General features: G+C 45.1%; 11 protein-coding genes and 1 long non-coding RNA gene across 16 annotated transcripts in view; 9 read left to right on the top strand and 3 right to left on the bottom strand.

Annotated features, from left to right (window-relative positions):
* Window positions 1-5414, bottom strand: part of rassf8b (Ras association domain family member 8b) — a 34867-nt gene extending 29453 nt beyond the window's left edge. For both annotated transcript variants that reach the window (XM_061229790.1, XM_061229789.1), the window contains exon 1: window positions 5073-5414. The gene's annotated coding sequence lies outside the window, so the exon portion shown is untranslated. The remainder of the gene's footprint in view (window positions 1-5072) is intronic.
* Window positions 3418-27833, top strand: LOC133119263 (uncharacterized). Of its 2 annotated transcripts, none has more exons than XR_009706504.1 (3): window positions 3418-3652; window positions 21081-21188; window positions 27327-27833. It is a non-coding gene; the product is annotated as an uncharacterized LOC133119263 (long non-coding RNA). The 2 variants fall into 2 exon arrangements; XR_009706505.1 differs by lacking the exon at window positions 27327-27833 and adding an exon at window positions 25618-25657.
* Window positions 27834-32928: 5095 nt separating this feature from the next.
* LOC133118903 (keratin, type I cytoskeletal 13-like) lies at window positions 32929-36315 on the top strand. The gene is made up of 7 exons (XM_061229184.1): window positions 32929-33452; window positions 34238-34320; window positions 34520-34676; window positions 34937-35098; window positions 35201-35326; window positions 35448-35662; window positions 36112-36315. Exons 1-7 carry the CDS (start codon window positions 32997-32999, stop codon window positions 36236-36238), a joined length of 1326 nt encoding a protein of 441 aa, XP_061085168.1. The 5' UTR covers window positions 32929-32996; the 3' UTR covers window positions 36239-36315.
* Window positions 36316-43328: 7013 nt separating this feature from the next.
* LOC133118910 (keratin, type I cytoskeletal 13-like) lies at window positions 43329-47094 on the top strand. The gene is made up of 7 exons (XM_061229200.1): window positions 43329-43765; window positions 44302-44384; window positions 44886-45042; window positions 45278-45439; window positions 45543-45668; window positions 45784-45998; window positions 46883-47094. Exons 1-7 carry the CDS (start codon window positions 43373-43375, stop codon window positions 47016-47018), a joined length of 1272 nt encoding a protein of 423 aa, XP_061085184.1. The 5' UTR covers window positions 43329-43372; the 3' UTR covers window positions 47019-47094.
* A 4124-nt stretch (window positions 47095-51218) lies between these two features.
* Window positions 51219-54708, top strand: LOC133118892 (keratin, type I cytoskeletal 13-like). Its single transcript, XM_061229165.1, has 7 exons — window positions 51219-51695; window positions 52241-52323; window positions 52522-52678; window positions 52928-53089; window positions 53192-53317; window positions 53437-53651; window positions 54491-54708. Exons 1-7 carry the CDS (start codon window positions 51288-51290, stop codon window positions 54630-54632), a joined length of 1293 nt encoding a protein of 430 aa, XP_061085149.1. The 5' UTR covers window positions 51219-51287; the 3' UTR covers window positions 54633-54708.
* Window positions 54709-56879: 2171 nt separating this feature from the next.
* On the top strand, window positions 56880-60299 carry LOC133118945 (keratin, type I cytoskeletal 13-like). Its single transcript, XM_061229256.1, has 7 exons — window positions 56880-57340; window positions 57872-57954; window positions 58152-58308; window positions 58509-58670; window positions 58776-58901; window positions 59023-59237; window positions 60082-60299. Exons 1-7 carry the CDS (start codon window positions 56933-56935, stop codon window positions 60221-60223), a joined length of 1293 nt encoding a protein of 430 aa, XP_061085240.1. The 5' UTR covers window positions 56880-56932; the 3' UTR covers window positions 60224-60299.
* Window positions 60300-62473: 2174 nt separating this feature from the next.
* Window positions 62474-66020, top strand: LOC133119002 (keratin, type I cytoskeletal 13-like). The gene is made up of 7 exons (XM_061229351.1): window positions 62474-62938; window positions 63479-63561; window positions 63759-63915; window positions 64116-64277; window positions 64381-64506; window positions 64628-64842; window positions 65809-66020. Exons 1-7 carry the CDS (start codon window positions 62522-62524, stop codon window positions 65942-65944), a joined length of 1296 nt encoding a protein of 431 aa, XP_061085335.1. The 5' UTR covers window positions 62474-62521; the 3' UTR covers window positions 65945-66020.
* Window positions 66021-69829: 3809 nt separating this feature from the next.
* LOC133119402 (keratin, type I cytoskeletal 13-like) lies at window positions 69830-73370 on the top strand. The gene is made up of 7 exons (XM_061229990.1): window positions 69830-70399; window positions 71096-71178; window positions 71392-71548; window positions 71799-71960; window positions 72064-72189; window positions 72311-72525; window positions 73147-73370. The coding sequence occupies exons 1-7, from the start codon at window positions 69902-69904 to the stop codon at window positions 73292-73294; spliced, it is 1389 nt and encodes a 462-aa protein (XP_061085974.1). The 5' UTR covers window positions 69830-69901; the 3' UTR covers window positions 73295-73370.
* Window positions 73371-73644: 274 nt separating this feature from the next.
* Window positions 73645-86482, top strand: parvb (parvin, beta). Of its 3 annotated transcripts, none has more exons than XM_061229993.1 (13): window positions 73645-74594; window positions 80593-80682; window positions 81361-81431; window positions 81907-82009; window positions 82403-82543; window positions 83362-83477; window positions 83592-83650; window positions 83880-83899; window positions 84306-84367; window positions 84532-84600; window positions 85127-85228; window positions 85730-85802; window positions 86039-86482. In XM_061229993.1, exons 2-13 carry the CDS (start codon window positions 80652-80654, stop codon window positions 86113-86115), a joined length of 924 nt encoding a protein of 307 aa, XP_061085977.1. In that variant the 5' UTR covers window positions 73645-74594; window positions 80593-80651; the 3' UTR covers window positions 86116-86482. The 3 variants fall into 3 exon arrangements, with proteins under 3 accessions (XP_061085977.1, XP_061085976.1, XP_061085975.1); XM_061229992.1 differs by lacking the exon at window positions 73645-74594 and adding an exon at window positions 75879-75919; XM_061229991.1 differs by lacking the exon at window positions 73645-74594 and adding an exon at window positions 78545-78755.
* Window positions 86483-87668: 1186 nt separating this feature from the next.
* parvg (parvin, gamma) lies at window positions 87669-94340 on the top strand. The gene is made up of 13 exons (XM_061229503.1): window positions 87669-87846; window positions 88102-88233; window positions 88954-89018; window positions 89236-89338; window positions 89734-89877; window positions 90080-90195; window positions 90711-90766; window positions 90873-90907; window positions 91154-91215; window positions 91640-91708; window positions 91874-91975; window positions 92482-92554; window positions 94020-94340. The coding sequence occupies exons 2-13, from the start codon at window positions 88167-88169 to the stop codon at window positions 94091-94093; spliced, it is 966 nt and encodes a 321-aa protein (XP_061085487.1). The 5' UTR covers window positions 87669-87846; window positions 88102-88166; the 3' UTR covers window positions 94094-94340.
* Window positions 94341-104457: 10117 nt separating this feature from the next.
* Window positions 104458-115155, bottom strand: LOC133119423 (protein shisa-like-1a). Its single transcript, XM_061230018.1, has 4 exons — window positions 115046-115155; window positions 107701-107883; window positions 106186-106399; window positions 104458-104755 (listed from the first exon to the last, which is right to left on the bottom strand). Exons 2-4 carry the CDS (start codon window positions 107765-107767, stop codon window positions 104458-104460), a joined length of 579 nt encoding a protein of 192 aa, XP_061086002.1. The 5' UTR covers window positions 107768-107883; window positions 115046-115155.
* Window positions 115156-133353: 18198 nt separating this feature from the next.
* cmasa (cytidine monophosphate N-acetylneuraminic acid synthetase a) lies at window positions 133354-140051 on the bottom strand. Its single transcript, XM_061229346.1, has 8 exons — window positions 139600-140051; window positions 138343-138485; window positions 138002-138157; window positions 137402-137535; window positions 136171-136265; window positions 135504-135675; window positions 135062-135221; window positions 133354-134523 (listed from the first exon to the last, which is right to left on the bottom strand). Exons 1-8 carry the CDS (start codon window positions 139833-139835, stop codon window positions 134309-134311), a joined length of 1311 nt encoding a protein of 436 aa, XP_061085330.1. The 5' UTR covers window positions 139836-140051; the 3' UTR covers window positions 133354-134308.
* Window positions 140052-140358: the final 307 nt, after the last annotated feature.

The following is a 140358-nucleotide window of genomic DNA, read 5'->3' as shown; positions in this document are numbered from 1 at the left end:
CTTGTTCAGGAGCCCAACTGCTGTGTGGTTCTTATCGTGGCTACGCCAGGGCTTGAACCAGCAACCTTCCGGGTCCCAATTATGTCCCTTAGCCATAAGGCTAAGGTCTGCCCCATAAACTGACCCAGCCTGCAAGAGAACATTCTAGAACAAAAAGCTACAGAGAGGAAACCAATGGTCAATGACAGTTTCTGGCACAGCCTTTAATAATTTCTCTCTTTTTATAGATGTATTTTTTTAAATTAATAATTTCATTTGTCAGCCAAAGAGCCTTAATGGATGCAGAAGCCTGACATGACATCACGGATGTAACACAGGGGACGAGGGTTGCCTGGTTCAGAGTGTGGAATTCCTCTGGGGACAATCTGGCGAAATAGAAGCTCGTATGTCACCCAGGAGAAGTGCTGCCACGCTCCCCCAAAACGCTCCTCTCGCACGCTAAAAACCTCTGGGGACGCTGGTATTTGGCTGTTTTGCTGAACATTCTCTCCTGACAGCGAGCAAGAGAGAGAGAGAGAGCTTAAAGAGAGATGAAGGTCTGTGTATGTGTGTGTGTGTGTGTGTGTGTGTGTGTGTGTGTGTGTCTGTCTGTGTCTGTGTGTGTCTGCGTGCGCTTATGACACATCGTCCAGGGCCTGTGGGCCAGACGTCTAGGCTGAGAAATCGAACTGAATCGCAGGAAAAACAACATCCCTGAACGTCTCGGGCTTGTGGCTCAGAGAGACCCCCTCGCTGCGAAGACCCGGAATGTTCTGCGGACCTGTGGGCCCGACCGGCCGCAACGCGACCCCTCATCTGGGGGGGTCAGGGGGGGCTCTGCAGAGGTCAGCACGCGGCAGGGCCTCTGGGGAGGTTGGGTGGGGGGGGGGTGGTAATCACTCAAAGCAGCGACACGACCGCCCACCGGTGCGGTGAGCACTCCTCTGCTCAGCATCTTCAGCCCGTTTCCATGGCGCACACAGAAATGTGCATTCCGACGGGGGGCGTGGGGGGGTGTGTGGAGGGGGGTGCTGCACTTACACCCACCCCCCTACCCCCCCACACACACACCCAGGGGTTCCAAAACTCAGTCCTGATGCCCAACCATAATGGCCACCTCAACTGCCCTAAACTGTTCTCAGTCAACACTATGAGGGCTGGTTTCATTTGCATTTTATATGCATTTGAGGCAGTATTTTGCATTCATCACGCCGTTCCCTTTATATTGTTTCTTCTATATTATATTATTAATGTGCATTCGATTGCCAAAACCCCCCCTCAGAGCAAAAACCATTGCAGGTTTTATGGAGCGGCTTTTAGAGGAAGAGTGCTCCAGTTAGCAGAGGAACAGAGAAGGTGCCACTGCTAATAGGGGCTTTGGCACCTCAGGAGTGCTGACCGGAAACAGGCTGACAATGGAAACCATGGACCCTTATTGGTTATAATTGCGATTTATTCGTTATTTGTGATAAATAGTGATCTGTTTTCCCAAACTTTTCACATCTGCGGTCACCCTCTCCCGCCGCAGTTGTTCTGAATCATCATTACAGATTGCCAAACCTCCCATAAACAGCGAGCTCACGAGGCGTATACTGTTGATGTTAAAAGTCACACTAGCCCACCAAGCTGTTGTAAGCCAAATAGTGTTTGTTTTGGATTCAAATACCATTCCGTGCTCTGTTGATCCTGCCTGGTGCATTTGAGCCTGCAAAGAGGAGCACTTTTTGACTCATTTCATTTGTTCCAATACACCAGGCAAGCTTAGTCAACTGCTGGAAAGTATTTGAATACAAAGCAAATACTATTTCAACCCAGGTCTGCAGTCCTCATTTAGTGAGCTTAGCCCACTAATTAGCATTTAGCCCAAACAGCTCAGAGACAAGGTAGCCGGTGCATCAGGGATGAGTGGCTTTAGAGAGCGTTCCTTCACCTGCAGCCACGCCTGTCGAACAGCACTGCCAAAAATACCCTTACGTGGAAAAACGTTGAAATACATCTGTCCACAATCGGACTTACAAACATTACTCGATATTATTGTGCAGTGTACCGATGGGAATTGTAGTCCAGTGGGAATTGTAGTCCAGTGTCCTGGCTCGTCTTATTGCGTTGCCACCGCTGAACTCCTGAGCATGCTAAACAAACAGTCGTGCTGCAGGAGCGACACACAAAACCCCGTCTCACAAAACCCAGACTTGCGTAACCTTACGTTCCCGCATCGAGCCCCCCCGGCTGGCGTAAGACACAGCTCACCCGTGAGGGGTCTCTACCACCCCTAATCCGCCGGTAGTTATTAACGTGTCATCGTTCGCAGGCCCTGGCTGGGACGCTAACCAGGCCCACAGTCCCTCTGCCGGGGCGGGGGGGCAGGGTATGGGGGGAGGGGCTGGTTTGGGGATATCTACACTACCCCCCACACCCACCCACCCCCCTGCAGTGGGTCTATCATTACGCTGCTCTGTTTCCAATCAGCTCAGAAGCCCCCGGCCCAAGGAACATGTGTCTCCCAGCAACAATAGCTAGCATTGCACCAATGTATTCCAGCAACAAAATCACACTGCCACAGTGCAGCCCAGCAACAAAATCACAGTGACAGTGGAGCGCAGCAACAAAATCACACTGCAACAATGTAGTCCAGCAACAAAATCACACTGTGACAATGTAGTCCAGCATCAAAATCACACTGCCATCATCACACTTTCTGCACAATTCTGCAAAAAAAAAAATTTGTTTCCTAACTTTTCCTCCTAGTTTTTGGCTGCTGGTTTTCTCTTTTTTTTTATTTTGTTTTTATTTATTGTTAGTATCCTTGTTTACTTTTATAACCATTCTCAAAGATCCATTGCATCTCTCTCTCTCTTGAAATTACACATGTAATAATAATAGTAATAATAATAATAATAATAATAATAATAATATTCTAATATAATATAAAAATCTAATAGAAATAAAGCTGACCTCCCAAGGGGGGGGGGGGGAGGAGGGGAGTGATGGCGGCAGGAAGAAAAGAAATTAAAAAAGAATAATGCAGGAACAATATGTGTGTTCATGTGTATGTCTTATTTATAAAAGAACAAGGATGCTAGAAGGATCAAGAGAGGCACTCTCAATCATTTAAACTGCAGACGCAGGTGTGCTTCTAAATTAGCAATTAACTTCTGCGCGTCTGGGAAAAAATCACCCAGCGAAGAGTCATTTTTCTACTGTTTAAATTTAGTAGTTGCTAACCCAATTAAATTTAATTAATTGATACATGATTTCCATTGATACGTTTCTCTTAAAAATGAACAAATGAAACACCCTTTTTTTTTTAAATCTGTAAGACATCTAAAAAAAGAAAAAGATCTCGAAGAAGAATCGCATGAAGTATTTTATTATTTGCGACAGCAGTTCAAATCACAGACAATTAGAGCTGTCTGAATTTCAGGTGTGTACCAAAATGCCGCCTCCTTCACCAGCAAAGTTTGTCAGTCACCACCTCTTTGTCGGGCTGTGAATATTTCAGTTATTATAAGTCTCTACATTGCAGCAAAATGTTTAGCTTAACACAAGTTATGTCTTGAATTTACACCTATTTTTTTAACAGTGCCAAATTGCATAGTTTCAGTCAATTCTACCAGAAAGACTGCCGAAGATACAGCTGACATTTGGAGGAACACTTCGTATTATATATCAGGTCGGTGCTTGTTTGTTGCTTGCTTGTTGTTTCAAAGATCGAAATGTTGATTATCATCTTACCAAAATGAACCACCAAAAAAACACGACCTTAAATATCGACCGTAAACTGACAGGCCTAGTTTTTCAGGTTTTTTCAGACTCTCAAAGAGAGCTGTACTTCGGGAAAGTAACTTAACATCATGTCCATTTTGTCACTCATAAAATATTTCGCGAAAAATATTGAATTACTGTCTCTTGTCCATTGACAATCTCACGCCAAGCCAGCGTTGGTTGAAGTTTTCAGTGAATCCAACCAAAAGTTTCCCTAAGAAAAAATGTCATATCTTATCACACTGTATAGACTGGAGGAGGCATGCTGCGAGATATACTTATTAAATTGGTATTTCTGGTTCGAAGATAACGCACTTCTAAAACTTTCAAATATCTCCAATTTATTACAACCAATTTAAGTTGATCCCAGTCACTGAAGACAAAACTCGTGATGTCCGTAACAAAAAATTAAACTAAGGCAATATATACTTTAAATATACAATATATACTTTAGGCTACTATGAATTTGGGCCTATATTTCGCAAGGCCCTACGTCTTGTGCTCCAGTGTTAATTCGCCTTTAGACCATAGTGCACTAAATCTGGGGCGATCAGTACAGCGCGTCAGCTATACGCGGACGATGCTTATGATGAAATATGGATTACACAGGCGGCATGCAGCACACGGGGTAGCGCGGTAGATTTATCTGAGCGGATTACTCATCGTCAAAACATATTGTTTCTCTAAGGCTCTCTAAAGAAAAAGACTGCTCAGCGGCTTCTACCGAATTATAAGGCTAATAACGCGTTAATATAGCTTATACTACACAGCTGAATTTTGTGCCGTTGCTTTTTCCCCAGTTGTGCTGTTGCGCAGTAACGCTTTTCAAACAACTAATTGAAGATGTGTATTTTAATGCAATCTGCAATTAATAAAATGCTATTAATACAGTAAGTTATGATATACAGGCGTATTGTAATTTTTCATTTAGCCCATTTTGTCATAAAGATAGGTTAAAGTCGAAAACTTCAACCACACACCGAAGTCGGTTTAAAGGGAAAAAACTCGTGAAAACAAGAACTGTAGGAGAACTTTCAGAGTTCCTCAAATGAAAAAAAATAAAATGTTTGTTTACGTATGCGCACTATGCTATATATGTGTAGACTACATGTAGGCTATGAGTGCGTCGGATACTACTACTACCACTACTACACACACGCGCGTAGCTAATGCCGCATTACAAGTATTACTCGCTAACAAAATACTGAACTTCTTTCTTTCATCAATCTGTAATTACCCATAGGCAGGCTACTTGAAGCACAATGCATCTACTATGGCCTATCCATGCTTACTATAGCCTATATGATCACATAGCCAAATGTTCATACCTTTATCCGACGGCAGCCAAGGAGAAAAAGTACTGCTCAATGTTGCTCTCCGCCTGCTTTCCTGGCTCCCCTTGAGTTCTTATGCTAGAGATTCGCCGTGGCATGAAATCTGCAAGTCTTACATATTTCTCCACCGCGCAGCCCGGTCGCTCATGCAATGACAACACCGTTGCCGGGCAGCCCAAAGTAATTATAGTCCAAATCAGATATTGAAACCATCCGACAAAGTGGGGTATTTCATATATTGCCTTGATAAAGTTACTTTGATTGTGCGCATACTTGGCCGCTCGCTATCGCTATCTGCACCAGCGACATTCCCCTCTCCCCCTCTGGGCGCGAGCCTGTAAATACAATGTAACGGAACTGGGACACCGCAAGGCATTGTGGACCGTTTTAAAGATGCAATGCGCTTTAGAACCCCGGTTGCGAAACCGGGCAGGGATAATGGGAATCGGCGTAAAAGTTATGCATGAGAACACATAATGGAGAAAGAAAAGTTTGACAGTTGACGACGATACGACAAGAGATATTTCGTCTGAAATATTTTGCTTGTGATGGACGTCCAGAGAACAATTTGTGTCAAATTGATCATTTTGAATTTGCATAGTCTATTCAGATTAAAAAATGTCGCGATTTCGCACCATGTGATCACGACTGGCTCTCCAGTTGATGCAGATACCAACACACGTTTATTGTCGGTTGTTGTTGGTTAGAACTAAAAATAGGCTTATAAGGTGTTCACATTTCGAAATGTTGCCTTTAATGTCTGAAATGTTACACACAGTCATTTGCGTGGTCAGTCAACTGAATCTAATGGGGTTTACTAATCTCGTAATCTTTACTATTTACTTAAAACAACCCTCACACCATCTGGTTACAGGATGTACAAATATACAAAAACAATAGCACGTCGATGAGTTCAGTAGGCTACACACCCTATTGTAAGTTTCATAAAGCTAGCCCTCCCCCCTAAATGCAATGAGGTTTTTAAATGTCATATTGACAGGTGGCCAGAACATTATTCATTGCACTACATGACGGGCCGTTTTAACGTGTTAGTAGTTTTCAACCTGCTTGGACTGTGGACGTCCACAAATCACTCGGCGTCATTCCTGACATGAGGTGGATTCAATTCTTGCAGCGAATGACAGATTTAGCCCTTGCCAGCCATTTTCTATCTGAAGCATGGTCGTGAAGGAGGCGACGGAGCCTTCCGTCCATGGCAACCACAAACAAAACACAGACCCAGAGTGGAAATCGTTGCGGGATTGAGCCAAGCGCGTTCTGTACCCCCCACACAGCGTCAAACTCCCCTCTATCAAAGTTTATTGGAGTCCAACAGGGACTATTACTCTGTCCGTGTACTTTTAACGTTTGACAGAGTTGCATTTCCTGTGTGGCCAGATTGCATGCTTGTCTCAGTATATTTATCAACAATCCATTGACAAATTAGAAGAGTGCGGTTCACAGTTCTTAAATGCAACATTTATTTTTCATTACAAATTCTCGCACTATCCAGTCAAGTGCATTTAGATTTGTTGGCTGGTTGCACTTTAGTATTGTTTTCTGCATAATGAAGGATACTGTTAGTAATCATGCAATTTCATGTACAATTAAGAACATAATATTAGCAATTTTATGATGAATACAGTACATGTTCATATTCCTTTTTATTTTTAACTCAACCATTGTGCTGTAATGGCATTTCATCTGAAAGCATAACACTTGTGATTCTGCTGAATATAATGTCCAGAACACAGTGAAGGATGACTCGTCAGACCGTATCAAATTCTGCACCAGTTTCTCGTTTCTGTGAATAGCCGTTATTTACATCTGCTCAGCTGTCCACTAAATGATGTTGTAAGCAAGGTATCATTTTAGCATTTAAGTTAAAAACTCCATGACAAAATGAGTTGGCCAATTTAACATTACATCAGTTATTTAGCTGAAAATGTAATCCTTCTGCGTCACAATCAAGCAACTAGGCCAACACACACTAGAAAATGTGTGTTAAGAAGGGATCGAAAGAATTTAGTGGTTCAGCAAGTCTGACCTCCTCGGCAAGTTATTCCAAAGTTGTGGGGCTACCGCAAAAAAAAAACCTAGTCACCCTTTGTCTTGATTTGAGATTTGGGAATAGCTCGAAGGTCCTTACCTGAGGATCTCAGGCTTTGTGCACTGGCTCTCAGGGGGGGGAGAAGTTTTGTAAACATAACTGGGGGCTAGACCATGCAGTGCTTTTAAAGCGATGAGTAAAATCTTAAAATCAATTCTGTACCTTACTTGGCAACCAGTGTAAGGAGGTTAACACGGGGGTGATGTGAACGTCCCGTCGGGTCAGTTAGGAGCAGCAGTGTTCTCTCCCAACTGGAGTTGTAATGAATATACTCTAGCAGAGTTGATTTGACACTGAACACTGCGGTGTAAAAACCCCTATGTTCAGCCCTTCAGAGATTGGCTGTCCCCAGTCCCATGACAATAAAACCCTACATTTGGCCGTTCGCCATTTTAAAGTCTGGTCACCCACCATTTGCAGAGCTTGTGAAACGATGTGAAATAAAACGAAATGGCTGCTCCCTCCAGCTTTGGGGCAGAATTTAGTGCTTTCTCTTTTTGTGTACCCGTGATTTGAAAATTATTTCTTCCAATGCTGGAATGCCCAGCTGCGCGTGCACTCTTTCACCTCGGCGCACGGATGAGCCGGAGTTTTCCGGAACGCGCAAGCGCTCGTTTCCCTCTGCCGCTGTTCGCATGACACGGCAGAACCTGTAAAAATAAATAAAAAAAGATTGATTTTTTTGGTCGTTCATAAAGAGTGGAATTAGTGTGGGCTTGGAGCGGCTAGTAAAAAAAAAAAAAAAAAAAAAAAAGTAGCGTTTGTGTGGCCTGTTAGTCGGGGAGGACGTAAATCAGAGCGGGGAGGCGCAGCGCGGCGAGAGGAGGGGAGGCGCTGATTCATAGCGAAATCAATAGCATCTGCGCGAGCCCTCCCAAACCTCGGAAGACACCCCTTTCGGGAACGCTTAAATCATGGTCGGGGGAGGAGGGGAATGATGACCTCAACAAGAAAATATTCTGTTGGGAAAAGCACATGGGGGGGGGGGGGGGGGAACAGTGAACGGGATGGATGGCGGTTTAAATTTGTGGCCCCATGTCTACAGGGAGCCCCCCCCCCCCCCATCCAGCTGCCAACCCTGCACCACCCTTACCTGTGCATGTTGTCTGGCCCGTTACAGCCCCGATACCCCCTACCCCCCCCTCCCATTTAAAACACAATCTCCATGTGAGACCAGCTCGGCAGTGATGCAAACTGGCCCTGATTCTTCCGTAGAGTATTAGGCCGTCTATATTGCCCAAATATAACACAATAACTTAAAGGAAATCGACACACAGGGAGACATTAGATGAAGAATAACGCCGCGTTTACTTGTGGGACTTGTGTATTTCTACACAATTTCTCAGAAATCCATTCACTGCGTGTGTGAATCATGCTCATGCTCAGTGGAGCCTTGTTCATGGGTCAGAGATGCTACTCTTGTCTTTATTTATGATAATTTTATGAATTTATTTTTTAAGGAGAAGCTCTTTCTGGCCTCTTTCTTGCTGTCTCCAGTGTGTATTTCTCCTGAGTGAGCAGGGGTGTGTTATCGGCGGGGAAGCTGCTGTCCGTGTCCTGACTGAACCTCCCATTCTTTCAGCGGGGGTGCAGAGTGAATCCCTGTGCAGTGCCGCCAATGGAAAAACTTTGTGAAATCCTTATTTAGCCGAACCATGAATACCCCAAGGGCGGCACAGATGGTGCAGTGGGTAGCACTGCCACCTCACAGCAAGGAGGTCCTGGGTTCGAATCCCCGTCGGCCGGGGCCTCTCTGTGCGGAGTTTGCACGTTCTCCCCGTGTTTGCGTGGGTTTCCTCCGGGTACTCCGGTTTCCTCACACAGTCCAAAGACATGCAGGTTAGGCTCATTGGAGAGTCTAAATTGCCCGTAGGTATGAGTGTGTGAGTGAATGGTGTGTGTGCCCTGCGATGGACTGGCGGCCTGTCCGGGGTGTGTTCCTGCCTTTCGCCCAATGTATGCTGGGATAGGCTCCAGCCCCCCTGCGACCCTGATCAGGGTAAGAGGGTTCAGATAATGGATGGATGGATCGATGGATGGATGAATACCCCATTGATATTTTCTGTGACTGTCTCCAAGACTTTTTGTTCAGTCGGCTAATCCATTTATGTTTTCCCCTTTAAATTCACCAGAAATGAATTATTTAATGAAATTATTTGATAATTTTTGAAATTATCTGGAATTCTGTTTGATTTGTATCTGCTTTTCATTGGTGTACTGATGTTCAAATCACGGCGTCCATTTGTCGTAATGCCGACAGGAATTATTGACAGTCATCATGTGGTTGGTTCAATTGCACCAGGCGAGATCAGTCGAGCACAGAGACGTCTTTGAATCCAAAAGGATGACATATCTGACCCAGGTCTGCTGGGGATGATGTGGCCTGTCTGAGCTGAAACGGCACTGAAAGCCTTGGCGTCTGCCAGCTCTGAGTGTGGAGCGAGATGGCTTCCAGATGCTGAATCCAGGTCAGTGCTGCTATTGATGCCAAACTCACAAAAACCAAGAGGGGGGAAAAGCTGTGTGTAATGGATGCCATGTGTCGGTTTTTCATTTTTCTTTCAAGCTGGCTGTGAATATTCATTTAATTTTGCAATTTGTCCCTCATGTCTGAATCGCATCACAACGTCCTTCTGTGTCAATTGAATTTGGCGTCATACTTGGGAGTGGGTGATTTTTTTTTAAGGAGGGTTTCTCAGAATAGCCATCTGTAGAAATGTCTTGCGTTTTGAAGGTTCCAAAAAAAGAAAGGTCGGACTAACATCTGGGCACTTTGCTTCTAGGGGAAAAATAATGTGGTTACAACTATTAGAGACTGCTTGTCAACGCCCGATGCCGTGTCCGACTTTTTGCTTTGTCTGCATTTTCAGAAGGGAGTGATACTTTCATAGTTTTCTGTCTCACTGTCATTCCCACGAGAAACAATCAAAGCAATGTGGGCAAGATTCAAAGTGCAAATAACAGGACCATGTTTGACAAACAGGAAATGACAGGTGAGTTTTAACCTTTTTGAAAAGAATGTCATCAACGTGTGCCGTTTTAATAAAATGTCAAAATACTTTAAGAGCATACTTTTTACTTCTAAATTGCACTGGGGCTAAACTGCTCGGCATATCGGGAGGCTACGCGTACGATAAAACAAAGTGGCTGAATAAAGCACAGTTGATTTATTCAGTTTATTTTGGAACACACCGCCATATCAGAAATCCGAACGTCCAACATTCAAAATGAGAAATTCCAGCCCTGAATAAATGATTTTAGCGTAGCTGCCTAGCTGCCTCTGCTGTACGTCATAACCAGTCTTGCGATGTCTGGCAACAGAAGCTAGGCGTATGGAAATCAGGAGATTAATCTCCCTCTGGACATTACCAGCTACATAGGCTTGACCCCCTCATGTCCAATCAAACGCAACTGAACCTCGTACGTCAATAAAAATTCTGTTCCGTGTAGACTACAGCTAGATGAGACCGACCGGCCATTCGAGGTCTGGCACCTTGGCCTGATAAAATGGTGTTTAACATTGAGATCAACAGCATCCTCCGCCCCGTTTTTTGGGCAGTTCTGTTCTGTTCTGTTCAGCCCACATATTAACCTAGACTACATATTAGCCGGACTCCTGGAATCTCCATCAGTCTTCATGTATGGTACACTGCATTGTCCAGTAGCTCTGGTCCGACAGTACAAGCTGCCATTGCACATGACTTCACGTGATTCTCTGACTCGTACCTGGGCCGGGCCCGGGACCGCACCGGGACACAATGTTTAACTTCACAAGGCCGCGGGAGACAAAGAGTCCCTTCACACATTGCGTTCTCATGGAAACCGTGTGGTCTCACCTCAGATTCCTCAGATAAACACGCTGTTTGTTTTTCTTGGAGGTTAATTGTAAACCTGGACCCTGGGAGCGGGTTGCCAAGGCTGGAAACGCAGGGAAGAGAGGAGGTTTGTGAACAACCCTTCTGGTACACAGTGACCGCTGTTCTTTCTGTTAATTTGATCGACCGATTGGGTGGTCGGTTGATTGACTGATTGGCAGAACGCATAGGCAGCATTCAGACAAAATGGGTTGTAAATTTTATTGAAGGTGTTTTGTTTTGAGGATCCTGGAGTTTTATCACGGTCCGTCAAACAATTCTGAACCCTCATCGAGTATCCCTGAGCCAATCGGAGAGCAGCAGACACAAGGGGTCTCAGTGATTTGTATACTGATGGGCACCTTCCATTTTAATTTTGGTTGCTATGGCTTTTTGTTTTTTGAGGATATTTATGACTATTTATTTATGGATGTTTTGTTGTATATTCATGGTTTGTATTATGGTGTGGTTTAGCATTACATTTACAGTTAACTTGCATTTAGTGCTTTTATTAATGTAGCACTGTGACCTTCTGGAGTGAAAGTGTTGATGGCAAACTTTGCCACCAGTACCCACAAACCACAGGTTGGTTCCCCCGATGCTCTCTTATGCTATAAGTCGCTCTGGATGAGCATGGGGATCTGTTAAATGAGCACTGAACTCATTTAACATCATGTGTAATGACTGGTGTTTATGGTGGCCTGTTCATTTTTTGAATTGCTGTATTACAGCAATGCTGGTTAACTCTTTGTGCGACTAGTTCTGGGGTAACCTGCTTTTGTTCACAGTTGTGTAATGGGTCCTTGGTTGAGTCCCACAAACTGAAGACTATGGTAAAATTCGGGCACTCTGCTTACTGTTCAGAAACAACGTGACAAAATGGCCCCCAACCATTTATAAATGTTGCATTGTCAGTTCCATTTGTTGATTTTGTTCATGCACTCCCGCAGACTTGTGAAACCTACGTATTTGGGGGTGTTTCGTTTGGACGTTTCTCCCAAGTGATGTTAAAATGGTGATTTGTGCTGCAGAAACAAGTCAACACTGGCTTCCTGTTTGGCTGTTTGAGTATCATTCAGGCCACAAACAAAGGGTTTATTTCCCTGTTAATTCCGCTCAAGGTGACCTTTTGGGACGTTTTTCCTCTGCCCAGATCCTGAGTCCTTTACAGAGTGGAAACAAAATGTGGCTTTTGTTTGTTTCTTTGACACACGGAAGTCAAAGAACGACTCGAATGGCCGCACAATTAGAAAGGCCCGATGACTAAAATAGGATTAAAGGCGAGGGATTATGGGAAGAGAGATCAAGCAGGATGGGATTAGCAGCAGTGTGTTAGTATACAGTATGTGTGTATGAGTGTGTGCAAGCGTGTGTCATCTCTCCAGTTTTCTTTTACCCAGAACTCACACTTTCGTGGGTAATTCTTAGCAAACTGTAACCTGGCCATCCTGATTTCGGGCGAAAAGGTGGTTTTCATCTTGCAGTTTAGTCACTGGACCACTGAAGTTTTCTGTGGACAGTCATCACTGACACATCCACGCCTGCATCCTGAAGAGTATTTCTGATTTCTCAGTTGGATGGTTGGGGGTTTTTCTTCATTGGATACATCGGTCATAAATTGTAGAGGTCTCTCTTGGCTGACCAGGCCCTTTCTTATTCCTGACCTCTGCAGTGCTCTCTTTCTGAAGTTTGAAACCATTTTTCGGTAAGCCTAAGGGTTGGCCTATTATTTATTTATTTAATTAACCCCCCCCCCCATTTCTCAGCTTCATTATAGCTTTATTGACTCTCACTTGGCAGAACTCTGGTCCTCATGTTGACACATGCCAGTAACAGACCCCAAAGGCAATCAAAAGCCTCAAATCAAGACTCGATACTGGAAGCTGCCTCATACCTGCACGACGGAAGCAATTTATTACACCAGACAAGCCAAAAACACCTGTAAAGCCATTGGCCCCGAACATACGCAACACAATGTATAAAAACTGCTGTGAATTCAACAGGGTGAAATCAAAATGTGTAAAAATACCCTTTAATGAAAGCTCAACAGGCTATTCTGCCTCGTAATGCTAATCTTTTCCTCCCACTAAAGTGTATCTACTGCTTAGTTTGCCGAAAAACTCCAAAAAAACTCTGTTTGTTCCAGACATTCTTGAGCTCACTGTATGTGAGGGACTTTATAACTTTTATAATGGTCATATGGTCACAAAGCAGTAGATGACAACACGTGGTAATGTTTTTGTATGCATACAGTATGCAAAATTATGACTGTAAGGAGTATGCACTGCATAAACCATGCTTTGGTGTTCTAAAACTGCTCTTTTTGTAAGAATGATAATTCAATAGGAGTGATGGCGAGATTGAGAGGCATAGAGTGGGAGTGATACAGGGATAGAGATGGAGAGTAAGCGAGAGAGAGGATCAAAAGAAAAGATCAAATACAAACTTTTGAATTGAGTCCGAATGGGGGACGATAGACTGAGAGGGTCAGCCTCAGATGGCAGTTGGGTTTGAATTGGTAAGATTCCATAACTGTGGCCTCATGCAACAAGACAACAGCCTAATTAACTAACAGAGTTCAGTCACTGTTCCTGCGACTTGTACTTCCAGTAGTAATCATGTTCACTCTCTCCATAACACAAAATGCATACACAAGCCCTCCTGGCCTTTTCTTGGGTTTATGTTTAGTCTTGCCCTTTGTTAATTACGTGATATTGATTGTCTCACAGGTGTGGTCAGTTTGTCCTGGAGTAGGCCTGTGTGCATGCCAGTTGATTGCTGACTTAAAGCCTTGACGAAGGCAGCGATGCTGCCGAAACGTTGGCCGTTACAAAAACTACGTGACCTTTCTCAGGAATGTGGTATCAAATTAAGAAAGAAATGGAGCAACCTCATACTTTAAATCAGATTTCTAACGAGCGCAACCTGCGAAGGACTTTAAACAAACACTCCCCTCTAGTGGCTGAAAACGGCTATTGCGTAAAGTTCATGTAATGCAGTGTTTTGTGACCGTGGCCCAGTCGTTTCACCAGACCTGCCCTTAATGTTCAATTATTGAATAATATAATAATACTTGCCATATCAATTTGTAGAGCTGTGCCAAACGTGAAACGAGTGCAGCATTTGATTGGGTTGCACTCCGAATGGGAGACCAGCTGGGAAGAGTCAGGTTGCTGTCAGAGGGCGCTCTTCCCGACAGACGAATTCTATACAGAATTTCCAAGGGGCCAGCTTTCAACCTCGGCACCATGTCGCCCCCTGCTGATGCATGTGATTCTTACAACCTGAAGTTTCCAGCCAGTTTCAATTGTGACAACAAAACCCGCTTTGAAATGGCATCGGTTACCATTTTCTGCTCATCATATACAGTGGCGTCAAGAGGTATTCAGACCCCTTCACCTTTTGCACACTTTGATGGCCAAAAATGGCAATCTACCTCAATCTACACTCAATAACTCAAACTGAAATCTCTAATTTACATAAGTATTCAGCACTCCAAATTGTGGTCAGGTGCATCCTGTTTTCTTTAATTATCCTTGATATGTGTTTAGCCCTTGATTGGAGTCGACCTGTGGCAAATTGAATTTTTTGGACATTTAGAATGGCACACACTTGTTTATATATGGTCCGCCAATTCACACTGCATGTCAGGACAAAAACCAAGCCATGAAGGCCAAGGAACTCTCTGTACACCTCATAGATCAGGTCAAGGGTGTTTCACTGTCTCTCAGGTTATGGCAGGCAGGTACATATTGTGACCCTGTCAATCAAGTAATGGCAGGCAGGTACATACCATGCTCTGTCTCTGAGGTTGTAGCAGACAGGTACATATTGTTCTTTGCCTGAAGTTATAGCAGACTTTGACACATCCTGCTGCTAATTTTGTGTGGCTTATTTTCTGTCCCAGGAGGACTTTGCAATACTTCCTGATCAGAATGTTCTGGGAATTCGAGACAATGTTACATTTACATTTACATTTTTGTCATTTGGCAGACGCTTTTAATCCAAAGCGAATTACAAGTGCATGTGAAATAAGAAATGCATTTGGGGCGGCCTGTAGCGTAGTGGTTAAGGTACATGACCGGGACCCGCAAGGTCAGTGGTCCTAATCCCGGTGTAGCCACAATAATATCCGCACAGCCGTTGGGCCCTTGAGCAAGGCCCTTAACCCTTGCCCTAATGTTATGTTTTCTTTACATTTTGGTGTTTCTCACAGGTTAGGAGGAAGTGGGGCTCTCTGTCTCCCCCTATTGGCCGTGTGAGTGCAGTGTCCTCTATGGCCAGGTCCTGCTCACTGTGTTTGCATTGTCCTTACATATTGTGTTTTGTAAATTGTACTTATCACTGAAATCAAAGTACTTGCCTAATAATTATACAAGTAGCTGTGTACTTACCCAGTAAGTACTACATAATTTATGAAGCATTACCGAGTATTTGTGTTTCATTTCTTTCATGCGGTGTGGTATTCTGGCACAGTGCATTCTCTTCTTACAACCCGATGGTGGTCGAATTTACTTAATGCTTTTTTTTGTTCTGTTTCGCAACAAGTGCATTTTCTTATTGTTTCATGATAGTTTGGTAGATTGTAATTCATTTTGTTTTTGTTTGATATTTCTCTGTCCTGCAGTGAGATGGTGTGCACAGGTGTTGCTGTGGTTCAGTCAGCCTCAGGATCAGCTGGTTGTGGGGACATCGTACTCTGCTCTTGGTATTTCAGGGATTTGTAATGACAGGAGTGGGGTCACTGTTTTTTGATTAATCTAGTTTCACTGCCCTTCATTTATGGAAGGCACTGGTCTAACTCTGTTCTGCAGGTATTGTTCGTAGTTTTTTTTCTGTACCTGTTACTTACTGTTGCAGTGCAATTAGGTGGATAACTAATTTGCGAATTTTCCCCCATATTTTAATTGCTATTTGAATTTGAACGTTTCTTTTATTGTATAAAATGCACTGTGTATTACTTCCAGGTCCTCCAGTACAAAGTTGAAGTTTCCTGTGGAGCTTATTTTTAGGGCTAAATAAGTGCACGTGCCGCAGGATAGTGTTCTGTATGTCGATGTGCAATTCATGCTGACACGCAGAGCTTTTTTTAGAAATATCAGGATCTTTGTGTGTTCTCCATTGTAAACCGCCAGGGCCCGGGTCTGACAGAATCCCTGCAGCTGGTCCTGGCTCTGCTGCGGCTCGTGTGCTATGGGAGGCAGCAGGGCCCAGGTCTCCAGTGCGCAAAAGGAGTTTTTATCTCCTTTTGTCTTGTGTACTTAAAATCAATGAATCATTGGGTTTGCTTAGAGAAATTAAACAGGGGTTTGCACGCAGTGTAATTAAGCGTGAGTGGCGGCAGCTGGGTGGCACGCGGGCCCCTGGGCAATCGTGCGGGCCCCCGGGGGGGGGAGAGGCACGGTGGGTTGGACTCCTCTGGGAGGGGAATTCACAAGCTCATTGTGAAAAACATCACTGCATGACATTTTAAACATCTATGAGGAACGCCAGTCGTACGAGCGGGCCGAAATACAATGGACGAATTCACGAGACGCTGTCAGAGAGCTGGGAGCTGCTTATCTAGGGAGGGGGGGAGGGGGGCGGTGCAGCACCTCCGTGTAGGTGTGGAGGGGGTGGGGTTCTTTCGGTCACCGTACCGTTTCTGTGAGAAACGCGAGGGCGTAAACTCGGCGAGGGGAACATTAACTTTAAAAGGGCAACTCCATCTTCACCTTCGTGCAAACAAGCTGATATGGAGAATAATATTTAAACAGAATCTTTAGGGAGCATTTGGCTGGAAATGTAAGTCTGTAACTGGATTTGCTTTACAGTCTCAATGACGTCTTGTGTGTGCTGGGTACCCAAATTCTGCAGAAATTCTGTGACCACCGCAGAAAAGTAAACCAATAATGATCATGCCTACAGTACAACTATTATACGGGTAACGGGTGAGGAACAGGATTGAAGATTTGAGACAGAAGTGTTCATCCACCAGTAATATTAGGGTCAAAATCGACCAGTCTTGAATATCATTGATACTCCTACAAACTGTTGAGCATTAAACTTGTTGACCACAGAGTGAAAATGCACGTGTCTGGAAGATAATGAGGACAGAACACTATTTAGGTGTAAAACTGTTCTGCGTCAAATTTCAGTCGGTGGTACAGAATTACAAAGACGGCAGATCAACTTAATGCAAGCATACACACACACACCCACACAACTTCACGACGTGAGAAAGACAGACTAGTCAATTCCTCGACCTTCCTCCTGGATATTCAGACGTAACGCCTGAGGCACCGAAACTCACACTCGTGTTTATGCACTTCTGCAATGGCAACAAGCTCTTTGACCCTTCTCAGGGCTCCAGACTAATGTTTTCAGCTGGCAGCACGATCACAAAATGGAGTGCTGCAACATTTAGGTGTGGCAAGGCACATTTCAGTTATTATTCTGTTTCATTCTGCAGTGGTCCACATCCATCAGTGGTTCTCAACATATTTGTCCCCTCAATCATAAACTAGAAAATAATATAGCATCATAAGAATGAATGAAATTAAAGAATCTTTTCAACTTGATGGAACCAGTCTGAAAATGAACGTGTGAAATTCATGAGCAATCTGATACTTTTATGAAGTCAGAAATGATTTGGATACAAACCTCGTGCTCTGGGTCATTGTGAGACGGTGGGACAGACTGTTCATTATACATGCAGGAGAGCGCAACCACAGTGCACAGCTCAACTTTATGACCATCTGTAAGGTTTTGCAAGGATTCACACACACACACACACACACACACACACACACACACACACACACACACACACACACACACTTACACACTCACACACTCACACACACACACACACACACTCACACACACACTCTCTCACACACACACTCACACACACTCTCACACACACTCTCACACACTCTCACACACACTCTCACACACACACTCTCTCACACACACTCTCTCACACACACTCTCACACACACTCACACACACTCTCACACACACTCACACACACACACACACACACACACACACAGTCCATGTGAGAACTACAGCTTCACAACGTGAGAAAGACAGACTGGCTGCCCTGAGGGTGGGGCTCTCTCTGTGTCTGTACAAGCCTCGGCCTGAAGTCAGAGCGGATGAGCGGCTGATGTGCCTCCAGGCCCCGCTCGCCCTGACCCAACCACACGGCTGTAAGAGGACCGCAGTCCACTGGCCGCTGGTCATTTTCCACACAACCATGAGTACGTTCTGCACACGGCGTGTGTGTGTGAGATCTGGACTGACACAAAGCCGGGATGGGATGGGGCGGTGGGGAAAATCTACGGGACATTCCTTGAGCGTTTGGGAAAAACTCTTGTGAACGCCCACACACAGTCGACACCTCACCGAAACCCCCACACCCTCTGCATTCATCGCCGTGGTGGGGTGAGGTGAGGAATCTGGCTCTGCTCCAACCGAAATCCTGTCTGCATCGCACAAGGCTACAAATGCATAAAGTACAGGACCGTGCAGAAGTCCACATAGGTAAAAAAAACAAAAAACAAAAAAACTTTAAAAAATAATTAAATGAACCGTGAAGTGTCACGCAATTTACTATAAAGAGCAGTGAACAGATAAACTAAATCCAAACAATATGCGTTGTGTCCACCCTTTCGCCCTTGAAATTCACACCAATTCCTATCAATTCTCTTCAGTGCAGTTTAATATAAAATAAAATAAAATAAAATCACCTGGTAAATTTTCCCAAACATATTGGAGAATTTGCTCCAGTTATTTTGATCGTTTCACTTGCTACAGCTAGCCAGGTAATCCCAGACAGCCAGATCAAGTTTATCTGAAAAGTGGTCTATTACTTAACGTTTTAAGTATGGTCATTATTTTATGGTGATTACCTTATTTTCAAAAATTCACTAGAATTTACATGGTTAGAAGATTAATGTTTGAAAATCTCAATCTGCTCTTTTTGCTGAGACAATAATGCAGAAAACAAAACAAAAATGAATCAAAAAATATCTTGGACCAAATTTATACGTACAGTATATAAAAATGTAGGGTGCCTTGGACTTTTGCACCGTACTGTACATCTGCAAATCACACACCCAGTTACTCATCCTGTTACTCATGGGCAGTATGATGAGATCATGAATAACAAGCCCATCAACCCCTCCCCCCAGCCAAACAGTAGTGCAGTCTGATGAGAAATCTCTCATGTATCTGTATGAAATTGTTCATGGTATTGTTTGATATTTCATCTTGTTTTAAACGTTTTCCTTCAGGAAAAACTGCAATTGACTCTTCAAGTACAGTACTCTGCAAAAGTATGAGGCTCTTATATAACATTCTGTACAGATAAGATTCTTTCAAAAATAATTCAATTAAAGGTCCTAAATAAACGTACTATACATTTTACATTACATTTATTAATTCGGCAGAATAGTTAAAAACTGAATCAAATCAATATTTTTTATGATCACCCTTTGGCGTTAAAACTGCATCACTTCTCTGAGATAGCCAACGCTGTCCTGCAGTTCTATATGACAATCAGCAGGGAGGTTGTTCCAAGCATGTTGGAGAACTTGCCACAGTTCTTCTGCAGACTTTGGTTGGCTCCTTGCTTCTGATCTCAGACAGCCTTGATCAAGTTTTTGTAATGTAAAAAGTAGTCAATTGCTTACAGTCACATGTTACTTTTTTAAATTAAATACAAAAATGTCTCTGAACAAATTAAATCTTTTGGAAAATGAATATTTGGAAATCTCTAACACACTAACACACACACACACAAAAAAAAAAGTATATATAATGAAGGTGGGGTGCCTCAGACTTCTGCACAGCATTGTAAATTTTTTGGAGGGAGAGCATGTACAGCTCTGTAAACAAGATAAATAAAAAAAATGTCTGGGTAGTGCTAAAGACTTAATCAAAGAATGGAAAATATAGCCATACAAAGCTGGAAAATGTGCGTTTTGTTATAAATTGGAGTGGCGTTTCAAACGATGAACGAGGTCTGTATGGACCGAGGCACAGAGAACTTGTCATTCCTGTGTCTCAGTGGTCCGCTGAACTGCTGCTGGAGAACAAACGCACCTATCGGGAGGACTCTGAGGCCACATTAATATGGCTTCTCCGTCTCTTGCCAAGATTTAACAATTGCATTGGTAAACTTTTACTTCAGATCTCTTTTCAGGCCAACAAAAGTACGTAAGAGTAGCTTTTAAAAAGAAATCCTTTAACACGTTTGATAGGGCGGCCTGTAGCGTAGTGGTTAAGGTATGCGACTGGGACCCGCAAGGTCGGTGGTTCTAATTCCGGTGTAGCCACAATAAGATCCGCACAGCCGTTGGGCCCTTGAGCAAGGCATTGCTCCAGGGGAGGATTGTCTCCTGCTTAGTCTAATCAACTGTACGTCGCTCTGGATAAGAGCGTCTGCCAAATGCCATTAATGTAATGTAATGTCATGTAATGTAATGTAATGATAGCTTTTTAACATTGGGGTGCACTCCTGCATGTATGGATGGGTGGAAGAAACGATGGGTTTGCAGCCCAAGTGATCGACCGATACTGAACATTAATGCTGGCATGTGAGTGTCTTGCAGTGTGTGTGTGACTTGTAGTGTGTGTGTGTGTGTCTTGCAGTGTGTGTGTGTGTCTTGCAGTGTGTGTGTGTGTGTGAGTTGCAGTGTGTGTGTGTGTCTTGCAGTGTGTGTGTGACTTGCAGTGTGTGTGTGTGTGTGTGTGTGTGTGTGACTTGCAGTGTGTGTGTGTGTGTGACTTGCAGTGTGTGTGTGTCTTGCAGTGTGTGTGTGTGTGTGTGTGTGTGTGACTTGCAGTGTGTGTGTGTGTGTGTGTGTCTTGCAGTGTGTGTGTGTGTGACTTGCAGTGTGTGTGTGTGTGTGTGTGTCTTGCAGTGTGTGTGTGTGTGTGTGTGTGTGTGTGACTTGCAGTGTGTGTGTGTGTGTGTGTGTGTGTGACTTGCAGTGTGTGTGTGACTTGCAGATGTACTTCATGTCTTGTCTTTTTGGTTTTTTTCAGGAGGGCAGGAGTGGCTCCTCTGCTTGTTTCCTCTTGCAGTGCCCCCGGGGCCGGGCTCTTCACCTGGAACCGCGTCGCCATGGCTGCGGAGGGCGGGGTTCCTGGCAGGTACGCTGGTCTTTGTGCCCGGTATGTGGGCGTTCACTCGAGGCTTGTCCCAACAGCTCGAGCAGGGTCCTCCTCCTGAGCGCTTTCCCACTGTCCCATCCTGGACTCTGTCTCCGGATCTCACACACACACAGTGTGCAGAACGTACTCATGGTTGTGTGGAAAATGACCAGCGGCCAGTGGACTGCGGTCCTCTTACAGCCGTGTGGTTGGGTCAGGGCGAGCGGGGCCTGGAGGCACATCAGCCGCTCATCCGCTCTGACTTCAGGCCGAGGCTTGTACAGACACAGAGAGAGCCCCACCCTCATGGCAGCCAGTCTGTCTTTCTCACGTTGTGAAGCTGTAGTTCTCACATGGACTGTGTGTGTGTGTGTGTGTGTGTGTGTGTGTGTGTGTGTGTGTGTGTGTGTGAGAGTGTGTGAGAGTGTGTGAGAGTGTGTGAGAGTGTGTGAGAGTGTGTGAGAGTGTGTGAGAGTGTGTGTGTGTGTGTGTGTGTGTGTGTGTGTGAGAGAGTGTGTGAGAGAGTGTGTGAGAGAGTGTGTGAGAGAGTGTGTGAGAGAGTGTGTGAGAGAGTGTGTGAGAGAGAGTGAGAGAGTGAGAGAGTGAGAGAGTGAGAGAGTGAGAGAGTGTGAGAGAGAGTGAGAGAGAGAGTGTGAGAGAGTGTGAGAGAGTGTGAGAGAGTGTGAGAGAGTGTGAGAGAGTGTGAGAGAGTGTGTGAGAGTGTGTGAGAGTGTGTGAGAGTGTGTGAGAGTGTGTGAGAGTGTGTGAGTGTGTGTGAGAGTGTGAATCCTTACAGATTGTCATAAGGTTGAGCTGTGCACTGTCGTTGCACTCTCCGGCATTTGTAATTAACAGTCAAATTTAACCACCACCTCAAAATTTGACCCAGAGCATGATGTTTGTATCCAACTAATTTCCGACATAAAAGCATCAGATTGCTCATGAATTTCACATGTTCATTTTCAAGTTGAAAAGATTCTTATGATGCTATATTATTTTCTAGTTTATGATTGAGGGGACAAAAAGGCTGAGGACCGTTGATGTAGACCACTGCAGAATGAAGCAGAATAATAAGTGAAATGTGCCAAGCCACACCTTTATGCTGCAGCACTCCATTTTGCGATTGCGCTGCAAGTTGAAGAAGTTAATCTGGAGCCCTGAGAAGGGTCAAGGGTCGTTGCCATTACAGAAGTGCATAAACACGAAAAGTGTGAATTTCAATGCCTCACGCGTTACGTCCGAATAACCAGGAGGGAGGTCGAGGAATTGACCAATAACCCCCAACTAAGGTGGTGATTTACACACGCAGTAAGTTGTGAAAGTGAGAGTGGATCTCAGTGAGGAGCATGGAGGCAGTCACCCAGCAGAGCAGGGAGTGGCCCTGCGGTGATATACTGCCACAGTGCTCAGCAGAGAAAGCAGCCGACAGATCACACCGCCCACCTCCTGTCAGGCCAGGTGGTGTATGTGCAGAATCAGACAAAAGCTCCTTTTGAAACCCGTTGGTCGGGGGCCATTTTAGAAATTCTGTCGAATTGTCAGAAGACAATAAAAGTTGGTAAGCGCCACTTTTGCGTCTGCAGCGTAACCTATTATGAGACCAGACTCGGGTTGACAGTGGAAAAGCTGCCATTTATTTGCATCCTGTTTTTTGGGATTATACCTGTTGATGACGGGTTAAACTTGGTGAGAAGAATATGAAACTAGGTGTGATATATTTTCAGGACCGACCTGCAAAAGAACAACACCAGCCCCAACGTCAATGGCATCAGCTGCAAGTTGAAAAGGCTTGCTGAATTCAGGAGCTTTTAGTGTTCTTCAACAAGGCCTTCACCTGTTCGAAAGCACTGCGGCAAACGGACTGTTCATAAGAAAGCTTCCGGTTCAACAAACCAGTTAGGGGCAAGACGACAGCTGAAAATGTCTTACAGACCCTTCTGTAGTAACCTGTCATCCCCAGGAGACCCCACACCTGCTTCTATATTGCCTCCATTTTAGCATGAACTGGGCAAACCTGGCCCTGGCCCTGTCAAACTCGCATTGACCAAGATTTAGGGTGAGGCAATCGCCACTGGGGCAATTTACCATAACTCTGAGTCATTTAATAAGCAAGTGTCTGAACACGGAGATAAATCATCTAGATAGGCAACAAGCCAACCCAAATAGTACAATATAAACAATCCTTTGTAATGTAGATGATCTCATATGCATACCAAATGCCAGACTGGTAGACTACAGGAATTAATTGTTTGTGCCAATGCAGAGATTTATTTCATCACAGCGTGTCAGGGGAACCTTGCCAGTATCCCTTTAACTCTCACGTTAGCCGACTAATATGATGTGCTCAGACAAACCTGTATTTTCATATTGATTGTGTTGAACGCCTTCTTGACAACCTCATGACAGCGATGCCAACCTCTTGTGGGTTAGTCAGATACAGGGAATTCACAGACCTGAGTTCTGCAGAAATATCACCAAAATAGAATCATTGGCATCAGAAGTATGCGAAGGAGTGATTTTTATTTGAAGATTTTTCTGATTGTTGGGTTTGCACTTGAAAGAATGATGCTAACTTTCCCCCTTTAATATCATGTGTGACCTAACTTACAACTTACACTGGGGCTGGAAGTAGATTTAAGGGGGAAAAAAAAGTGTTTAGACGTACTGTAAAATGTGATTCTTCAGGAAATATCATCGCTGCTTTCACCCCGGCAGAATGTAACCAATTCTACTCGACCGAACATTAGTGCAGATGATCGCTCGACACACCAGTATACCCACAATGGACTGTGTTTTCTATGTGGAGCAAAAAAAAAAAAAGCAAATGCATGTTTGCCCGCAGGCTAGGGAGGGGTATGTCATGTTGCATATTCACTTCCTGCCATGATACATTGTGCCACTCCTGTTACCCAGAGCAAGGTGGACATAAGCGATGACAGGTGGGGACAGGTTTGCCTCTGTTATGTTTCCAGGACAACTGAAGGCAGTGGTGAGTCTAAGCCCTCAGGCCTATGAGTAATATAACTTGTGTTTCAAGGTGCCTCTGGCTCTAGGTGCCAAACTCCCCCCCCCCCCCCCCGGGGAGGAACTCTCTCTCTGGTGCCATGTTCCCCTCGTACTTCCATAGCATATGTCGGATAAAGACTGAGGCTGTGCTCCATCCTGTATACTAGTTTCAGGCGCATAGCGAGTATAGTCAACATTTATTTCGGTGTAAGTGCATTCTGAACCACAACTATGCACATATCAAGTGCATGCACAGATCCAGGGAATCCACTTCCAGACCCAGAATTTGAGACCAGACCCTGGCAGAGAGGGCTGGTGTCGGTCCTGCAGTCGTCAGCAAACAGGGTGACTGGCTGTTTTTTTTTTGTTTTTTTTTTACATTAACGCTTTATCAAATTGAATAAATGTAACAGAGTAAATTGGCGGCACGGATGGTGCAGTGGGTAGCACTGCCGCCTCACAGCAAGGAGGTCCTGGGTTCGAATCCCCGTCGGCCGGGGCCTCTCTGTGCGGAGTTTGCATGTTCTCCCCGTGTCTGTGTGGGTTTCCTCCGGGTACTCCGGTTTCCTCCCACAGTCGAAAGACATGCAGGTTAGGCCGATTGGAGAGTCTAAATTGCCCGTAGGCATGAGTGTGTGAGTGAATGGTGCGTGTGCCCTGCGATGGACTGGCGACCTGTCCAGGGTGTATTCCTGCCTTTCGCCCAATGTATGCTGGGATAGGCTCCAGCCCCCCTGCGACCCTGATCGGGATAAGCGGGTTCAGATAATGGATGGATGGGATAACAGAGTAAATTGAGTTTCAATATCTCAATATCTTGATTCTAGGCTTTTGAGTGCCTTTTGAGTCTGCTGCTGTTTTTTGCCAACATGAGTCACGCCTGCAAAAGTCAAGGTAGTCATTATGAGGCTGAGAAATAAGAAAAACAGTCAGACATAGGCCTAACAATAGGCTTAACGGGAGGGAAAACATCACAAAGCAAAAGAGCAGTGGTGTATGTTTGGGGTCATTAACTTGTGGGATGAAGCACCATTAATTTGAGCCAACTTGTGCAGACAAGATGCTTCTGCACACTTCAGAATTAATTCAGCTGTTGCTAGGAGCAGTTACATTTTCAATGAGGTTAGCTATTCTTCATCTGTGGCAGCCATGCATGCCCCAACTATAACATCCCCAAGTTTCTGTTTGTTTTTTTCTTTTTCTTTTCTTATTTCCCAGCCTCATAATATCTTTATAATATCATCCTTGACAGTCAACTGGTACAATTCTGGTCCACATGTTGACAAATGCCATTCACAGATAAGGGAATCAAAAGCAGAGAATCAAGATTAGGTACCGAAAGCTTTCTTCTGCCTGCACTAAGGGTGTGATTGAACAAACCTGACGAATCATAAACAACTGTCCAATTACTTTTGTCACGCAGATAACCCAGGACGGATGGAAACACTCTCAATTCAAAGGTGACGATTTAATCTCATATGCATAGTTCCATTTCAAATTCACTGTGCAGGAGTACAGCGCCAAAATAACATAAATTGTACCACACTGTACAAATATGTACCGCACTGTACAGAATGCAAATACTCAATGTGAAAGTGTGTTGTCTTATTTATAGACCACAACGCTGACGTACACCTATCTATCAGAAAGCAACTCTTGCGATGGCAGTTGTTGCCCCGTGACATTCTTTCAATGTCATGGGCCATCATTCATTCTTTCAAAAACATACCGTGAAAGTCTCACCGAGCTATTGCTTTCATTATGTGGGTATGAAAAAGTGCCAAGAGAAAGAAGAGCAGGCAGTGACAGACTGTGTGAAAGTGACTCAGAATGCCTCTCCGGTATTGTCCAGTGCAGCCGGTTCCCACACGCCTTTTTCCCCAGCCAAACTGAAATGAATTCCACTGCATGTGGTAACCCCTGGACCTTCTGATATTAATACTCTAATCGATCTAGGGTGGCCTGTAGCATAGGAGGTAAGGTACTTAACTGGGAAACGCAAGGTGTGTGTGCGTGCGCGCGAGTGTGCGCGTGTGTGAATGGGTGGATTTGGCATCGCACATTACCTCCATTCTTCTAACTGTCCACTATGTATCCAAATAGATTATATTCTCATATTGAAGTATCCATTATCAACACTAGAATATGATTATTCTTTATTGATGGTTCACTTTAGTGAAGGAGTATTATTCGGATGAAAAGCACATTTTTCTGGAAAAAAAAAGAAGATATTTCCAAAAAGGTCTGCTGAAGGAAATGTTTGATAAAAAATAACTTGGCGCATGAACATAACCCCATGCACCACCCCCACCCCCCGTTTGACGGTCTGTAAAATATAACAAGGTTGTCATTGTCCTGTACAAGCATGCTCTATGGGTGTGTTGCTACGTTGTGCAGAGCGAAACATTGCTGGAATCTTTTTCTTTCGCACTGAACCCTCACATCCATGAATGACTTTTAAGAAATTGAGCCATCTCTAACAGGAGATTATATAAAATACCATCGGTTTATCTGCAACATTCACTGTTGCATAGACACTGAAATACACAGTTTTAAATATGTGATAATCCTCCTTTCTTTCCTATTGTTTTTTCCCAGCGACCCATGGTTCAGGTGAGGTTACTGCAAACATTTAGAGTGTAGGGCGTAGTCTGTAATATGAAACTACATCGGCATCAAGCCCTTGATTTTATTGCTGTTCTGAACAGAGAGCAAAACTCTTGTGATCATTTAGAAATTGGGCTGTGGTACGGTCATTAAAGACACCTGTTAGAAATGGCCGTATGAAAGACAAAGGAATTGTTTGCAGATGAAAGCACAACTGTGAAATCAAAATGAACGTGATTACATTCAGGGTTAGGGCTAATGCACTTTTCTCGTTAAGACTTTGTAGCGTTTCAAAATCGTAGCGTTTCAGGACCGGCGACATCAGAAGTGCACCCCACGCGGGACTTCTGGTTTTACTGGTTCACGTTCAAACTGACATTTGCATAGATAAATCTGAGCACAGTATGTGGAAGATTATATGCAAATCTATGCGTGAAAGTGTGTTGTTAAATCAGACATAGCACATAGCAAGCACAATATACAATAAGACGCTTTCTTTTTTTTCTTTTTTTTTTTTTCCTCAAGGCTTATCTTCTGAGCCAATCTTCCGCTGGCAGGTGTTGGCCCATAACTTTCGCTGCCGGGAGACCAGCCCTCCGAACACATTCCACGCAAGTCTCACCAAGCCATTCCTTTCATTGTGCGGATATCACTGCCACGAAAAAACAGGCAGAGACAGATTTAGAGCTTTTATGTAAAACAAATGAACGACTCATTTTGGGAATTATCCAGTTCGGCTAGTTCCCTTGCACGCCAACCAGGTGAAGAAAGGTTCTCTTTGTTCAGGCTAGTGGGAGCATAAAATGGCATATCTCAAACGTTATTATTTATATAAGTTTACCAAAGATACTGTCCTGTTCATAGGTCTTTCTTCAATCTTTGTTTTGCATTAAAGTATAAAGCATTATTCACTTTTTCAAACTAATTTGACACAATCCACATACAGTTACTGCAGGTACTTGGAGCCCCTTCAGCCCATCTGGCTCCGTCTTCCACAATTTTAGATTTGTAAGCATGACATTACATTACATTATTGGCATTTGGCAGACGCTCTTATCCAGAGCGACTTACAGTTGATTAGACTAAGCAGGAGACAATCCTCCCCTGGAGCAATGCAGGGTTAAGGGCCTCGCTCAAGGGCCCAGTGGCTGTTCAGATCTTATTGTGGCTACACAGGGGACCGAACCGCCGACCTTGCGGGTCCCAGTCATTTACCTTAACCACTATGTTACAGGCCGCCCTAGTATTCACATGTTTAAAGTGCACATCGTCCACCCATTTCAGGGCACCATAATATGCGGGACAAATGGCACCAGTGTTATTGGTGAGTCAGGTGTGTTCAGTAACTCTCTTGCTGGCCCCAGCGTCAAGTGTTGATTCCAAGCTTTTGATCCCCTTTGGAGCCAATGAAAGTGAAGGAAGGAATGCTGAATTGTTTAAGCTCTATTGCCACTAAATTCACACTATACTATACTTTTATATAATAATAATAATAATAATAATAATAATTTAGTGAACGCTTTTATCCAAAGCGACTTAGTTGATTAGATTAAGCAGAAGACAACCCCCCCCCGAAGCAATTAAGGGCAAGTTAAGGGCTTTGCTCAAGGGCCCAACAGCTGTGCAGGTGTTATTGTGGCTTGAACCACCAACCTTCCTAGTACACTTGATAAAACCTGGGTCCTAGTCATGTGCCTTAGCCACTCAGCAACTTTTGTTTATGTACTGGGTCCTTGCATTGTTATTTGTGGTCATAAACATTTTAAATCAAAAAATGTATTCTGCAAAAATAAATGCCATTACTATACTTTCTTATTGTTCTGTAAGTAGAGCTCTGAACTGAAGATAGTTCACTCTGTACAGCTAAAAGCAATCTTCTCTTTGGATGGACGGCACATTTTCCATATTGTTTTTCCAAAAAGGTCTGCACTGTGGGAAATGTTTTGCAAAAAGAATAGCTAACCTCATGTATATAAACGCATGAATGCAGACACAAACACACGCCCACACACACACACACAACACACACACAACACACACACTGAGCACAAGTCCTTGTCCTACCCTGCTTTCCAGTTACATAACGTTAATGATTGACAGTCCATAAAATATAACAAGGTTGTCATTGTCCTGACAAGTATGTCCTTTGGGTGTGTTGCGACATTGAACAGAGACAATTTATTTTAACAAAGTGACAAATCTCTAAAAAGATAGAAGATTTTATTTAAAATACTGAACATTTTCCTAATCTGCATCAGTCATTGTTGGGAAGCCAGTGAAACGATTACATTTACACACCCAATTCTCCTATCCTGTTTTATTTTGGTCGAGGTGAGGTTATTGCAAACATTTGGGTGTGGGGTGTAGTCTGCAATATGAACCCGCAAGAACAATAAGGTCAAGCGCATGCTTTAATTTACGTCCTGAACAGTGAGAACTCTTGTGATGATGTTTAATCATCTATCAGTGGCAGTTGCAAGTTTGACACCTGCAAGGAAATCCACCTGAAAGACCAGGAATGACCGAAAGAATAAAGCATGACACCCACATCACCCCTGAACAAGCAATTGCCCCCTTAAACTTAATCAGTTGCACCATCTTTAGCAGCAATAATTTCAAACCAAATGTTTCCTATAATTTGATCTCAGTCTTTCACATTGCTGAAGAGGAATTTTAGGCCACTCCTATACAGTACAGTTTCTAAATATTGAAAACTTTACTATGAAGACCAGATAAAAACTAAAATAAATCAATATTTGGTCTGACGACCCTTTACCTTTGAAACCACATCAATTCTCTTTGGTACACTGCCCTGCAGTCTTATGAGAAAATCAGCGGGTAGGTTGTCCCTTGAATATTGGAGAACTTGCCACAGTTCTCCTGCAGTTCTCCTGCGGTTCTCCTGCAGTTCTTCTCACTTGCTTCTGGCTCGTCGGGTCATCCCCAACAGCCTTAATCATGATTTTATCTGAAAAGTGGTTGAGTCATTCGCTACTTTATTTAAGAAAATCCAAAAAATAACATTCACAATTTTCATAACAATTGATGTTTTTGGAAAATGAATGTTTGGAAATCTCAAATTTGCTCTCTTCTACTGACACACTCATGCAGAAAACAAATAAATGAACGTCTGAGACCAGATATATATACATTAAATCTACGGTGCAAAAGTATTTTGCAGATGACATTCTTTTTTCCCCTGAGGCAGTGAAAGGAAGACCGCATACACATACCATGCAGGTCTCACCAAGCAATTCCTTTCATTTAATGCCATGGGAAAAACATGCAGGGATAAATTTTAAAGCTTTCATCAAAGACAAATGAAAAGTGGCTAAGAATGCATTTCAGGCATTATCCAGTTCAGCCAGTTCCCTCTGCATGCCACCCAGGTGAAGAAAGGTTCTCTTTGTTCTGTTCTGTGAATGTGCTTGCAGGCTAGCAGCAGCAAAAATGGGGCATACATACATTAATTTATTGATTCATCTTCATTGTTAATCTTTGAACAAAGTTCAAGTTTGCCTTTGAACAAAATTAAGGAACTCTCATGGGTATATAAGTCCCCGTCTTGGTTTTCTTTATATTTTTTCCTTTAAAACAATTATGTACAATTAAGCTGAACACCAAGAAGATTGTTAGATGCATTAAAGTATGACATTCTTTTTCAAAATAACATGGCATGTGCAGTTTCATATATCAGTCAATATCATCAATATAGTCAATATATTGAGTAAACCTCAATATACAATGTGAGCACTTTATTAGGTATTTTTTTAGATTGATTTTTTTAGACTTATTGGTCTTCTGCTGTTGCTGCCTGTCCACTTAGAGGTTTGATGCGTTATGTGTTCAGAGATCCTGTTCTGCATACTGCTGTTGTCATGTGTGGTTATTTGCGTTACTCTCACCTTCCTGTCAGCTCTGGCCCTTCTCTGTTCACCTCTCTCATCAACAATGGGTTTCCGTCTGCAGAACTGCCGCTCACCATTTTGAGTACACTGCAGAGACTGTGCGTGAAAATCCCAGCAGTTACAGAAATACTCATATCAGCCTGTCTGGCACCAACAATCATGCCACAGTCAGAATCACTGAACATATATATATATATTTTTCCCCATTCTGATGGTTGATGTGAACATTAACTGAATGCATGATTTTATGCATTGCACTGCTGCCACACGAATGGCTGATTAGATAATTGCATTAATAAGTGTAGGTAAGTGTACAGCATTTACACATGGAAAACAAAACTTGGTGTCAGAGAACAATTGTCTTCTCGCTGTCTGAAGGTGACAACTATACTATATCTGATGCACAATGGTCTTGCGCAATCCTTTGGTTGCTGACAACCCATGAATTGCAGGAGACTTGAGAGCGGTCTGTCAGCAAAGGGCTGATTTTATCTCCTTTCAGCCGCCTGCCCTCAGTATACCTGTAACAGCAGGCCCTGTAGTTCCTTCCACTGACTGCTTATATTTAGCGTTCGCCGCTCTATTTAATACTGGGAAGTATCGTTCCCGACACATCCGCTTTAACTACCTATATCGCTGCCATATGCACAAAGTGAGAAACAAAATGCGAATTGTTTTGTACCTCTCCACATTAAATGAACAGACTTCATAATATATTGCTTATATCCTTGTTCGGCTTTAGAAGCGAATATCAACAGCTAACGTTGGCTAGTCAACTTGTATATTTGACACAAAAAAGTTAAACATACAAAAAGCTGACCGCTAAGTTAATGTTTTACTGATTAGCTACCATAAGCTAACATCAACGTTTCTATAACACTGGGCTAGTTTAAATTGCAGTCTGGGGCAGCTCCACCCTGCACCACACGTTAAATATAATGTAACTATAACTAAAAATGTGTGGCTGTCGATAAGAGAAGATCGGCTTACGTTTATAGCCAGTAGCTACCAGCTCTCTTGTACCAGCACGTAACGTAAAGTTCTAAATACAGAGTTGTTCGCTCATACAGGAAGCATTTTTAAACGAGAAACGGTGTGGCTTGCTGGTACTAGCTGCAGAGAGATGCCAAAATATGTCTTTGCAGATACGCTTGAATATATTTCATATTGCTTTGCAGTAAGCGCTGGGTAGATTTTTGTAGTAGAAAGGAATTGGGAATAAAGCAGCTTGAATGCATTAACTACGTAGCTTGATAAAAGCGAATAAAATGGCTGTTTTGTGCACTAAGGCCAAAATTGTAGTCTACTTAAGGACTGAAGTAAAATTGTCCATTTAAGTGTTAGATGGATTTCGCCTCGGTGATAGAAATCACTTTAGAGAAGGAGCATTTTCCTGTCGATTGCACAAGTTTTGCATTTGAAATTCTGTGAAACCGGAAACACTGCATCTGTTTACTTCCGTTCTACGAACTTTCGGCGTGAAATAGGCCCATACTCCGAAGGTTTCTAAGGGCCTGCGAGAAAGATTCTGAATACTATGAAGCGGGCGTCATGATCTCACGCTATCAGTGTCTCTTACCTGCTGTCAAACATCGACAAACTGCCTGTTCCCTTGACCCATAGACTGCATAAAAATTGACCCCCATTCTGTTTTACTCTAAAAATGTTTCACACTAATTTTGTTTTTGTCCTGGGTGCTTACAGTGGTATCTTTCATTTTGCAGAAATAGATTCCATTTTACTTTGAGTTAACAACAGAGACCTTGAAATGCAAGCACAAAAGCCACAACTTTTGTGAACACGCTGGTCAAATATCTTGCACTCGAATGGGTGTCTTATTAATGTCAATCGCATGGGCTGAGCCCTACTTGCAAGAAGGCAGCCAAAGAAAACAACCTGATCACTTTGCTTCACACAGTGAAACATGAGACGACACGCCAGTACTGTTTCAAAGTTATTTAATCCTTTTTATCTTAGTAAAGCTGGAAATGTCTGAAATTCACAATGCATTTGGCAGTATGTGAAGACAGCCAATGAACTGACACTGTTTTGTTGTACTTACTTGGCATACGTAATTGCTGAGGAATTCAATATTTTAAGTACAGTTTTTATGAGACCCTTTTGAGGGAGGTGTGTTTGTGAATCCCTCCCCTATCCTGCATTCCTCCCTCTTCTCCCCTCCCTCTTAAGCAGTATAAAAAGACTCAAACTGGGTCTTTCGCCCCAGTCACTTCTCTCCAGGTTGAGCAGCCAGACGTTATCCAGGCAACCATTTAACTGAAGCATAATGAATTCTGCTTGGGGCAGTGTAGGCGGCAGAAGAGCCATGAGCGTGTCTGGTGCAATGGGGTATGGATCGGGGAGGTCTGGAGGTGGAGGTGGAGTACGAATGTCCAGCTCCCAGATGTCCTTCTCTTCAGGTGGTGGTGGTGGTGGTGGCGGCGGCGGCGGCGGCTTTGGCTTTGCTAGTGGTGGTGGTGGTGGCGGCTTTGGCTTTGGTAGTGGTGGGGGTGGAGGCTTCAACCTGGGCGATGCTGGAGATCTGCCCATCTCTGCCAACGAGAAGGCCACCATGCAGAACCTGAATGACCGTCTGGCTTCCTACCTGGCGAAAGTGCGCGCCCTTGAGAAGGCCAATGCTGATCTGGAGCTGAAGATCCGCCAGTTCTTAGAGAGCAAGACCTCCCCGTCTGCACGTGACTACAGTGCGTACGAGGCCACCATCAGGGAGCTGCAGGGAAAGGTAAATCTTAATTTTCCTTATGCTATGTGAATGAAAGAACTGTAGATGCTAAAATATAGAGGTTAGCCTTTATTATGTAACATGTTTATTTGTTACAGTTTTCGTCAATCAATGTTCTTGAGCCCAATTTACTGTTTGTTCACACAAGGTGTGGCTGTTCAGATGTACACACAAAAACAATTGAAGTAGTCTGATGCACATTTTGTTTTATTCCGCGATATGGCCACTCGTATCATTGCAGCTCATCCTTTCCTCTTTCTGTAACACCAGGATGCCTTGGAGGGCTATTTAGGGGAACCACTGTAAAAACAAAGTATCTGAATTGAGAGCTTTGATGCAGATGACATGCAGCACACAGCAGTTAAACAGAATGTGTTCCTTGCAGTACTCATTCTCTCATACAACCTATGCCTGATTGAATATTAGCAGAGTATTGATACTCTGAACAATTCTATAAAGGCTTTCTCAGGCATACCGTAAATGCGCCTGAGGAACAATAATAATTCTGTTCTCTGCTCCTCTGTATCTGACACAAGAGACCCACCGCGTCTGTGTGTACACCTCATGTCAGTCCCTGAAAGATGACAGCTCTAACATTTTTGCAACAAACGACACAAAACTCCTGGGATATCTGCATATAAAGTGTAGCCCATGTGGAAACCCCACTGCAATCCATTTTGCTCCAAGCCTACATGAATATTTACATAATACTAAAAAATTTGAATAATTTGTAATGAATGTCGAAATGAAGTGGTTTCGTGCCTGAGCATTTTGATCTTTTTCAGATCCAGGATGCCACCCGTGTCAATGGAGGTATCTATCTCAGCGTTGACAATGCAAAGCTGGCTGCCGATGACTTCAGAGTCAAGTGAGTCTAAAAATGAAAGTTACCTGGAGTGAAATGTATTTATTATTATCTTATGTGGCCAGTTATTGAGTTCACAAATGATTAACAAGCAAAATATATTTACAACACAGAAAAGTAAGCCTTAGCCATGGGGTGGGAAATGTTCTGTGTATTTAAAAAAGAAAAGACAAATTCATTCAACAACCCTTGTTTGATGTAGGTTTGAGAATGAGCTGGCCATGCGGATGTCAGTGGAAGCTGATATTGCGGGACTGAGGAGGGTTTTGGACGAGTTGACTATGGCAAGATCTGACCTGGAGATGCAGATTGAAGGTCTGAAGGAGGAGCTAATCTTCCTCAAGAAGAACCATGAGGAGGTGCGTCCATTAAACACTGCCCCTTTTGCTGCAGCAGGGATCATGATTTTACATCATGCATGTCAAATGAGTAATTTTTAAAATGCAGTGAAATGCAACGAAAATAAGATAATTTTTCATTCTTGATGAAATCAGTAAATGGTCTTGTACCCTAGGGCGTAATGTAATGTCCTTAGTAATCTTGCCATGACATTGTTTATGAGAAATACTTCTCATAATACCATGTGTGCTGACAAATTAATTTGTGTTTGTTTGCTCAGGAACTTCTGGCCATGAGGGCCCAGATGAGCGGCCAGGTCCATGTAGAAGTGGACGCAGCACCGCAAGAGGATCTCACCAAAGTCCTGGACGACATGCGTGAACAATATGAAATGGCTGCAGCAAAGAGCCAAAAGGATATGGCGAGTTGGTTTGAACAAAAGGTAATTTTGGAGGGGTTAAAACATCTTGTTGTCATCTGTATTCCAATCTTCCATATGTCTTTGTGTTCCCTCTGTTCCAATTTGACCTTTTCTTTTCAACAGGCCGCACCACTAAAACAGGAAGTTGCATCCAGCATAGAGACTGTGCAGACCTCCAAAACTGAAATGTCAGACCTCAGGCGCACGATGCAAGGACTTGAAATTGAGCTGCAGTCTCAGCTAAGCATGGTAAGACATTACGATGCCCTGAAAAGCAGCTTTGACATTGACCAGTGGAGTCTCTTGGCTCTCTTCTTATATTAACCCAATGTCTTCCCCACTCGCCTGTGTTCCTCTCTGCATCCATCAGAAAGCATCCCTGGAGCAGACATTAGGGGACACAGAGAATCGTTACTCCATGCAGCTGTGTAGCCTCCAGACACAGGTCACCTGCCAGGAGGAACAGCTGATGCAGCTACGCGCTGACATGGAGCGTCAGGGTCAAGAATACAAGATGTTGCTGGACATAAAGACCCGTCTAGAGATGGAGATAGCAGAGTACAGAAGACTCCTGGATGGAGAGGGGTGAGCCTGTCCATTTTAATCAAACACACTGTTTTGAACACTGCTACTGTTGGGGTTTGTTGAGGGGTTTAAATTGGGGTGGAAATTGGCATGAGCTGGGCACCATAATCCTTTTCATATAAATCTGCGACAGTACATGGTATAGTAGCTTCTGTGACAATGGGATTTGGTCTGAATCTGGTACAACATTAGGTATTTGAACTAGAATAGGTTGGGCAGGTCAAATAGAAATCCTTGAAAATCACTGCAGAAATCACTTAAAATAGTGCTTTCAGCGTTGGGTTTGGTCATAGATATGAAATGATTATCTGTAATTACATTCATATAAATTGAAGCTCCACATTGTGTGAAATGGCAGGTGAATTACCTTCTTGTTTGTTTATTTTAACTTATCAACAGTGTTCGTTCATGATTAGGACTTCACTAAGAAAATAAATTATTTTCCACAGTGGCTCTGGCTCTGGCTCCTCCTCCTCGTCGTCCACCACCACGCGCAAGGTCATCATTGTGGAAGAAACACTCGATGGCGGGGTGGTTAGCTCCTCGAGCAGAACCTCCAGCACCATAACAACCTGAGCAACCACTTTGCCTAATGGAAATTATCGATTGTCAGCTGGCGGTTGCTGCAATAAAGAACTCAGAGATGTTTAAAACTTGAGTGAGTGTCATTCTGGTGGCGTCTTCATGCAAGTTACCACCCACTTAGTCTTGTTCTCTTGTTCTTATTAAGCAAAACACAATCAGTAGTTCTCAAGGAAACAAGTGGTGAAAGCTAATTGGGTCTCAACCGCTCTCTCCGGTTCACGGTTCTTCTCTCTCAGAAGACTCAAAGCTCCCTGAGTCTTCGGTTATCTCTCCTGATGTCAAACGTAAAGTTTTCTCATCTTTGGAGCGTAAGCGCCTTTCTTCCTGAAGGTTACTGAAACTCTGCTGCTCCGGAGTAACTACGATGGGACAAATTACCCCGTGGGTAATAAAATATACCTTAAATCTTAAATCATAGTTACAAGCGGCCAAATATATGTACTGGCTAAATCAAGAAGAATTATGAACTTATATCTGTACATGAATGTAATGGGTTTGCTTAAAATATATGAAATATATTTGGTCGTGTTATGTGGCTTAAGTGGTAATATACCGCCATGTGACAAAGAATACAGGCTATGGTACTTGCTGGATCAAAACGTCCCCCCTATTCAACAAAATGAACCTAGACAAAGGCTTTCAAGTAGAAAGACATTAGCACTTGTTACTGTTAAAAAGTGAAAACTGGTGGTAAGAAATACAAGTGACGGGGGCTCAACTTTTATACACACGAATCACAGTGGGTTCTCTGAGCAAAATGGTGTCTGGTGCACCAGGCTATCCTGACACTCAGTGGTGTTTAAGGGGTCTACCTCAGGAGGGAGAACTCAATTGGAGATGGACCTGACTGACCAAAGACCGGGGTCTGGTTCCATTAGGAGAGGAGTGTCAAACTCCAGTCCTGGAGGGCCACAGTGTCTGCTTGTATTTCTGGTTTCCTTTCAATCAGAAGCCAATTAAGGCCTTGAGAACAAGGTGTGTGGACTCTTTAGCCAAATGAAAGACTTTGAAATGTATCTTTCGAGCTGAAACACACCAAAAACCAGCAGACACTGCAGCCCTCCAGAACTGTAGTTTGACACCCCTGCTTTAGGACATTATTCCACACCATGATTACACACAGGCCAATGAACTTTGGTTGATTACCAAACTGATATACACTCAGTGAGCACTTTATAAGATACACTTGTACCCCAGCTTGTAAGTGTTTAATCAGCCAATCATGTGGCAGCAACTAAATGCATACAAGCATGCGGGCATGGTCAAGAATGGGGAAGAAATTAGATCTAATTGACGTTGACCATGGAATGATTATTGATGGCAGACAGGTTTGGTTTGGTTTGAGTATCTCAGAAACTGCTGGGATCTCCTGGGATTTTCACACGCAACAGTCTCTAGAGATTGCAGAGAATGGTGCAAAAAACCCCAAAAAACTTAATTCCACTGAGCAGCAGTTCTGCAGGCAAAACGTGTTGTTAATAGGAGAGATTAGAGGAGAAGGGCCAGACTGGTCAAAGCTGACAGGAAGGTTACAGTAATGCAAATAACCACACATTGGTGTGCAGTGGTATGCAGAAGAGCATCTCTGAACACACAATGCATCAAACCTCTAAGTAGATACAGGCTACAACAGCAGAAGACCAATAAGTCTAAAAAGTCGAATTAACCTAATAAAGTGCTCACTGGATGTACACTGCATAGCATAGTATGTCTTTCAGACACTGGGATGCTCTTAATTGGCAAATGTTTATTTGTAGGCCTTAACCCCTTCTCAAGCACACCCTTTTTTGATCACAAGCCCAAAAACCGAAGTCATCGCTTGCAGAAACCAATATGAAGTCGTCATATTGTGCACGTCGTCTCTATTATGGAGAAACTCATGCCATTTTCTACCGAACGAATGCGTTTGCAGACATATTCTCAACTCAGTTATACCAAAAATACATACACTATATTGCCAAAAGTATTCGCGCGTCTGCCTTCACACGCATATGAACGTGAGTGACATCCCATTCTTAAACCATAGGATTTAATATGATGTCGGCCCACTCTTTGCAGCTATAGCAGCTTCAACTCTTCTAGGAAGGCTTTCCACAAGGTTTAGGAGTGTGTTTATGGCAATTTTTGACCATTCTTCCAGAAGAGCATTTGTGAGGTCAGACACTGATGTTGGACGAGAAGGCCTGGCTCGCAGTCTCCGCTCTAATTCATCCCTAATTCATCCCTAATTCATCCCTAATTCATCCCTAATTCCATCGGGTTGAGGTCAGTCAAGTTCTTCCACAGCATACCCGCTCATCCATGTCTTCATGGCCCTTGCTTTGTGCACTGGTGCGCAGTCATGTTGGAACAGGAAGGGGCCATCTCCAAACTGTTCCCACAAAGTTGGGAGCATGAAATTGTCCAAAATGCCTTGGTATGCTGAAGCATTAAGAGTTCCTTTCACTGAAACTAAGGGGCCGAGCCCAACTCCCGAAAAACAACCCCGCACCATAATCCCCCCTCCACCAAACTTTACACTTGGCACAATGCAGTCAGACAAGTACCGTTCTCCTGGCAACTGCCAAACCCAGACTCGTCCATCAGATTGCCAGACGGAGAAGCGTGATTCGTCACTCCAGAGAACACGTCTCCACTGCTCTAGAGGTGCCCAATCTTATCCTAAAAGGGCCGGCGTGGGTGCAGGTTTTCGTTTTTTAATCAAGACCTTGATGAGTAGAATCGGCTGTCTTAGTCCTGTGCTAAAAGAACGACCTGCACACACACACCGGCCCTTTCTGGATAAGACTGGACACCCCTGCCGTAGATGCAACAGTGCACTAAATAGTAAATACTAAATTACGGGTCGTCCCGCCACCCTGAGCTGCCCTACCAAACTTGTGCAAGATTAAAACCGGACAGATTATCACTTATTACAAGTACAGTGCGAAAGACATTCCTTGGGTCAGTACACTACTATTTAACATTGACCTAATTGGCTACTGTTAGCTAGCAACAATGCAACGAGTCCACTGTTGTTTGAGCTAGCTAGCCATAATACGGGGTGTCCAATCTTATCCAGAAAGGGCCGGTGTGTGTGCAGGTTGTTGTTTTAGTACAGGACTAAGACGGCTGATTCTACTCATCAAGGTCTTGATTAAAGACCACGATTAGTTCATTAGTATGATCAGGTGTGTTACTGCTGGGTTAAAACAAAAACCTGCCCCCACGCCGGCCCTTTTAGGATAAGATTGGACACCTCTGCCGTAATATATCTGAGCGAGATTGCGAGGTCGAACAGTGGCCAGCTAGGACGCAAACTAACAAGTGGGCCATTCCATGCCAGCTCCGGGAGGTTGCGCCACAGCAACTTTGTATTTCTCTGTGTTTTGGTAGATAACGATGAGATAAAGGGCTTCATGATCTGTTTTTGTTTTGTCAGTCGAGCCATTTGAATTTCGCCTGGGTTCACGATGAAAAAAAACATTACAGCAGTGTGACGTGTGAACCACCTCAGTGCCTGCATGGATATGCATGAGGTAAAACTACTTTATTTTAACAGTTCGTTTTTTTGCCAAACATGTTCGACCAGTTTCTGTTTGTTTCTTATTTCTCAGCCACGTTCCTGATTTCCTGTTATGTCATTTTTGTCTCACTGAATGTGATATTAGACAAAGGAAACCTGAGTAAACACATGCAAATTTTTCAAATTATTTCATTAATTTAATTCAAAAACTTATCAAACACCCTTATCACCCCTGAAAAAGTAATTGCCCCCTTAAACTTAATAATCAGTTGCAGCGATAATTGCAAACCAAATGCTTCCCATAATTTGATATCAGTCTTTCACATCGCTGAAGAGGAATTTTGGTCCACTCCTATACATTACATTACATTATTGGCTTTTGGCAGACGCTCTTATCCAGAGCGACATACAGTTGATTAGACTCAGCAGGAGACAATCCCCCCCTGGAGCAATGCAGGGTTAAGGACCTTGCTCAAGGGCCCAACGGCTGTGAGCAAGGCCCTTTGATCTTATTGTGGATTAGAACCACCGACCTTGCATGTCCCAGCCATTTACCTTAAAAACTACGCTACAGGCCCCCTATAACAGTACCTATACAGTACTGTACAGACGTCTCAAGCACATATCTTAGGTAAACTGCCCCACAGTCTTATTAGAAAATCAGCTGGGAGGCTGTTCCTAGCATACTGGAGAACTTGCCACAGTTCAGAAGACTTAGCCTGTCTCTCTTGCTTCTGGCTCTCCAGGTAATCTCAGACAGCCTTGATCATGTTTTTATCTAAAAAGTGGCTGAGTGCTTAATTTGTGTTACCAAAATACAACAATAACATTCATTGTAACATTAGATCTTTTGAAAAATTTGAAAATCTTGAATTTGAGCTTTTGTACTGACACTAATGCAGAAAACAGAAAAATATAAATCTAAATGTGAAAGCATGTTCACAAATCATAGAGTACGCATAGCAGCCACAATACTGTTCTATACCTAAAGGACTATCTGAGAGCCACTCTTGTGGCAGGTGTTGGCCCATAATATTCTGAGCTCACTTTCGAGAGACCAACCCTTCCAAACACATACCATGCAAGTCTCACCAAGTAATTACTGTTTAATGCCAAGAAAAGTGACAGTGACAGATTTAAACCTTTCATCAAAGACAAATGAAAAGTGGCTCAGAATGCATTTCAGGTATTATCCAGTTCAGCCAGTTCCCTCGCACGCCAACCAGGTGAAGAAAGGCTTGGTTGACGGGCTTTGCTCTGTTCTGAAAATGGACTTGCAGGCTGGGAGTAGCAAAACAGGGGCATATATTGGGTTTATTCATAAATTAATCGATTAATCTTCATTGTTAATCTGTCCAAGTTTGCATTTGAATAAAAGGAATATAGGTATATAAGTATAGGTGTATAACTCCCTGTCTTGGGTTTTATATATTTTGTCCTTTAAAACAATGATGTACCAAGTTGAACACCAAGAAGATTGTTAGACACATTAAAGTATGACACATTCTAAGCTTTTTCTAAATAACATGTCATGTGCAGTTTCATATGCCAGTCAATATATAAAATCGGGAAACCTCAATATTCACTGTGATTTATTAGGTTTTTTCATGCTGTTGTAAGTAAGTTCGTAAATTTTATTTATATAGCACCTTTCACAGACAACCAACAGACAACCAACAAATCACAAATAAACGAACATGAAATAAATGGAAATACAGTCACAAAAACGGCTAGATGAACGCCTGTCTGAAAAGATGTGACTTTAGCTGCTTTTTAAAAATTTCCACAGACGCCACAACTCTTAAGTCCGGTGGAAGAGAATTCCACAATTTAGGTGCCACCGATTCAAAGGCTCGGTCACCCTTAGTTTTGAGCCTAGTGCGAGGGACAACCAGTAAGCCCTGGTCAGAAGACCTCAGAGACCTGCTGGCAATATATGGGTGGAGGAGATCACGAAGGTAAGTAGGTGCCTGACCATGGAGGGCTCTATATGTGATGACAAGAACCTTGAACTGGATCCTGAAATTGACAGGTAGCCTGTGTAAGGAGACCACTAGAGATGCTCTTCTGCATACTGCTGTTGTAATGTGTGGTTATTTCCATTACTGTCACTTTCCTATCAGCACAATCTCAAACTTTGGTGATCCATGCTGACAACCCATGAGTTGCTCCCTGCCCTCAGGAAACATGCAGTTCCTTCAACTGACTGTTCTTTCTTCCATCTGCTGGGGCGGTGGAACTGCCTTTTTAATTTCTCAGTCTTGCAATTTCCCCTTCTCATCTCGCCATTTCCTCATTTGAATTTCACATTGTGTACAACATGAACAATATTAAGCCACCATGATTCTTCTATATTGGTGTCTCTATGCCAGCTGACGAACATCAGTAAACTGCTTGTTCCCTGGACTCCCATTCCCTCACCTCTTCTCCAGACCACCTCAAACACCATACCCATACCCCCCCTTATTCTCTTACATGATCCATTCATCCTCAGTCAGTCAGAACGCTTTGAGCCCTTCTGCTGTCCTTAATTATGGGCTAGTCTCCCAACTCCCCTTTCACTCTGAAACTCACCTCGGCACACACCTAGACACTCCCATTTGTACAGTTGATTGGGTCATGTACACGTTTTATTCGATTTTATCAGTAATTTTCAGAAGTGCATTTTCTATTTTTGGCCTCAAGTTTCGCACAAACTTTGTTTGTGCCCTTTGTCCTTACAATACTATGTTATCCATATTTACCAAAAAATTTGAGTTAATGACAGAGGCCATATGAAATATCTTGCACACATGGTACGTGCGTTGTGTGAATGTCAGTCACATGGGCTGTGCCCTAAGGCAGAAAACTTGCAGGAAGGCAGCCAAAAACAACAACCTGATCTCTTGGCTTGACACAGTGGAACATGAGATGACACGTCAGTAATGTTTCAAAGGGATATAATCATTTTTCTTTAATAACAGTTAAGCCTGAAATGTCTGAAATTCACAATGCAATTAGCAGTGAAATTTATGTGAAGCCAATAAACTGATACTGATGCATATTGGTTACAGACCTGCGTTATTATTCAGAGGTTATTGATCTGATTTGCAAAATGGTGAAAACAACAACAAACAGGGCTGTTTTCAGTACGTACGTGACATAACTGCCGGGGAATTCAATATTTTAAGCACAGATTGTTTTAAGAGTGTTTGGCTGTAAATTTCTCTGACCAAAAGCAAACCCTTTTGAGGTGGGCCTGTAGCGTAGTGGTTAAAGTAAATGACTGGGACACACAAGGTCAGTGGTTCTAATCCCGGTGTAGCCACAATAAGATCCGCACAGCCGTTGGGCCCTTGAGCAAGGCCCTTAACCCTGCATTGCTCCAGGGGAGGATTGTCTCCTGCTTAGTCTAATCAACTGTACGTCGCTCTGGATAAGAGCGTCTGCCAAATGCCAATAATGTAAATGTAATAATGTAGGTGTGTGTTTGTGAATCCCTCCCCTATCCTACATTCCTCCCTCTCCTCCCTTCCCTCTAACCAGCTGTATAAAAAGACTCAAACTGGGTCTTTCACTTTAGTCACTTCTCCAGGTACAGCAGTCAGACGTGATCCAAGCAGCCATTTAACCGAAGCATTATGGCATTTCAAAGCGGCAGAAAAGCCATGAGCTTGTATAGTGGAATAGGGGGTTCATCCAGATCCCAGATGTCCTACGCTTCAGGTGGTGGTGGTAGCAGCTTTGGCTTTGCTAGTGGTGGAGGTGGTGGTGGTGGTGGCGGCTTTGGCTATGGTGGTGGTGGTGGTGGCTTCAACATGGGCGATGCAGATCTGCCCATCTCTGCCAACGAGAAGGCCACCATGCAGAACCTGAATGACCGTCTGGCTTCCTACCTGGAGAAAGTGCGCGCCCTTGAGAAGGCCAATGCTGATCTGGAGCTGAAGATCCGCCAGTTCTTAGAGAGCAAGACCTCCCCGTCTGCACGTGACTACAGTGGGTACGAGGCCACCATCAGGGAGCTGCAGGGAAAGGTAAATCTTAATTATCCTTATGCTATGTGAATTAAAGATTCTAAAATATAGAGGTTAGCCTTTTTATGTAACAAGTTTATTTGTTAGTTTCCATAAATTACTGTTTGTTCCCTGATGTTTGCATCAGACTACTTAAAAAATATTTTTGTGTGTACATTTTGTTTTATACCATGAAAATAATGGTCACTCGTCATTGAAGCCCATCCTTTCATCTGTCCGTACCACCAGGATGCCTTGGAGGGCTATTTAGGGGAACCACTGTAAAAACAAAGTGGCAGGGCACAGCAGTTAAACAGTGTTCCTTGCAGTATTCATTCTCTCATATAACCTACGCCTGATTGAATATTAGCAGAATGTCGACACTCTGAACAATTCTATAAAGGCTTTCTCAGGCACACCGTAAATGTGCCTGAGGAACAATAATAATAATTCTGTTCTCTGCTCCTCTGTATCTGACACTGTATTTCACACAAGAGAACCGCAGGGGTGTTACAAAGCCAAGTGGTTTTGTGCCTGAGCGTTTCAACCTTTTTCAGATCCAGGATGCCACCCGTGTCAATGGAGGTATCTATCTCAGCATTGACAATGCAAAGCTGGCTGCCGATGACTTCAGAGTCAAGTGAGTCTCACAATGAAAGTTACCTGTAGTGAAATGTATTTATTATTATCGTATGTGGCCAGTTATTGAGTTAAGTTATGATTAGCAAGCAGAATATATTTACAACACAGAAAAGTAAGCCTTGGCCATGGGGTGGGAAAGTTGCAGTTCGCTGCAGTTGCACACCGGGGACCGGGGTTCGATTCTCGGTTCTGCCAAAAAGCCAAGTTTGGCCGGCTCACGTGGAGCAGCATAATTGGCTCGCTGCTCCAGGGGGAGTGACTTGGCAGGGTTAGTAGATCGCCGCACAAAAAGCACCTCAGGCGCCTCGGAATCACGGTTACCAGCATGTGGCGAGACGGCGTGTCGCTCTCGTAGGGCCGCCGAGGGACGGGGTGTGGGCGGTGTATCTAATACCAGCTCCAATTGATTTAGACAGGGTACAATTGGCTACCAAATTGGGAGAAAAAAGGGAAAGAAAAAGAAAAGACAAATTCATTCAACAACCCTTGTTTGATGTAGGTTTGAGAATGAGCTGGCCATGCGGATGTCAGTGGAAGCTGATATTGCGGGACTGAGGAGGGTCCTGGACGAGTTGACTATGGCAAGATCTGACCTGGAGATGCAGATTGAAGGTCTGAAGGAGGAGCTAATCTTCCTCAAGAAGAACCATGAGGAGGTGCGTCCATTAAACACTGCCCCCTTTGCTGCAGCAGGGATCATGATTTTATATCATGCATGTCAAATAAGTCATTTTAAAAATGCAGTGAAATGCAACGAAAATAGGATCATTTTTAATTCTTGATGAAATCAGTAAATCATAATGTAATGTCCTTAGTAATCTTGCCAAGACATTGTTATACTTCTCATAATACCGTGTGTGCTGACTAATGAATTTGTGTTTGTTTGCTCAGGAACTTCTGGCCATGAGGGCCCAGATGAGCGGCCAGGTCCATGTTGAAGTGGACGCAGCACCGCAAGAGGATCTCAGCGCAATCCTGGACAACATGCGCGAACAATATGAAATGGCTGCAGCAAAGAACAAAAAGGACTTGGAGAGTTGGTTTGAACAAAAGGTAATTTTGGAGGGGTTAAAACATCTGGTTGTCATCTGTATTCCAATCTTCCATATATCTTTGTGTTCCCTCTGTTCCAATTTGAATTCTTTTTTTTGAACAGGCCGCACCACTAAAACAGGAAGTTGCATCCAGCATAGAGACTGTGCAGACCTCCAAAACTGAAATGTCAGACCTCAAACGCATGCTGCAATCACTTGAAATTGAGCTGCAGTCTCAGCTAAGCATGGTAAGACATTACGATGCCCTGAAAAGCAGCTTTGACATTGACCAGTGGAGTCTCTTGGCTCTCTTCTTATATTAACCCAATGTCTTCCCCACATGTTCCTCTCTGCATCCATCAGAAAGCATCCCTGGAGCAGACATTAATGGAGACAGAGAGTCGCTACTCCGGGATGCTGTGTAGCCACCAGATGCAGGTCACCAGCCTGGAGGAACAGTTGACGCAGCTACGCTGTGACATGGAGCGTCAGAGTTGCGAGTACCAGACGTTGCTGGACATAAAGACCCGTCTAGAGATGGAGATAGCAGAGTATAGAAGACTCCTGGATGGAGAGGGGTAAGCCTGTCCATTTTAATCAAACACATTGTTTTGCGCCACTGTGTGGCTCCTTCAGTTCAGGGCTCCACTGAGAAGGAAAGCAGTCATCCTCAGGTCTTGAGGGTTTATGAAAGACACGGACGCTTTTTGGCAAACAAAGCCTTCCTCAACTTGTGCCTTTTAGATTCTTTCAGTTTAGGCACCACACTGTAGTGCAAAACCAAAACCAGCCCATGCCAGGGATGACTGGCCAGTAGATCCCTTGGGAAATGTGCAGCGGCAATTGCCTTGCCAAGGGTAGGCGAGGGCTCAGTCTTTTAGGGGTCCATGTCTCATTGCCATCACCCCGCCAATCAGTCAGATGCCTGCAGACTACATGTTAACGGTGCAGGATGACTCTTACTTGAACTCCACTCGATGTGAACTTAGCTGTCGTCAGCGGTGTGAAAAGATGCGGCTGGTGACACCATGTGTTTCGGAGGAGAACGGTTTACTCTCCCAAATTGGCAGTGGGGTTTGTGCACATGAACACAGTCCTTTAAAAAAAAAAAAAAAATACTGTTTTACCATGAAGAGGTCCTGTGAGGTCATGTGAATCACTGACAGCACATGGTGTAGATTCTTCAGTGATAATGGGATTTGGTCTCCTCAACATACCCTCACAACTGAATCTGGTACAATATTAGGTTTTTGAACTAGAAACAGGGTGAACAGGGTGGGTAGGTCAAATGCAAAACCGTGTCCTACTTTTAGTGTTGGGGTGGTCGTAGCAATGAAATGATTATTTGAAAGTATACATTCATATAAACTGAAGCTCCGCATTGTGTGAAAAGGCAGGCAAAATTTGTTTGTTTTTACTAATTGACAATGTTTGTTCATGAAAATAACAATATTTTCTTCAGGGGCATTAACCAGGTGTCTAGGAGGACCTCAACCTCATCCACCAAAACAAAGGTGATTACCATTGTGGAAGAGGTGGTGGATGGCAAGGTGGTCAGCTCCTCCTCCACCAGTGCTGAGACGAGCAGTTCAAGCTGAGCAACCACGAGAGCTCATGAAAATGACAAGAATGGCAGTTGCTGAAATAAAAAGCTGAGAGCTGTTTAAAACTAAACCTTTGAGTGAACGTTTTTCTGGCGGAATCTTTATGCAAATGACCACACACTTATTCTTGTTCTATACCTTTTTTGTTGTACTTTATTCATTTATTAATCATCATCGATTTTTTCGCATGACAGATTTTTTTCCCACAGTGACACAATTAGTACTTTCTCAAGAAACCGAGTGATAAAAGATCTCATTGAGTCTTCACAGTTCTCCCCGGCAGATGTTAAAAGTGACTTTGATGGGTATGTTTTCTTATGTGGATATATTGGGCTGAAAACATCCACTGCTCTTCCACTGTATGGAGCACACATGCCTATCTTCCTGAAGTTTGCTGAAAATGCATCCACTAGTACATACTTGCATGTTGGCAAATAAATGTCCTGGAGTATGTACACATTTACGGTGAGCTCCATAAGTTTTGGGACAAATATATATATATTTTTTTTCTTTTTGTACAACACAATTTTAGATTTGCGATCAAAATTGCACAAGCACTTAAAAGGGCAAATTCTCAGATTTTATGAAAGCATATTTTGGTCTTATTATTTCAGGGGCCAATGTTTGGACAGTTGGCTTTGCTGGTATTTATGATTAATCATTTGTGTTCAGTGGCTTCTGTAGGGCATTCACGAGAGAGCTTTCAATGTCTAGTCTTGATTCTAGGCTTTGGATTGCCTTTGGAGTCTGTTCTTGGCCTTTGTCAACAGGAGGATCACAGTTGGAACAAAGAGTCAAGGTAGCCATTATAAGGCTTAGAAATGGGAAACAACAGTCACACCAATGAAGAGGTGTTCTAAACAATAAGACAATAGTCATCGTCAGTGCAATTTTAATAATTCTTTTATTTTTATTCATAATTATTTTATGAATTTTGAATAAAATGGGTTCGGGTTAGACCGGAGGGATATAAAAAGGGGCTGGGGGTGCAATAGGCAGCTAGTGGACCGGTATTCTGGACCAGCTGGAGGGGCTTGATGGTACAAGCTGAGAGACCAGCCAGGAGGGAGTTACAGTAATCCAGATGGGAGATGACGAGCGCCTGGACTAGGAGCTGGGTGGCTTTCTCCGTCAGGATATGATGGATAAGGCGGATATTATAGAGGAAGAACCCGCAGGCTCTGGCAGTGGAGGATATATGGATCGAGAGTGGAGGTGGTTATGAAGAGTCACCTCAAGATTCTTGGCCGTATGGGAGGAGGACACTACAAAGTCCTCGATGATCAGTGAGAGGTCGATTGTCGGAGAGAGGATTTAGCAGGGATGTGGAGAAGCTCAATAGTAACAAGGTTAAGCTTCAGATGGTGGGAAGTCATCCACACAGAGATATCAGCCTGGCAGGCAGAGATCTTTACGGTGACCTGCGTATTAGGAAAGAAAGAGGTGAGTGTCATTGGCATAAGAGTGGTAAGAGAAGCCTGGGAAGAGATAACAGAACCAAGAGACATGGAGTGGCCACTCTTAAAGCCAGACTGGTTGGGATCATGAAGCTTGTTCTAGAGGAGATAAGTTGACAGTTGGGAGCAGACCGCACGTTCCAGAGTTTTAGATAGGAAGGGAAGAAGAGAGACAGTTCGGGAGTTGTTCGTAGCACAGGGGTCAATAGTAGGTTTTTTGAGAAGAGGAGAGACTCTGGCCCTCTTGAGGGAAGAGGGCATAGTGGCAGAAGAAAGGGAAGTGTTGATTAGGGAGGAGAGAAGAGAGAGGCACAGAAGTTTCAAAGTGAACAAAGTGAAAATCCACTGAGTAGCGGTTCTGCGAGAACAAAAATGAGAGAGGTCACTGGAGAAGGGCCGGACTGGTCAAAGCTCACAGGAAGGTGACAGTAACACAAATAATGACACATTACAACAATGGTATGCAGAAGAGCATCTCTGAACACACAATGCGTAAAACCTCTAAGTAGATAGGCTTCAACAGCACAAGACAAATGTCTAAAAAATAAGTCAAATAAATACTTAATAAAGTGCTCACAGAGTGTATGAAATGCCTGTAATGTCGACTGGACCTTTATTTTGACATCTTAGAGTTTGGAGGGTTTATAAGAATGTGCGCAACCACGCATGGGTATTTTATCAGCTGTAATACGATCTATGTGTGTTGGAATACAGAAATCAGAAAAATTGATTGATTGATTCATTCATGATCCTAACCCGCTTATCCTGAACAGAGTCGCAGGGGGGCTGGAGCCTGTCCCAGTATACATTGGGCAAAAGGCAGGAATAAACCCTGGACAGGTCGCCAGTTCATCACTGGGCACACACACCATTCACTCACACACTCATACCTATGGGCAATTCAGACTTTCCAATCAGCCTAACCTGCATGTCGTTGGACTGTGGAAGGAAACTGGAGTACCCGGAGGAAACCCACACAAACACGGGGAGAACATGCAAACTCCACACAGCGAGGCCCCGGCCAACGGGGATTCAAACCCAGGACCTCCTTGCTGTGAGGTGGTAGTGCTACTCACTGCACCATCCGTGCCGCCCGAAATCAGAAAAACATCCAAATTTACATTTCAAAATACAACTTTTGCACAGTACTGTATATACACAAACATAATGTGAAAGCGTGTTCACAAATCCTAGAGTACGGGTAGGAGCCACGATATTGTTCTACAGGACTATCTGAGAGCCACTCTTGTGGCAGGTGCTGGCCCAAAATATTCTTTTTTTTCCCTGAGGCTAGAGGTCGTTGTCTATAGACCAGCCCTCCAAACACATACCATGCAAGTCTCACCATGTAATTACCGTCAAAATGTATGGATATTAATGCCAAGAAAAAAACAGGGAGTGACAGATTTAGAGAAAGGTCTTGCACAATCTCAAACCTATCCTTTGGTGATCCCTGCTGACAACACGTCTGTCACCCAAAGGTTGATTTATCTATTTGCATAATCTTCTCCAGCTCCCTGCCCTCGGTGAACCTGTATCGCCCCAGAGAACACAGCACTCCCTTCCACTGACTCTTCTTTCTTCCACATATCTGTTGGGGCAGTGGAACTCATTTATAAGCCTTGCAATTTCTCTGAATACAAACTGCCTGTTCCCTGGACTCCCATTCCCTCACCTCTTCTCCAGACCACCTCAAACACCATACCCACACCCCCCCCCCTTACTCTCTTACATGATCCATTCATCCTCAGTCAGTCAGAACGCTTTGAGCCCTTCTGCTGTCCTTAATTATGGGCTAGTCTCCCAACTCCCCTTTCACTCTGAAACTCGCCTTGGCACACACCTAGATTCTAAGAGGAGACACTCCCATTTGTACAGTTGATTGGGCAATGGACACTTTTTAGTAGATTTTATCAATAATTTTCAGTAGTGCATTTAATATTTTTTACTAACTTAAAAAAAAAGTTTGGCACAAATTTTGTTGGTGTCCTTGGTCCTTACACTGATATCTGTTATCCCGATTTGACACCCTTTCACTTGTAAAAGTAAATGCCATTTTACTTTGAGTTAACAACAGAGGCCTTGACATACTGTATAAGAAGCAAACAAAAAGCCACAACTTGTCTGAATGCACTGATCAAATATCTTGCACTCTTAGTACGTGCGTCTTACTAATGGCAGTCACATGAAAACTTGCAGGAAGGCAGCCAAAAAAAACAACCTGATCGCTAGGCTTGACACAGTGGAACATGAGATGACACGTCAGTAATGTTTAAAAGGGATATAATCATTTTTCTTTTGTGACAGTTAAGCCTGAATTGTCTGAAATTCACAATGCATTTTGCAGTAAAATGTATGTGACTTGTGTGAAGACAGCCAATGAACTTACACTGTTGCGTGAAGGTGAAGGACCCGGGCTCGTTATTCAGAAGTTATTGATCTGATTAGCAAAATGGTGGGAGGGATTTTTTCTTTACTTTCTTTATATAATTTCTGGGGAATTTAATATTTTAAGCACAGATTGTTTGAGACTGACAGTCTCCTTCGTGAAGGGAGTTTCTGCTACATATTTTTGTCTTAAAGCTCTGCATTTAATGGGTGTGGCAGTAAATTTCCCTTTCCAAAAGCAGACCCTCTTGAGGGAGGTGTGTTTTTGTGAATCCCTCCCCTATCCTACATTCCTCCCTCTCCTCCCCTCCCTCTAACCAGCTGTATAAAAAGACTCAAACTGGGTCTTTCGCCCCAGTCACTTCTCTCCAGGTAGAGCTGTCAGTCATTATCCAGGCACCCACTTAACTGAAGCATCATGTATTCTGGAGGCGGCAGTGTAGGCGGCAGAAGAGCCATGAGCTTGTCTGGTGGAACAGGGTATGGATCGGGGAGGTCCGGAGGTTCAGTACGAATGTCCAGCTCCCAGATGTCCTTCTCTTCAGGTGGTGGTGGTGGTGGTGGTGGTGGCGGCTTTGGCTTTGGTAGTGGTGGGGGTGGAGGCTTCAACATGGGCGATGCAGATCTGCCCATCTCTGCCAACGAGAAGGCCACCATGCAGAACCTGAATGATCGTCTGGCTTCCTACCTGGAGAAAGTGCGCGCCCTTGAGAAGGCCAATGCTGATCTGGAGCTGAAGATCCGCCAGTTCTTAGAGAGCAAGACCTCCCCGTCTGCACGTGACTACAGTGGGTACGAGGCCACCATCAGGGAGCTGCAGGGAAAGGTAAGTCTTAATTTTCCTTATGCTATATGAATTAAAGAACTGTAGATGCTAAAATATCAAGGTTAGCCTTTATTATGTAACAAGTTTATTTGTTACAGTTTCCATAAATTATGTTTGTTCCCACAAGGTGTGGCTGTTTAGATGTTTGCATCAGACTACTTAAAAAATATTTTTGTGTGTACATTTTGTATCATGAAAATAATGGTCACTCATCATTGAAGCTCATCCTTTCATCTGTCCGTACCACCAGGATGCATTGGAGGGCTATTTCGAGGAACCACTGTAAAAACAAAGTGGCAGGGCACAGCAGTTAAACAGAGTGTTCCTTTCAGTATTTACCTATGCCTGATTAAATATTAACAGAGTATCGACACTGAACAATTCTATAAAGGCTTTCTCAGGCACACCATAAATGCACCTGAAGAACAATAATAATAATTCTGTTCTCTGCTCCTCTGTATCTGACACTGTATTTCACACAAGAGACCCGCAGGGGTGTTACAAAGCCAAGTGGTTTTGTGCCTGAGCGTTTCAACCTTTTTCAGATCCAGGATGCCACCCGTGTCAATGGAGGTATCTATCTCAGCATTGACAATGCAAAGCTGGCTGCCGATGACTTCAGAGTCAAGTGAGTCTCACAATGAAAGTTACCTGTAGTGAAATGTATTTATTATTATCTCATGTGGCCAGTTATTGGGTTCACAAATGATTAACAAGCAGAATATATTTACAACATAGAAAAGTAAGCCTTGGCCATGGGGTGGGAAATGTTCTGTGTATTTAAAAAAGGAAAAGACAAATTCATAACAACCCTTCTTTGATGTAGGTATGAGAACGAGTTGGCCATGCGGATGTCAGTGGAAGCTGATATTGCGGGACTGAGGAGGGTTTTGGACGAGTTGACTATGGCAAGATCTGACCTGGAGATGCAGATTGAAGGTCTGAAGGAGGAGCTAATCTTCCTCAAGAAGAACCATGAGGAGGTGCGTCCATTAAACACTGCCCCTTTTGCTGCAGCAGGGATCATGATTTTATATCATGCATGTCAAATAAGTCATTTGAAAATGCAGTGAAATGCAACGCAAATAAGATCATTCTTAATTCTTGATGAAATCAGTAAATGGTCTTGTACCCTAGGACATAATGTAATCCTTAGTAATCTTGCCATGACATTGTTATACTTCTCATAATACCATGTGTGCTGACTAATGAATTTGTGTTTGTTTGCTCAGGAACTTCTGGCCATGAGGGCCCAGATGAGCGGCCAGGTCCATGTGGAAGTGGACGCACCAGCGCAAGAGGATCTCACCAAAGTCCTGGAAGACATGCGCGAACAATATGAAATGGCTGCGGCAAAGAACAAAAAGGAATTGGAGAGTTGGTTTGAACAAAAGGTAATTTCGGAGGGGTTAAAACATCTGGTTGTCATCTGTATTCCAATCTTCCATATGTCTTTGTGTTCCCTCTGTTCTAATTTGAATTTTTTTTTCCAACAGGCCGCACCACTAAAACAGGAAGTTGCATCCAGCATAGAGACTGTGCAGACCTCCAAAACTGAAATGACAGACCTCAGGCGCACACTGCAAGGACTTGAAATTGAGCTGCAGTCTCAGCTAAGCATGGTAAGACATTACGATGCCCTGAAAAGCAGCTTTGACATTGACCAGTAGTCTCTTGACTCTCTTCTTATATTAACCCAATATCTTCCCCACTCGCCTATGTTCCTCTCTGCATCTATCAGAAAACATCCCTGGAGCAGACATTAATGGACACAGAGAATCGTTACTCCATGCAGCTGAGTAGCCTCCAGATGCAGGTCACCAGCCAGGAGAAACAGTTGACGCAGCTACGCTGTGACATGGAGCGTCAGAGTCAAGAGTACCAGATGTTGCTGGACATAAAGACCCGTCTAGAGATGGAGATAGCAGAGTATAGAAGACTCCTGGATGGAGAGGGGTAAGCCTCCATTTTAATCAAACACACTGTTTTGTGCCGCTGTGTGGCTCCTTCAGTTCAGGCTCCACTGAGAAGGAAAGCAGTCATCGTCAGGTCTTGAGGGTTTGTTAAAGGGTTTATTTAAGGTTTATTTATTTTGCCAGGTTTATTCGGCAAACAAAGCCTTCCGCAACTTGCGCCTTTTAGATTAATTCAGTTAAAGCACCACAGTGTAGTGTAAAACCAAAACCAGACCATTCCAGGGATGACTGGCCATTAGATCCATTGGGCAATGTGAAACGGTGGGTTGAAACTGAAAGGTTTTTGTCATGTGCTTACAATGTTTTTTTTGTTTTAGTTTTTTTTTTTTTTTACACTTGATCAAGTCAATAATTTGAAATTGTTTTATTCATACGATATGGTCCAGCTAGCTACTATAACGTTAGCTGTCAGTACCCCCTTACGGTTGCTTGTTAACATCATTAACATGTATAACCAGCGCAAACTAGCTAGCTGGCTAGCGTCTTACTCAAAGTCAAACTCCACTCGATGTGAGTTTAGCTGTAGTCTGCGGTGTGAAAATATGCAGCAAAAACAGAGGAGAAATATCTTACTCTCCCAAATTGCCAGTGGGGTTTGTACATCTGAACACGGTGAAAGTTGTAGACATTTGAAGTTGAATGTTACTTTTAGTGTTGGGGTGGTCGTAGAAATGAAATGATTATTTGAAAGTATACATTCAAATAAACTGAAGCTCCGCATTGTGTGAAAAGGCAGGCAAAACTTTTTTGTTTTTACTAATTGACAATGTTTGTTCATGAATATAATTTCACTAAGAAAAATGAATTTATTTTCTTCAGGTGCTCTATGCAGGTGTCTGGCTCCTCCTCAACCTCAAGCTCATCCACCAAAACAAAGGTGATTACCATTGTGGAAGAGGTGGTGGATGGCAAGGTGGTCAGCTCCTCCTCCTCCAGTGCTGTGACGAGCAGTTCAAGCTGAGCAACCACGAGAGCTCATGAAAATGACAAGAATGGCAGTTGCTGAAATAAAAAGCTGAGAGCTGTTTAAAACTAAACCTTTGAGTGAGCGTTTTTCTGGCGGAATCTTTATGCAAATGACGACATTTATTCTTGTTCTATACCTTTGTACCACGCATGGGTATTTTATCAGCTGTGATACGATCTATGTGTGTTGGAAAACAGAAATCAGAAAAATTTATTCATTCATTCATTCATGATCCTAACCCGCTTATCCAGAACAGGGTCACAGGGGGGCTGGAGCCTATCCCAGTATACATTGGGCAAAAGGCAGGAATACACCCTGGACAGGTCGCCAGTCCATCGCAGGGCACACACACCATTCACTCACACACTCATACCTATGGGCAATTTAGACTTTCCAATCAGCCTAATCTATGTCTTTGGACTGTGGGAGGAAACCCACGCAAACACGGGGAGAACATGCAAACTCCACACAGCGAGGCCCCCGGCCAACGGGGATTCAAACCCAGGACCTCCTTGCTGTGAGGCGGTAGTGCTACCCACTGCACCATCCGTGCCACCCAAAATCAGAAAAACATCCAAATTCACATTTCAAAATACAACTTTTGCACGGTACTGTATATACACAAACATAATGTGAAAGCGTGTTCACAAATCATAGAGTACGGGTAGGAGGCACGATACTGTTCTACAGGACTATCTGAGAGCCACTCTTGTGGCAGGTGCTGGCCCATAATATTATTTTTTTTCCCTGAGGCTAGAGGTCGTTGTCGATAGACCAGCCCTCCAAACACATACCATGCAAGTCTCACCAAGTAATTACCGTCAAAATGTATGGATATTAATGCCAAGAAAAAAACAGGGAGTGACAGATTTAGAGAAAGGTCTTGCACAATCTCAAACCTATCCTTTGGTGATCCCTGCTGACAACACGTCTGTCACCCAAAGGTTGATTTATCTCTTTGCATAATCTCCTCCAGCTCCCTGCCCTCGGTGAACCTGTATCGCCCCAGAGAACACAGCACTCCCTTCCACTGGCTCTTCTTTCTTCCACAGATCTGTTGGGGCAGTGGAACTCATTTCTAAGCCTTGCAATTTCTCTGAATTCCCCTTCTCATCTCAACAAACTGCCAGTTCCCTGGACTCCCATTCCCTCACGTCTTCTCCAGACCACCTCAAACACCATACCCACACCCTCCCCCCCCCCCCTTACTCTCTTACATGATCCATTCATCCTCAGTCAGTCAGAATGCTTTGAGCCCTTCTGCTGTCCTTAATTATGGGTTAGTCTCCCAACTCCCCTTTCACTCTGAAACTCGCTTTGGCACACACCTAGATTCTAAGAGGAGACACTCCCATTTGTACAGTTGATTGGGTAATGGACACTTTTTAGTAGATTTTATCAATAATTTTCAGTAGTGCATTTAATATTTTTTACTAACTTAAAAAAAAAGTTTGGCACAAATTTTGTTGGTGTCCTTGGTTCTTACAGTGATATCTGTTATCCCTATTTGACACCCTTTCATTTGTAAAAGTAAATGCCATTTTACTTTGAGTTAACAACAGAGGCCTTGACATACTGTATAAGAAGCAAACAAAAAGCCACAACTTGTCTGAATGCACTGATCAAATATCTTGCACTCTTAGTACGTGCGTCTTACTAATGGCAGTCACATGAAAACTTGCAGGAAGGCAGCCAAAAAAAACAACCTGATCGCTAGGCTTGACACAGTGGAACATGAGATGACACGTCAGTAATGTTTAAAAGGGATATAATCATTTTTCTTTTGTGACAGTTAAGCCTGAATTGTCTGAAATTCACAATGCATTTTGCAGTAAAATGTATGTGACTTGTGTGAAGACAGCCAATGAACTTACACTGTTGCGTAAAGGTGAAGGACCCGGGCTCGTTATTCAGAGGTTATTGATCTGATTAGCAAAATGGTGAAGAAATTCTCAAGAGGGATTTTTTCTTTACTTTATATAATTTCTGGGGAATTTAATATTTTAAGCACCGATTGTTTGAGACTGACAGTCTCCTTCGTGAAGGGAGTTTCTGCTATATATTTTTGTCTTAAAGCTCTGCATTTAATGGGTGTGGCAGTAAATTTCCCTTGCCAAAAGCAGACCCTCTTGAGGGAGGTGTTTTTTTGTGAATCCCTCCCCTATCCTGCATTCCTCCCTCTTCTCCCCTCCCTCTTAACCAGTATAAAAAGACTCAAACTGGGTCTTTCGCCCCAGTCACTTCTCTCCAGGTAGAGCTGTCAGTCGTTATCCAGGCAACCATTTAACTGAAGCATGTTTTCTACAGGCGGCAGAGTAGGCGGCAGAAGAGCCGTGAGCGTGTCTAGTGGAATGGGGTATGGATCGGGGAGGTCTGGAGGTGGAGGTGGAGTACGAATGTCCAGCTCCCAGATGTCCTTCTCTTCAGGTGGTGGTGGTGGTGGTGGTGGCGGCTTTGGCTTTGGTAGTGGTGGTGGAGGCTTCAACATGGGCGATGCAGATCTGCCCATCTCTGCCAACGAGAAGGCCACCATGCAGAACCTGAATGACCGTCTGGCTTCCTACCTGGAGAAAGTGCGCGCCCTTGAGAAGGCCAATGCTGATCTGGAGCTGAAGATCCGCCAGTTCTTAGAGAGCAAGACCTCCCCGTCTGCACGTGACTACAGTGGGTACGAGGCCACCATCAGGGAGCTGCAGGGAAAGGTAAATCTTAATTTTCCTTATGCTATATGAATTAAAGAACTGTAGATTCTAAAATATCAAGGTTAGCCTTTATTATGTAACAAGTTTAAAAGTTTAAAATTATGTTTGTTCCAACAAGGTGTGGCTGTTTAGATGTTTGCATCAGACTACTTAAAAAATATTTTTGTGTGTACATTTTGTTTCCTACCATGAAAATAATGGTCACTCGTCATTGAAGCTCAGCCTTTCATCTGTCCGTACCACCAGGATGCCTTGGAGGGCTATTTCGGGGAACCACTGTAAAAACAAAGTGGCAGGGCACAGCGGTTAAACGGAGTGTTCCTTTCAGTATTTACCTATGCCTGATTGAATATTAGCAGAGTATCGATACTCTGAACGATTCTATAAAGGCTTTCTCAGGCACACCTGAGGAACAATAATAATAATTCTGTTCTCTGCTCCTCTGTATCTGACACTGTATTTCACACAAGAGACCCGCAGGGGTGTTACAAAGCCAAGTGGTTTTGTTCTGAGCGTTTCAACCTTTTTCAGATCCAGGATGCCACCAGTGTCAATGGAAGTATCTATCTCAGCATTGACAATGCAAAGCTGGCTGCCGATGACTTCAGAGTCAAGTGAGTCTCACAATGAAAGTTACCTGTAGTGAAATGTATTTATTATTATCGTATGTGGCCAGTTATTGAGTTCACAAATGATTAACAAGCAGAATATATTTACAACACAGAAAAGTAAGCCTTAGCCATGGGGTGGGAAATGTTCTGTGTATTTAAAAAAGAAAAGACAAATTCATAACAACCCTTCTTTGATGTAGGTATGAGAATGAGCTGGCCATGCGGATGTCAGTGGAAGCTGATATTGCGGGACTGAGGAGGGTTTTGGACGAGTTGACTATGGCAAGATCTGACCTGGAGATGCAGATTGAAGGTCTGAAGGAGGAGCTAATCTTCCTCAAGAAGAACCATGAGGAGGTGCGTTTGTTAAACACTGCCCCTTTTGCTGCAGCAGGGATCATGATTTGAAAATAAGATCATTCTTAATTCTTGATGAAATCAGTAAATGATCTTGTACCCTAGGACACAATGTAGTCCTTAGTAATCTTGCCATGACATTGTTATACTTCTCATAATACCGTGTTTGTTGACTAATTAATTTGTGTTTGTTTGCTCAGGAACTTCTGGCCATGAGGGCCCAGATGAGCGGCCAGGTCCATGTAGAAGTGGACGCAGCACCGCAAGAGGATCTCAACAAAGTCCTGGACGACATGCGCGAACAATATGAATTGGCTGCAGCTAAGAGCAAAAAGGAATTGGAGAGTTGGTTTGAACAAAAGGTAATTTCGGAGGGGTTAAAACATCTGGTTGTCATCTGTATTCCAATCTTCTATATGTCTTTGTGTTCCCTCTGTTCCAATTTGAATTCTTTTTTTTTTCAACAGGCCGCACCACTAAAACAGGAAGTTGCATCCAGCATAGAGACTGTGCAGACCTCCAAAACTGAAATCTCAGACCTCAGGCGCACACTGCAAGGACTTGAAATTGAGCTGCAGTCTCAGCTAAGCATGGTAAGACATTACGATGCCCTGAAAAGCAGCTTTGACATTGACCAGTAGAGTCTCTTGACTCTCTTCTTATATTAACCCAATATCTTCCCCACTCGCCTATGTTCCTCTCTGCATCTATCAGAAAACATCCCTGGAGCAGACATTAATGGACACAGAGAATCGTTACTCCATGATGCTGAATAGCCTCCAGATGCAGGTCACCAGCCTGGAGGAACAGTTGACGCAGCTACGCTGTGACATGGAGCGTCAGAGTCAAGAGTACCAGATGTTGCTGGACATAAAGACCCGTCTAGAGATGGAGATAGCAGAGTATAGAAGACTCCTGGATGGAGAGGGGTAAGCCTGTCCATTTTAATCAAACACACTGTTTTGTGCCGCTGTGTGGCTCCTTCAGTTGAGTTTTCCTTCCACTGAGAAGGAAAGCGGTCATCGTCAGGTCTTGAGGGTTTGTTAAAGGGTTTATTTAAGGTTTATTTATTTTGCCAGGTTTATTCGGCAAACAAAGCCTTCCGCAACTTGCGCCTTTTAGATTAATTCAGTTAAAGCACCACAGTGTAGTGTAAAACCAAAACCAGACCATTCCAGGGATGACTGGCCATTAGATCCATTCGGCAATGTGAAACGGTGGGTTGAAACTGAAAGGTTTTTGTCATGTGCTAACAAAGTTTTTTTTGTTTTTTTTTTTGTTTTTTTACACTTGATCAAGTCAATAATTTGAAATTGTTTTATTCATACGATATGGTCCAGCTAGCTACTATAACGTTAGCTGTCAGTACCCCCTTACGGTTGCTAGTTAACATCATTAACATGTATAATCAGCGCAAACTAGCTAGCTGGCTAGCGTCTTACTCAAAGTCAAACTCCACTCGATGTGAGTTTAGCTGTAGTCTGCGGTGTGAAAATATGCAGCAAAAACAGAGGAGAAATATCTTACTCTCCCAAATTGCCAGTGGGGTTTGTACATCTGAACACGGTGAAAGTTGTAGACATTTGAAGGTGAATGTTACTTTTAGTGTTGGGGTGGTTGTAGAAATGAAATGATTATTTGAAAGTATACATTCAAATAAACTGAAGCTCCGCATTGTGTGAAAAGGCAGGCAAAACTTTTTTGTTTTTACTAATTGACAATGTTTGTTCATGAATATAATTTCACTAAGAAAAATGAATTTATTTTCTTCAGGTGCTCTATGCAGGTGTCTGGCTCCTCCTCAACCTCAAGCTCATCCACCAAAACAAAGGTGATTACCATTGTGGAAGAGGTGGTGGATGGCAAGGTGGTCAGCTCCTCCTCCTCCAGTGCTGTGACGAGCAGTTCAAGCTGAGCAACCACGAGAGCTCATGAAAATGACAAGAATGGCAGTTGCTGAAATAAAAAGCTGAGAGCTGTTTAAAACTAAACCTTTGAGTGAGCGTTTTTCTGGCGGAATCTTTATGCAAATGACGACATTTATTCTTGTTCTATACCTTTGTACCACGCATGGGTATTTTATCAGCTGTGATACGATCTATGTGTGTTGGAAAACAGAAATCAGAAAAATTCATTCATTCATTCATTCATGATCCTAACCCGCTTATCCAGAACAGGGTCACAGGGGGGCTGGAGCCTATCCCAGTATACATTGGGCAAAAGGCAGGAATACACCCTGGACAGGTCGCCAGTCCATCGCAGGGCACACACACCATTCACTCACACACTCATACCTATGGGCAATTTAGACTTTCCAATCAGCCTAATCTATGTCTTTGGACTGTGGGAGGAAACCCACGCAAACACGGGGAGAACATGCAAACTCCACACAGCGAGGCCCCGGCCAACGGGGATTCAAACCCAGGACCTCCTTGCTGTGAGGCGGTAGTGCTACCCACTGCACCATCCGTGCCACCCGAAATCAGAAAAACATCCAAATTCACATTTCAAAATACAACTTTTGCACGGTACTGTATATACACAAACATAATGTGAAAGCGTGTTCACAAATCATAGAGTACGGGTAGGAGGCACGATACTGTTCTACAGGACTATCTGAGAGCCACTCTTGTGGCAGGTGCTGGCCCATAATATTATTTTTTTTCCCTGAGGCTAGAGGTCGTTGTCGATAGACCAGCCCTCCAAACACATACCATGCAAGTCTCACCAAGTAATTACCGTCAAAATGTATGGATATTAATGCCAAGAAAAAAACAGGGAGTGACAGATTTAGAGAAAGGTCTTGCACAATCTCAAACCTATCCTTTGGTGATCCCTGCTGACAACACGTCTGTCACCCAAAGGTTGATTTATCTCTTTGCATAATCTCCTCCAGCTCCCTGCCCTCGGTGAACCTGTATCGCCCCAGAGAACACAGCACTCCCTTCCACTGGCTCTTCTTTCTTCCACAGATCTGTTGGGGCAGTGGAACTCATTTCTAAGCCTTGCAATTTCTCTGAATTCCCCTTCTCATCTCAACAAACTGCCAGTTCCCTGGACTCCCATTCCCTCACGTCTTCTCCAGACCACCTCAAACACCATACCCACACCCTCCCCCCCCCCCTTACTCTCTTACATGATCCATTCATCCTCAGTCAGTCAGAATGCTTTGAGCCCTTCTGCTGTCCTTAATTATGGGCTAGTCTCCCAACTCCCCTTTCACTCTGAAACTCGCTTTGGCACACACCTAGATTCTAAGAGGAGACACTCCCATTTGTACAGTTGATTGGGTAATGGACACTTTTTAGTAGATTTTATCAATAATTTTCAGTAGTGCATTTAATATTTTTTACTAACTTAAAAAAAAAGTTTGGCACAAATTTTGTTGGTGTCCTTGGTTCTTACAGTGATATCTGTTATCCCTATTTGACACCCTTTCATTTGTAAAAGTAAATGCCATTTTACTTTGAGTTAACAACAGAGGCCTTGACATACTGTATAAGAAGCAAACAAAAAGCCACAACTTGTCTGAATGCACTGATCAAATATCTTGCACTCTTAGTACGTGCGTCTTACTAATGGCAGTCACATGAAAACTTGCAGGAAGGCAGCCAAAAAAAACAACCTGATCGCTAGGCTTGACACAGTGGAACATGAGATGACACGTCAGTAATGTTTAAAAGGGATATAATCATTTTTCTTTTGTGACAGTTAAGCCTGAATTGTCTGAAATTCACAATGCATTTTGCAGTAAAATGTATGTGACTTGTGTGAAGACAGCCAATGAACTTACACTGTTGTGTAACGGTTAAGGACCCGGGCTCGTTATTCAGAGGTTATTGATCTGATTAGCAAAATGGTGAAGAAATTCTCAAGAGGGATTTTTTCTTTACTTTATATAATTTCTGGGGAATTTAATATTTTAAGCACCGATTGTTTGAGACTGACAGTCTCCTTCGTGAAGGGAGTTTCTGCTATATATTTTTGTCTTAAAGCTCTGCATTTAATGGGTGTGGCAGTAAATTTCCCTTGCCAAAAGCAGACCCTCTTGAGGGAGGTGTTTTTTTGTGAATCCCTCCCCTATCCTGCATTCCTCCCTCTTCTCCCCTCCCTCTTAACCAGTATAAAAAGACTCAAACTGGGTCTTTCGCCCCAGTCACTTCTCTCCAGGTAGAGCTGTCAGTCGTTATCCAGGCAACCATTTAACTGAAGCATGTTTTCTACAGGCGGCAGTGTAGGCGGCAGAAGAGCCGTGAGCGTGTCTAGTGGAATGGGGTATGGATCGGGGAGGTCTGGAGGTGGAGGTGGAGTACGAATGTCCAGCTCCCAGATGTCCTTCTCTTCAGGTGGTGGTAGTGGTGGCGGCTTTGCCTTTGGTAGTGGTGGTGGTGCTGGAGGCGGGGGCTTCAACCTGGGCGATGCTGTAGATCTGCCAATCTCTGCCAACGAGAAGGCCACCATGCAGAACCTGAATGACCGTCTGGCTTCCTACCTGGAGAAAGTGCGCGCCCTTGAGAAGGCCAATGCTGATCTGGAGCTGAAGATCCGCCAGTTCTTAGAGAGCAAGACCTCCCCGTCTGCACGTGACTACAGTGGGTACGAGGCCACCATCAGGGAGCTGCAGGGAAAGGTAAGTCTTAATTTTCCTTATGCTATATGAATTAAAGAACTGTAGATGCTAAAATATCAAGGTTAGCCTTTATTATGTAACAAGTTTATTTGTTACAGTTTCCATAAATTATGTTTGTTCCAACAAGGTGTGGCTGTTTAGATGTTTGCATCAGACTACTTAAAAAATATTTTTGTGTGTACATTTTGTTTCCTACCATGAACATAATGGTCACTCGTCATTGAAGCTCATCCTTTCATCTGTCCGTACCACCAGGATGCCTTGGAGGGCTATTTCGGGGAACCACTGTAAAAACAAAGTGGCAGGGCACAGCAGTTAAACGGAGTGTTCCTTTCAGTATTTACCTATGCCTGATTGAATATTAGCAGAGTATCGATACTCTGAACGATTCTATAAAGGCTTTCTCAGGCACACCTGAGGAACAATAATAATAATTCTGTTCTCTGCTCCTCTGTATCTGACACTGTATTTCACACAAGAGACCCGCAGGGGTGTTACAAAGCCAAGTGGTTTTGTTCTGAGCGTTTCAACCTTTTTCAGATCCAGGATGCCACCAGTGTCAATGGAAGTATCTATCTCAGCATTGACAATGCAAAGCTGGCTGCCGATGACTTCAGAGTCAAGTGAGTCTCACAATGAAAGTTACCTGTAGTGAAATGTATTTATTATTATCGTATGTGGCCAGTTATTGAGTTCACAAATGATTAACAAGCAGAATATATTTACAACACAGAAAAGTAAGCCTTGGCCATGGGGTGGGAAATGTTCTGTGTATTTAAAAAAGAAAAGACAAATTCATAACAACCCTTCTTTGATGTAGGTATGAGAATGAGCTGGCCATGCGGATGTCAGTGGAAGCTGATATTGCGGGACTGAGGAGGGTTTTGGACGAGTTGACTATGGCAAGATCTGACCTGGAGATGCAGATTGAAGGTCTGAAGGAGGAGCTAATCTTCCTCAAGAAGAACCATGAGGAGGTGCGTCCATTAAACACTGCCCCTTTTGCTGCAGCAGGGATCATGATTTGAAAATAGGATCATTCTTAATTCTTGATGAAATCAGTAAATGATCTTGTACCCTAGGACACAATGTAGTCCTTAGTAATCTTGCCATGACATTGTTATACTTCTCATAATACCGTGTTTGTTGACTAATTAATTTGTGTTTGTTTGCTCAGGAACTTCTGGCCATGAGGGCCCAGATGAGCGGCCAGGTCCATGTAGAAGTGGACGCAGCACCGCAAGAGGATCTCAACAAAGTCCTGGAAGACATGCGCGAACAATATGAATTGGCTGCAGCTAAGAGCAAAAAGGAATTGGAGAGTTGGTTTGAACAAAAGGTAATTTCGGAGGGGTTAAAACATCTGGTTGTCATCTGTATTCCAATCTTCTATATGTCTTTGTGTTCCCTCTGTTCCAATTTGAATTCTTTTTTTTCAACAGGCCGCACCACTAAAACAGGAAGTTGCATCCAGCATAGAGACTGTGCAGACCTCCAAAACTGAAATCTCAGACCTCAGGCGCACGCTGCAAGGACTTGAAATTGAGCTGCAGTCTCAGCTAAGCATGGTAAGACATTACGATGCCCTGAAAAGCAGCTTTGACATTGACCAGTAGAGTCTCTTGACTCTCTTCTTATATTAACCCAATATCTTCCCCACTCGCCTATGTTCCTCTCTGCATCTATCAGAAAACATCCCTGGAGCAGACATTAATGGACACAGAGAATCGTTACTCCATGATGCTGAATAGCCTCCAGATGCAGGTCACCAGCCTGGAGGAACAGTTGACGCAGCTACGCTGTGACATGGAGCGTCAGAGTCAAGAGTACCAGATGTTGCTGGACATAAAGACCCGTCTAGAGATGGAGATAGCAGAGTATAGAAGACTCCTGGATGGAGAGGGGTAAGCCTGTCCATTTTAATCAAACACACTGTTTTGCGCCGCTGTGTGGCTCCTTCAGTTGAGTTTTCCTTCCACTGAGAAGGATCATCGTTAGGTCTTGAGGGTTTATTAAAGGGTTTATTTAAGGTTTATTTATTTTGCCAGGTTTATTCGGCAAACAAAGCCTTCCGCAACTTGCGCCTTTTAGATTAATTCAGTTAAAGCACCACAGTGTAGTGTAAAACCAAAACCAGACCATTCCAGGGATGACTGGCCATGACTAGATCCATTGGGCAATGTGAATCGGTGGGTTGAAACAAAAAAGTTTTTTGTCATGCGCTTACAATTTTTTATTTTTTATTTTTTGAAGTCAACATTTTTTTCTTGCGTGGAGGGCTTGTTTGACGGACAGCATTAGTGTCTGTGTGACGTCACCACAGCAGACAACTTACTTCCAAGTGGATAGCGGCTTCATATTATTTACTGCCGTTGAGGAATATGAAGAGGAGGCAGTGTTTTCCGTGTCATTTAACAAAGTCAATAATTTGAAATTGTTTTATTCATACGATATGGTCCAGCTAGCTAATGTAACGTTAGCTGTCAGTACCCCCTAATGGTTGCTTGCTAACATCATTAACATGTATAACCAGCGCAAACTTACACAAAGTCAAACTCCACTCGATGTGAGTTTAGCTGTAGTCTGTGGTGTGAAAATATGCAGCAAAAACAGAGGAGAAATATCTTACTCTCCCTAATTGCCAGTGGGGTTTGGGCATCCTAACACAGTGAAAGTTGTTGACATTTGAAGTGTTACTTTTAGTGTTGGGGTGGTCGTAGAAATAAAATGATTATTTGAAAGTATACATTCATATAAACTGAAGCTTCGCATTGTGTGAAAAGGCAGGCAAAACCTTTTTGTTTTTACTTATTGACAATGTTTGTTCATGAATATAATTTCACTAAGAAAAATGAATTTATTTTCTTCAGGGGCTCTATGCAGGTGTCTGGCTCCTCCTCAACCTCAACCTCAACCTCATCCACCAAAACAAAGGTGATTACCATTGTGGAAGAGGTGGTGGATGGCAAGGTGGTCAGCTCCTCCTCCAGTGCTGTGACCAGCTGAGCAACCACGAGAGCACATGAAAATGACAATAATGGCAGTGGCTGAAATAAAAAGCTGAGAGCTGTTTAAAACTAAACCTTTGAGTGAGCGTTTTTCTGGCGGAATCTTTATGTAAATGACGACATTTATTCTTGTTCTATACCTTTGTACCTGGCTTATTATTCTTAGTACCTTGTTGTACTTTATTTATTTATTAATAATAATACATTTTAGTCATGAAACGTTTTTTCCCACATTGACACAATGACACAATCAGTCCTTTCTCAAGAAACCGAGTGATAAAAGATCTCATTGAGTCTTCACAGTTCTCCCCGGCAGTAGTTGCAGATGTTAAAAGTGACTTTGACGGGTAAGTTTTCTTATGTGGATATATTGGGCTGAAAACATCCACTGCTCTTCCACTGTATGGAGCACACATGCCTATCTTCCTGAAGTTTGCTGAAAATGCATCCACTAGTACATACTTGCATGTTGGCAAATAAATATCCTGGAGTACGTACACATTTACGGTGAGCTCCATAAGTTTTGGGACAAATATATATATATTTTTCTCTTTGTACAACACAATTTTAGATTTGCGATCAAAATTGCACAAGCACTTAAAATGGCAAATTCTCAGATTTTATGAAAGCATATTTTGTATATTTTGGTCTCAACATGTTGAAATGAATGTACTTTTTAGACATGGTCTTATTATTTCAGGGGCCAATGTTTGGACAGTTGGCTTTGCTGGTATTTATGATTAATCATTTGTGTTCAGTGGCTTCTGTAGGGCATTCACGAGAGAGCTTTCAATGTCTAGTCTTGATTCTAGGCTTTGGATTGCCTTTGGAGTCTGTTCTTGGCCTTTGTCAACAGGAGGATCACAGTAGGAACAAAGAAAGTCAAGGTAGCCATTATAAGGCTTAGAAATGGGAAACAACAGTCACACCAAAACACGCATGAAGAGGTGTTCTAAACAATAAGACAATAGTCATCGTCAGTGCAATTTTATTAATTTTTTTATTATTTTTTATTCATAATTATTTTATGAATTTTGAATAAAATTGGTTCAGGTGCAACCGAAGGGATATAAAAAGGGGCTGGGGGTGCAATAGGCAGCTAGTGGACCGGTATTCTGGACCAGCTGGAGGGGCTTGATGGTACAAGCTGAGAGACCAGCCAGGAGGGAGTTACAGTAATCCAGATGGGAGATGACGAGCACCTGGACCAGGAGCTGGGTGGCTTTCTCCGTCAGGATATGATGGATAAGGCGGATATTATAGAGGAAGAACCTGCAGGTTCTGGCAGTGGAGGATATATGGATCGAGAGTGGAGGTGGTTATGAAGAGTCACCCCAAGATTCTTGGCCATATGGGAGGGGGACACTACAAAGTCCTTGATGATCAGTGAGAGGTCGATTGTCGGAGAGAGGACTTAGCAGGGATGTGGAGAAGCTCAATAATAACAAGGTTAAGCTTCAGATGGTGGGAAGTCATCCACACAGAGATATCAGCCTGGCAGGCAGAGATCTTTACGGTGACCTGCGTATTAGAAAAGAAGAGGTGAGTGTCATCAGCATAAGAGTGGTAAGAGAAGCCTGGGAAGAGATAACAGAACCAAGAGACATGGCGTGGCCACTCTTAAAGCCAGACTGGTTGGGATCATGAAGCTTGTTCTGGAGGAGATAAGTTGACAGTTGGGAGCAGACCGCACGTTCCAGAGTTTTAGATAGGAAGGGAAGAAGAGAGACAGGTCGGTAGTTGTTCGTAGCACAGGGGTCAATAGTAGGTTTTTTGAGAAGAGGAGGGACTCTGGCCCTCTTGAGGGAAGAGGACATAGTGGCAGAAGAAAGGGAAGTGTTGATTAGGGAGGAGAGAAGAGAGAGAATGTCATTTTAAATGGATTGTAGAAGGGGAGAAGGGATGGGGTCAAGAGAGAAGGTTATTAGGCGTTGGGATGTGAGAAGTTTCCAAGTACACAAAGTGAAAACATCCACTGAGTAGCGGTTCTGCGGGAAAAAAAAGTGTTATTAATGAGAGAGGTCGGACTGGTCAAAGCTCACAGGAAGGTGACAGTAACACAAATAATGACACATTACAACAGTGGTATGCAGAAGAGCATCTCTGAACACACAATGCATCAAACCTCTATGTAGATACAGGCTACAACACCACAAGACAAATGTCAAAACAAGTCAAATAAATACCAAATAAAGTGCTCACTGAGTGTATGAAATGCCTGTAATGTCGACGGGACCTTTATTTTGACATCTTAGAGTTTGGAGGGTTTATAAGAATGTGTTCTGACCCACGCATGGGTATTCTATTGGCCACGATATGGTCTATGTGTGTTGGAAAACAGAAACCAGAAAAGTAAACATCCAAATGTATATTTCAAAATTCAACTTTTGCACAGTACTGTATATGCACAAGTATAATGTGAAAGCGTGTTCACAAATTATAGAGCACAGATAGCAGCCACAATACTGTTCTACAGGACTATCTGAGAGCCATTCTTGTGGCAAGTGCTGGCCCATAATATTCTTTTTTTCCCCCCTGAGGCTAGAGGTTGCTGTCGATAGACCAGCCCTCAAAACACATACCATACAAGTCTCACCAAGTAATTACTGTCAAAATGAAACTGCCAACATCTGCTGGAGCAGTGGAACTCATTTCTCAGTCTTGCTTTCTCTGTTTTCCTCGCCATTTCCTCATTTGAATTTCATATTGTATACAACATGAACAATATTAAGCCACCATGATTCTTCTATATTGGTGTCTCTATGCCAGCTGACGAACATCAACAAACTGCCTGTTCCCTGGACTCGCATTCCCTCACCTCTTCTCCAGACCACCTCAAACAACACCATACCCACACCCGCCCTTACTCTCTTACACGATCCATTCATCCTCAGTCAGTCAGAACACTTTGAGCCCTTCTGCTGTCCTTAATTATGGGCTAGTCTCCCAACTCCCCTTTCACTCTGAAACTCACCTCGGCACACACCTAGATTCTAAGAGGAGACACTCCCACTTGTACAGCTGATTGGGTAATGAACACTTTTTAGTAGATTTTATCAGTAATTTTTTGTTGTGCATTTTATATTTTAGGACTGACTTTTTTTTTAGAAAAGGAGGTTTTGCACAAATTCTGTTTGTCATTAGTCTGTACAGTGATATCTGTTATCCCCATTAGCCACCCTTTCATTTGTAAAAGTAAATTACATTTTACTTTGAGTTAACAGAGGTCTTGACATACTGTATAAGAAGCGAACAAAAAGCCACAACTTGTCTGAACATACTGATATCTTGCACTCTTAGTACGTGCGTCTTACTAATGGCAGTCACATGAAAACTTGCAGGAAGGCAGCCAAAAAAAACAACCTGATCGCCAAGCTTGACACAGTGGAACATGAGATGACACGCCAGTATTGTTTAAAAGGGATATAATCATTTTTCTTTTATGACAGTTAAGCCTGAAATGTCTGAAATTCACAATGCAATTCGCAGTAAAATGTTTGTGACTTTTGTGAAGACAGCCAATGAACTTACACCGTTGTGTAACGGTTAAGGACCCGGGCTCATTATTTAGAGGTTATTGATCTGATTAGCAAAATGGTGAAAAAATTCTCAAGAGGGATTTTTTTCTTTACTTACTTTATATAATTTCTGGGGAATTTAATATTTTAAGCACCGATTATTTGAGACTGAGTCTGAGTCTCCTTTGTGAAGGGAGTTTCTGCTACATATTTTTGCACTGCATTTAATGGGCGTGGCTGTACATTTCTCTTACCAAAAGCATACCCTTTTAGGGAGGTGTGTGATTATGAATCCATCCCCTCTCTTACATTCCTCTCTCCCCTCCCTCCCTCTAACCAGCTGTATAAAGAGACTCAAACTGGGTCTTTCGCCCCAGTCACTTCTCTCCAGGTAGAGCAGTCAGTCGTTATCCAGGCACCCACTTAACTGAAGCATCATGTATTCTGGAGGCGGCAATGTAGGCGGCAGAAGAGCCATGAGCTTGTCTGGTGGAACGGGGTATGGATCGGGGAGGTCCGGAGGTTCAGTACGAATGTCCAGCTCCCAGATGTCCTTCTCTTCAGGTGGTGGTGGTGGTGGTGGTGGTGGCGGCTTTGGCTTTGGTAGTAGTGGTGGTGGCGGCTTTGGCTTTGGTAGTGGTGGTGGTGGTGGTGGCGGCTTTGGCTTTGGTAGTGCTGGTGGTGGCGGCTTTAGCTTTGGTGGTGGAGGCTTCAACCTGGGCGATGCTGGAGATCAGCCAATCTCTGCCAACGAGAAGGCCACCATGCAGAACCTGAATGACCGTCTGGCTTCCTACCTGGAGAAAGTGCGCGCCCTTGAGAAGGCCAACGCTGATCTGGAGCTGAAGATCCGCCAGTTCTTAGAGAGCAAGACCTCCCCGTCTGCACGTGACTACAGTGCGTACGAGGCCACCATCAGGGAGCTGCAGGGAAAGGTAAATCTTAATTTTCCTTATGCTATATGAATTAAAGAACTGAAGATTCTAAAATATAGAGATTATTATGTAACAAGTTTATTTGTTACAGTTTCCATAAATTATGTTTGTTCCCACAAGGTGTGGCTGTTTAGATGTTTGCATCAGACTACTTAAAAATTGCTTTTTGGTCAGATCCTACTGGGCCACCAAGGGACGGGGTCGTAAGGTGGTGCACCCCTAACTATCACTTATTGGATTAGATAGGGTATAATTGGCTCCCAAATTGGGAGAAAAAGAAAAAGAAAAAAAAAGAAAAAAAATTTGTGTGTACATTTTGTTTCATACCATGAAAATAATGGTCACTCGTCATTGAAGCTCATCCTTTCATCTGTCCGTACCACCAGGATGCCTTGGAGGGCTATTTAGGGGAGCCACTGTAAGAACAAAGTGGCAGGGCACAACAGTTAAACAGAGTGTTCCTTGCAGTATTCACTCTCTCATATAACCTACACCTGATTGAATATTAGCAGAGTATCGATACTCTGAACAATTCTATAAAGGCTTTCTCAGGCACACCGTAAATGCACCTGAGGAACAATAATAATAATTCTGTTCTCTGCTCCTCTGTATCTGACACTGTATTTCACACAAGAGACCTGCAGGGGTGTTACAAAGCCAAGTGGTTTTGTGCCTGAGCGTTTCAACCTTTTTCAGATCCAGGATGCCACCAGTGTCAATGGAAGTATCTATCTCAGCATTGACAATGCAAAGCTGGCTGCCGATGACTTCAGAGTCAAGTGAGTCTCACAATGAAAGTTACCTGTAGTGAAATGTATTTATTATTATCGTATGTGGCCAGTTATTGAGTTCACAAATGATTAACAAGCAAAATATATTTACAACATAGAAAAGTAAGCCTTGGCCATGCGGTGGGAAATGGTCTGTGTATTTAAAAAAGTATATTGTGTATTTATTTGAAACAAATTCATAACAACCTTTCTTTGACGTAGGTTTGAGAATGAGCTGGCCATGCGGATGTCAGTGGAAGCTGATATTGCGGGACTGAGGAGGGTCCTGGACGAGTTGACTCTGGCAAGATCTGACCTGGAGATGCAGATTGAAGGTCTGAAGGAGGAGCTAATCTTCCTCAAGAAGAACCATGAGGAGGTGCGTTTGTTAAACACTGCCCCTTTTGCTGCAGCAGGGATCATGATTTTATATCATGCATGTCAAATAAGTCATTTTAAAAATGCAGTGAAATGCAACAAAAATAAGATAATTTTTAATTCTTGATGAAATCAGTAAATGGTCTTGTACCCTAGGACATAATGTAATCCTTAGTAATCTTGCCATGACATTGTTATACTTCTCATAATACCGTGTGTGCTGACTAATGAATTTGTGTTTGTTTGCTCAGGAACTTCTGGCCATGAGGGCCCAGATGAGCGGCCAGGTCCATGTTGAAGTGAACGCACCAGCGCAAGAGGATCTCACCAAAGTCCTGGAAGACATGCGCGAACAATATGAAATGGCTGCAGCAAAGAGCAAAAAGGAATTGGAGTGTTGGTTTGAACAAAAGGTAATTTTGGAGGGGTTAAAACATCTGGTTGTCATCTGTATTCCAATCTTCCTTATGTCTCTGTGTTCCCTCTGTTCCAATTTGAATTCTTTTTTTTCAACAGGCCGCACCACTAAAACAGGAAGTTGCATTCAGCATAGAGACTGTGCAGACCTCCAAAACTGAAATGTCAGACCTCAGGCGCACGCTGCAAGGACTTGAAATTGAGCTGCAGTCTCAGCTAAGCATGGTAAGACATTACGATGCCCTGAAAAGCAGCTTTGACATTGACCAGTGGAGTCTCTTGGCTCTCTTCTTATATTAACCCAATGTCTTCCCCACTCGCCTATGTTCCTCTCTGCATCCATCAGAAAGCATCCCTGGAGCAGACATTAGGGGACACACAGTGTCGCTACTCCATGCAGCTGTGTGGCCTCCAGCAACAGGTCACCAGCCAGGAGGAACAGTTGATGCAGCTACGCTGTGACATGGAGCGTCAGAGTCAAGAGTACCAGATGTTGCTGGACATAAAGACCCGTCTAGAGATGGAGATAGCAGAGTATAGAAGACTCCTAGATGGAGATGGGTAAGCCTCCATTTTAATCAAACACACTGTTTTGCGCCGCTGTGTGGCTCCTTCAGGTCAGGCTCCACTGAGAAGGAAAGCAGTCATCGTCAGGTGTTGAGGGTTTATTAAAGGGTTTATTAAAGGTTTATTTAGTTTGCCAGGTTTATTCGGCAAACAAAGCCTTCCTCAACTTGCACCTTTTAGATTCATTCAGTTAAGGCACAACATGATGTAGTCGAGCAAGCTAATGTCACGTTAGCTGTCAGTACCCCCCTAACGGTTGCTAGCTAACATAATGAATATGTATAACCAGCACAAACTAGCTAGCTGGCTAGCGTCTTATTCAAACTCCACTCGATGCGAGCTTAGCTGTAGTCTGCGGTGTGAAAATATGCTGTGAAAACACAGGAGAACTGTCTTACTCTCCCAAATTGCCAGTGGGGTTTGTGCACCTGAACACTGTGACAGTTGCGAACAGTTGAGCGTATGGTCGGAGAAATGAAATTATTATTTGAAAGTATACATTCAAATAAACTGAAGCTCCGCATTGTGTGGCAGGCAAAACGTGTTTGTTTTCAATTCTTGACAATGTTTGTTCATGAATATAACCACTAAGAAAAATGAATTTATTTTCTTCAGGTGCTCTATGCAGGTGTCTGGCTCCTCCTCAACCTCAACCTCAACCTCAACCTCATCCACCAAAGTGAAGGTGATTACCGTTGTGGAAGAGGTGGTGGATGGTGTTGTGGTCAGCTCCTCCTCCAGTGCTGTGACCAGTTCAAGCTGAGCAACCACGAGAGCTCATGAAAATGACAAGAATGGCGGTTGCTGAAATAAAAAGCTGAGAGATGTTTAAAACTAAACGTTTGAGTGAGCGTTTTTCTGGTGGAATCTTTATGCAAATGACCACACTTATTCTTCTTCTACACCTTTTTTGTTGTACTTAATTCATTTATGAATGAAAATAGATTTTACTCATGACATTGTTTTCCCACGTTGACACAGTGACACAATCAGTACTTTCTCAAGAAACCGAGTGATAAAAGATCTCATTGAGTCTTCACAGTTCTCCCCGGCAGTAGTTGCAGATGTTAAAAGTGATTTTGACGGGTATGTTTTCTCAACTTTATTTGGGTAAATTGGTCTGAAAACATGTCTGCTCTTCCACTATATGGAGCACACATGCCTATCCTCCCGAAGTTTGCTGAAAATACATACCATTTTTTATTCTTTTTTCTTGATTTGTACTACACAATTTTAGATTTGCGATCAAAATTGCACGAGCACTTAAGATGGCAGATTCTCAGCTTTTATGAAACATATTTTGTACATTTTGGTATCAACATTTTGAAATAAATACACTTTTTAGACACGGTCTTCCTATTTCAGGGGCCAATGTTTGGACAGTTGGCTTTGCAGGTATTTTTGATTAATCAGGTGTATTCAGTGGCTTCTGTAGAGCATTCATGAGAGAGCTTTCAATGTCTAGTCTTGATTCTCAACTTTTGTTTGCCTTTGGAGTCTGTTATTCGCCTTTGTCAACATGAGGATCACAGTTGGAACAAAGAAAGCCAATGTAGCCATTATAAGGCTTAGAAATGGGTGCAGTCGGATGCATTAGCCAAACCCGAGACTTCATAAAATCAATTGTTTGGAATTTGGTTAATATGGAGTGAATTGAGTACAAGCAAACAAACAGAACAGGTTTTACAACACGCGCACATTCAAAACATGATTATCAAACAATGGCTGCTGGCCACTCTTCACGCCATATTTAATGTAGCTAGGTAGCCCTGTGACAGTGAATGAACGCCGTGTTAGCCAGCAAATAAAAATGCATTTGTGTACAGCGTACAACGAATTGATCTCAGAGATAGAACACCTGACTTTCCATAAGAATGATCTGTGAAAAAAAGTAGCAGACTTGTCGGTTTTGCTCACCGAGTGTATTTTCTTATATTTATCTACGCAGTGAGCACTTTATTAGGCTGACCTGTCCACAAGCTTGTTAATGAGGTGGGGATTCTGACACTTGTGCGCATGAGCATTTTAATCGTCCCATGTCTTTGCACTTTGCTGGAACGAAGGTAATGCGTTTTTTAATTGTTTTATTGTTCATTGAAATGTTTACTTTTTTAACGGATATTCTCACACGTCTCTTGTAGAATGTTTGTTATGCTTGTCCCGTCGTCACATCCATGTTCTCCGATTTGCTTTTAGTTTGCACAAATTCGGTGCATTGCGTACAACTATTTCAGGTTAATTCGTGTCAAGCAATCCATGGGCTGAATGTTTGTGTAGTTCTGCAGCAACCATGCATTAAACCTTCCTACTACAATTAAGCACTTTATTTAATGTTTCTGGTGATTTACTGTATTTATATTTTATTAGTTTTTAGTTGAACTGCTATATTTGTGTTCTTTTGTGTATGCATCGTGATGATTAATTTGTTGCAGTAATCCTTTAGTATTGGTTTAACCGCGTGAGTGTGTGCAGGCCGATCAGTGGCCAAATTACAGAAATAAATGAATAGATGTATTGAAATAAATCAAGACATAGTTACATTGATAAATAAATGCATCATTAAGTACATAAATAGAACTATTTTATTTCCACATTTCAAAAAGCACGGCTACTCCATTGCCCGTCCAATGTTTGCGCGTACCTGCTCTGCCTTACAACAACAAGATTTATCAAATAATTTTTTAATTAGCTTCCCGCCGTTGGTTAATGTGACAAGTCATTGTCACACGAGCAGAAACAAACGTTGGGACTGGAATTTCCACTCGACTATTAGCCTGTTTCTCCACGAGATGGCATCGTTTAAATGGTTACAGTCATCCAGGCCCAGGCACTAATGGATGGACGGTAAAAGATGGATAAATAGATGGACAGAGATTGTGATTTAACCAGAGAATATATGACCTTAATAATCAGTAAATTCACGAATATCTGTCATTGGTATCTGTTTAATGTATGCATAAAAACCAACAATTATTATTAAGAGCTCTTTCTGAATATTTTAGCGTAGATTACACCGCTATCATGCCTGGATGTGTTTACAATGCAAACATGAATAAATGCAACTGGCAAAACAACCGTAGCCGATTGTCAAATGCAATAAAAACGCGAGTACTCCGATGATCCAGATCTTCAGTTTTGCAGCTGCCTTCTCTTCCGATACGTTCTTCTTGTCCGTAAAGAAAAGAAAGTTTTTCGCATCCCGTCTTTCCGTCAGGGAAGTGACACTAGCTTTTCACTTTGCCGCAAAGATAACGTTGGACAAAAGTGCAAGTCATTTCACATATCTATTTAGAGTGAAATAATCCACATCCTACGCCAGGGCATTCATTCGAGACTCGGTTGTTTACAACGCTCACGATACTCTTCTTCTTTCAGGAGTTTAATGAAAGTAAGCTTTTCTGTTTTTTTGTTTTTTTTCTTTTCGCACATTAATGTCTTTGACAGTTGGTATTTTATTGTAGCCGGAATGTTCTGAAATGCCCCATGTACACATTGTGCTATATTGCATTACACAAAGAGAGGTACACATTTTTTTACCGACCAAGACATCATTCACATCATCATTTTGCAAAACATTTAGGTGTCTGTCTCAGTATGTGTGTGATTTATGTAGCTTAGTTTGCAATATAGCACATGGTGAACATTATGAAGACTTTTGTTCTTCATATTTGTATTTCTGATAATAATAATAATAATAATAATAATAATGATAATATATACAATGTATTTCTCTCAAAGCGCTATATATACTGTATCGTAAAAGAGTGAATAGTCCTAAAAACATGAATTAAACGGAATTCAAAAAAACTGAAATTGCAGTTTGTTAAAATTCTGGTATTGTAACAGTGGATTGAACGACAACCAGCATTAGCAGCAGGTGGCTCCAGGACCGAGTTTGACACTGCTGTGGCGTTTCTGTAGCGTTGGAATTTTTCATTTCGACTCACGGTTAAGTTTTTCAAACATGGGGTGAGAATATAATATGATTCTCTTTGACTTGACTTGTCAGATTAGGCTATGTCGGCTACAACACGTGCTTTTCTTCGCCCTTTTAAACAGTGTGGGCACGGACATACTGGGATCTGTTGGACAGAAATAACGTTTTTTTATATCTGAAATGAGCGCTTGGTTGACCCCTATGTGTTGAAGGTTTTTTTATGCGGGTGTTCGAATGGGTGATATTGGACGCAGGTGAAATGGGATACTGGCACCGCTCTCGGCCTAAAGGGCAAATGCTCATAATTCAAAAAGTACCCAAAAGCTGTTAACATTGTGAGAGTCAGTTTGTACGTATGTATGTAGTCCCAAAATTGAGAGAGTAATGGCAATGAATTGACAATAGAAAACCTACTGTGTGCCCTAATTGGCATGGCAGACACCCTTTGTCAAGTAGGGTGGCCTGTGGCGTAGTGGTTAAGGTAAAGGACTGGGACACGCAAGGTTGGTGGTTGAAATCCCGGTGTGGCCACAATAAGATACGCACCGCCGTTGGGCCCTTGAGCAAGGCCCTTAACCCTGCATTGCTCCAGGGGAGGATTGTCTCCTGCTTAGTCTAATCAACTGTACGTCACTCTGGATAAGGGCATCTGCCAAATGCCAATAATGTAATGTAAAAGTAAATCCAGATTATGGTATTGTGCTGATGCAGTAAACATTATGTGCTTTTGTTTGCTTTTGGGGTGACATGGCTCAGGCAGTAAGAGCAGTCGTCGGGCAGTCGGAGGGTTGTCGGTTCGATCCCCCGCCCCCCGGGCTGTGCCGAAGTGTCCCTGAGCAAGACACCTAACCCTCTAATGCTCCTGACGAGCTGGTCGGTGCCTTGCATGGCAGCCAATCGCCGTTGGTGTGTGAGTGTGTGTATGAATGGGTGAATGAGAAGCATCAATTGTACAGCGCTTTGGATAAAGGCGCTATATAAATGCCAACCATTTTTTTTTAAGGGTAAAGAGGCAATGAACAAACCTCCATAACCCCCACATTACTCTGCTTTCAGGGCAGTTAACTATGTTTGTGTCCCGGTTAGGGCAACCCTTAAATAGCCCAGGGTGTGAAACTGCTTCTGGAGCCTGAATGTTGTGTGTCCGTGAGTCACAGCCATAAATAACCAGGGCTATACAGGCCGGCCAATCAACTCCCTGCTTTGGGGCTATGAATATCTCCCCTTCCTGGGAATCAGCCAATGGCATCAGCAGGTTTATTCTCTTCAGTGAGACTGGTGAACTTTAACCTCTTGTAGAGTGGGTGTTTTGTCATGTTCACAACCATTTTCAAAAATTCTTTAAAAAAAATAAAAAATAAAGAGTTACAGTGGTTTTAGTTGATGTTATATGAGAGCTACTATCTCCTTGTTTAAAATTTTTTTGTGGGAAAAAATTCCTTGCCTTTAAGGTGCTCTTTATTTCCTGCAGGGATGGCTTATCCTGTTGCTGGGTCTGTTGGTGGTCAGCAATGCCGTTCATGAGTGAACTGTTTTCACTTGCTTTAGTCCTTTCACTTGGTTTCTATGGCACCAACTGCTTTCTGATCTTTCCACTGAACACAAAAAACCTGCGGAACTCTCCAGTGGCTCTCCAGGACCATGGTACACAGTAATTTGTCCAGTGTTAAATCTCCACTCACAGAATACATCTGGTCCTGCTCTGTTCCAGAGTAGTCGGTGTGGATTTAACACTGTTGGTGTTGATTTAACACTGGGGATTTTACTGTGTAGGACACCCCTGGTGCCCCTACAGAAGCAACCGTAATGCAATCAGAAGTAGCTCCTTCCCTAAACCTCCACCAAGTCACCTCAGACAAAGTCTGGGCTGCCCTGTGCTTCATTGTGGGAAATGACGACAAGACTGCCCCCCCCCGCCCCCCAAACCAACAAACAAACACGCCTTCACCCCCTGCCCCCTCCTCCAAACTCCTCCCCCCTCTACCCCACCTGGACTCGACTCCCCCTTCTCAAGCCCCGCCCACGAACCCCTCCCTCACTCCCCAAACCCCCAAGTGCCCTCCCCCCCCCACTGTCACGGGGAGAAGTTTAGTTGGTTGGGGTCTGTGACCGAAATAACAGGAGGACAGGGCTTGCTGTCGCCTGGTGCCTCCAGCTGCCCCTACCAGACGCCTTCCTCCAGCTCACCCACCCGGGAGCTCCCAAACCCCCCAGCCTCGCCTGCTCAAAGCCCGCTCTCCCTGGGACATGGCTGGCCTCCTCTGCGGGACCAAGCGCCGGAAACAAGGTACTCTGCCAGACAGGGGAGTTGGAGGGGAACCGGCTGAAGAACCCGCCCGTTTTAGGGGCAGAACAGGCTTTAGAAGGACGCTTTATTAAAGTTGCCCTCCAGAATGAAATGTTTTGTGTTGTAATCCAGCCATAACTGTGCGTTCACGATTTCAGGAAAGGGATGGAAAGGTCTGAGAGCTGAACAGTGGGCATTTTATTGTGCGGTGGACATACAGGCTGCTATTTTAGGTATTTCAGGGGATTCCTATGCCTGGCATGGGACTTCATTTCCCAGAGTTCTCCACACACTGTTTGACAAAACAGTGAAGGTAACAGGTCTGAGTTTAAACTGATAGTACATATCGTCTTCCGTTGTCGAACCTGGAATGTGTAAGGGATTCCGGCATCCTGCTGGTGTTCATTGTTTAAACTGGAATTCCTTTTTTGGTGTGTTTTCCATATTGTTCTGTAAATTTTCACCCTAAAGTTAGCATTTCGTTTTTTAGTTGTTTTTTTTTGTGTGGAAATGTTAAAGGGATATTTCCGACTCCCTTTGGCTCTGCAGTGGTGCCATGGCAACCAAACCCAGGCGTGAAGAAGGGGAAATGGGGTAGATTACAGCGGGCCGTTGCGATGCAGGAAATGCCGATCGTAAACGCGATGAGCGCGTTGCCTCCCGCTCTGTGGTGTATTTCTGTGAACACTGCCGTGAAATGGTCGGTCAGGAACACTCATCTGTCATATGTTGTATCAGGAAACTTTTGGTCTCAGTTTTACCACTTTGTAGTGACCGAATGCTATACTTTTGTATTGCTTACTTATTTTGTGTATCGTGTATTTGTCTTTGTCAATGTGCTTGATCCCCAATGATGTGTAATTTGTAGAAGGGCTTGTCGAATAAACAAGTAAATAAAAGGTTAAACAAGTAAATAAATAAAAAAGCAAATAAAAGGTGACTGTGTTTTACTCAGTGTAGTTCAGCAGGGAGTGCACAGTGACTTCTGTCCTCAGTGGCGTTTCATCTTGGTCTCAGCTTTCATTTTCAGGCTCTTCAGTTTACCCTGATAAAAAAAAATACATATATGAGGCACATATGTATTTGAACACTTACAGTACAGAGTTAAAAAAAACTCTTGATGTTAAAAACTAAACCTTTACAAATTGAGACTGAACTGAGATACGAAGGTGTTGAAAACCTTTGACCTGTGCTTTAACCACAAGGGGGCAGCAGTGCACCAAATATGTTACCAATCGTACTCATTCGTTAAATTTATTTACGTAAATAAATTTACGTTTATGCGCAGAAATTCAAGGTGAGCTGTGGTTTACTTTTTAAAGGCATCGCTGCACTGAACATGTGACTACTATAAATGATTATTAATAAAGATTTTCAAAAGTATTTCTTTAAAATCATTTTTTGTTTTGTTTTTTTGTGATCACTTCAAATTATATAATTTTCCAGACTTCACAGTTCACAAGGTTATCTCACAGAGTAGCCCTCAACCTCAGTCTTGGGGACTCACTGTTTATTCTGGCTTTTGTCGCAACCACAGTTGCAATCCCAGAATTACAACAAGCTGTAAATCCCTCTCGACCTGAACAGAAAAATGATTTGCCCTCTTAAGCCAAATTTGTCAGAAATGCCTCTGCATGCCATGAAGAATATAAGCCGGCTTTGGATAAAAGCGTCAGCTCAATAACTGTCATCTAACGCATTGTACTGTTGTGTATTGAATTGTATTATGCTAGGTTGCAAACAATTACATAAAAATAGATAAGAAAATGATTTCGCTGATGGATCCGTCCTGCACATATGACCCCCGCCCCCACCCCCATTTCTGGTTCCCCTGCAGTGAGTGACCTCCAGGAAGAAGGGAAGAATGCCATCAACGCCTCCCTGCAGCCCCCCACCATGCAGGTCCTCCCAGAGGACACGCTGCTGGGTAATACTGCCTCCTCTCCAGCAGGGGTCTCCAGCGCACAGCCAGCCTTCCTGTTCATTTTCTGTTCCTCCTTCTTCTATGAATTTCCTGCAGCTCCGGGTTTAAATTCAGTGGCTTCTTCCGACTTCTTCTATACTTTGGGGAAGTGGGACAGCTGCAGTGAATGGTTTCATTGGGGGGATTTTCTATGATTGATAAAAATATGCCCTCTGTGAGAGTGTAGATCACCTGTGCGTGTGTGCGTGTATGTGCATATATGTGCATGTATGTGTGTGGGTGTATGTGTATGTGTGTGTGTGTGTGCGTGTATGTGTATGTATGTGTGTGTGTTTGTGTGTGTGTGTCTGTGTGTGCGTGTGTGTGTGTGTCTGTGTGTGCGTGTATGTGTATGTATGTGTGTGTGCGTGTATGTGTATGTGTGTGTGTGTGCGCGCGTGCGCGTGTGTGTGTGTGTGTGTGTGTGTGTGTGCGTGTGTGTGTGTGTGCGTGTGTATGTATCTGTATCTGTGTGTGTGTGTGTGTGTCTGTGCGTGCGTGTATGTGTAGGTGTCTGTGGGCGCGCGTGTGTGTGTGTGTGTGCGTGTATGTATCTGTGTGTGTGTGTGTGTGTGTGTGTGTGTGTGTGTGTGTGTGTGTTGCCCTGCCCTGCCCTGTCTGACCCCGGTGGTCTCGTTACAGAGGAGAACGCTGAAAGGACCATGCTGGACCCCACGTCCAGGGACATCCCCAAGTTCAAAGACCTACTGATGGTCAGCTTCACAAAAACTACAATAACCATCATGCAACATTATATACTCAGTTCTTTTGGTAACGCTGTATTTCACAGCCCACTGCATAGTGCTTGCTGGGTAAATACCAGGTACTTAATAGCTAACGATTTTCATTTCAGATGCAAGTACTGTGGAATGGGCTGTAAAACGTATTCACACAGTTCTTGCACATGGTACTTAGTGACAGAGTACTTACCTAATAATTACAGTCGCTGTGTACTTGGTTCCTGTAATTAAAGTCTACGTCAAAAGCACTATCCAAATAGAAGAATGGCATGGAAAAAGAATCCACCAGAGGAATAAATAAATAAATACACAAAATGCAAATAAGAAAACGCATGTTAAAGTTTGCGTGTAAAATACAATAGAAAACATGGAAGTCGGCATGGGAAAACGGACGGTAATGCAAAGTTAAAAGCAGGCGTTCGTGCCATCGGCTGATCTTCCTGCCCAGGTGCTGATCGACTGGGTGAACATGGAGCTGGTGGAGGACAGGATCATCGTGAAGGACCTGGAGGAAGACCTGTATGACGGACAGGTGCTGCAGAAGCTGTTCGGTGAGCCATTCAGATGTGCGTGGTCGGGATGGGGGCTTTTTCCCGTGGGCGGTTGTTGTCCCATATCTGTGCTCTCTGAGTGTAGTAGTGTTGCGATGCTGCTTATTGTGGGGCAAGATGAAATCCTGCGACCCACAAGGTTGGCGGTTCAATCCCCGATGTAGCCACTAAAACATCTGCACAACTGTTGGGCCCTTGAGCAAGGCCCTTAACTCCACATTGCGGGGGCCTCATTTTGAAGTGAAGTTGCGGGTCGTATTTATGCGACCAAGATGGGTGTTTACTGTACTTCCTGAAAAACATTTTCCGGAATATACTCGGCGAAACCCCAGAAAGCAGTAGTGTAGTCCTGAGATTTGTCTGGGGACTGAAGAGGTGCTCGCTGCGCTCCAGAGAAGCTGTCGGGGCGGAGGCTGAACGTCGCCGAGGTCACGCAGTCGGAGGTCGGGCAGAAGCAGAAGCTCCAGACGGTGCTGGAGGCGGTGAACGAGATGCTCAGACCCCACGGCTGGGCCATCGAGTGGAGCGTGGAGGGTGAGCGCCCCGCCCTGTCCCGCCTCCCTGTCCCACCCCACTGTCCTCACCTCCCTGTCCCACCCCACTGTCCCACCTCCCTGTCCCACCTCCCTGTCCCACCCCACTGTCCCACCCCACTGTCCTCACCTCCCTGTCCCACCTCCCTGTCCCACCCCACTGTCCTCACCTCCCTGTCCCACCCCACTGTCCCACCTCCCTGTCCCACCTCCCTGTCCCACCCCACTGTCCCACCCCACTGTCCTCACCTCCCTGTCCCACCTCCCTGTCCCACCCCACTGTCCTCACCTCCCTGTCCTCACCCCACTGTCCTCACCTCCCTGTCCCACCCCACTGTCCTCACCACCCTGTCCCACCCCACTGAACCCCACTGTCCTCACCTCCCTGTCCCACCCCACTGAACCCCACTGTCCTCACCTCCCTGTCCCACCCCACTGTCCTCACCTCCCTGTCCCGCCTCCCTGTCCCCATTGCCCTGTCCCATTAAATGCCTCCCTGTACATTAAATATATGAAATACTTTATAAATATGGCTCCTGTTTTCGTGTGAGTTTAGCCTTTCAGTTTTTTTTGTTTTAATTGTTTTGTATTTCCTGCGCTCTAGTAATCTTGCCTGGCGCAGTTGAGCCAACCCAGAGGGGTTTGTGTTTTTTGAGAGTATTTCATAGGTTCAAATTCGATAGACAAGCTCAGTAAAAACGTGGAGAAGCCAAAAATAGACAGACTACCGCACTGGCCATTTCTCTGCTCTTGGTGACCTGCGTTAAATGTCGCCACGGTGACACTCAGCCAATGGGAGTGCGTCTTTCCCCTTTTCAGCCATTCACTCTAAGAGCCTGGTGGCCATCGTCTTCCTGCTGGTGGCGTTGGTGGTGCACTTCCAGGCCCCGATTCGCCTCCCTGAGCAGGTGTCCGTACAGGTGGTGGTGGTCAAGGTGAGTGAGTGCAGCCCAAATGCTTAGTCTAATCTACTGTCAAGTCGCTCTGGATAAAAGCGTCGTCCAAATACCATGTAACGTTATGTAAACCGATGTTTTTGCCTTTGACAGAAAAGAGAGGGCATCCTACAGACGTCCCGCGTGACCAAGGAGCTGACCTCCACCACAGAGTGAGTGCTGAGGCTAACCAGATCGACTCCTGCTCTGCCTCTGATCCTCTGTTCTCACTCTGCTCGGGATTAGAGCGATATCTGAATGTCTGCACGAGAAAGTTCAGCTAAAAACGTTCAAATCGCATGCTTGTCATCTCGCACCTTAAAGGACTAAATCTGTAAAGTGGCTATATTTGTCTCTCTCTCTCTCTCTTTCTCTCTCTCTCCCGCATCTGTTCCTTGACAGGATGATGATGGGAAGATTTGGTGAGTACATTACTTTCCCTGGCAGGACTTATTTTCCCGGCGTGGTGAGGCTGCAGGCTGGGCTCTCCGTAGACGCGAGATTGAGGAACAGCTCGACAAGAGGGGCTTGTGGGAGGACGGTTGACCAGCAGGGGTCGCCATTGCACCACGAGACACTAGTCCCTCCCTTCAGATTCAGATACCTGTCCGTGGAGCTCGTCCAGCAGTTAACAGATATCCGACTGCCCATGTATGCATTGAACAGTGCCTTAACAGATACGAGAAAGTGGGGCCCATCCTTGCACCATAACAGTGCCTTAACAGGATGAGCTACCAAGCAGCTCAGAATGTATTCATTTGAAATGCGATTTTGCCACAAGTGTGAGGACATAAGTTGCGGGTGTCACTGATTCTGGTTTTGTTTCAGAAAGAGACGCTTTCGACACGCTGCTCGACCACGCCCCTGACAAACTCAACGTTGTTAAGAAGGTAAAAATCTTCTGGTGGAAAAATCACAACACCTGCTGCCCCAGCCTGACAAATCCCCCCCTCTCTCTTCAGCATGACAAACTGAGTTTATGATACACCAGGGTTTCAAACCCTGACCTTGGAGTACCCGCATACTGCACTCACTTGTCCCTTCTTGTCCACAGTCTCTCATCACCTTTGTGAACAAACACCTGAACAAGCTGAACCTGGAGGTGACGGAGCTGGAGTCTCAGGTACTTTTGATTCACAGTTTCCGTATGGCTCACACTCCAGTGAGAGCAAATCCAAGAGGGAGAAGACCGTCTTATCTTTCGTTATTTATTCATGTTGTCTTCACGAAATACAGAAAATATTCACAGCTGTCTGTTCACTTGTTTTAACGGTTCAACACACTTTCACAATTTCATCTCGAAATGGGCTGAGGGGAAGGGTAAGCTTGCAGATTCTTACTTCAAGCTCGATAAACGGTGACATGACAAATTCACATTTATTAGCATCAATTCAAAGCATTTCAGATTTCCCACACCCGCTCCAAGATGGAATCTTTTCAGAGTGCATAACCACAGCAAAAGCCTCACAGGTCCCCACGAAGTAGCCAAACCTTGATTTGTCTCCTTTACGGGGTCCCCGCTAAGTAGCTAAACCTTAATTTTCATCTTTGACAGGTCCCCGCTCAGTAGTCAAATCTCAAATTCTCTCCTTTATGGGTCCCCGCTAAGTAGCCAAGCCTTGAATTTCTCTCTTGTTTCCTGCTCCCAGTTTGCCGACGGTGTATACCTGGTGCTTCTTATGGGCCTGTTGGAGGACTACTTCATCCCTCTTCACAACTTCTTCCTGACTCCAGAGAGCTTTGAGCAGAAGGTAAGGGGAGGGATGGTCAGGCACAGGCTGAGGTGTGATGATGCACAAGCAAGCTTTTTAGGAGGGGGTTGGGACCGGTTAAGATATTTAGACAGTACTGTTAGAAAATCGTATGGAGGACATTTTGTGCATACTTTGACTTTGAGTACTATAAAATACACACTAAACAGTCTTCAGTATGTTCAGTTGGTGGTACATATTTTGAGGACACAGTAGTAGGCACAGATATAATTAGTAGGCTGCTATGGACACGTCCCAAGTGTACTTCCAAGTGTGCCTGAAACAACTCTGTAATTTTGGATGTGAAGTCTGTTCAGCAGATTGGTGAAATTATGCTAGATCAACACATCTGCTTTGATGGGTGGTGGAGGGGGTCATAATTAGCTGTGAGAGACCTGGGGCAGGAGAGAACAGAAGTGTTTGTTTTGGGCCATGCTAATGAGTGGGGAGGACGTGTTTACTCTCCACGGAGAGACCGTGAGGCTTGCGTCTCCTCCCTAGGTCCACAACGTCTCCTTCGCCTTCGAGCTGATGCAGGACGGAGGGCTGAGGAAGCCAAAAGCCAGGCCTGAAGGTAGAGTGTGTGGGCCGTGTGTGTGCTTGTGTGTGGTGTGTCTGTGTGTGTGCACGTGTGTGCGTGTGTGTGGGTCTCTGGATAAGAGCGTCTGCTAAATGCCTGTAATGTGTGTAACGTAATGTAATGTAATGGGACGTGTGTTTTGCGAGACTTTGTCCCGAGACTTATGGAGCTCACTGCATCATAACGTGTTCGCACATGTGACACAGCCCTGGCATTTCTGTTCCTTTCAGATGTGGTCAACCTGAAGCTGAAGTCGACACTGAGGGTCCTCTACAACCTGTTCACCAACTACAAAGATGCGGAGTAACACCTTAACCCTTTAGTGGGCAGCTGCTGGATTAGGACAGGGCTGAGGGGGGTCATGGATCCCACGGACGTGAGAGCTATCAGGCAAAAAACCTCGAGCACTAGAAACTCAGAGACGCAAAGCCGTCAGGACCCGGGGGTGTGTGGGAACTGTAAGACGTTCGTGGAACTGTGAGTGAAATCAAAAAGCAGCAGTTTGAATATTAACCGTTTATGGAATGGATACGTCCGTGACTCTTCCCTTTTCTTTCAGGCTTGCATTCTGTTGCTGTTTTTAAATTGATAAATGATAATCAAACAAGCTGTAGCTTTTTAAAAAGAATATTTTTTTAATTAAAAAAAAATAATTAAAGAAATGCTGCAATATCCTCGTTTGTGTCTGGAAAAGTGCTTTTGCTTGCCAATAAATGCGCCGGCTATGCCAGCCCCCACACATTAGTTGGATGTGGTTTCATCTGCATATGAACTGTGTATGCAGGCGGCCTGTAGCGTAGTGGTTAAGGTAAATGACTGAGACACACAAGGACGGTGGTTCTAATCCCGGTGTAGCCACAATAAGATCCGCACAGCCATTGGGCCATTGGGCCCTTGGGCAAGGCCCTTAACCCTGCATTTCTCCAGGACAGGATTGTCTCCTGCTTAGTCTAATCAACTGTACATCACTCTGGATAAGAGCGTCTGCCAAATGCCATTAATGTAATGTAATGTAACTCATGTTTACCTGCAGCCTCGCCCTCCCCTGCTCACTTCCTGCTTCACTCCATATTACCCCAGTTTCCATGGTTACCTTTTTGCCCAAATAGATCCAGTCTTTCTGAGCGACAGGCTGGCATCTCTTTTCACTCGTTTCTTTAACACACGTTCCTTTAAACTCACTCCTTTTACTCACTCCTTTAACTCGCACTGCTCTTAACTTACTCATTTTAGCTCGCACTCTTTAAATCACTCCTTTGAAATTGCATGCCTTTTAACTCACACATTTTAACGCACTCCTTTTAAATCACTCCTTTGAAATCACATGCCTTTTAACTCATTTTAACTCACACTCCGTTTAACCAGAGATAGTTTTACGATATCGCACTTCGTGGCTGAGGTCCTCACTCAGATATAATGAGATGCCATATGCTGCTGTTTTCTGTTATGAAATTTTTATTTCTGCGGCAAAAGTGGAAATCAAAACCGCTTTTTTAGTACACTTTCATAAGGTGTTTTGGATAAGTGTGTGCTAAAGGGTTCCAGTGCAGTGTTATTAAATGGAAGTTTTTCTCTTACTTTGCTTGAGCAATCACAATTTTACAATAAATCACAATAAAGCTGGCAGCACATATATGTACATAATATCCTTACTACTTATACAGTCATCAGTGATTCAGGTACCACGTTAGCTTTATGGTACAACGGCAAGTGATGGGTAAATAAGCAATATTTGACTTAGGTTGTTCAGTGCACTCTGCTCTTCTCGTGGTCTGGTTTTGACGTCAGCAGCCACCACTTCGCACAAAGATGTTAGCAGTTAACAGGAAGTCGGTGAAACCACAGCGACACAGGACGTGACGGTCCCTCGCTAGGACTTCCTCCCTTCTTCTCCTCTCTTTCATTCTCTGAAACACCAAACCTCCATTTTAAAGGTTTGACGTTTTTTCGGTAAGTGGTGGAAACGCTCTTGGGGCCTGCGCTGGCGTGAAACCTCAACACGGGAGACTTCCTCTTGGGTGTGATACCTTCACTGGAGGTAAGGTTCCTTGGTTTCGTTAAATGCCTTGTATACGCTCCTGAGCCAAGAAAACACACACACACACACACAACCACACACACTCATAACCACTTAGACACACCCACATACTTGCAGAACCACATATCCGCACAGGACAACCATGAGGAGGTGAGTAGGAATGGGTTTGGTGCTGTCTCAGGTCGTATGAGCTTGGTGTGTTTCCATGCCACGGGCATGGCTGTGGGGTGAAGCAGATTGTGGTGCATTTGGCAGGACACCCCAGCAAACGGAGCAGCGGGTCGAACACTGAAGGTCTCCGGAGTGGGAGTGGCGAGAAGATGGAGCTGGCCCTGGGAGTGTGTTTTGAGGAGAACAGAGAGCCTGAGGATCTGGAAATCTTACAGGGTGAGCACCTCCTCCAACAGGAAGTGCGGGTTTGTGGTGAGGGGGAATATTTAGAAATCCACCGCAAGCGACTTCACAGCTGTGTCGCAAACCGATTTTGTTTTTCGCCAGAACTTCGCCAGTTTGGTTTCTCTGACCTTGCAATTCCCATAAAGGTGCGCACACATCTTAAAACGTATTCTGAGGTGCAATATAGAGTACAACATAAACAAAGAACGCCAGCACACTACTTAGTAGCTTCCAATTGTGATTCCTTTTGATGCTGGGAAAGACAATGTTTTGACCATAGTCTGCACCTGACAGTATTTGACAAAAAAGACAATTGGTCAAAACATCTTTCTTCAAATTCACACGGGACACCGGCTCACTGGTTCACCATCAGGTACTGTGACCGTGTTTCCCTGATGTTCCACAATGGGCAAAAAATATTACAGTGCATTTATTCACCATGACCCTGTGGAAATGTAGTTTGTGTTATGTACTACGTGGGTTATATCTGCTGCATAATAAGTTATCCATCTGTCACTCCGTAAAGCTTGAGGGCTCTGTAATGCCCTGCTAATCTGTTGTGAGAGCCGCGTTCTCTCAGTAAGAGCCGCGGTCTCACAGTGAGAGCTCATTGAACGGGGACTTTATCTAAATCTTTAAAGTGATCGTGTCACTGGACCGCTCTCGTCGGTAATGACCACATTTTGACACTTTTTTTTATTTTTGCCTCAGGTGAAACGAGGACAATCATTCAGCCGGCATCGCTGAAGGACCCCAAGCTCGAGAAGCTGAAAGAGGTATGGGCGTCCTCGCCAATGCCTGGCTAACCTCGGGCCGGTGTGTCTGCCGTTGTGCCCGTCGGCCATTTTGTCTAAACTCGCTGAGCTCGTTGAGCGATCAAGAACGTGAAATCCCGGATCGGCCCTCGCTGTGGTCCAGTCAGTTTTGGGGCCTGGTGATTGGACCTTGGATACACATTCCCACCTCCCTGACACATCTGCACTCACCATCCAGGTCCTTGTTGGCTGGATCAACACCTCTCTGAAGCGGGAGCACATCGTGGTGCAGAGCCTGGAGGAGGATGTCTACGATGGCCTGGTGCTCCACCACCTCCTGGGTAAGAGACATGCTTTGAAGCACCACCCAAGCACCCCCAGGGTCAGCTGTGTCCCCACAAAGGCAGCCTGAGAGGCTGCACAAAAGTGGACAACGCTAGGCCAAAGGTGATGGTTGAGGTCACCATGGAGGTAAGTAGCCCAGTGGCTAAGGAACATGACTGGGAACTGAAAGCTTGGTGGTCCAAGCCCCGGTGTAACCACGATGCCCTTAACCCCACATTGCTCCAAGGGGGATTGTCTCCTGCTTTGTCTAATCAACTGCAATGAAAAATGTTAGCAGAATCACAAATTATTATCATTATTATGAAGTCTACAATGCCGAGTTTGCTGAGGAAACCGCAAACCTGGCAGCCCTGCCTCTACCTTCATATACTTCGGTGCGTGTCCGTCCCAGGCCAGCTGTCCGGCGTCCACCTGCCCGTGGAGGAGATCGCTGTCACAGGCGCCGCTCAGATCCGCAAGCTGGAGGTCATCCTGGAGGCCCTGGACCAGAGCCTGGGCCTGCCGGAGACGGCCGCCCGCAAGTGGAGCGTCAAACGTGAGTCTTCACCCCTGTACCGTCACACGCGGCAGAGTCGGAAGGACCAGGGTACCGTTCCTCCACCCCTGAACTCTGCCAGCTCAGTCTACCTCCTGGCTGAAGCATCGCTTCGGCTTTCTGAACCTGTGCTGACGGCAGCATGAACCTGTGCTGACGGCAGCATGAACCTGTGTATCCCATGATGCCCCTCTTTCCCCAGTCATCCACACCAGGGACCTGCTGGCTACTCTCCATCTCCTGGTTGCCATGGTGAGGCGGTTCCAGCCCGACCTGGCCCTGATGCCTGACGTCAGTGTGGAGGTGGTCCTGGTGGAGGTTAGCCAAACAGCCGTCGTTCAGGGTAGTGACACTCTAGATCACCTCCTTTAGCTGTAGATGTGTTTGTGTTTCATTATGAATTAGGTAAACAAACAAAAAATAAAACATGATCTAGAGTGTACTTCGTAAAACACTTCCATATTCTACACACAGTAATTGCACAGATCCAGGATATATCTATGGCTATATCATAAACTTTGGCAATATGAGCTAGAAAGAAAAACTGAACTGAAATCAGGGCCTGAAAGGCCGGTTTCTCCCCATCAAATCCTTAGCTTCTCCATTATGAGCGCAACTGCGAACTGATCCCAGATTAATTCTGACATGCTTCATGAATATGGATCTGAATGTTTACTGTATGTTTTAAGAATATGGATCATGTGTTTACTGCATGTTTTTATAAGATGGATTCTGTGTTTGTGTTTTATTAATATAGATCCTGTGTTTGTGTTTTATGAGTGTAGATTTAGTGTTTTATGAATATGGATCCTGATTCATGACCACCTTCACAGGTCAACAAAAGCGGGATCAGGTCCGTCAAACAGGTGGAGCACATTACTGAATCAAGGTGGGTAAGCTTTGGAAAACGGTTCCTCTCAAATTCATCGTAACCAAATGAGCATTTTTGTACATTTCTGCAAATAATTTGTATTTTACTCTGTTCCTTCCCTCAGAGATTTGGCCGACAATTCATCAGGCGTTCCAAAAAGTAAGCTAGCAAAAACTGAATAATAACATTTTTCTTAACTCTGATATCAACACATGTGTTTTTGAGACTGCAAAATAGCAACATGTGTTTCAGTCTTGTAACGTCACTTAAAATCCTGAAATGAGTAAAACTGTCTCACCTCATTGGCAACATTTTTTACCCAAAAAGTAATATAAATAAGACTTATTCTTTGGTTTTTGCAGTGAGTGTATTGGCTTCTCTTAACACCTCTTTCACACACTGTAGAGGAAGATCCCATTGACGAACTCATGAAGTTGGACTCGCACAAAATAAATACAGTCATACAGGTAGGAGAGTGTGTGTGTGTGTGTGTGTGTGCACGTGTGTGTGTGTGTGTGTGTGTGTGCACGTGTGTGTGTGTGTGTGTGTGTGCGCGTGTGTGACTGTGTACAGCGGCCCTGGTTCTGCAGTACCATCTGTCTTTTGGGATTCTTGCCATTTTGACTTACTCGGCATGAACAATCCTCTGTATTTAGAAATCGGCGAGCTGCAGTTAGCATGTAATTGTAGGTAATTGAGCTTGGACAGTAATTGAGCTTGTTCCCAGATTTTGAGCGCAGCTGCCGTTTGTGGAGTTGCACGTCGACCGAAATTAAGGGGCTGGCGGGGAACTGACACGCGGATGAGGGTGGAGCTCGGCAGCGGTTCGTGGACACGCGTGTAGCATGTGCACTGATGCTGGCGTGTCCTTTCCCGTGTCTGTTTCCACAGGCCATCCTGCATTTTGTCAACACGCAGGTGTCTCCCTTGGGCCTGCACGTGACAGACGTGGAGAAACAGGCAAGTGAATGCTTCACAAAATGGCCGCTTCTCAAACTAACGGGGTTCATCTGTGTGTGCTGGTCCTCGTTCTAATTACAAGAAGACCTGGGTGAAATACGTCATTGTTTCAGATTCAGATATTTTGCTGTGCTCGATTGATCTTGTGCCTTTTCTCGTCTCTAGTTTGCGGACGGAGTGATTTTGCTCCTGTTGCTCGGACAACTGGAGGGATACTTCGTTCCGTTGTGTGAATACCACCTGAGTCCGACCACCAAGTCTGAAATGGTGAGTGACTGACACTGAGCAGACAGGCCAGGAGTCAGCTGTTGTGACTGACACCTCACCCATCCATCTACCCCTCTATCCGTCTACTAAAATGTGGCATCTCCAATCCCACCCAAATTTTGAGTCTTAAAACAAATCACTCAGAGAAATGTGCTGAAAACTAGCAAAGGCTGCCGCTCATCAGTTCTGACCCCCCCTCGAACCAGACAGCATGCTATTTACCAGACACCAGTGGAACGGGGTTATTTACTACTTACCTAAATCTATAAAAGGAAAAGTACTGGGTGTGCTTGAAGAATATCAAGGCACACAACCACTGGTGCTAATTGGAGATACTGAAAATGAGTAAAAGGAAAATAAGTTTCCAAGGCACTCACTTTAACAGTGTTTTAGATTTTAAAACACTGTAAATCCATGGGCTAGAACAGTGGTCTTGGAATGATCTAATTGGTGGGCGCTAGATGAACACCCCCCCCCCCCCCCCTCCGCCCACTTCTCTATTCCAGCTCCATAATGTGATTCTGGCTCTGGACCTCCTCAATGACCGGGAACTGCAGGTCTCCAACGTCGACCCTCAAGGTGAGCGTACATCGACCGCAACAGAACACAAGCCTTTTTATACGGGCGTGAGAAAGGCCACTATCTCCAGACTACCTTTCCATCATGTGGGCACTGTGTAGAGTAGCTTTCCAGGATGGCGATGGAGGCAGAAACTCATTTGGTGATAGAATACCATCTAGCTTTTAGGTAAACTAAGCATTAGGTACACTTGAGTGGCATGAAAACGCGAGCATCGCTGGGCTGAATAGCCTGTTCTCATCATTATGTTATGTCGTGCTGTGGTAGCTAGCTGTTCCTCACAGTAATTTAAGGCTTGTGCTGGTAATATTGTGCAGACTGGTAGAATCTTATATTTCCTGGGAGATATTTGAAAGGGACCGTTTTTTAAGTCCCTGGAAAGGAATACCTAACGTCCCGTAAATGGTGCAGTATGAATCATGATCCGCTGTGCTGCGCATTAATGAGATGAAAGGAACACAGAGTGTGAGTCCAGTGTGCGATGCGTCAGGGTTCGAGTGGCTACAGATGACTCAATGTCTCAACCTTAATGGGTAGGAATCCTTCACTGGGATTTCTGCGACCACAGGCCGATTTCAGTGCAAAATGGCGGATAAACGGAGGGTTAAGTGTTGGACCGCAAAAACCAGTCAGCTTTGACACGCATTTTAATCTTGCTATCTAATCTATTGCTTTTTTTTGCTAAATGAGACAAAAAGATTGCCAATGAGGTGAGACACTTTTTCTCATTGCAAGATTTGCCAATGGGGTATTGCCGTTTCACTAGTATATTCTAAATAATATTTTAACTTTCGAAGCGACTAAAAAACATGTGAAGACTGACTGCAGTGTGTGTGTGTGTGTGTGTGTGTATGTGTGTGCATGCGGGCTTTGCGTGTGGTAGTGTACGGATGATTTATTCATTTTGATAAACGTAACATGCAGTGCGTCTCCACCTTAATGTCTTGCCTGGCAGGACAGAGTGTATAAGCTACTGAGGGTTGATGAAGGCTTGGACGGGCTAAATTAATTTAACCATGGAGGGACACAGTAACTGGATTCCTTCATAGCTCCCCTTTAATCACCGCATAACCTCCCTGGTAGAATTAGCAATCCCATTGCTTCAGGTTCATGGGTGAACATCACTCATTAATTGGGTTTTAAACACTGCATAGTCAACTGGACTAATTTATTTTCTTGTGATTAATACAATATTTATGACCGTATAGCAGGAAGCATGTGTGTCTCCTGCAATGTTAAATGTTTCATTTCAGTGATATAACTTATTTCTGTGGATTCACTGTATGCACACACACACACACACACACACACACACACACGTTCAACACAGCCTTGTGTGTACACTGCACATAAACACACAAACAGTTAACCTGGCCTTGAAGGTCATTCCGGAGAACAGCATCGGCCATTTTAAGAACTAAAGAACAACTAAAGCAAATTAAATAATTGTGTGGTATGTTGCTAGATATTGTCTCCCAGGATCTTCAGGCCACGCTGAAGGTCCTGTACGTCCTGTTTAAGAAGCACAAGAACAGGTGAAGGCGAAAACGGAGAAGAAGGAAATTTGGGAATGGAATTGGGTGTCACAGCCTGCCGCCATTTTGTCTCTGCTCCCTCCCTCCCAACCTCCGGCGCCCGGCCGCACTACAAACACAGTGTCACACTGGAAGATCGCCAATGCAAATTACTCTCCTGCTCTTCAACAACACCAGCCCTCTCCGGACACTTTTAAAGCATCGCTGATGATGCTTTGCTTTTTAAACCCGAATAAAGTATCGAAGAAGTATCTCCTGTGATGTATTCCCTGTTCTTTCCTGTGTTCTATTGCAGCACGGATGCTGCAAAGCTTTGCAGGGGTAAACGCTGATTTTAACATCATGACCTGTCCAACCATTTAGATTTTGACCATCATTGACACTGTTATCTTGTCTTTCTCTACCTCTTTATTTTTAACCCTCCCTCTCTCTACCTCTCTCCCTCTCGGTCATTGTGCAACCAGGAGCAGGCTTAACCTGGTTTAGTATTAACAAATCTGATCCCAGTGTCTCATTCATTCTCTTATCCACAGTGATCCACTTGAGAGATGCTGGTGAAAGCTGTCTGCAGACACATGGGTGAACTAAATAATTGTTTTGGATTCAAATACTTCTCGATTGATCTTGCCTGGTGCAACTGAGCCAACCAAGAGGACCACACTTTTTTTCATAGGTTCCACTATATCCAGGCAAACGTAGTAAAATGTAGAAAGTATTTTAATCCAAAACAATTATGTTATTGATCCAGGCCTGGCGGGGATACACTGTAATACACTAATTTGCCAACTCATGGCAAGTGTCCAACAAACAAAATCCATAATAGTTTTTAATTACAAAAACGTGCTGGGAAACGCTGGGAAGCCATGACAGACATCCATTGTTTGCTTCGGCTGATTCCTCTGGAGAATACTTACAGAGCTTCTTTTTAAAATAAAATTATATGAATTATATTAAAAATATAAAATGTTTAAACACTGAGACAAACAAGCCAACTCCTCTTCCCAGGTGGCCAACACACAATCACTCTTTTTTTAAACACATGAATCTGGTAAGAACTGATGGATTGTATGTTTACCGTAACTGGAAGGCTTTGGTCTCCGTATTTGGAGCCGATAATTCATGATTTGCATACATTTCGATTCAATAGCCTAAACGTTAATTTGTAGATAACGCTTTCTGGAGCGTGATATTTTCATGCTCTTCGCGAGCTGGCTTGGATGGAGCATTTATCCGCCTGGCACTGGATTGGAAAAGCAGCAGGTGCCAATTACACACGGTAACGTTAATTTAATTTTACGTTTTATCCATTCGTTTGTGTCTTTACCATTATTTCATATGACCCCTTTCACTGAAAATGTAACTTGTCAAGAATTGCCTTCGTCTGGTTAGCTTAGGTAAGTCGTACGAGTGGTTTAAATTCCATTCAATAGGCTCATTTTTTCACGGTGACGTTTTCTGCGAATTTGAATTTAGAAAATGGCGTTTGAAAGCCATACAATTAACGGGCTATATCTGTAACCGGTTACATATTTTGTAACACATGAGGTGGCAAAACAAGCCTGGGGGACCTCACCTTCTCTATGTTTGGGAAATTACAAATGTCATACAATTCCCAAATGAAAAACACGATCATCAAACATTCAAAACACGATTATCAAACACTCACTCTGTTTTGCAAAGACGAAAAGTGCCACTGAAACAAATACAAAATCATTTTCAAATGCGGAAAAGTTGTTCACTGCCATTTTGCTAACTCTACGAAAAATCAGGCGTGTCCATTGCTTCTCCAGAGTTATCATGTTTGTCTGTTGTCCGCCATTGCATACTTGGACGAAAGTAGGCTACTCATGCTATTATCTACATTTTCAAGATGAGCCCAGCTTCATGGTTCTCTGACCAGTCGGCCAACAGGATAAGCAGTAGCTAAGTTCAGGTAATGTCCCCCTCATTGTGTAAACAACTATAGTATTAACTGCTCTGTACACAGTCACCCTGTAGCAGAAGATAATGTAATGTAATGTAATGTAATGTAATGTAGCTTGTTAGGCTTGCATACAATTATTTATTTTGCCTGCATAAAAAACCCTAAGAGCAATGGGCATTGTAGCACAGTGAGTGTTCAAATAATATATGCAGTGTATAAGCCGGGTACAGTTTGTGTGTTGAAGTATGACTTCTCTGTCACCTTCGAATAAACCAGTCAGTTCGGTCATGTTATGGGCCCACTGAATCACAACGACATGTTATGGGCACACTGAATCACAATGACATCAGCGAATGACACATTCTGGATTTATGCCCTTTGAGACGATACACGGTCTTTGAGACGAGTCCCCGCTGTAATGGGATGTCAATCATAAATCAAAGCTGGAATAGATGAGAAATTTTCCCTTCCCGGATTCGGTAGGTGCCTGTTCACACACAGTCACACACAGGGAACCAGTTTACATTACATTACCTCAATTTCAGGGGGCAACTTCAAAATGTTGGAGACCAGAAGGGCATTTGCCTGAGTTTCCATATGCTCAAGCAAATGCCCTTCTGGTCTCCAACATTTTGAAGTTGGCCCCTCTATGAAATGGAGGTAATATAATGGAAATAGGTCCATAGAAATCATATTTATGGATTAGTATTTGTTTTGCTTGATGAAATGTATAGAAGACATTTGCTTTATATGATTGTGGCCCCGTTATATGGCAGCAATAATTCTTACATGGATTCACTATAAGGCGCTTCACAATTAAATTGTATATTGCGCTCTGAAGAATTGTATGTCATAAAATATATCAAGCAATTTTCCCATATCTAATATGTCTACGGGGCCATAACAGGGTAAAAATAAATATGTTTCTGACATGTTTCATTTGGTAATACGTCGTTCATCAATATTCGGTAGGCTATATGATATTTACAAACCTTTTGCGTACGGATCATTTGGGCAACAGCGACAGACCCCATGTTAACATCGCACAGAGACAGGGACCCTCCTGTGCACAGCATTTGAATAGGACATATTTTCAACCCTTAACGTCACCATGGCGTTCTAATGTTGTATTTATGGTTGCGTTCGGCGATACAGGCGTGCAAGTATTCATCATCTCAGTGGCTTCTGCCTGCACGCAGCGATGATTGTTATTTATTGTGCACCTGACACGTGTGTGAGATGGATCGCTGTGCGGCTAATAACGCGAGCGCTCGTTTTCTGACACGTCATTAACAAACGGCGGGGCTGTGTCCTGCCGGAAAGGTAATTACGCTTAAAGCGGCTGTGTAACGACATTAACGTTTACGGTAACGACATTACGGGACGTTAGCGCTGACGCAGAGCCGCTTCTGGAGCGGCGGGGCTGTTTGATTAACCTGCCGCGGCGGGGTCTTGAGGGAGAATGTGAACTCATCAGGAGGATTAAACACAGGCTGGGTTTGGTAAGTGGTAAATGGTTGGCATTTATATAGCGCCTTTATCCAAAGCGCTGTATAATTGATGCTTGTCATACGCACACTCTCACACCAACGGCGATTGGCTGCCATGCAAGGCACCGACCAGCTTGTCAGGAGCATTTGAGGGTTAGGTGTCTTGCTCAGGGACACTTCGACACAGCTCGGGCGGGGGATCGAACCGGCACACGATCGAACTCCGACTGCCAGACGACTGCTCTTACTGCCTGTGCCATGTCGCCTTCCTGGGGTTTAACCCCACACAGGCTGGGTTTAACCCCACACAGGCCGGGTTTAACCCCACGCAGGCTGAACGGGGATACCTAGGTCGCCTAGCGGCAGGTTGCTGGTTCGAGTCCCCAATGGGAACGTAGGGATGCCTTAACCCAAAAATTGTTCCAGGGGCTTTACCCCTGTTCCGTCTCTCACTCTTCCCACTTGCTCGATTGATCTTGCCTGGTGCAGTTGAGCCAATCAAGAAAAGAAGGTGGGGTTTGCACTTTTGGAGAGTATTTCATAGGTTCCAATACACCAGACAAGCTCAGTAAAGCGTAGAAAAGTATCCCAGACCATTGCGTATTCGCCCCAGGTCTGGGTTAAACAGAGGCCGCTCACAGGCTGGTGGGGGCTCATGTTGGGTGGCCCAGTTCCAGAGTGCCCGGTGCCGAATGCTGATGTCCATCGCTTCGGTTAAGTTTAAGAAACTGTTGATACTGACCCAGAAATAACACCGATTTTATACACTGGAAAAGATCTTTATTTCTCCCTGCTATAACAATACAAAGTCACCAAGTGCAATTACAATTGGACTGAAGCTGTACATTCTGTCCAGTAGTAAAACGGACAGAGCCTAGGGAAGTGACATCATCACACCTGTACTGTACTGATGAAGGCAACCATTACCACGGCAACCGAGTGAGTAAAATGTTCTTTCCTAACTGTAAGGCCGGATTCAAAACACTTCACAAGGTTGAAAAGACCGTGGAAAAGTTTTACTATTCTGGAGTGTGTTGAGAATGAACTGTGTGTTTGTGTGTGTGTGTGTGTGTATGTGTGCCTGAGTGAGCGTGAAAGACTATCCGATTGGCCAATTGCAATAGTTTTACTTGGACAACCACCTAAAAGGTAGGATTTGGAAAAACAAACCTGACTTAGCTTGTTTAAACAAAGGATACGTTTTTTGCTTTGTTTATTATTGCTGATGTGTCCCTGTAGCTGTATGCTCGTGTTGACTCCCCCTAGGTGTAACTAGTGTCCCCACAGGGGTGGATCATATACCTGAAATGGATATTTGAGAACGCTCACCTCAACACAATGTTGGGCACAGATTTTAATGAGATTTGTCTTGCGAATTTACCTTCATAAGAAACCCCTGGAACCAAAATTTCACTCGCCTTGGATGAATAATCTTGGCGATACGGGCGAACAAAGTTTGTGCCAATTCGCGTGACCCCGTGACTTTAGCTTGCCCTGTCTTCATTCCTGCAGGTCGTAGAGAAATGGGCATCTTGTATCACTGTGTCGGTTTTAACTACTTTTGTCTTTTACTTATATATTATGTTCACCCCAAAATGTACAGTATCAGAGATAGGAGCGATTATAATCTTGAAATCTGATTGGTGTAAAACCGATATTTTAAAATGAATTGCATTTTCACCAAAGTTAGGGGATGATGTCAACACCATTTCCCGAAAATTCGGTGTCATTGCCGAGATATCATTACTTATCTGAAGCAGCATCACATGGTTTTGGATCACTAATTCCTGGCTTTCCACTCTCCCTTTATCTGGGAGTCATGTGTGGAGACAGTCTGGCCGGTTTGTCCTATTGTCTTGTACTTTTTCTACAAAAAGCTACCAGTCTAACACAGACAGCCACATTTTGCCTCCTCACTCCCTATCCTTGCTGTCCAGTAACAATGGGTTCACAAGACACCAGCACGAGAGACTAAATTCACTGCCACCCCTTCAATAATCACAACTAATCTATAGTTATATCCATCCACTACACAACACGATATTCCATTCGCATGTTTTTCGCATTTTCATTTTAACTTTCTAAATGAGCAAACCTGCCACCAAGAGAGTTTCTTTTTTTGTCTGTTTACCTGGACTTTACTCAGTAAGTTGAAACCCCGACTAGAACAGAACAAAACAAAAACTGTTTTGTGGCTACAGTGGAATCGAAATTTCATTTCACCAACAGTGTCCCAACATCCCTATCTCACCAGTGTCTCATTATTTATCCCAAGTTTAATTTCCAGCGTGATTCCCTGACCACTTCTCGTGAGCAAAAATCCGGAAAGTTCTCCTGCCGTTGTTGGCTCCAACAATGACTGAATCCAACGTGATCTACAGTACACAGCGCTATACCGACAAAACGAAAGTATCGTACAGGCATCGCAAGGATCTTCAGTCCGACTGCTTCAGCCCCTAACCCGCGGTTCCCACACTGGTCCGGGTGAGGAGGGTAGAAGATGTCTGGAAGCTGGACGGTGGAGTTTGGGTTCTCCTTGTGGGTCCGAAACACCGCTATACCCGGGCCAATCTCCACGGGTTCAGGACGTCAGTCTGAAGGTAGGCTGACTGGTCAGGCCCATCCGGTCTGTTCTCCAGGGGGTGGCAGGTGGGGGGGGGGGGGGGGGGTTACAGTATTGGTCTGTGGGTGCAGGACTTCACACTCGCCTCAATGTAGTCCTTGTGTTGAGTCGTTCTGAATAAAACGAGAACAAAAAAAGGGAATTAACATATAGGCTACCTATATATAGACCTCTCTCAATAAAAACAAACTTCATAACGTCTGACCATATTGAAGTTACCCCATTTTACAGTGGTATTTCACAGTTTAACTGTATTGGAATAATATGTTATTATTATATTAATTGAATAGTAGTATAGTATAATCCTGCAGTAAAATAACATTATTTATGATATAGTTATGTGACCAAATATTTATTTGTGTAATGTGGGGGGAGTCCGGTGAGATGAGGATGTGTCTGTCTCAAGGGGCTTATGGAGGTGGGTGGCTTATTGGCAAGTGACTATCGATTGTGGCCGTGCAAATGGTTTTCAGTGAACTGCAATCCACCATTTCCTCCGTGTGATCGAGGCTAAGCTTTAGCTTCCTGACTGGTGACACCGCAAGCCAATTTACCAAGCAGTTGAGGAGTATCTGAAGGAGAAGACATCTGGCAATAGGCCAGCGCTCTTGACTGCAGAGAGACACAGAAGCTCTCTTAGTTGGCAGACCAAACAAAGTCTGGGCGCCTGGGGTTGAACACACATGCCCATATGCTCTGAAAACGACACAGATTTCCAGAAAGAACCCAGGGCAGGACAGTACCCGAACAGATGAGTTAATATGTCAGGGGCCAGACGGAGTCGGTCACGTTTGACGTCAACATCTGGCTTCAGCTTGGCGAGTTTCGCAGTGGCTGCAGGCGTTTGCTCCTACCATGCGCTACACCACCTGATTTCACTGATTGGCTTATCTGAACCCAGCAAGTAAGATAATTAGTGAAGTCAGGTGGTGTAGTGCACGGGTGAAGCAAATGCCTGCAGAAACTGTGGCCCGCAGGACGAGGAGTTACATTACATTACATTATTGGCATTTGGCAGACGCTCTTATCCAGAGCGACGTACAGTTGATTAGACTAAGCAGGAGACAATCCTCCCCTGGAGCAATGCAGGGTTAAGGGCCTTGCTCAAGGGCCCAACGGCTGTGCGGATCTTATTGTGGCTACACCGGGATTTGAACCACCGACCTGGCGGGTCCCAGTCATGTACCTTAACCACTACGGTACAGACCGCCCTAGTCACGCTGCTTTAGACGTACATCTACGGTGAAGGAACTTCAACTGAACTGACCGAAACACCTGCAGATAGATGAAGAGTGGGTTTCAAGTATTTCTTTTTTTTCTCCCACGGACATCGTGCTGTTCTATGTTTCAAAGGCATGCTTTTTCTGCCATAGATAAAACGCTGTTTTTTATGTTGCAAGGGGAGACATCGATGAATATTACAGTAAGGCGGAAACGGGAGCTTTTGAACGTCGCCCGAGATGGCGAGGATTTACAGTCTCCTTTTAAAAAGAACCTCCAGACAGGGCCCCTCGTTTAATAATTCAGGACGCTGCGCTTTAAAATCAGCGGGGCGACTCGATCCAAAGGACAGAGCGCTCCATACTGCCGTCTCCAGAAGACCACAGCCGCAGGATTCGTCTTTATGCGGACGTTTCATAACGCACGGCCTTTGTGTGAAAATGTCAGGACGTCCCTTGCTGTTGTGTTTTTTGTCTGTAATCTGAAGTTACCCTGGTCATGTGATACTATCTCTGTATTTTTTTTTTTTTTTGGGGGGGGGTCAATTCAATTCAATTCAATTCAATTCAATTCAATTCAATTCAATTCAATTTTTATTTCTCTACCGCTTTTTACAGAGACGCAAAGCTGCTTTACTGAACCCCCAAAAAGCAAACAATCGAGGTACAAAAAACTCCCCGGTGGGCAGAAAACCATGGTGGCGAGAAAAAACTCCCCAATGATAAAATATCTCAGGAGGAACCCGGCTATAGAGGGGGAGCCCATCCTCCGCTGGCCGGTCTGGTGCAATGGTCAAGATAGAGGGAATGGCATATGGAATGTACGAGCGATCTATCAGAGCTAAACGGTACGATTAATTGCGCAGGTTCTAGTCCGAGGCATTTAAACGAGCTGGTAAAATAGGCAGGCCGGGTCGAGAGATGTGTAGTCGTGCATCTGCATCACCCCATCCTCCCCTAACCTGCCCTCTGAGGACACCGCTTTGACTTTTGTTTGCTATGCCAGTGGTGACATGAAATGATTTTGACATTTTTATGTCTCCCTGCGCCCTTTCTGAGAGATTTTACGTGGTCTCGTATATTTCCAGGGAAAAATAATTGTCCTTTTGCTCATGTCAGTTTGTGCAGCAGGAGGTTATCTGAGTCTGTGCTCGGGGAGTTTGCCCAGACCTGCGCCCTGCGGTTCCCCAGAGCCGCCAGAGAGTTTGTGTGGAACGGGCTTCTCTAATCACAGACCAAGGCCACCATTACATTACATTACATGACATTATTGGCATTTGGCAGACGCTCTTATCTAGAGCGACGTACAGTTGATTAGACTATGCAGGAGACAATCCTCCCCTGGAGCAATGCAGGGTTAAGGGCAAGGGCCCAACGGCTGTGCGGATGTTATTGTGGCTACACCGGGATTTGACCACCGACCTTGCGTGTTCCAGTCATTTACCTTAACCGCTACGCTACAGGCCGCCCCGATGGTCCGTTTGTGGGTTTGTGTGGAACGGACTTCTCTCATCACACAGACCAAGGCGACCGCCTCGAACGGTCCGTTTGTTTCAGCGAGATTGGAATCGAACGCGGCCTTTCGCGCCTCTTTCCCGACGACCCCCCCGGCCTGCTCCGCGCGGAATCGCGTACAGGAGGAACGGCTCTCCTCCGGAGGTGGGAACGCCGACCCCGCGCGAGCGCGATTCGCGCCGTCTCCTCCCGCGTCTCGCCGAGTCTTAAATCACCGCGGCGATCGAGCCACGGCCCCGTCACTTCTCCGTGAAACAGAGCGTGTTATTTACGGCTCGTTTCTCTTCATTCGACGTGCACGTGAAGAGACCAAAGCGCACCGACCTTCACGTACTGCGTGCTCGTTTTATGAGTCCGTGTTAAAACGTGGCGAGCAAGGCCGAGAAACCGGTTTGAAAATTCCGGTAAAGAAAAGATAAGCTTTTAACTGAAGAGCATTAATTTCAGTGAATATAACGACCCTGCTCTTGAACATCCTATTAACTCAAATGGAGCGGGTGTAGGCCTAGTACTGCCACTGTTAATGAAATGAGTTGCAAGCTATTTTCGAAGCATTGTTGCGTGATTATTCTCATTGGTCAAGGTTGATGTTTTTTTTTATCAAAAGGTGGGGTTTGTACTTTTTGAGAGCATTTCATAGGTTCCAATACACCACACAAATTCAGTAAAGCGTAGAAAAGTAATTGAATCCAAAACGGTAATGGGTATGACCCAGGTCTGATTCATGTGCTTTTGAGTGTGGTCCTTTATCAATGGTCCCTTCATCTTGCACATTGGCCAGGACAGCTTTTTATTGAAATGTGTAGCAGGCATTTCTGTTGTTATTGAGAGGTTTATTTCCTTCCAGCGTGTGTTGCCCTTATTATCCGTGCTCAGAGGTGAGCTATTGATCTGTGCCTGTGCTTGCATCTTTTATTCATGCAGTGCCTTTATGTCACATGTGTTTGTAGTGTTCTGTTCGTGCCCTTGCCAGTTGTCATGTGTTTGTTCCTTGAAATCAAGCCACTGCGCTTCTCTGGAAGGAAGGAAATTACTCCACTTGGTATTTGTAACATTACCCAATCTGTAGGGGTGTGTTTGACTAACTCACCAGGCTGTAGAGGTGTGTTTGACTCACCAGGCCGTGGAGGTGTGTGTGACTCACCAGGCCGTGGAGGTGTGTGTGACTCACCAGGCCGTGGAGGTGTGTGTGACTCACCAGGCCGTGGAGGTGTGTTTGATTCAGGCTGTATAGCTGTGTGTGACTCACCAGGCCGTGGAGGTGTGTGTGACTCACCAGGCCGTGGAGGTGTGTTTGACTCACCAGGCCGTGGAGGTGTGTTTGACTCACCAGGCCGTGGAGGTGTGTGTGACTCACCAGGCCGTGGAGGTGTGTTTGACTCACCAGGCCGTGGAGGTGTGTGTGACTCACCAGGCCGTGGAGGTGTGTGTGACTCACCAGGCCGTGGAGGTGTGTTTGACTCACCAGGCCGTGGAGGTGTGTTTGACTCACCAGGCTGTGGAGGTGTGTGTGACTCACCAGGCTGTATAGCTGTGTGTGACTCACCAGGCCGTGGAGGTGTGTGTGACTCACCAGGCCGTGGAGGTGTGTGTGACTCACCAGGCCGTGGAGGTGTGGAAGGACATTAGCGAGGGGCTGGGTGGGTCGGGCCTCAGGCTGTGGCGGGGGTGGTGGGCCAGGATGATGGGGTGCAGGGGGGTCTCTCCGGCCCCCTGGCCCGGGCTGTCCCAGCGGCTGCCGCTGCCTTTCAGCCAGCTGCCTCCCAGGCCCCACTTCTCCAGGTGCACCCGGCACAGCTCGTAGTTCAGCGCAGAGTAGTACAGGAAGTCCAGGGCCAGCAGCACCATGATGATGAAACCGTAGATCCACACGCCCACCAGGGCCGTGTAGTTACTGCGCCAGAGGAGGAGCCAGAACGGAGACAGAGATACTTTCATTAGCCATACGTCAGCAGGAGCAGATGCGATCGTTGAAGGTGAAACGCTAGCGTAGCACTTCACAACATCTCAGGTCCTAACTCGGGTAAAACGAGATGCTGTATGTTCTGGTTTTCTGTTTAAATGTTTCAGTGGCAAAAGTGGAGCAACTTGTATGAGAAGACAAAATGGCAATTAAGGGATTTATAGTTGTTATTTTCACAGTTTAAGTAACACCCCTAGCGAAGTTTCCAGTTGGCTTCCATTCTTTTTTTTTTTGAGCCAGTAACAGGCTGAGCACTTCTTTGTTGCAAAATAACCCAAAATAAGCCCTTCGATTCACGGCGAATGCATGGCTAGCACCTGACGCATCTCTAATCAGAGTCTCTGACTTAGTCCAGCAGCCCAAGTGAAGGGATCTGCAGGGGATTATTTACGGTTGAGTCAGGGGAAGACCGTCAGCCGTTACCTACAGTGCGAAGGGGCCGTTTCACACGTCCCGCCTCATTAAGATTCATCCCAACGGCCGGCTTTATGGCAGCGCGTTACATCACGCTGCGCTTTACTCCCAGACCGTACATTTTTTTTGGGGGGAAGAAAATGCTAATTTGGAGGCCTGGTTTCTAATCATATCTAAGCACAGCTTTGATGGGCTGCAGTAAATGTCACCCGAGACCGTACAGGCCTGCAGATCTTTATGGAAGTGGAAGAGACGCCGGAAGGTTATCGTCCCGTGTTAAAATGGAGCCTCTGTCTCTCTCAGAAGTTGCCCTTGAGTGTTCGGGTAGAGCCCTGGACGGGGCGGCAGGGCTTCTGACCCGGGGCGGTTTGCCAGGTTCTGTGTGCCGTCAGTAGACAAGGGTACACAGCCTGTGTTCGGGGAGACTGGACTCTACTGTTACGACTGAGGTGAAGGGGGTTTGTGTGAGGTTGGAAATATCGACTGGCAGTTGGGGAAAAATGGCACCATTCGTTAGATTGCATAAAGCAGGGATCATCAAATCACAGTTGTTGTGTGTGTGTATGTACCTGAGAGTGTGCGCACGTGTGTATACGTGTGTGTGTACGCGTTTGTGTGTGTGTGTGCGTCTGTGTGCAACTGTGTGACTGTGTGTGTGTGTGTGTGGGGCATGTATGTATGTGTGTGTGTGTGTGTGTGTGTGTACATGCAAGTGTGTGTGTGCGTACGTCTGTGTGTGTGTGCGTACGTCTGTGTGTGTGTGCACGGGTGGGTGCGTGCATGCGTGTGTTTGTGTTTGTGTGTCTGTGTGTGGGGCATGTATGTGTGTGCGTCTGTGCGCGTGCGTGCGTGTGCGTGCATGTGTGTGTGTGTGTGCCTGTGCGTGCGTGCGTGTGTGCGTGTGTGTGTGCGTGTAGGACATCAGGAGCCGGAGCCCCGGGGTGTACCTGTGTGTGGACCCGTCTGTGTCAGTGGTCAGGTTGAGCTGCATGACGCTCTGGAACTCGGTGTCGTTGCAGCAGTACTTGAACGCCGTGCTGTTGCGGTGGCAGCAGAACATGTAGGTCTTGTTGTCGGAGAGGCGGGGGCATTGGAAGCCGAAGTGGTGGCGCCCCCTGTGGTCGGAGTAGGGCTCGCACACCCGGAAGTGCGCACAGAGAGCTGGGAGCGAGGGAGAGGGGAGGGAATCAACAAACCTTTTCGACAGGAAGGTGGAGCCTACGTTGGGCATCTCGCCGTCTAGCTCCAACTCGCCATCAGAAAATCAAGAGCATCTGCATAAACCATTCACAGAAAATATAAATATTTGCAGACACTCCCTTCGGAGCCCCTACAAAGCGCATAAAACACGAGTGTGAATAATTATGTGACCTCTCTGTTCAGAATAAATCAGCAGTTGCTGTAATGTTCTCATTTTGAGTGTACAGTCTCGCTGGTTACCTGGACTGTTTATTTCACCGAGCCTTCATTGCTTATCTTTATCGAAAGGCGTGAATAATTTCGGAGGGCACTCTGACAGCTCGACGGATCCTTCAAAGAAGCGCGCGCTCGCTCTCTCTCTCCGCGGCTGCCTAACGGGCGGGGGGGACCCGGGAGTCGACAGGATGCGAGATCCTTCCTTAATCTTCCGACCGGCACGCAGGCGATGGCGACGTTAAGCACAGGGGCGGCGCGGTTCATGTTTCCCCCGCGTGAGACGGCCTCGGGTGCCTCAGACAGGCCCGTGTCGGCCGCCTGGTCGGACCGCTTTTCTTCTGCTGCCTTCGCGACCGCAGCGCTAATGAGGCCGCCGCGGGCAGCCGGGCACCAGACCGTGGCTTGGTCTTCAGGTGTCTGTGAACAGCTTTGAGACATCGGTACGTTGTGTAAAATGCAAATGCCGAGGTCAATTCAACTGAATGTTCAAGCCGTTCTTCAGGCTGAAGTCCCAGGGCATGGTTGAAAATGGATCAAATTAGCAGTGGAGTAATCAGGTATTTACTTTGGAAATCACCTGGAGGAGATGCCACACACTCTTGAGACTCAGGTGAGCAGTCAGTTGGCTGGAGTTCGGTACAGCGGATCCGTGCTTGGGTTGAGACTCGGAGCAGACTCACTGAAGTCCCATTGCACTTTTCACACAAGCATGGGTGTTCGCCAATTGTCTTTTTCAAATTCTCGCAAAAATGTTTCAACTCTACAGGGAAAATACACACGTAGCTCTCTACATACACACGTAGCTCTCCCCAGTGTAGAACAACAGGTGAACTGATATTTGTTCAGTAGCTCTCAGCAATGTACAGCTGCAAGTGAACAGACACTCATAGCTCTCTCTAATGTAGAGCTACAGATGAACAGACACTCATAGCTCTCTCTAATGTAGAGCTACAGATGAACAGACACTCATAGCTCTCTCTAATGTAGAGCTACAGATGAACGGACACGTTGCTCTCTCCAGTACAGTGTTCCGGGCTGTAGCTCACCTGCGGTGGACAGCAGCAGTAGATTGACGGCCAGGACGCTGAAAGCCGGCCGGCTGGTTCTGCTCATCTTCTCCCCGTCCTCCCCGAGTGTCGCTGGAGAGCGGGGCTCGCTTTAGCTGAGCTCAGACACCTCCACGCTCAGCTCTGCAGCCCCCCCATCTCCACTCCTCACCGGCGGTTCACCTGCGAGAGAAACCGTTCACAATATACAATTTGTTTTTTTAGCTGACACTTTTATCCAAAGTGACTTACAGTTGATGAGACTAAGCAGGGTGTAATCCCTCCTGGGTCTTATCGCGGCTACACCGGGGCTTGAACCACCAGGCTATAGGCTTGGTTTAGCCGGAGTTAAGAGGCTCTCAGACATAGAAGGGATAACGGTTCAGAAAAAACCAATTCCGGGAATTGGATGGCTTGGGGGGAATGGTATATGGGTTGAATGTCTGCCACTTTGTGGACTGAGCCACACGGTCTATCCCACCTCCTGCTTCTGCTAGTAAGACAGAACTGTTGGACAAATTTAGTACTTTGACCCACGTTGGAAAACTACCTCGAGTTAAGACCACTGCTATTACCGTCTGTTTGGCCCATTGCATCTGGAGCATGGGCGTGAGTTTTGGCTCTGCTGAAACACAGTTTAGCTTTGTGCAGAGGTTTATGATTCGAGGTTAAATCTTGGCAGATGACCCCAGACTCCACCATGAATAATTCAGCGCAGTATCCAGTGGTCCGTGCCAGTAAGTAAGGGTGATCGATGAGGTGGGGGATCTTGTTCTACGCGACTCTCGAGAGCTTGCATTCGGCAGCGTAGCTGAAGGTTATCACCAAGGTCGAGGGGCCAGTTCTTTAATTACAGCAAGGAAATGATCACAGTTCCCCTGGTACCTGGAACCCAACCTTCCATGGGATTAAAGTTTTAATTTATTAATTAAAAGAGTTTTAAAATCTATTCATGAACTGGCAGCAGTTGGCAATCCTTTGTCGCAAGGTCTATGCAAGGAGAGTGTCGTCCAAGTACTGCGAAAACAAACCCCAGAATTGAGCTTTGTGAGTGGAGTGTGTGCCATTTAAATACCGAAGTGACCCAAGATTTGGGGAAGTCCATGGTGTCTTGTAGAATTTAGGTCCACCAAAGTGGTTGAGTGGTTGTTTGAGTCCCCTCTTCCCAGTGAGCTGAAACATTTCGAGTCTGATGTTTTTGATATCTGCATGGATATTATATGGTCACATTTGCCACATTAAATCCTCAAACCCTTTGCCACCTCCACTGCATTCTTAAATGGGATAGATCCTTTGACCAGCTAATGCAGGTGTCTTAAAATAGGGTTCGTAAAAACAATGCTGAATTGTAATTGCCATTTCCCTAGGAACCATCTTCCATAAAAGGGAATGAAAATGGGAAGATTGTTTAGCCAGTAGTTAGGATCTCTCTTAGCCTGCCGCAGGAGTGTAGCGCAGGTTTGAAGAATTGGGTCCTCTTCCTGCCTGCCTGCCTGCGTGGTTTTGAATGTTTTCATTACTTTTTTGTTCCTGTGCTTGCTGCGTTTCACGACTACACGGCCCCTGGTTGCTCTTTTAAAGTTGGTCTGCTTCCCAGAATCTCGAAGGATGCCGATTCAAAGCAATTAAGGGACCGTCGAGAAAGGTCACTCCTTTCGCGGCAACCCGTTTCTGCAGAATCGGGGCATTTGCAGCCCCCGCATGGAACGGACGGTCAAAAGTTAGCGCAACAGATCTTCCCAACGAACCAAAGCATCGTGTCTCCCTGCTCAGCATCGTGTCTCCCTGCTCAGCATCGTGTCTCTCTGCTCAGCATCGTGTCTCTCTGCTCAGCATCGTGTCTCTCTGCTCAGTACGGAGCAATCCGGAGGGCCTATACACTTGTGTCGAACTCGGCATTGAACTGCAGGAGTCAGGCTTGACCTGTGTGTATCGCTGATTAACACTGGACTATAGAGATGAACACAGGGCTATAGAGATGAACACAGGGCTATTGAGATTAACACTGGGCTATAGAGATTAACACTGGGCTATAGAGATGAACACTGGGCTATAGAGATGAACACAGGGCTATAGAGATGAACACTGGGCTATAGAGATGAACACAGGGCTATAGAGATTAACACTGGGCTATAGAGATTAACACAGGGCTATAGAGATTAACACAGGGCTATAGAGATTAACACAGGGCTATAGAGATTAACACAGGGCTTGCCCTTTGTGACGGTCCCGCACAGGTTCATGAACACGCCGTGCGCTCGGTGAAAGGATTTTAATTAGACTGCCGCCAGCCTAATAAGATGAATTCATTAAACGATCATACAAGATGGGGGGGAGAATTTATTAATGGACGCTTTATATAGGATTCCATATCCACACTGACACGCAGTTAAAAGACGGAGACATTACTCTGCGTACACCCCCCCCTTCTATTTCCTGTTCCCGCCGTGTTACGTGCATGCATACACACGGTAAATGGTTGGCATTTGTATAGCGCCTTTATCCAAAGCGCTGTACAATTGATGCTTCTCATTCACCCATTCATACACTCACTCACACACCGACGGCGATTGGCTGCCATGCAAGGCGCCGACCAGCTCGTCAGGAGCATTTGGGGGTTAGGTGTCTTGCTCAGGGACACTTCGACACAGCCCAGGCGGAGGCTCGAACCGGCAACCCTCCGACTGCCAGACGACTGCTCTTACTGCCTGAGCCATGTCGCCATGCACGCACACACACACACACACGCACACACTCACACTCACACACACACTATCTCACACACACACACACACACACATACACACACACACACTCACTCACTCACACTCACACACAGACGCACACACACACACACGCACACACACACACACACACTCACACTCACACTCACACTCACACACACACTATCTCACACACACACACACACACACACACACACACACACACACACACACACACACACACACTATCTCACACACACACACACTCACACACACACACACAATCTCACACACACACACACTCACACACACACACACACACACACACACACACACACACACACACACTCACACTCACACTGCAGCTGCTGAAGGTCACGCAGTCCTCCCCATAAGCAAGGGGAGTATTTTTTCAGCAGGTGCAAATGCTTTTTTCCCACTTTTGTTGACATTTGACCCCGGTCTGGGGCTGGTGTGGAATCCGGTCTGCGTTCGTTCTGGCTTTGGCCCAGCAGGGCGGGGGAGGAGAGGGGCACGATGGTCACGTCTCCTTTTGTACCCAACCGCCCCGCTCTCTGGGAAATTCGGCATTCGGCTACGTTCCTGTGCGTAGCTCACGCTCCCAAATTTCCAGGGTGGGTTCCTGCCATGAGTTGGGGGTTCTTTGACAGGAGAATTCAGGAGATGCATGTGGGGATATTTTTGGGTTTTCAAAGAAACATTTACACCCTCAGTGTCACCTTATTATTGAGCAAATAATCTTAGCCAGACACGTGCAATGTATGTGCAATAAGTGTATTCACCTCTGTTCAGTCATGCTGGCTTGCACCCACTACGTAACTTTTCAGCAACTGCCACTCATATTTATTGCTTTTATTTCATTTATTGTATTATAATATACCAAATACTTTTAGCAAATGTCACAGCATTAGGGCTGCTTCTTTTTCCAGGGCTCAGGAAATCCTGCCTGCCGTACAAACGGAAGATGAACAGATTTATCTTGTTTTAATAATGTGGCACTATAACGGATGGATGGAGATGAGGAAGAAGCGACGCTCTTGACATTATTAGTGTACAGTATGTTCTCCGGTAAGCCTGCTGCTTTCTCATTTCATGAAAGCTTTTCATTTCTGGTCTGTTCTCTTTTGATATGGATCTGTGCTACAGTTATACAAAAAACAGAACTAATTTGGTTATCTGAAAACCAACCTGAAAAAAAACAAGCTAGAGTTTATACATTGAGCGTAGTAATGTTCTTTGCATTTTCTCATTTCTAAAATGGAGATTAAAAAGGGCTTATAGTACTCCCTCTAACTCACTGCTCATTGACAAAAGCCTCAGGAAATTCGCAACAAATCTAACCAATCACGACCAAGGCCCTCTGTCACAGCCTTCCATTCTAACTGACAACGATGATGATTTCTATTTTTACGGTTCTTTCATGATTCTTATATTTATTGTTATTTTTATGGATCATTTACCCCGTATTTGTGGTTATAATGTTTGGTTTCATCGTGATGAGGGCTGTATCGACGAGCAAATGTCCCTTTGGGGGTAAATAATGTGCGTCTCGTCTTCTAATCTAACTCTCACCCAAGAGTGATTACGGCCGCGGGCTAAAATTAGGCTGGTCGTGAGCTAAATTTGGGGGGCGGCAGCTGCACATAACACCAGACAGAGCTGAACATCGCCAGTGCTTCACAGAAGGTGTTAGAAACGAGGCTCTTCTCTCCCGCTCTCTGTTCCAACGGCAAAGCTCAACGGCACTGGTCACAATCCAACGGTGACCATCTTACTCGTGGCCAGTGCCAGTGGCCACGACATCGGGCGTTGCTTGTACACGTCCGACAGCAACCGTTTCAGAAAAGTTGTTGTTCCCCCAGACACGGGGCCGGAAATGGATTTATTTGAAGCGTTACGTGCTGACGACCAGCTCCTGTGCTTACTACAAACCCCTGGTGCTCACAGACCGATTGAACAGGCAAAGTGCCATTAAGCGCCACACATCATAAATTGATGAAAATGTGCGGTTCGCCGGGATTAAGAGATGGATTAATTTTGACGGCTGTTCGGGTGAACGACCTGACGGATGAATGCGTGGAGAATAGGGTAGATATCCAGGCATGTATGCACATGAAAAAAAAGCCTCCATTTGACAGGCTTCCTTGATTCCTTAACAATGACTGTATAATCCTTTAAATATTTTCACACAACACGGAAACGGATCGCATAATGACGAGGTAAAAAGGCGAATTTGTTTCTCTGGTGTTGGATGTAGCGCTTCACCAACCGGCGCAAACTGCTGGGAGCTGTTTTTCCCTTATGTTAACTACGGGGACCGAATGCCACAGCACATTGCCAAGATCAACGTGTCGCCACACTCCACCTCACTGATGTGGCTTTCACACTCTCACTTATTCTGTTCCCTATTTGGCTCCGTTCCTAATTCCGTTTCCGGTTCCTTTCCGGATTCAGTTTCCAGTTCCGTTCTTTATTCTGTTTCCAGTTCTGTTCCCGTTTCTAATTCCGTTCTGTTATTCCACTACCGGTTCTGTTTCCGTTATTTTATTCCAGTTTCGGTTCGATTTCCGTTCTTTTATTCCAGTTTTAGTCCAGTCGTAAATGACATGATCTGTAGCCTTCCACACTGTCAGCTGAATAAATACATGATCTAAGCTTGCCAGTTCTCAGGGAACGTACAAACTCACACCAAACACAAGATAATCCCTAACTGCACGTATTTTGCATTCAGTAGGCGATGCAGTACAGTACATCTTTCAACACCTGGAGCGTGTAATTACACGGTCTTCTAAATGTTAATTTGTTTATCAATTCCCACGCACTCCCTGCAGCCTAGTTAATGAACATTTTACCACTCATTGAATCTCCATTGGTCTGTGAAAGGAATTGTGTCGGTTGATTATGAAGTGCACTTAACTACATTTGAAAGGAACGATCGAAGACGCACATCTTTTGCTTCGCACCGGGGCAGGCGTTCCCGTTTCCCACGGCAACAGTAGTTCCGTTTGTTTACACTCGAGCTGAAATCATTACTTTTGACTGTGATGATCATTACCAAACAGATTGATGTATTCAATCGTTATTTCACGAATAATTAACTTGCAATCGGTTAGACTTTCTTCTGAACGATTCCATGCGCTCAGTAGTCTGCACCTGTGTGGATCATGGGATTTGGTGTTTTCCAACGTGGTGTTTTGTCGTTGGGGAGGTATTGCCTGTTCACTGAAAGTACTTCTGGCAGTTTGCGAACTTGAAATTGTGAAAGACAGAAGACATTTTCCATCTCATATAGTATAATAATAATAATAATAATAATAATAATCTCTGTTGTAAATGCAATTTTGTCTCACAATTATTATTATTATTTTATTCATTTCATATAATGAAATCTTAAATATAATTCAGTAAAACAAGTTCAGTCATCTTTAAGATAGCACTTTTAACCTGGAGAGACCATAAGGTTTGAGTTCTGTGTTTATTTCTTTCCGGCGTAATGTGCAAACCAACCTGCTTTAGTTTTCATGTTTGTATTTATACACTTATTACACTCTGCTGTGTAGTTATTTACAATTCTGCAAGTGTACGTCAAGGCTCTCCGGCACTTCAGAACAAATGTAAATGTGTAAACCGCTAGTAACGAATAACCGAAGCCCAGCCGCGTGCCGCCAAACCTCCAGCAGCATGTTGGCCCCCCGTCCCCCTCTGTCAGAGAGGAGATCCTCCACAGCGCTGTGGACACACTTCACCGGTATAGTATAGTGTATAGTATAGTGGTATAGTAAAGCGCGCACACGTGCGCTCCGGATGATTTAGACCCCGCTTTCCCCGCTGCGTTCTCAAGGACGTCGCAAATCACGGCGGACTCTTGGCAGCGAGCGTATTTCCCCCCCCCCCCGGTTCCGGTTGTTAAACTCGCACGCGACGGAGTGACATTTATGGACTCGCAGACCTCCCCCCGGTCGGGAGAGAGGCTCCTGTCACCCACCCACACGCGCGTGGAGTGCGCTCGCCCAGCGGAGCAGCGCGGCGGAAACCCGTTAAGCAGTTCAGTTCAGCTGCGGCTGTGGAAATGAAACTCGCCGTGCGTAAAATCCAGTTACTCCCACCTCCGGTGAACGCACTGGCACCCTCGCAACCCGTCCTTTTATGATCTCTTAAGTGTACGTTGTGCTGCAAACTGCTGTCTCCAAGTTACGGAGGACTGGCTGATGATTTGACAAATTGCGCGGAGAGACAGTGGAGGCAGCGTAGAAACCAACCGCCTTTTTTTTTTTTTAGTTCAAACTGTTCCCAGCGATAATGAAATCCTACACTTGCTTCTTCACAGGACGATCAGCACTGGTTTCTGTGCGAGAGGGAGGGTTCCCGCCATCAACAGGCAGCTCCAGTCACTGTGAATCCTCGTGCTGATGTCGGATAAGTTTTACACCTGATGGCTCATAATGCATTTGGACGGTAACTAATCCTGTAGTAATCGTGGTCTGAGCTGCTTAAGGCTGCGGTGCCCTGGTGTCAAAGAAGAGAGCATAGTAGGGGAAAATAACTCTTTTAGAGAGAAATAAGCCATGCGGTACTAACAGTCCTTTCAGACTGCTTCTTACCTCAGGGGAGGGTCTGGTGAAGGAGGTGGTGGGAGGCAGGTTTTTCCATCAGTCCATATTCCCTGGTTCCCAGTTAGTGTCTGAGTCTGAGTGCATCCCCAACAGGAGGCTGGCAGATCAGGGAGAGGCGACACTCGCTCCAGATCACTCCACGGTGCATCTGAGAGAGAGAGAGAGGGAAGAGACAGAGACTCCGGAGAGAGAGAGAGAGCGGGAGAGAGAGGGGCAGGAGAGGGAGGGAGAGAGAGAGAGGGGGGTGGCAGGAGAGGGAGGGAGAGGGGGGCAGAGAGAGAGAGAGACTCCAGAGAAAGAGGGAGGGGAAGAGAGGGAGGAAGAGAGGGACTCCAGAGAGAGATAGAGAGAGGGGGGGCATGACAGGGATGGAGAGGGAGGGGAAGAGAGAGACTCCAGAGACAGAGAGAGAAAGGGGTGAGAGAGGTGGGAGGACAGGAGAGGGAGAGTGAGAGAGAAGGGGGGGCGCAACAGGGAAGGAGAGGGAGAGAGAGAGGGAGGGGAGAGAGAGATGGGGGGAATGACAGCATGCACTGAGGGGCAGGAGGGCCGTCAGCAGTGTCACCATCAGCATTGATGTGGCTGATGGGAGCTGGCTCCTCACAGGTGATGCTCATCAGTGGCAGCTCCACGCACACGCCTCAAATTGTGATTCTGTTCACAAGTACATCTGCGCCGTGTCCAACCAGTCACAAAACCCCACACCATCGCTGTGTATGTTTGTCGAAGAAATACGCGTACATTTCATTACACGCGTACACTCATGGTTATTTCCGGGAGGAAAATTCCGTCTAGATTGAGGACAGCTTGTACCCTTTACATTGCAGAAGGACTGAGAGTCGTCTTAACCCTGGGTCTTCCAGGATGGCCGTCGGTGTGGAGAGAGTGTGTTATCTCTGGCACTGGACTTAGGACAGGCTGTAGACATTATGCTCAAGGTTGAGCAGCCTGCAGTGCAGCGGGATATTTCTGCCCACTTTGCGGGGATCGGAGAGCAGGTGAAACATTCCAGGAGACTTCCAGAGCTGACTTCCAGAGACCGAACGCAAAGCCGTACAATTCAGCTCAGCCACGGCTCAGTTCTGGCGGAAGTGATTTCCCTGTTTTGCTTTTTCCTGCTCGGGAATTTGAAAGCGTTCCAGATCCTGACTCATTTCCAGGGAGCCTGGTGTGACCACACCCTTAGTCTTTAATAGCGGAGCGTTACTGTACATCTTCAGGGCCTCATTCCTCGGAAGATGATGATAAAACCGCAGCTCGAAAGCAGCAGGGCAGGGATCAACTCTAATCCAAACCCAGCCCTGGTTTCTCTTTTCTCCCGAGTAATTAGTGCTGCTGACTGTCTAGACCAGGGGTCGGCAACCCTGGTCCTGGAGAGCCGCAGGGTGTGCTGGTTTTTGTTTTCGCCTTAATACCAGCAACTGATTCATACCCAAAAAACCAGGTGAGGCCAGTTAACTGAGTAATCGACTGCTTTAATTGATCAATTAACAAAAGCTAGCACACCCCGTGGCTCTCCAGGACCAGGGTTGCCGACCCCTGGTCTAGACTGACCCTTCACACCTGACTCCCAGGTAAAGGGAGGGTGGAAAAGCAGCAATTCGAAATATGCTGTATGTAACTGTAAATATGGCGTCTTACTGTCAGCTGCACACTGGTCATTTCAGCACGGACACGGCAATTAATGTTTTTAATTCGGCTTTTATCGGAAGCTAAAATGGCGGCCATCGCCACTTGCTAAAAGCACGGTACGAGCAGCGAGCCCGTTATCTTGATGAAAAATGAACTTCCTTCCCCCAGGTGTGGCTGTCAGGTGCCTGATTTATGTCTTTGGCCTGTTGACCTTGCACTCGATCGGTCAGTCGCCAAAGTTGGAGCGATGCGAGAGCCCTGGGTGTACTCCAGTTGGATTTGCAGTGCGACAGCGATTAGACCGTATCTGGCCAGCGGTGTAGCCCTCCGCTCTAATTTCACGCGTACGCAGCTCGGCGGCCGCGCGGGATCGATCTCGTCTCGTCAGAGGAGAAACCCGATGCCGCGTGTGGCGGTCTGATTTCCCGAGCGGTCCGCCAGGCCGAGTCCTCCGCCAGTTAAGATCCTGAAGTTTCGGCTCTTATCGGCTGTTTATCTCCCGCTCTCGCTTACGGTGTGGTGGTGGGGTGGTGGGGTCAGTTTTATAAATGCTTTCAGACATTGTAAGCAATATCCCAAGCCTTCCACTGAAAAGTTTTAAATTGGGCAGTTGGAGCCATAGACCAGTGGTGGTCCTGGAGAGCTATAAGGTCTGTTGGATTTTGTGCCAGCCTCTGCTCTTAGTTATTTAATTAGCTACGTAATATCTTGATCAGACATTTGTATAAGCACCAGCTACAGCCGCAGAGTGTATCCTAAAGATTTTACTGTGCTCAAGTACAGGAGTGAACCAGCATAATTTCTAGAGCTGTCAGAAAAATACATTAAGGTAACTGGTTAGAACAAAAACCAGCTCACAAACCGGCAGGTCAGGAGGTCAGATCCCTGCCTTGGCTCAGCACCCTGTTGAGACCCAGGTAACCAGGTGAGGTGAGTTAACTGCGTAATCAACTTCTTTAATTGATTAAGTGCAAAGTCATGTTATGAGACATGCAAGAAACTTGCCCCTTTTCTTGTCATGACTAAAACGTTTGTGTTTACAACCTGCAACACTCCGTGTTTATTGATTCATTCTACACTTTGTGATTAACGTGTGGCTCATACAACGATAATGCCACAGCAAACAGTGCTGTCCAATCGCACGGGTTTAACCGATGTCCAGGTGTATGGAGGGATTAACTGCTTCCGGCGTTTTATGAGAACGGGCTCTGAATTCAAAGTCCCTTCTGTGAGAGCTGTGTACAGCTGCAAATAGAACAGCGAGGTGGCGGGAGCACGTTTGCACTGTCGGGGCGAAAGCTGATTGTGAAAAGCGCTCGACAAATAGAATAGACTTGAACTGAGTTTTCACTTGTCACTGCGTTCTGAAATTCGTCACCTGAAATGCTTAACGCAACACAAAACACTGCAGTTTGAAACACAGGTGTCAAACTCCAGTCCTGGAGGGCCGCAGTGTCTGCTGGTTTTCAGGGTGTTCTCAGAACCTGTGGTGTATTTAAGTCATTGATTGGGTAAAGAATCGACGCTCCTTGTTCTGGAGGCCTTAATTGACAGCTGATTGAAAGGAAACCTCAAAAACCAGCAGATACTGCGGCCCCTTCACAGTCTTTCACTGTCCTTGATTGCCCCCTTGAGGATGTGGGTTTATTCACTTAACATGGACACAAGAACGCATTGTGTTCACATGGGGTCTTTAATGACCACAGGACCTCAGCTTAACGTCTCCTCCAAACGACGTCATCTCCTACAGCTCAGCATCCACAATGCTGCACTGGAGTTTATTTGACCAAAGAGAAGTTTGCCCTCTCCTGGCCCACCAACACCACTTCTAGCAGAAGCTTAGTTTTCCCAGGAGGTCTCATCAAAGTACTAACCAAGCCCACACCTGCTTCAGCCATTCAGCAGGAGCAGGGTGCATGAAGCTGGTCAGTAATATGGGCAGTAATGTGGTCTGATACAATATTGTGCTGGATACTCTATAGTTGTATGTAAACGGTGAGCACTCATTCCCCTTTCGTGGTTGAAAGTGGTGAACATCTTCTCCTCATGTTATTTTGCGCTGATCCAGTGACTTTTCCAGTCTTTGTACATTCAGTCTACCCACTGCGGTGGCGCTTTCAGAAATTTAAACATCGCTGAGCAAACGTCCACTTCAATTACTATTGCGCGTAAGAAACTGAACAAAAATAATTTTCAATCAACTGTTCGTGGGTTCGCATTTATTTCATATAACAGCGTTCGCGGGATTGAATTCCTGGCGAAGGGCAGTTCCCCAAATCCTCGAGTGTCAGTTTCGCTTCGCCACAGCTCCGAACCGCCCCGGCGCAGGAAACGGAACATTTTGTTCTTCACGAACGTTTGAAATCTTTTTTTAAAAATGCAAAACGACAACTGTTGGAAAAGAGCCGACCTCTGCAGTTCTGCTGTCAGACTGTTCCTTTTTCAGCCCCGGCTATGGCGAGAAGGCTGTTTCCATGGAGACCACACTGCTGTCAGTTTCCGTCGCGAACGAACGCGAGTTGAAAGGAACGGCGTTTCATTCTGGCATCGGTAATTCAATTAACTGGTAACTCATTGGCTTTAAGATCAAAGGGGCCCCATTTGTCAACCATCTTTCTCTCTCTCTCTTTGTCATTCATATTCAATGAGCTTTAAGGACATGACCGCGCATCAGCATAATATTGCCAAAGCAATTGTTTCCATAAGACAACAATAGCAGGGAGAACAATAACTACATATTGCAAAGATAAAATATGTGAACGTGGCAGGGTGCACCAGAAGATGTTTGTCCGTTGCCCTCGAGTGCTGGCTTTCGTTGTTTCTCAGCACTTAATCGATCAATTAAAGCAGTAAATTACACGGTTAACTTGCCTCACCTGGTTTCTTGGGTCTGAATTGGTTGCTGATATTAAGGCGAAAAACAATCGAACAAATCAAATCTAATTTATCTGAACGCTCATGACTTCGGAATGACTTCAGAATTATTTAACTAACAAGTTGACGAGATTCAGACACGCAGTCCATTCCCAGAGCACCAGAAAAGAGCTGAAAGCAGCCATTTTACACCTCTCTGACCGGAGTAAGGCACAGGGGTTTTGGCACCTGGGGTCAGTTTCATTTTGGTCACGAAATGAACATAACTTCTATATAATTGTAAAAGATGATGATACGAGTGGCGCTACAAAGTACACAAATACCAGCCAGTACACTAATAAGACCTCGTACACTCGCGCAGACTGCTTGGCGTGAACGGCGCTTGCAGACGCAGTCACCCTCTGGCATGTGTCCACTCTGTGGAGAGGAGCTGTGCACACATCTGTGAGGACCAGGGACGGGTGCCACGGCCCCAAAACGCCTCCAGCTATGGGCCACCGCCTGCCCGCACGCGACCGCTGGAACAGCACTCTCCGGTGTGTCCCGTGTCCCCCGAAAAAGCCCCTCTACCAAAGGCTCACGCTCCTATGCTGATGCTCAAAGCCATTTTTCACATTATTTTGTGTGTGTGTGCAGTATGTGTGTGTGTATACAGTGCAGCTGGTAAGTGTTTGGACAGTGACAAAATATTTGTTGTTTTGGCTGTGCACCCCAGCACATTGGATTTGAAATTAAACACTGAACGTGGAATTAGAAGTGTAGAATCTCAGCTTTAATTTTAGGGTATTACATCCCTATCCAGTGTTCCATGTGTCCCCCCCATTTTAGGGGATCAGATGTAATTGGACAGATTAGCATAATCTTCAAGGACATTCCGACCTTAAACGTTCCTTCTAGGAGCTAGAATTAGAAGTTAAGTACTCCCAATCTCCTTTGAGCAAGAAAACATCGGCACGTCCTTTGCGGAAGTATTGTTTTTCGGAAAGCATGAGGTATAAATGATCCACCTGTCCCCATCTCCCATGTCTGTAACTGACGTTTGAAGGAGCAAGGACATTAAAATTCTCAATTTCCCCCTCTTTCATCTTTTTCTTCCATCTTTTCCTCGCCTTTCCCGATGGGTGGAGCTAGGGACAGGAAAAGGAGAAAAGAAAGTGAAAAAGAGGAGAATTGGATTGGAATGAGCCCGAGAAGTTGTTATATTTACGACCTGGCAGTGACTTGGCTTTCGAAGACTGCCCAAAGTCTTGGACCCGTAGATATCAGCAGACGCTGGGTCTCTTCCCTGGTGATGCTCTGCCAGGCCTCTACTGCAGCCGTCTTTAGTTCCTGTTTGTATTGGGGGATTGTTGTGTGTTCTGTTGGGTTCAGGTTTGTGATTGGCTTGGCCCGTCAAGAACATGCTACTCTTGGCCCTGGAAAACTCCTTGGTTGGGAGTCTTGTCCTGCTGCTAGGCAAGAGCAGCATCCAGTGAGTTTTGAGGCGTTTGGCTGAATCTATCCAACCATCCATCCATCCATTATCTTAACCCGCTTATCCTGAACAGGGTCGCAGGGGGGCTGGAGCCTATCCCAGCATACATTGGGTCAAAAGGCAGGAATACACCCTAGACAGTTCGCCAGTCAATCGCAGGGCACACACACCATTCACTCACACGCTCATACCCACGGGCAATTTAGGCTCTCCGATCAGCCTAACCTGCACGTCTTTGGACTGTGGGAGGACACCGGAGTCTGGCTGAATCTGTGTGGATGAAATGCTGTCACATCATGGATAATGACGAGCGAGCCGGCTCCAGTGGCGGCCATGCAGGCTCCAGCCGTGAGCCGCTCAGACGAGGGGGAACTTTGGATCACGAGCAGTTGGATCATGTTCCAGAGCTTCACAGTCCTTCAGCCGTCCTGCAGTCCTCCGCCCAACCGCTGCAGGAACACGTCGTATGGGAAACGGGTACGATCACGTTCAATTAGACTCACGGAGCGAGGATGTTTTAATCTATTAAAATATATCCAGATCTTTGTTTTCAGTCGCCAAGACGTCTGAAAACAATGGCAGATGGGCCCTCTTTGATTTAGCAGCTTGCGATCGCCGGTAATCGCCTTCAATGCTTAGCAGCCGGGTCTCCGCCGCCACTCTTAAGATCTGAGCCGAGAGCGATGATTCAGCCGTCTTACGTCTCAAGATTTTCATGTCATATGTAAAAAAAAAAAAAAACAAAGCCAGTACCAATGAGGCAGATGCCTTGGAATGACCTCCCCGTCACTGACCATCAGTGCAAACCCTCAGCAGGCTCCGTCCAATCGGTCAGTCCAGCTAAAATAAGATGATGAACTCATGCTTCCACACGGTCGCTGGAGCCGGCGTCTATGCCCCGTTCTGGTTGTCCATCTGGTTGTTGGGAATTTGAAACTTCTGGGAAATCATCATGTTAAGAGTTTCTGAATCAAGTGGAGTTTAATTCACAGTGTAATGAAGTGTATTACACAGAGTAAATTACGTTTATTACACAGAGTAAATTACGTTTATTACACAGTAAATTGAGATAAGGATGTGCAGAGCAAAAGCAAGAGGGAGCCTGGAAAATATACAAAAAATGCTGGTGTCTCTTTACACTTGACAGCGCAGTAATCTAATCACTCCCCCATCAAAGGAATCATCGCTGCCAATGCTAATTAGCTACAACTAAAGGAAAGAAAATTGGTCACCTGTGAACCACAGAAGGCAGTTTCACAGCTGCAGATGTCAGTGCTGGGAGCCTGTGCTTAGTTGAGCAACACCCCTGGGAGGCATAGATGTTTTTACAAAAAATGAAGACCACACCTGCATAACCTCAGTGGCTTCGACGCAAGACGCAAACCACTGGTCAGCCCCAGTGGGAAAACCGACGTCTTGGGAGACGGACGCACTTTGAAAGCCTGAGTCTCCGTCCCTCTCCGGCCCAAAGTCGGCGAGGGCTGATCGGGTAAGAACACAAACGCTTTGCTTCACTGTCGCTTCGCGGGAGAGATGGGAAACGCTCCCGGCAGTAATGCAGAGGCATCGACCAGCCCCACACACACACAAAGGTAATTCCGCCATTGATCATAATCGCCGCAGTTTGAAATTTGAAATCGAAAATAATCAGCGCAAGCACTTATCTTTATTTACTTCTTGTGCTCATCTTCCCCCAGAGAACGAGAATAATGGCGAACAGCGATTCAGGCAGAAGGTTCATTACTCTCTTGGAAAGAAAATCCTCTGCACAGAGGACAGTTATACATTAGAATGTTTTTGCTTGTCTCCTCCATTTTGGCCACTGGTAATGAGACCCGCAGTACCTTCAAAATAAATAATTAGGCACAAACAAACACCAACAGAAGTTGTGTTTTGCTGAGTCATTTTGTTTGTGTGTAAATCTGGGGTAGCATCTTAAGTTTTAAGAGTGTATGTTTTGAGTATAGCCTGTTACCTACTCTACACAAAGAATGCAAACACCAACACAGACAGTACATACGCAAGCCTCCATACTCAAGTCTACCAGCTTCTTTTAGCCCTATCTGGGGTTATATTCTGCTCATCCACAAGGTGGCAGCCTGGGCTAATCCTGTTGGAGTTTAGTCAACTTGGATTGGAAATGGTTACTTCTTTGCTTGTAGTTGTTAGTGTTTACAGGCTGTTTACGTTTAGCGCCTCTAAAGGAAACGCGCGGAATTGCAACACATTTTATGAAATTTGGATGAAATTTGGATGACATAATTCATAATGAATGTAAGAATTACATACAGTATGCCACTTCTATAACGCAAATGTATTTCATATATTCTGTATACTCCATATGCGTTTGCTGTATGTTCTTTACAAACCTTTTGCACACGGGTACAAAAATACTGTGCCCTGCATCCGATGCCATTGAGCGAGTCAGCAGTATCGACCGGACCACAAAGCCCCAGGAACAGTACAGAACACAGAAACCAAACTGGGAGGGAAGATAAGCCACAAGAAGGGGAAGAATAGAGGGGCATAAAGGTCAGAGTTCATGAGGCATTGTGCTGTAGTATAATAAAAGTCCAATGTCATCCTGTCCACTGTCCATTGAAAGAGACAGAGGTGGAGACACCACACACACACTCACACACCACACACACACCCATACTCACACTCACACACACACCCACCCACACCACACTCACACTCACACCCACATACACACACACACTCACACATACTCACACGCACACATGCACACACACTCACTCACTCACACACACACACACACACACACACACACACACACACACACTCACACCCACATACACACACTCACACTCACACCCACATGCACACACTCACACTCACACACACACCCACACACCACACACAAACACAGACACACACACTCACATCACACGCACACACACACACTCACACACACACACACACACACACACACACACATACACATACACACACATGCACTCACACACACACACACACAGACACACACTCACATCACACACACACACACACACACAGACACTCACTCACTCACTCACACACACACTCACACTCACTCACACACACACACACACACACACACACACTCACATCACACACATCACACACACACACACACACACTCAGGGCTGCTAAATGCCACGTCTCCCTCAGGCCGGGCAGCTTGGCCAGCGGGAGTGACAGAGGCACAATGGCGGTGACTGGCTCCTCTGCGTTTAATAATGGGCCCGTCGTTCACCCTGAGCCGGGCGGCGGGCACACAATCGCCTGCAGCGAGCCCCTGGAGTCCGGCTCTGTGCCGGGAGATAGCGGGGGACGGAGCTGAGTCTGCCACTCCCGGATTCGCTCCGACGCGTGGAATTGCTCCGCCGTTATCACGGTCCCAGTGAGCAAAAGCCAGAATCCAGATGACCAGAGAGGTGGTAATCTACATTGAGACCTTTTGACCCCAATATAGCTCAGGGTTTTTACCCGCACTTAACCTGGCTGTGTCCCGGCTGACCTTTCAGCCAGTTCAACCAGAGTTTTTACCTGAATTCAGTTTCACAGACTATTCACCACAAGGATTTTGATTGGTTGGTGCAGATTAAACGTCAGAAGTTTGCTGTTGTGTGTTGTTCAATTGAGAATCACGAGGGTCAAATGTTATTTTTACAATTTGCATACCCCCACCCCTCCCTTGGGCTCTGAGTAGCCAGTAGGTCTGGGTAAAATACGTAATTGCTCTAGGCAAGATCAGTTGAGCACAGAAAAGTATTTTATTCCAAAACAATTACGCATTTCACCCAGGTAGTCAGTTCCACCATAACGTGACCGCATAACTTCCACTGGTGATCCTTCTCACCCTCCCGACTCCCCGTTTGAAATTCTTCCTGCATTCCTGCGGTAACGGTCCTGGGCTCAGCTTGGCAGATGGCAAACCAGCTGTCCGAGTGATCGTAAATACCATTTCAGTTTTTACTATCCTTATGAGGACCGAGCCATTACGGAGACAACACATACGACAGCAGTCGCACCCTTTCGCCGCACCATTACAGATAATATACCGACACTGTCCTCGCTTTACATTCCAGTAATTTATAGCGCTAAAGCCAACAATTCAATTAATTTAAATTATGCCCATGTTAAATGGAGGCTGGGAGATTATTCATACGCTTAGATCTCCCAATCCCCCCTGGGATCTATTTCACAGGGGAACGAGCTGACCTTCAAATGCATCCGTATCCGCGAAGATTAAGCCATGACAGTTTTGGCTTTGGTTGCACTTGACATCAGTTTTTCACATGCAAGGCTGTTACAGTTATTATGAATTTTTAGTTTGCTGAACAGTCAGATCAGTTTGGGCCTTTTGGCTCCCAATGTATACGGTTATTCTGTGCTGGTTTCGGAGTAAACATATTTTATCCGATAAATCGCAAATAACAAAATGTGTGTCAGAGGTCACACAAATGTCCCCTGTGAGTGTTTGCACGTTGTTAGAGTGGGGACCGAGAGGCGTAGCACGCGGAAAGCCAGGGGAATTATCTTCAGCGCCGCACAACCATCAGAAAATGGGATCTTAAGCCGCCGTCTCGGGGGACAGATATGCGCCGTTAGTGAGGCGGGCGGGGAACAAAGCCCGCCGCTGTCTTTAATGGGCCCCGCCGAACACAGGAGCCTCGCACAGGTCAGGGGACCGTCTCCAAAGTTCAAACAGTCAGGAACATTTCCCTCTGTTTCTCTAAAACTGGTGTCAAACCAGCGGTCCCAAACTCCGTGCCGTGGGGGGGCCGTGTGTGTGCAGGTTTTTATTTCCTGCCTCAGATCCTGATTCTGTGATTTGTTAAGTTACTTGCCGAATTAAAGCAGTAGGTTTGCACATAATTTATAAAAAGTGAAATGTGTTATTTGTGTTTAGATAGCAACTGTTGCTTATACTCAGTTCATGAGGCATTGTGCTGTATAAGAAAAGTCAAATTTCATCCTGTCCGCTTTTCAGTGAAAAAGACGCCATACACACATACACATACACACACACACACACACACACACACACACACACACACCCCTGTGAGGAACCTGTACTCATGGCAACGAGTTTGAGACCACTGCGTTAACAGACAGCGGCGAGTTTTCGTTCCTGAAAGTCACTTTCTGGTAGGACCCTCCGTGAAGGCCTCCTTCCCCCCTGGGGTGAAGCAGAATCTGCAGCGGGCTCTCCTGAGACGGCAGCGAATGCTAATCGCGCCTCTTAAATGGTTTTAATAGCCCGCGCTTAATGATCCGTGTGACTTAATTAGGGCCAGTGTCCCCGCCTGCGTGAGTCTGAGGGATGTCCGATGCGGCCGGCTCGTTTGGCGGGAAAGGCGCGGGGCGGCGTGTTGTGTTGAAGGACAGCTGGGATTGATGGAGCAGCGGGGAGCAGCGACACGGTCACAGCGTAGGGGGTGGGGGGGGCTGGGGCTGTCTCACTCAGTTTCATCAAAATGTCAATTATGTGAGTCATGTATTTTTGTCTTTCTTTACACAAATAGGAAGTTTTTTTTTATTATTCTGTTTTGGTTCATCTATTGGGAGAAATGTTCCCTGTTGTATTATCACCAGTTTGTATCAGATTATAAACGTATATGTTGTATTTTGTCTCTGCAAAACGCCTCTCGTGTCTGCAGCAATGATGTCACACATCCTTGCTGAATGGCTCAGTCCTGGTCCCCCACAGACAGGCAAGACGACTGGTCTCTGATTGGCCACGACTGAACTCTGTGATATGTGTGACCATGGACTCTATTCAAACACGACACACACACACGTCACATAGATAATCTCAGCACAGATTGGTCTGAGTTTGTCTCTCCCTTGCGCATTGCAAAGTCAACCTGAACTCTCACACGTCAGCGTGCGGTTCATCGTCCTGCATTCGATACCATGGAAAAGGGCGAATCAAATCCAAACAGAAACCGGGGTTTTTCACAAAGCGGGCGTCTCTCGGGCGGCCTGCTCCCGAGCTGTGGCTCGGTTGACTTAACCCCAGAGCTACATTCAGGTCACTTCCATTTTTGGCTCAGGTGACCTTGTTACCTCAACCTAGGCTTAAATGGCCAGGACAACGGCGTGCGTATACTTCACTACAAAATGAAAGCCAATGGAAACTCAATTTCGTCAGCGTCAGTAACTTAAGACTCATAAACCCAGTAAACCCTGCAAGGGACGCAGTTGCTCATCAAACGTTTTCTACAATTTTCCAGCCTCTCGTGGAGGATTGGATGCCGGGGCCGTGCTGTTGGGTCAATAGTCCTCTTGGAAAAACGCTGGTTTCACTTTCAGGACTATTGATCTCCCGGTTCACTGGGCAGCCGTAAACACGGTAATAGACGGGCACTTATTTTCGGCCTCCGTAATTACACCCTGAAGCCCTGCGGGGCCCTGCCTGTGACTGCAGCGTGCCCTTTCCGCAGCTGTGTGATGAAACGCCTTCAGCCGCGGCGCGCGGCGGTTAAACACGGCCTTTCTCACGCATCACGCCGCTATTTCCTCAACTTCCCAGCAGCGCCAATTACAGCTGAATTACAGTCTACAGGAATAACCGGAGTGAGCAGAGGCAGCTGGACGGGGCGCGGCCGTGTCGATTATCTGAGGAGGGGAAGGGTGGTCGGCGCACTGGCTGTGCTGTGTACTTATTTCCATATTTTCATTAATTTCGTTATTTGGCCTTTTCTCACTAATTTGGAATGGCCAACCATAACATAACATTACATTACATTACATTACATTACATTACATTAACGGCATTTGGCAGACACTCTTATCCAGAGTGACGTACAGTTGATTAGACTAAGCAGGAGACAGTCCTCCCCTGGAGCAATGCAGGGTTAAGGGCCTTGCTGAAGGGCCCAATGGCTGTGCGGATCTTAATGTGGCTACACCGACCTTGCGGGTCCCAGTCATGTAGCTTAACCGCTACGCTACAGGCCGCCATATTCATTCGCACTGCTCATTGCTGCAGACTCCGTTATTGATTAAATTTGTGGTTAAGATGCTGAAACGAGGCATAGCCTCTCCAGTCGCTGTTTCGTGGAGTGAATTCACAATGCCATCAGCACGATACAAACAAACAAACAAAGCAGCGAGCTCTGATATAGTTACTCTCTTTTACGTCAGAACTACGCAGGTGGCACGTTCTGCGATGTTCCAGCCATGTACATATTCTTCTTGTTCCTGATGGATCAGCTCTTCAGCAAAACATCTTTATCATACGGCTGGGCAACACGACTTTATCTGACTGCTGCCGAACAAGCGGACACAAGCACGCATGTGATTGCTCAAAAGTTATCCCTTAAGCACAGGATCTTACAGGGCCAGATTTACACGGCTTTAACGTACACGGTAATCTTTGTGTTTTGAGTTTTCAGTGATTGCTCCACTCTTATTTTTACCAGTCTAGCAACGCCACACCTATTTCGCCTCTTTTATCCCTAAAGGAAACCCGTTAAACCTGAAAGCCTTTGCTGAGGGCTCTTGTTGGGATCATAAGAATAATTAGTACTGGAGATATCAGCAATTATATTTGGAACCAAAGGGGAGCCAAAAAAACCCCCCCCATCTGCAGCCCTGAGGGGATGAGGATTATAGCTGAGTGTTTGTGACTGGCGTCACGGATTTCCCGATCTTTGTCATTTTTTTGGCAGTTATGCGAGTTCCCTTAGGTTTTTTTTTTTCTTTCTTCCCCCCCCCCCAATTCCCAAATGTTGCTGTTTTCAGTGATTGATAAAAATGAAATAAAAATGTATTTCCACATTTTCTTTTTTTTTTGGCAGAATCTGACGGCAGACCGCGTGTCTTTGAGCCGGTAGGCCGAAGCGTTTTAAGCACGTTTGCCGAACGCTGTGACACGGCGCAGAGCAGCCTGTGGGACGCGACTCTCGTCCCGGGCGTCTGACGGCTCTGTGAGCAGTGTTGATGCCGGGGGGCTCCCTCCCCCCCTGACGCTGCTGTTGTCTCAGGCACCGGGCGCTCTGTCAAAGCCTCAGCCCTCGCAGTGTACACGCTGTACCAAAACAAACTTTAAAGGATATAGGTTCCTTATTTTTAGTCCTGCAATTTCAGCATGCGCTGTTTGTAACAGCCTTCAGCCAAAACTCTGTGTGACAGTCACCCAGGGTTAGTGATGATTTGAAAAAGATGTATATATTTTGTATTTTGGTTGTGATTAGCAATAATAATAATCACAATACTATCCGTTTGAAGTTCTGAGTGAGCGGGGGTGGCTAACCTGAGTGTACAAAAGCACAGAACCACAGCCCAGCCAATTACCTGTCTGTCTACTGTCTATCTGTCTGTCTGTCTATCTGTGTACCTCCAGCAGTGCCCCCTTTAAATACTCCCTCTCCTCCTCAATCTCTATCCCCTTATCTTTCTTTCTCTCTGCACCCCCCCCCCCCCCCCCCCCATCTCTCTCTCGGCTGTGTGGCTAACTGCCCGTAAAATGGACAGTCTGTGCAATACACGGTGCCTTTTATGGAAAATAAATTTTTGGAAAGGCACACAAGGGTGGGTTCTTCTGTTTTTATCTGCTTAAATGAAATGAAAGTAAATGCACTCGACCGTGTAGAGACGGTCATATTTAATGTCATATTTCACTGTCATTGCACACGGGCAGAGGTCATTCAACTAAACCTGACAATACAGTTACTGAATTCATTTCGGTTTGTTATTGGAAAGCCACAATGTATTGTTTTTCATTATTTGTTTGAAAGAGTTTTTAACTTTGGGAGAAGAAGCCCTGCGACTTTCCACGAGAGATGCAGTCCTGACAGCAAACCCCCCTCCTCTTTCATCTGTTCCCGTCTCATCTGTTAATCTCTTTATTCTGTAGTCTTTTTGCCACTTGGGCTTCATCAGCTATCGTCCCTGTCGAACAGAAGTCAGCAGCTGGCTCGACCGCCCTCTGTGTACTGCTGCTTGTAGTTTTCCGCCGTTCATTTCCAATTCTGTGGCCCTCGAGTGAGAAAGGCGTTCAACCGGTGTAGCGCTGTCTGTTTGCTGACATGTTCAAAGCGGCTTCGTTACACTGTATGACCTCTGTTCTTTCGGCGGCCATTTTAGCTCATTATGCCGAATAACATGGGGGAACTGGAGTACAAAAACCACAAGTGTTGACAGTAAGATGAGAGATATAAAGCGTGTTAAGTTGACGGAATTCATTCCACTCCGAAAGGTAGACGAATCAAGTGTGACCATCTGGCACGGTGTTCTTAGTAGGCTACTAATGAGTATTGAAATGAAAGATGAGGTAGGCTCACAGGCATGGATGAAACTGTTTTCATGGCATGCTGACAGCTTCAGAGTCCAGAAAAGATGAGAGGCTGTCTTTTTAAAAAGTAAAAATTAATAAAATAAAAACAGTGAGCATCAGGCCATGCAGGGACTTTGCGGGACTTTCTAATGTTGATACGACGGCCGGTTCAACACCCGTACTGGGAGCTGTGGCTTCGTTAAGCAGGCTTCCCAGGGTTAACTCACAATAAGATGTCGCCATATTGTTCTTCCAACACTCAGAAACATTGTGTTGGTGTCCAACACTTTGAAGCGAGTCACTACTTTCGTGTTAGTTTCAACACATTTTGGGTGAGAGTTCCTCCTGTTGTTTGCAAGTAATAAAATGTCCTAAACTAAACACGGAGGCGCTTTGACAGTGTCGACAGTGAAGCAGATTGAGTTTGAGCCGGCTGAGGAAAAGCGTTTTGGTTCCGTTGAGAATGAGTAAAGGCTGGAATTGCAGCAGATTTTGAAAATGAAATTGAGTCGTGTTTGACTGGGGGGGGGGGGGGGGGGGAGGAGGAGGAGGAGGAGGAAGCAGTTCCTGAAATTATGCAGGCTGGCTCACCATCCTAGCCGGCTGGCTCCCCCCCCGTCCCTGGGCGATGATCAGCCTGATCAGTCTGGCCACAGCTCTGCCACAGACGTGCGCGGACACGCTCTGCGCGTGTTTTAAAACGGCCGGGCGTGCAGTGATCGCGTCGCGTGTCAGCAGACGCACATCTGTCGGGCGTGAGCTTTCCCGCCTCCTTTCCCCCGCAACGTTTCGCCGAAGAGTCACACGCATTACGCGGATTTCCCCTTCGACGAGAGGAGCCTATTTTTATTCGTGTGTTGACAGCGAAAATTATTCTTGTCTGCTAAGAGGTGGAGAGCACTGGAACGTGCTAATGTGCTCTGTGGTAGTTCTGCGTATACTTATGCGTATGTGACATTCTGAATGCCTGTCTTTTGTCAGCATTACATTACATTAGTTATTTAGCTGATGCTTTTATCTAAAGCAATGTACAGTTGATTAGACTCAGAAGGGAACAATCCTCCCCTGGAGTAACGTGGGTTAAAGGGCCTTGCTCAATGTTTGCCCATATGTGGCGCCTTCTTCTCATGGAGCGAACAGTGAAAGTTTTATTTAATTTAATTGTTTATTTTTGCAGGGACAGCACAGAATGAAAAGGTAATTGCACCAGGGTTAGCTAGCAGCTCATTTACATCTGTAGTCCCTGGGCGGGTGGACCGATAACCACAGACACAGCAAATACAGGACATGAAACTGCACAATCTTTAAAGGTTTACTCTCTTTGCTTCTGCAGGGTGAGAGCCACTCCAGATGTCATCGTGTCTTTCATGTGGTGACGACGATTCAATATTATCATTCAACATTCATTCAACATTATTCAACATGTCAACACAGTGACGAGAACAGGCCATTCAGCCCAGAAATGCTCGCCCTTTCAGGGTGAAGCTAACCTGTCTAACCTGTATCCTGTTCCCTGTGGGTGAGCAATGCAACGGTGAATTCTGCTTTTAGTAGCAATAAAAAATTGGATCTTATTGTGGCTACACCGGGGATCGAACCACCAACCTTGCGGGTCCCAGTCATGCACCCAGTCAGGAACTCCACACTCTCAAATCAGAAGTCTTAAAAACAACACATAGCGTGTCATTTTAAACAGACCTCCATGTTTACACATTGTCTAACTTTTAACAGTCTGTGTTGAGAAGTCTCCCTTTCTAAGGCTTAAATAGTTTATTTTTAACAGAAGAGAAGTAACCAAAAATGTGTTGAAGGTAACACAAAAAGTGTGTTTTATAACGCATCACAAGTTAAATCACTTCTGAAAACACCACCCGCGAATCCAGATCTCGCCCGCGCCAGCCTTGAGGGGAACTCCATAGGGTGATGTGCAGTCGAACCTTTAACCAGTTGTTTATAGGATACTGCCACCCGGTGGTGCAAAGTTGAAGTTCGCCTACAGTAAAGGGTTCAAAGGCTGGCTAGGAATTAAAAACAAAAAAATTGCATCTTCACATTGTTGAATGTTGTAGAATATGTAGAACAATATTATTTGTCCCACATAAATCATTTGACTTAAATACTTCAATACTTTATTGGTGAAAGCATTAGCCTACATCCTGTATTCCATATATATATATATATATATATATATATATATACACATATACACATATATACATACATACATATATATACATATATACATATATATACATATATATACATATATATACATATATAGAGATATAGATATATATAGAAAGCTGGTTTAAAGCTGGTTAAGCTGGTCAAACTGGGGGAATATTTGACATATTTGTATGTCAAATATGTCAAATATTCCCCCAGTTTGACCAGCTTAACCAGCTTTAAACCAGATTTCTAGTTTCACGCAGGGCAGGGAACTGTCACCGGATAATGCCTGTGTGAGACTGTTTGCATATGCTGTCCTCCCTCTTGACAAACAGAGAGTTGCCGCATCTCAGATAGCAGAGTGGGAAAGTCAGTTAGTTGTGGGTGGTGGGAGTTTAAGTCCCTGGGGTTTCACTGGGCTGTGCTCCATGGGCGCTGGGCGCTAGGCTAGCTGGGCGCCTGTCAGGAGCAGATTCTGCTCACCGTTGCTTTGGCTTATTCCATTCGGCCCAGGATGCTGGAAAAATGTTGACGACTCAAACTGCCATGAAACAACTTTGTGTTCAATTAACTGTTGACTTTATATCGCGATAAAACTTGTTCATCGAGTGGTCGTAAACATGGTTTTGTTCGGATTTCTTCAAACATTAATGGAGTGTCAAAATACTGTTGGGGAGATTTTGTTTTGCCTTCAAAAACCAGCTGGCATGAACAAATGACTGTAGAATTACAGAACTGCTCCAAACGATCCTCTCGGTTGAAGAAAATGTCCTTTTAGAGTGGATCATGAAATTAAACGCTAGTTTAAAGGCTCGCATAAATAGGGCGATGAACTGAAGCAAAAACTCAGGCAAGTTAACAGGTACCAGTAAAGTATAATTTATTTAAAATTTTACATTCAAAAATCACAATCATCAATCACATAATCTGCCATTTAAGTGCAGCAGTAGTGGTCGTCCTCTGTTGTTCGAGCAAATAAAACTATTTTAAAATAATATTTCTGACTCACCCATTATCAGCATCAAACAGTCATCAAGAAAAGAAACACAGATGGCACAGAAATATGTTTTGACATGAATGAAAAAAAAGATAAGAAAACACAGCATCAGTGGAATCAGCGTTGACCTCTAACATCTTCGATTAGAGCTCAATGCAAATCATCAAATTAGGGTCTTTGTCGTGATTGTTTTAGTATAATGAAGAAGTCAGACCAGTGTGAGCCTCAGACGAAGTCTCGCTTTGGCAAATATCCGTCACTGTGGTCAATGTCTCGAGCTCACACACACGCACACAAACATACACACACAGAAAAAAAAATGTACACCTTCAAATGAACTGATTCTATTCCCAGCTGTCGGGGCCAAAGCGTCTTGAGAGAAGGGCCCTCAAGGCTGAAGTCTAGAAATATTTTCATAATAAAACACGGTGCAGTTCTGCAAACGCATTTTTAGAACTGTCCACATCCAACCTACATAGTAACCTTATAATAGTATGCACTACATTCCATATCTGTAAGAGAACCAGCGAGATGGCCTGCCACATCCCCAACGGGATGCCAGCAGCGGATGTGTGAGCCTTTAGCCTTTAGCGCGTAGCAGCGGATGTGTGAGCCTTTAGCGCAGCGCTACCGAACTCCACGTCCCGCGGGCTGCGATGTCCGGAGGTATTTGCCCATCATCTTACCTTCTTGGTTCAGATAATAAGCTGATTAGTGAAATCGGGGCGGTGTAGAGACACCGCGGGCCTGCGGGACGCGGGGGCCGAGTCGCGGCGCGTTAGCGCTTAGCCGCGGCGGCGGGGCCAGCGGCTCTCAGAACAGGTCGCGGCGGATGTGGTCCTGCTCCATCTTGGACTTGGCCTTCTTGATGAGCAGCAGGATGTGCTCGGCGAACTCCCGCACGGCCCCGTGCCCCGCCGGGCTGTGGCACACGTATTTGGTGGCGTTGAGCGCCACCACCGGGGCGTCCCGAGGCACCCCGCTCAGCCCCGCCAGGTTCAGGCAGTCCACGTCCACCTCGTCGTTGCCTAGGAGACCGGGGCGGGAGAGAGAGAGAGAGAGAGAGAGAGAGAGTAACTCACTTGCCAATTGCTTTTGAACCAATTGGTGCTTCTACTGTTGAGTGGGCTGTCAGATGTGATCCACGCAGGATGGACACGATGCATCAGATCTGGAGTTTAGACATTACATACTCCTGGGTTGGAGTGAAGACCTACAGGACAGTAGATCTTCAGAAACAGGGTTGGGTAGTCCTGCTCTGGCTGTTGAATGAGTTGTGCTTTGTTAGGGTTGGGGTGAAGACCTACAGGGTGGTAGATCTCCAGGAACTGGTTTGGGTAGCTCTGTTCTAGCTGTTGCGTGAGGTGTGCTTTGTTAGGGTTGGAGTGAAGACCTACAGGGTGGTAGATCTCCTGGAACAGGCTTGGGCAGCCCTGCTCTAGCTGTCGAGTGAGGTGTGCTTTGTTAGACTTGGAGTGAAAACCTGCTGGAGGGTCTGTCTCCAGGAACAGGACCTGGGCAGCCCTGCTTGAGGCCTTTGGCTGCATTAGGGGGGTCGTCACTCACCCAGATAGGCCACCTCCTTCCAGGCCAGCCCCTTGCGTCTCATGAGCTCGTCCACCTGGCCGGGGCCCACGTCCTGCAGCAGCTCACAGCCCGTGCGCTTGGACAGCCTCTCAGCCAGGCTGCTGGAGACCGGGGTCTCGCTGGAGCACAGGAGCATCACCTGGGCAGGGCATCAGACAGGGCAGAGCGGGTCAGCTGTCTGCAGCCAGACCTGGCTCAACTACTTCACCGTTTTGGATTCAGATGCTTTTTCTGTGCTCGACTGATCTTGCCTGGTGCAACTGGGCCAACTGAGAGGACCAGAAGGCGGGGTTCACACTTCCTGAGTGAATTCAATAGGTTTCAGTAGCAAGTGTAGAAAAAATATTTTTGGTTTGAACTGTTCGTCGCTCTGGATAAGAGCGTCTGCCAAATGCCAATAATGTAATGTAAAAGTGCGTACCTCCACGCCCTCCCTCTGCAGCATGACGATGCCTGTGGTGTCGCGGGTGTTGATGGAGACCATCTCCTCGCCGCCGGTGGTCAGGTACACCTGCCCGTCAGTCAGGCCGCCCGACACCTTGCAGAGCAGCAGCTTGATGGCCTCCAGCTTGTCCGTGCCGAAGTAGCCGTACCTGCGGGACCGACCAATGGGAGAGCCGCACCGGCCGGTGAGCCACACCCCCGCTGAGGCATTTACCCGCCCCCTTAGTGTGCATGTCTGCTTATGTGCTCATCTACATGGCATCAGTCTCTATAAAATCATAGGCGCATCATAAAATGCAAACCGAAAGCCAAGCCAGCTGCAGACTTTGACCGGAGAGTAAACTGCGCTCAGGGTTGAAATGTAATTAAAATGTCAGGCATTTTTCAATGCAATTTTCAGGATTAATATGACGTTTTCTCAATATTTAGTGTCTCAATTAGACGTTTTTCAATGTTTAGGCACACACTTAAATCTCCAGTGACCACAGATTGTTGAGAGTAATGCAGTAACCATTCAAGTAGCAAGATTTCAGCAGACGACAGTGAGTCAACAACAAACATAAATGCATTCTGCTTGCGGGATATTTTTTTTGGCGGATTTTTGATGAACTTTTCAGGATATACTCGGCGGGCGTGTGGGGCACCTGAGTACTCTCTGCTCCGCGACCGGCCAGTCTATGTCCACATCGATGTCCACGCTGTACTCTGGGAGCATCTCATAGTACGCCATCTTTCCGCCCTGCACGAAACACACAACTCGTATCAGAAAACCGGACCTTAGCACAAGATTACCCCCATGGGAACAGGAACTAAATTTACCACAATATACCCCCATAGAAACTGGGACTTTACCACAAGATACCCCCATAGAAACAGGAACTTTACCACAAAAGGGGAATCACATGAAATATCCTACAAAGAGGAAGGGGGAGGGGGTTAAGTCACAAGAGACCATGAGACAACCCCTCCACCCCCCCCCCCACCCCCCCACCCCCCCAACAGAAATCACAAGCTGCATTGAAACAAACCCTGACGGTGGAACGATGTCTTTCACGCGATAGGGTTGTTTTATGAAATGCTATCGCAGTCATACGAGTTGTTACTCTTGTGAACGGAGGGTACACAATGTACTGAAAATGGGTGCAAGTAATTTAGAAAAAAAAAAGAAAAAGAAAGAAGATTTACTGGAAAAATAGTTCTCCCTTCACTGAGAAGATTCACCCTTTTTTTAACCCTTTAAGGTGCGAGATCATAAATGTGTGATCACAATGTTCAATCTTAACTGAACTTCTCAAGCTGAAGTCACAATTGTAGAATACCGATTTTGAATATTGAAAAAACTTTCAGAAAAAACCTACCTGTAACGGTCTTTGTAGTCTAATGTTTTCTGTAACAGTCTCTAACAGTCGAACGGTCTCTTAACGGTCTCTAACAGTCTTTAATGGTCTCTGTAGCAGTCTCTGTAATGGTCTGTAACAGTCTCTGTAACGGTCTCTGAAGCGGTCTGTCTGTAACAGCTTCTAACAGTCTGTAATGGTCTCTGTAGTGTCTGTAACAGTCTCTATAATGGTCTTTGTAAAAGTCTGTAACAGTCTTTAGCGGTCTCTGTAGCGGTCTGTAACAGTCTGTAACAGTCTTTAGCAGTCTCTATAGCAGTCAGAGGAGAGGTCAGGTCTAGCAGGGCGGTCTCAGTAGTGGTCAGAGGAGAGGTCAGGTCTGGCAGGGCGGTCTAGAGGTCTCAGTCGCGGTCAGAGGAGAGGTCAGGTCTGGCAGGGCGGTCTCTAGCGGTCTCAGTAGCGGTCAGAGGAGAGGTCAGGTCTGGCAGGGCGGTCTAGTGGTCTCAGTAGCGGTCAGAGGAGAGGTTTGAGGGCATACCTGCAGGAGGCCCTTGTTGATGAGTTGGCGGGAGGCGAAGTAGAAGGAGCCGTTCTCCACCAGCTCCCCTGCCCAGTCCTGCCGCCGCGGCCGCCGGCTCGGGTCCAGGTTCAGGGCCTCCGTGCTGGCGCCCCCTGCAGGGAAGGAGGCACAACGACGGTCCTGAGAGGGTCTACGGCACACTGGCAGTGCAGGGAACTGTGTCAAAATCAGAACCAGGGCTGCCTCACTGTCTGGAGGCTTTTAGCCCCCATGCGTAACTAGCGTAAAGATCTCATAATACCTTTTCAACCCGTGAGAATGACTGCAAAACTATTGTTTTGAGGCCCGATCAAATCCCCACTAAATTCTCTACTTTCTCAATTTTCTCAACCAAAGCTCAGAACCTCTTGGAATGTGTGCGGAGCCATATTGGGCTAGGGACTGAAAGGGTTAAACCCTTTCAATTAGCAGGCAATTGCAAGTGAGGTTTGTGGAATCCAAATAGCCAATAAGTGACATAAAATTAAAATGGCTGAATGGCTGAATGATGAAGTTATTCTGTTGTGAATGAAATACAGAAGCAGTCGGAGCGGTTGTGACGGGGTTGCCGGGTCAGACCTCCTTTCTTGACCTCCTGCCAGCGGAAGTGGTGTCTGCGGACCACGGAGAAGACGGAGTCGTGGCCCTTCTGGGTCATGAGCTCCAGGGCCTCCTGGAGGTGGTGGGGGTGCAGGCAGGGCGACGTGGCCTGGATGTTGCCGATGATGTCCACGTCTGCCCCGGAAACAAAAAACGTTTACAAGCGTACCAGGGTAGAGGGAGTAAATTACCGGGGTAGAAGGGTAAATTACCAGGGTAGAGGGGGTAAATTACCGGGGTAGAAGGGTAAATTACTGGGGTAGACGGGGTAAATTACCGGGGTAGAAGGGTAAATTACCGGGGTATTAAGGGTAAATTACCGGGGTTGAGGCGGGTGAACTCCTGTATGGTCTCCAGGGAGCTGCTGGAGTCCTTGGAGACCTCGGGGCTGCGGCGGTGCACCTGGGCCCCGCACGCCTTGGCCACCTTCTCGATCTCGTCGTGGTCCGTGGAGACCCAGACGCTGGCGGAGAAACGGCGTTATTCATCCAGCAGCGATTCGCCAGCGCAGGTTTCAGACTCGCGCCCGTGCAGCCGGGCGCCCGCAGCGACCGCACAGCACGGTCTGTCCAGCACACGCCACACACGTCACACACGCCACACACACGCCACACACACGTCACACACGCCACACACACGCCACACACCCCACACACCCTGACCCCACGGGCTTCTGCCAGCCGCCCCCATTCCAGTCAAACCTCTCATGGGCATGCCAGTCCGCGAAGTATACTGCCCCTCGCTATCCTCAGACTGCAGCCTCCATTTTACATCCTCCTGCCAGCTCACTCTCCTGGCCCCTCAGGCACCTAGTGTCCACAGCTCTCCTCTACCACCTCTACTCCCGTTTCTATTGACTTGAAAATGTATAATTTATCTTTCCATTTATTTAGTCGGTCTTGAGGCATGCACCTTGACAGTGGCACTATATGCTTGTGATTGTCTTGCTCTTGCGATGTTAGTTTACCAAAGAGACCTGAAACTTTTTCTGGCTTCTTTCGTGGAGTTAAGTGACTAAACTATACATTTTAACCCTGACACTTTCAAGGGTAGAATATGTGAACTGGAATGTCAAGAAAATATGTTAAGAATCCTTCTGAACACATTGGGAACGATACCAGAGGGGCGGTAGAACAATAGAGCGCACGGGTACAACCTGATAAACGTGAATGTCTTCCTTGGAAACTATGCCGTGGCTATTTCAATTGCAATCGTATCACATAGGTGACCTAGTGCCCGCAGAAGTATACCTGTATTACCTTATCTTATATCTTGGACGTTATAACCCTATTTGTCTTTTGTGTCCGTGAAGCACTTTCCAATGTTTTCAATATTTTGTACAAATGGTGCTATACAAGTAGTTGGTATCATTAGTATCATTAACAAGTATAAAAATATCACGGTGACCCAGTTTCAATCGATATTAATGTTACCGAAGTTAGAAGTCAGCAGTTAGATGTGTCTCGGTAGTCAGCACGGCAGACGCAGTTTAATAACTTAAGTGGCGTCAAATCGATGGGCTTTAGCCATTAGCAGGTAGATCATAGTTAGTTGGCAGCAGGTAAATATTAACTTACCTATCAAACACCTGGGAGTCAATCGCAGCTCTCACCACCCAACCTAAGAGCGGGACTCCAGCGAGCAATTTAATATTCTTCAAAGGGATCCCCTTACTGCCACCCCTCGCCAGAATCAAGGCGGCGATGTGTCTTTTCTTGCCGTCTTCGTTCAGCCGCTTCTTGGTCGTCTGAGAATCCTGGACATCTTCAATGCCGGGACAGGGGCGCTTCTTCAGATCACCGGAGGCACTCATGTTTGTGTGGTAGCGTTACTTGTGTTAAATGTAGACGTTCTGGTGCATTTGCGTTCTGAGATCGCAAGCTAGTTCGGTTCGGTTTCAATGGAATATATGCACATCTGTTCCGCGCAATTTTCTGGATACTTTAGCCTCTCGTTGTCAGAATGACAGCCACGCGTCAGGTACTACATTCATAGCTTGGAAACGGGAAGCGGACGCAGACAAAAATAAGGACCTGCCCACGTACGTGATCATATCTACCGTAAGAACAGTGAAAGACACGCACCTTAGAATTGGGAAACCATGTTTTTGGCAAGCAACGAAATAACGCATGACCAGTTTGATTACATTGTTAATACAACCGATGGGATGCAACGATTCTGTCGGTTCAGCGATGACGTTAAATTAACCCGTTTGCGTGATGTCGGTGATGGTAATGCAAATCGCAGCATGTCATTTGCAACGCGCTATCATTGGCTTTCACTGTCACCTTGGGAATGCATGATTACCGCTAGGTGGCACTGCAGTCCATTGCATA

This window comes from Conger conger, chromosome 19, assembly GCF_963514075.1.
Source record: "Conger conger chromosome 19, fConCon1.1, whole genome shotgun sequence".
Classification (NCBI taxonomy): Eukaryota; Metazoa; Chordata; class Actinopteri; order Anguilliformes; family Congridae; genus Conger; species Conger conger.
The sequence above is the reverse complement of the archived record's forward strand: the minus strand, read 5'-3'. Positions and strand labels throughout refer to the sequence as shown.

Bases quoted from the DNA above. Each gene is read 5' to 3' on its own strand.
- LOC133119002 (XM_061229351.1), top strand. From the start codon at position 62,522: ATGTTTTCTACAGGCGGCAGTGTAGGCGGCAGAAGAGCCGTGAGCGTG. The intron at 62,939-63,478 runs GTAAGTCTTAAT...AACCTTTTTCAG, and splicing joins TCAGGGAGCTGCAGGGAAAG to ATCCAGGATGCCACCAGTGT. The intron at 63,562-63,758 runs GTGAGTCTCACA...TCTTTGATGTAG, and splicing joins GCCGATGACTTCAGAGTCAA to GTATGAGAATGAGCTGGCCA.
- LOC133119423 (XM_061230018.1), bottom strand. From the start codon at position 107,767: ATGAGCAGAACCAGCCGGCCGGCTTTCAGCGTCCTGGCCGTCAATCTA. The intron at 106,400-107,700 runs GTGAGCTACAGC...CCTCGCTCCCAG, and splicing joins ACTGCTGCTGTCCACCGCAG to CTCTCTGTGCGCACTTCCGG. The intron at 104,756-106,185 runs GTACACCCCGGG...CCTCTGGCGCAG, and splicing joins ACAGACGGGTCCACACACAG to TAACTACACGGCCCTGGTGG.
- parvg (XM_061229503.1), top strand. From the start codon at position 88,167: ATGGAGCTGGCCCTGGGAGTGTGTTTTGAGGAGAACAGAGAGCCTGAG. The intron at 90,196-90,710 runs GTTAGCCAAACA...CCACCTTCACAG, and splicing joins TGGAGGTGGTCCTGGTGGAG to GTCAACAAAAGCGGGATCAG. The intron at 91,976-92,481 runs GTGAGTGACTGA...TCTCTATTCCAG, and splicing joins CGACCACCAAGTCTGAAATG to CTCCATAATGTGATTCTGGC.
- LOC133119402 (XM_061229990.1), top strand. From the start codon at position 69,902: ATGTATTCTGGAGGCGGCAATGTAGGCGGCAGAAGAGCCATGAGCTTG. The intron at 71,179-71,391 runs GTGAGTCTCACA...TCTTTGACGTAG, and splicing joins GCCGATGACTTCAGAGTCAA to GTTTGAGAATGAGCTGGCCA. The intron at 72,526-73,146 runs GTAAGCCTCCAT...TATTTTCTTCAG, and splicing joins AGACTCCTAGATGGAGATGG to GTGCTCTATGCAGGTGTCTG.
- parvb (XM_061229991.1), top strand. From the start codon at position 78,716: ATGGCTGGCCTCCTCTGCGGGACCAAGCGCCGGAAACAAG. The intron at 82,544-83,361 runs GTGAGCGCCCCG...TCCCCTTTTCAG, and splicing joins CATCGAGTGGAGCGTGGAGG to CCATTCACTCTAAGAGCCTG. The intron at 84,601-85,126 runs GTACTTTTGATT...TCCTGCTCCCAG, and splicing joins TGACGGAGCTGGAGTCTCAG to TTTGCCGACGGTGTATACCT.
- cmasa (XM_061229346.1), bottom strand. From the start codon at position 139,835: ATGAGTGCCTCCGGTGATCTGAAGAAGCGCCCCTGTCCCGGCATTGAA. The intron at 136,266-137,401 runs GTATGCCCTCAA...TGTTTCGTGCAG, and splicing joins TCAACAAGGGCCTCCTGCAG to GGCGGAAAGATGGCGTACTA. The intron at 134,524-135,061 runs GTGAGTGACGAC...CCGGTCTCCTAG, and splicing joins GAAGGAGGTGGCCTATCTGG to GCAACGACGAGGTGGACGTG.
- LOC133118945 (XM_061229256.1), top strand. From the start codon at position 56,933: ATGTTTTCTACAGGCGGCAGAGTAGGCGGCAGAAGAGCCGTGAGCGTG. The intron at 57,955-58,151 runs GTGAGTCTCACA...TCTTTGATGTAG, and splicing joins GCCGATGACTTCAGAGTCAA to GTATGAGAATGAGCTGGCCA. The intron at 58,309-58,508 runs GTGCGTTTGTTA...TTGTTTGCTCAG, and splicing joins TCAAGAAGAACCATGAGGAG to GAACTTCTGGCCATGAGGGC.
- LOC133118903 (XM_061229184.1), top strand. From the start codon at position 32,997: ATGAATTCTGCTTGGGGCAGTGTAGGCGGCAGAAGAGCCATGAGCGTG. The intron at 33,453-34,237 runs GTAAATCTTAAT...GATCTTTTTCAG, and splicing joins TCAGGGAGCTGCAGGGAAAG to ATCCAGGATGCCACCCGTGT. The intron at 35,663-36,111 runs GTGAGCCTGTCC...TATTTTCCACAG, and splicing joins AGACTCCTGGATGGAGAGGG to TGGCTCTGGCTCTGGCTCCT.
- LOC133118892 (XM_061229165.1), top strand. From the start codon at position 51,288: ATGTATTCTGGAGGCGGCAGTGTAGGCGGCAGAAGAGCCATGAGCTTG. The intron at 52,324-52,521 runs GTGAGTCTCACA...TCTTTGATGTAG, and splicing joins GCCGATGACTTCAGAGTCAA to GTATGAGAACGAGTTGGCCA. The intron at 53,318-53,436 runs GTAAGACATTAC...TGCATCTATCAG, and splicing joins TGCAGTCTCAGCTAAGCATG to AAAACATCCCTGGAGCAGAC.
- LOC133118910 (XM_061229200.1), top strand. From the start codon at position 43,373: ATGGCATTTCAAAGCGGCAGAAAAGCCATGAGCTTGTATAGTGGAATA. The intron at 45,043-45,277 runs GTGCGTCCATTA...TTGTTTGCTCAG, and splicing joins TCAAGAAGAACCATGAGGAG to GAACTTCTGGCCATGAGGGC. The intron at 45,440-45,542 runs GTAATTTTGGAG...TTTTTTGAACAG, and splicing joins AGAGTTGGTTTGAACAAAAG to GCCGCACCACTAAAACAGGA.